Below are 144,179 nucleotides of genomic sequence, written 5' to 3' on the forward strand. Positions count from 1 at the left end.
GCAATATAAAAGTTGATCGTTATACTCAATTACAAACAGCTAAATGTATACAATAAATCAACATAAAAGAGGAGATTGTGTACGATTTCAACCAAACAAAATCTTGCTCGAGTCCATACAATGTTGATGTAAGCGTTTATAAATCATTATACCACATGTTTATACATATACCTTAAACTACATCCATATTTTACACATTATTCATTTTGTTATAACAGTTCTAGAAATAGATAAATATGAAGATCAATAAAAATAATACGAGTCAATGATTACCTCGGCATTTTACATGTTTTTGCACACTAGTAGCATGATTTCAGTCTGAAACGATCATTTTGGTCTGATCATATCTTAATAGACTGGATTTCCCGGTAGATCAAAAAACCGTTAAGACTTTTAAGAACGTTTGGATGCCGTTCCGACCGCTATCATAATCAGGTAAATCAGTCCGTTCAAGTATGTCAAGACTGAATCTTCTGGCGAGCTGTTTATGTCCATTTTATACCAAATCACAAAATTAACGTTAAAAATTGTCAGACCATGTTTAGATCCATTCAGTCTGCCGGTATGATACCACGAGTTACGCCCATTATGCTTGATAATGCCTTTTAGGTTAATATATGTATTTATTTATTAAAATTTAAAGTTTTCTCCCGAATAAATAAAAAAAAAGTAATTAAAGATTAAATAGTCTGTTGATTCTTTATTTCTGTTGTTGTTTTGTTGAGAAACTAATAAATTATTCGTCTACATATGTTGCTTCTTTTTCAATAAATGTGAGTTTATTTATTCAAATTGCAATTACGGACTTATGTTAATCGTATACACGCAAACATTGATGCCATACATTTAACCTTGAAATGTTTTGAACACCATGTAAAAATGTTTTTCGTATTTGAAAATTAGTAACGGAAAATCCTAAACATAACCTAAAAAATAAGAAGTTATGATATAATTGTCAATGAGACAATACAAAGAAATGAAGCAGAGGCAAATTAACATATGCGTATATTTGTTTTTTGTCAGTTGCTTGAATTCGTTTTCTGTTGATATGTCCTTGTTTACTTTTATTGTATTTTTCTTGCAAGTTACTCTATCTAACTTGGAAAAGCTTCTATTACTATATTTTTGTACTGCTCAATATATTATTTTACACAGTGGTGCGTCTAAACACCACCAAGATCGCCATAGTACATGAAGCTGATCATGATACTGCATTCAGTCTGTGTTGAGACAGTGTTCAAACTATAAATAAGGCACCACCGTATAAGGATTTTCATTCAAACAATTTATCCTTATATTTATTATATAACCTATACAATTTCTATATAGTGCTTATGTTTAAAATTTACCGTTTTTACTTAAAATGTTTAAGTTCAAAAGTATGTGTTTGTAATCAATCGGGTCAACAGATAACGAAATCAATGATCCATAAGGTAACTTAGTACATTACTATATTACAACTAAACTCATGATTCTTAATAAAAAGGTGCGGTATGGCTAAAAGTTAATAAAAAATAAATCAGTTTGTGTATACGTACTAGTATTTAAGCTGTTGATATTTGATCGTCAGTTTTAATAAATGCTATGTTTATTCAATAAAATAATGAATCTGCCTTTATTATAGCTTAGTATACATGTGTAGTTTAAGGTTCTTACAACATTATATATTTGTAAACTTTATACCAAAAGATAATGCAAAATATTTAAGCACTGCATCCAAACCATTAACAAACCATGTACGGTTCGGAAGTTTGTTTACTATTCAAAAACAACTTTTCACTTCTCTACTTATAAAGTTTAGAGAGTATTCCTTTAAATTGTGTCAGTTATATAAAGTAGTGTGTATTTGTAGTCTATTTATTTGCCTAATTAGTATCACTATACATACATTTTGTATTTCACAACTAGATACTAGTATACTATAAGTTGTGAATTGTGATTTATTGTTGCTTGTTTAAATTCCAGTGACAAATATTTCATGCATCTTCAGAACGAATTGTGGGTTTATGACATGGAACTCACCAATGTGTTTTATGTGGTGTAATATTTAAAAGTAACTTAAATTTAATAAACATGAACTTTGAAGAAATCGAAACATGGCGCGAGCTTGTTTTTTTTCAAAAAGTAAAATAACAAAAATACCGAACTCAGATAAAAATGAGAAACGGAAAGTCCCTAAGCAAATGGCAAAATCAAAAGCTCATAAATATCAACAGAATGGATAATAGCTGTCATATTCCTGACTCGGAATAAGCCTTTTTTATGTAAGAAATGAAAGATTAAGTCTTGTTTTATTACCAACTCCCCTCACGTGTATGCTTATCTCATACTTTCCATTATATTGACAACAATGTGTTAACAAAAAAATACAGATATAATAAATCAAATGTAAAAGATAGCAGAACATCATTCAAAATTGTGTCATAATCTTTATTATATTAAAAACAAATAAATATGTCAACAACAAAATACCACAACGGCATATTGACAAAGCACATTTCAATTAACGAAAGACAAGAATACATTAAACAAAAACAAATATAAGAATACTAAAACACGCGTTTAAGAAAATAAACAACGTCAGTACCTTCAGTTTATTATTCAGGACCATAGTGTATTTTTTGTGATAAGTAATATTTATATACACGGTTTGGAATCTTTCGATGATCTAAAAAAAAGGGGGGGGGCGAGATGTTTTTTTCATGTACCCCCGGTTGATCTTTAAAAAACAACTTAAAGTGTACAATTGATAAACACATAGCTAATATGCCGAATTCCAACACGTGTGTACAAACTTAACATCCACATAACATAGGCATGGTGAGACAACGCAACTAACGAATAATGTTTAAAACAAATTGGAAAAAAGAATTTGGATAACGCATAAACAACTTAACTTACAAGATTTTCATTAACGCACATTACGATACTGAAATTGAAATAACTGACATTAACTTAGGGTTCGTTCACAAACAATTATTAAATAAATCATTTTCTCAGATATAACTTAAAAGATAGCAGAACATCATTCAAAATTGTGTCATAATCTTTATTATATTAAAAACAAATAAATATGTCAACAACAAAATACCACAACGGCATATTGACAAAGCACATTTCAATTAACGAAAGACAAGAATACATTAAACAAAAACAAATATAAGAATACTAAAACACGCGTTTAAGAAAATAAACAACGTCAGTACCTTCAGTTTATTATTCAGGACCATAGTGTATTTTTTGTGATAAGTAATATTTATATACACGGTTTGGAATCTTTCGATGATCTAAAAAAAAGGGGGGGGCGAGATGTTTTTTTCATGTACCCCCGGTTGATCTTTAAAAAACAACTTAAAGTGTACAATTGATAAACACATAGCTAATATGCCGAATTCCAACACGTGTGTACAAACTTAACATCCACATAACATAGGCATGGTGAGACAACGCAACTAACGAATAATGTTTAAAACAAATTGGAAAAAAGAATTTGGATAACGCATAAACAACTTAACTTACAAGATTTTCATTAACGCACATTACGATACTGAAATTGAAATAACTGACATTAACTTAGGGTTCGTTCACAAACAATTATTAAATAAATCATTTTCTCAGATATAACTTAGTCAGCAAGTGCACATACAAGTATAAAGTGTTAAAACGTGATACACTGTCTGAAAAATAACATTACTTGACAGTATGTAACTCCAAGATATGAGAATACTGTATCGTCATGATGTTCGACGATCCGTTTTAACAAGTTAAAACATATCTCAGTTTATATAAACACTTGCGCATGTTTACGTTATACATAATTAACTGGACTTTATACGATGTCCTGTACAAAAAAAAATATTCCAACAACGATGTGTGAAATGATATTTTAAATGAACGTAACATCAGTGTCATGGTCATAATAACGTATAGGTTGATTGATACCGTGTGTATATCTGTAAATATAAATATCCGTACCAATTTGACTACGCGATCTCAGATGTGAAGATCAAATCTAAAAAAAAAGCTGTACCATCTTTAAAGTTATTCAACGTTTTTAGTTCTTTGCTTTCAAATAATCGGCTTTTGAGCGTTCCTGATTTAAAGGTATATCTAGAAAAGCACGTCGGATACATGATTCTTTAAAACGTGTTTTTTTTAAATTATCAATCAAATTGCACTTAGTTTTAAAGATTATAGAACACATCATAACCCGTGAGGCCAATTTGTCAATCCTATCTTCGAATTTTCCACGGTTGGCAATCCGTTTTCGATATATTTAGATTTACGCTAATTCCCTTCAATATCATTATTATTTGTTTTGTTTACTGGACTGGAATCATACACACACCCCATAATATGATCGCACCTGAAATATGGATACAAATACTGAAATGCTTCTGAGTTAAATGATGCCAACTCAAACATGTTAACAAACATATAGAATGGAAAAGATAAAATCAACAAAATGCTCAGTCGTCTATGAAAAAAAAATGATAATACATTGACTCTTCATTAACGATCTGTTTGAAATATAGTGGGTCATTGTGTGATGGGGTATGTCATAGTCCGGAAAAAGTGTTCATTGGCCATAGATGTGACCTCTTGAGATTGAAGAAAGCATCAACGATGTTAACACTTAGTTCAGAAAATCCTTGTAACATGCTGAATGACAATCTAAAAATATGTTAAAAGCTGTGTAACAAATCATCAAATGTTTTGCATGAGCAGGGACCGATTGCATTAAAAACGAAATATGAACATGTGATGAACGATGTTGCATTTTAACATCTAGCCCTCAAAGTAAAAACACAATTATAAAAGTAAGAGCGAAATGTTGTTGTTGTACATTGTAAACAAAATGCTGCCTCTTGCTTGAAACTAGATAATCTGAGCCATTACTTATCTGATTTTTTGATAGATCAACATAATGGCAAAGTTTAATCTAGTGTATGGGTTGCTTTTAAAGTAATGTTGATTATCATCATGTACATGATATACCTCTCTGCCTCTGTACACGCACATCTTTCTGTACATCTTTTTCCGTACGAATTATCAGAACAAGGCACACACGACTTATTGTTAGATGATGTGTATCCAAGTCGACATTCTAAACAAGACAATTCAAACATAAGAAAGCATGATGATGACATTTAACGACAAATTTAAGACAAATTAAGTGGATTTTTTTTTATTATAAGGTTTTGACATTTCCCTTCTTTTATGAGCTAATTACAGTTATGTGCCCCCTAATATGTAATCTTTTATGATAATTAAAAATCAATGGGAAACACGACAGGGCTTGAAAATAAACACGATATTTACATGTGCTTAAATATTTTCTCTTGAACAGTATGCATTAAATCTGAACATAAACTAGTCAAAGACGATGTCGACTCATAGATGCATTCTTTAAATTTACACTGCCATTTACATAATTTATAAGATGTTTTGTAACCTCTGTGCGTTTAACAATGTGTATCTATTCTGACATTGGAGTCGGATCTATTGCAAATTGAGTTTTACTGTCTGCGTATTGCGATGTATTTCTTTATTCTACAATGAATAGACGTATAAGGATAATTTGAGATCTCAAAAGACATGTTTAACCCCACTGCAAATTTGTCAAACAAAAGACAGAAGAGATTCAGAAACACGTCTTACCTTCAATAAATGTTTCTGTTGTGACAATATCTTCACTTGAATCATTTACACACCCTTTTATATAGTCGCATCTGAAATACAAGCACATATTTACATAATTATTTCATAGAATTAAAACCATTTTTGACCTTTTTGTAACATATTTATCGACAGAAAAATCACACAATCATAATTAACTATTGTATACTTTATTTTGTGTTGTACTCTATGAAAAAAAAGGAAACGTCGAAATACTAGTTATGCATTAATATACATTTTGTAAGAATGGTTAATTTGAAGAAAGACTGATGTGTGTTTTTTCAAAATGTATGACGTCATATGCTGTAATTATATTATGTTTTTAGTTTGGAAATTATGATAATGCTTCCATAAAACATACATATGTAAGTATATGCTTTTTCACGAGAAATATTCTAGAATGTATTATAACAAGAGCCCATAGTTTCTAACATGTATAGTTATCTACTCCAGTTAATAAGAACAAATAGGGTTATATTTTGTATGTTTACTGGAACAACGGCTGGGGAAATCCAAAAAAATATGTTCATGATGATGTTCTTTTTATGTTGTTATAAAAATATTGTTTTACTGGATTATGTCCCTAGGAAAATAGTTCCAGACACATTAGAGCGTCTCCTAACTAAAAGTTAATAGAACTAGATGACATATTGTATACAATGTTTCTCAAGCGTACATTGTTTCTATCAAATATGACGACCAACCTTATGGGTTGTTTTGTATTATGTTATCACCAAACGATGTTAATACTTATGTCCATTAAAGAATTAAAGAATTAATAAAAAAGACATACTGTTTACCAAAACAAGATTAACGGATGCATTGCTAATCTCATTAATGACTATGTAATGTTAAAGTAGAGATGTTATTAGATTTGTGAACTGCTTTAACCTATTATAATTTCTTTTTGTCTTATATCGATTGGTTACATCAACAATCATTTACCTCTCTGTCGCTATGCAAGAACATATCCCCGCACATCGTTTCCCGTATGTCTTGTTACGACATGGCACACATGCTTTTCTGCTGAAAGACGTGTACCCAAGTCGACATTCTAAAAAGAGCAGAACATACATGTTGATAGGATTTAAATTTATTTTTTAAAGCAGTTATCGGTTTTTGTCATAATGCTACCGCTTCCATTATTCTACTACGTCAGTTAAAATATTTAGTTTTTTTGTTGGTTTATCGGTCTTCTCATGTAATTGATTAACCCATAAATCCTCTTAGGGAAAAGAAAACGCTTTTTAGCCACAGAAAATAAATATCTTTATCAAACATGCCCATCCTCCCTTCATTTGATAGAATGCAAATAGCATGAAAGATACTGCTGCTTGGTTTTGTTTGTTTTAATCAAATGTGTATCACTTTAAAGATTAAATCATTACTGAATGTTGAAAAGTATAAAGAAAATTGCTAATATATAGAGACTGTCATTCAAGAAAAACAATACTGGAATCGTAATTGAATTGATAACTTGGAAGCGATTATCTTACAGTACTTGCAACCTTAGGCGTTACTATTTCAGCGATCAGTCAGCGGTCATCGATCAGTCACCGATCAGTCAAGTTCGCGTCAAACTCACGTCAGCAATCCGTCAGACTTATAGTAAAAGTAATTGACTGATCGGACTGATCGGACTGATAGAACCGATCGACCTTGATGACGGATTGACCTGTAATACGTCACATGATAAAATAATGCAAATTACGGAATCTTAGTTTCGTTTAGTTTAATTAAAATGGCGACAAGTGAAAATCGAACGTTCAATAATCATGATGATACATTTTGCTTTAATAATAATAATTTAGCAAAGTTCTATTAAAAAGAAATGTACAGATAAAGCCTAACATAAATATTATTATTAAAGAATGGTATTTTTGTTTTATTTGGGTTATATATTTTCAAACACGGCGGGTTTTAAAACGGTGTCTGCATCGCGATTTTTATTTTTTTATTTTCCAAACATACTCGGGAAAAGCAACGATTTGTATAGTAAGAACAAGGATGTGCTTAGCTATACAAATCCTTGTTATCATCATAAAATTCATTATTATTATTTCTATAAATATTCCTGTCACAATCGAAGCCTATAAAATTTTAATAAAAAGAAGACTAATTTTGGATATTTTAAACAACACGAAATAAAATGTAAGTAAGATTTATCTAACACTCTTAATTTCATAAAAAAAAACCTATTCTAATCTATAAAAGAGTACAAAAATCCAATGGTGGTCAATAATTTTTAGTAAAATGAAGAAATATTTGCATTTAAGGCAACGCGTACAAAAATTAGATATTTTTTTCCTTAACGTAGGCATATTTTATGAAGAACAGCCAATTCTGATGTACAAAAAGTACTCAAATCATATGACGGTTAATAATGTGTATCAAAATAAATCAATAACTGCATTCTTATTCCACAAAAATAAAAGTTTAAGTATTTTAAATTCTCATTATATCTCAATTCTGATTAGATGACTTGTCTCAAGATGGTAAAAATGACTGATTTTAAATAAAATAGCATCATTTTGAATAAAAAGAAGACTAATTTTGGTTATTTTAAAAAATGCGAATAAAATTTTAGTATGATTTCTCTGACACTCTTTTAAATTCATGAAATAAAACCTATTCTAATCTATAAAAAGTACCAAAATCCAATGGCGGTCAATAATTTTTAGTAAAATATTTGCATTTTAGGCAACGCGTACAAAAATTAATTATCTTTTTCCTTAAAGTAAGCATATTTTATGAAGAACAGCCAATCTTGATGTACAAAAAGTACTCAAATCATATGACGGTTAATAATTTGTATCAAAATAAATCAACAACTGCATTCTTATTCAACAAAAATAAAAGTTTAAGTATTTAAATTCTCATTATATCTCAATTCTGATTAGATGACTTGTCTCAAGATGGTAAAAATGACTGATTTTAAATAAAATAGCATCATTTTGAATAAAAAGAAGACTAATTTTGGTTATTTTAAACAATGCGAATAAAATTTTAGTATGATTTCTCTGACACTCTTAAATTCATGAAATAAAACCTATTCTAATCTAAAAAAAAAGTACCAAAATCCAACGGCGGTCAATAATTTTCAGTAAAATGAAGAAATATTTGCATTTTAGGCAACGCATACAAAAATTAAATATTTTTTTCCTTAACGTAGGCATATTTTATGAAAAACAGCCAATTCTGATGTACAAAAAGTACTCAAATCATATGACGGTCAATAATGTGTATCAAAATAAATCAATAACTGCATTCTTATTCCACAAAAAATAAAAGTTTTAGTATTTCAATTCTCATTATATCTCAATTCTGATTAGAAGACTTGTCTCAAGATGGTAAAAATAACTGATTTCAAATAAAATAGCATCATTTCTAATACAAAGAAGACTAATTTTGGTTATTTTTAACAATGCGAATAAAATATTAGTATGATTTCTCTTACACTCTTTTAATTTCATAACAAAAAACTATTCTAATCTATAAAAAGTACAAAAAATCCAATGGCGGTCAATAATTTTTAGTAAAATGAAGAAATATTTGGATTTTAGGCAACGCATACAAAAATTAAATATTTTTTTCCTTACGTAGGCATATTTTATGAAAAAGTACTCAAATCATAAGACGGTTAATAATGTGTATCAAAATAAATCAATAACTGCATTCTTATTCCACAAAAATAAAAGTTTAAGTATTTTAATTCTCATTATATCTCAATTCTGATTAGAAGACTTGTCTCAAGATGGTAAGAATAACTGATTTCAAATAAAATAGCATCATTTTGAATAAAAAGAAGACTAATTTTGGTTATTTTAAACAATGCGAATAAAATTTTAGTATGATTTCTCTGACACTCTTTTAAATTCATGAAATAAAACCTATTCTAATCTATGAAAAGTACCAAAATCCAACGGCGGTCAATAATTTTCAGTAAAATGAAGAAATATTTGCATTTTAGGCAACGCATACAAAAATTAAATATTTTTTTCCTTACGTAGGCATATTTTATGAAAAACAGCCAATTCTGATGTACAAAAAGTACTCAAATCATATGACGGTTAATAATGTGTATCAAAATAAATCAATCACTGCATTCTTATTCCACAAAAATAAAAGTTTAAGTATTTTAATTCTAATTATATCTCAATTCTGATTAGAAGACTTGTCTCAAGATGGTAAGAATAACTGATTTCAAATAAAATAGCATCATTTCTAATAAAAAGAAGACTGATTTTGGTTATTTTAAACAATGCTAATAAAATTTCAGTATGATTTCTCTGACACTCTTTTAATTTAATGAAAAAAACTATTCTAATCTATAAAAAGTACAAAAAATCCAATGGCGGTCAATAATTTTTAGTAAAATGAAGAAATATTTGCATTTTAGGCAACGCATACAAAAATTAAATATTTTTTTCCTTACGTAGGCATATTTTATGAAAAACAGCCAATTCTGATGTACAAAAAGTACTCAAATCATATGACGGTTAATAATGTGTATCAAAATAAATCAATAACTGCATTCTTATTCCACAAAAATAAAAGTTTAAGTATTTTAATTCTCATTATATCTCAATTCTGATTAGAAGACTTGTCTCAAGATGGTAAGAATAACTGATTTCAAATAAAATAGCATCATTTTGAATAAAAAGAAGACTAATTTTGGTTATTTTAAACAATGCGAATAAAATTTTAGTATGATTTCTCTGACACTCTTTTAAATTCATGAAATAAAACCTATTCTAATCTATGAAAAGCACCAAAATCCAACGGCGGTCAATAATTTTCAGTAAAATGAAGAAATATTTGCATTTTAGGCAACGCATACAAAAATTAAATATTTTTTTCCTTACGTAGGCATATTTTATGAAAAACAGCCAATTCTGATGTACAAAAAGTACTCAAATCATATGACGGTTAATAATGTGTATCAAAATAAATCAATCACTGCATTCTTATTCCACAAAAATAAAAGTTTAAGTATTTTAATTCTAATTATATCTCAATTCTGATTAGAAGACTTGTCTGAAGATGGTAAGAATAACTGATTTCAAATAAAATAGCATCATTTCTAATAAAAAGAAGACTGATTTTGGTTATTTTAAACTATGCGAATAACATATTAGTATGATTTCTCTGACACTCTTTTAATTTAATGAAAAAAACTATTCTAATCTATAAAAAGTACAAAAAATCCAATGGCGGTCAATAATTTTTAGTAAAGTATTTGCATTTAAGCCAACATGTACAAAAATTAATCATCTTTTTCCTTAAAGTAATCATATTTTATGAAGAACAGCCAATCTTGATGTACAAAAAGTACTCAAATCATATGACAGTTAATAATTTGTATCAAAATAAATCAACAACTGCATTCTCATTCAACAAAAATAAAAGTTTAAGTATTTAAATTCTCATTATATCTCAATTCTGATTAGATGACTTGTCTCAAGATGGTAGAAATAACTGATTTCAAATATAATAGCATCATTTCTAATAAAAAAGAAGACTAATTTTGGTTATTTTTAACAATGCAAATAAAATTTTAGTATGATTTCTCTGACACGCTTGTAATTTCATGAAAAAAATATTTAATCTATAAAAAGTACAAAAAATCCAATGGCGGTCAATAATTTTCAGTAAAATGAAGAAATATTTGCATTTTAGGCAACGCATACAAAAATTAAATATTTTTTTCCTTACGTAGGCATATTTTATGAAAAACAGCCAATTCTGATGTACAAAAAGTACTCAAATCATATGACGGTTAATAATGTGTATCAAAATAAATCAATCACTGCATTCTTATTCCACAAAAATAAAAGTTTAAGTATTTTAATTCTAATTATATCTCAATTCTGATTAGAAGACTTGTCTCAAGATGGTAAGAATAACTGATTTCAAATAAAATAGCATCATTTCTAATAAAAAGAAGACTGATTTTGGTTATTTTAAACTATGCGAATAACATATTAGTATGATTTCTATGACACTCTTTTAATTTAATGAAAAAAACTATTCTAATCTATAAAAAGTACAAAAAATCCAATGGCGGGCAATAATTTTTAGTAAAATGAAGAAATATTTGCATTTTAGGCAACGCATACAAAAATTAAATATTTTTTTCCTTACGTAGGCATATTTTATGAAAAACAGCCAATTCTGATGTACAAAAAGTACTCAAATCATATGACGGTTAATAATGTGTATCAAAATAAATCAATAACTGCATTCTTATTCCACAAAAATAAAAGTTTAAGTATTTTAATTCTCATTATATCTCAATTCTGATTAGAAGACTTGTCTCAAGATGGTAAGAATAACTGATTTCAAATAAAATAGCATCATTTTGAATAAAAAGAAGACTAATTTTGGTTATTTTAAACAATGCGAATAAAATTTTAGTATGATTTCTCTGACACTCTTTTAAATTCATGAAATAAAACCTATTCTAATCTATGAAAAGTACCAAAATCCAACGGCGGTCAATAGTTTTTAGTAAAATGAAGAAATATTTGCATTTTAGGCAACGCATACAAAAATTAAATATTTTTTTCCTTACGTAGGCATATTTTATGAAAAACAGCCAATTCTGATGTACAAAAAGTACTCAAATCATATGACGGTTAATAATGTGTATCAAAATAAATCAATCACTGCATTCTTATTCCACAAAAATAAAAGTTTAAGTATTTTAATTCTAATTATATCTCAATTCTGATTAGAAGACTTGTCTCAAGATGGTAAGAATAACTGATTTCAAATAAAATAGCATCATTTTGAATAAAAAGAAGACTAATTTTGGTTATTTTAAACAATGCTAATAAAATTTCAGTATGATTTCTCTGACACTCTTTTAAATTCATGAAATAAAACCTATTCTAATCTATAAAAGGACCAAAATCCAACGGCGGTCAATGATTTTTAGTAAAATGAAGAAATATTTGCATTTTAGGCAACGCATACAAAAATTAAATATTTTTTTCCTTAACGTATGCATATTTTATGAAAAACAGCCAACTCAGATGTACAAAATGTACTGAAATGATATGATGGTTAATAATTTGTATCAAAATAAATCAATAACTGCATTCTTATTCCACAAAAATAAAGGTTTAAGTATTTTAATTCTCATTATATATAAATTCTGATTTGAAGACTTGTCTCAAGATGGTAGAAATAACTGATTTCAAATATAATAGCATCATTTCTAATAAAAAGAAGACCAATTTTGGTTATTTTTAACAATGCAAATAAAATTTTAGTATGATTTCTCTGACACTCTTGTAATTTCATGAAAAAAATATTTAATCTATAAAAAGTACAAAAAATCCAATGGCGGTCAATAATTTTTAGTAAAATGAAGAAATATTTGCATTTTAGGCAATGCATTCAAAAATTAAATATCTTTTTCCTGAAAGTAAGCATATTTTATGAAGAACAGCTAATCTTAATGTACCAAAAGAACTGAAATCATATGACGGTTTATAATTTGTATCAAAATAAATTAATAACTGCATTCTCATTCAACAAAAATTAAAAGTTAAAGTATTTAAATTCTCAGTTTATCTCAATTCTGATTAGATGACTTGTCTCAAAATGGTAAAAATGACTGATTTCAATTAAAATAGCATAATTTTCAATAAATAGAAGACTAATTTTGGTTATTTTAAACAATGCGAATAAAATTTTTAGTATAATTTCTCTGACACTCTTTTAGTTTCATGAGAAAAAAACTATTCTTATCTATAAAAAGTACAAAAATCCAATGGCGGTCAATAATTTTTAGTAAAATGAAGAAATACTTGCATTTTAGGCAACGCGTACAAAAATTAAATATTTGTTTCCTTAAATTAGGCATATTCAATAAAAAGAAAACCAATTATTGTTATTCTAAACAATGCGAATACATTTTGTATGATTTCACTGACATTCTTTAAACTTCATAAACAAACCATTAATTTTAAACTATATACAGTGAAAAAATCAAATTGTGGTCAATAATTTCCATTCAAATGAAGAAATGATCGCATTCTGGTTCAACAAAATTAAAAGTAAAAAGATACTACTTCTTCAAATATTCAAATTTTATACAAAATTTGTCAATAAAAGGAATTTATAGCAACAGTTTGAAATTGAAGTTGCAATATTTTCAAATATGAGAAGAAAAATTAGCATTTTACGCAACGTGTATATAAATTTAATATCTTTTTCCCTAAAGTAAACATAATTTATGAAGAACAACCAATCCTGATGAACAAAAAGTACTGAAATCATGTTGCGGTTGATAATTTTTATCAAAATATTGAATAAATCCTTTCTTATTCCCCAAAATAATAGTTTAAGTATTTTAATTCTTTTTATATCTCAATTCTAATGAGAGTATTTATCTCCAGTTGTTTAAAATAACTGATTTCAAATGAAACAGTGCCATTTTTAAATAAATAGTTTTGTTTTGGTAGTTTTAAACAATGCGGATGATATTTAAATATGATTTATCTGACATTCTTTTAATTTTATGAAAAGCGACCTTTTCTAAACTATAAAAAGTTCAAAACTTCAATGGCGGATTATCGGCATTTTCGTAGGTAGAAGTTCATGTTAACTGAGACATATTATGTATTATATATGTTTCTAATGTTTACAATATGTAATACAAAACAATTAATCAACAGAAACAATTTAACGCTTTAATTAAGCATCTAATATAACTGTTATACTATTTTTACTTTTTTATTGCAACCAAATTAACGTGTAAATTATGGTGTCTTCGTCGAGGTCCGCGTTCATGGATCGTAAACACTGTTGAGTTCGGTTTACATTAGAATTTGAAATATATACGTATCCGTCCGATCCGTGCATAAATTTGATTTACTGATCGATCGATGACCGTTGTCACGGTAACTCCCACATAGGTTATTTGACTTATCTGACGGATCCTATGGGTCACCGATCACCGATCAGTCATCGATCAGTCAAACATCCGTCACCGATCATTCACCGATCAGTCAAGTTCACGTCAAACAGTAACGCCTAAGGTTGCAAGTACTGTACATACACACATGTATAATTAAAGTTCAGGTGGACCCTATGGCTAAAATGGCCGTATTTTCACTTCAAAATGTTCTCTGAGTACAGGCAAACCTGTGCATTTGGAAAAGTTTTAAGACATAGCATGCCTTAGATAAATAGAATTCAAATGCATTGTATGATTAAGAAAATTCATAACTTAACTGGATTTGGCGTACACTTTTTTCGTCTCTGCAGAAGATGATAACATTAACAAACAGTTGAGTTTACCTTGAAATGATCCACTCAGGTACACAGTTTAAGTAACCAGGTATCTATTGTCAATCTAATGTCCATGTCAATTAAAAATGCTCACCTTAATTGTTACCTGTAGGGAAGAATCAAACCTGTTTCCCAACTTAGTTTATTTTGGCACCTTCTGGAGGAATGAAAAAAAGTGCACAGAAAATCTCTGGTAAGTTTTAATTTTTCTAAAACATAAAACATACTTAAAATTCATTTATCTAGGTCATGCTATGCCTGAATTTATTTTACATATGCACAGGTTTGTCTGTACTCGGAGAAAATTTTGAGGCGAAAATACGTCCATTTTAGCCATTGTATTGGGTCCACCACGTGAATCCTAATTGTAGTTTTGTTTTTATCGATGTTAGCAGTAACATCTGCTATCTAGCGTTCAGGAGGTTGATTTTGCAGCAAATTTCGCTACGCGTAGATTATATATTTGCAGTTAACAGATCTAATAAAATCGTTTGATAGCAGTAGCCTCTGGTTTCAGGGTTTGAATTTCCTTCAATTGGTTCAGCTCATTATAACTAAATGCATCCCCAATCGCTCTCGTAGACGATAAATGAACATCAATGTAATAAGACTTACCCACGCATATATTTTCTCTCATTTCGAAATTATCACAACAAAACCAGTCTCTGCTGTAAAGTAAAAACATAGTTGTATTTGTATTTATTCATATACATGTATTTTGTTTCTAAAACAATGCATTACAACCAAGTATCGTTAAATGTATTAATAATTGGAACAGTCGAGCCGAAAATGTAGATGTTAAACGGCTGGATGACATTTTTTATGATTTATATTTTTCCAAAAACAAAAATCCTGATTTATTAAGTGAATAACGTTTTATTACTATAAAATCAACAACGCATAACTAATTTCATCGCATTGTGTTCTTTAGAATACTCTTAATCATTCAAATTATTTCAAATATCAAATACGGTAAAGGTCAAATTAAATGCAGTATAGTTTAACTCTAGCAGAGAAAGCACACTGATTCCAACATTTGAATGATTGATTGGTATATTGTTATTTAAGAGAGAGCCTTTCGCTTCTTCGGTTTTTTGTATCTTTCGGGGTATAAATATCAACATTCAAGGGTAGATCCGTTATTTAACCAAAGATTATCTAGTGTTATTCCGGAAAACACGATTTGCATAAAAAATACTTAAAACAGGTCTAAATCAGGATGAGGATAACTTTAAATGGAAGATACAGTGTAAGGTGTGTGTTTTTAAGGTCGAGTATGCAATGTTTCGATTTGGCAAAGGCACTTACTCATATTTGTTAAATAAGTCTATTCGAAGTAATACAAATGTATTTAGCTCGTGCTGAATGTGCCAAATCAATTTATCAAATGCCCCAAAAGAAGCACCAGTTCTTGCTTATCTTCACTATGAAGCATGATTAAAAGTGTTCTTCAAATTTATTATATACATGTAGCACTTACCTGTCGAAGTGGTGACATTCGCCAATTTTGCATAAGGTGTAACAAAATATGTCAATCAATAATAGAATTAACATGTGATTGAAAAACACTATAACTTAGACTTTATCCGTCTTCTTTAATGGATTTTTATCAGATTAGTTTAACATGTTAAACTACAATCGAAATGTTTTCTTCGTTGTTGAAACATGCAATTGAATGAAACAAAAATTATGAATTTCACTATTGACTTTGTCGGAAATCAAACCATTGTCCGCAGTGAAAACATACTTCCGCCTTCTATTACGTTCTTTGAAAAGCCGGAACTATTTTTTTATGTTTCTATTTTTCAAGATAAGTAGTATATATGATTTTATATATGGTACAATATATGATCATCATCATAATATGTTGTTAATTTTATATTACAATATATAAAGCAGTAGATATTTCCCACATGTATGTGGTCCACTTTGCCTTTCACCCAAATATATTGTTTGATATTTGAAATAAAAAATCTACAAGGTTTTTACATTACTGCTCCCCGTACATGAATGGTAGAAGTTAAGTCATTTGATATGTAATAAAATTCAGAATGGAAATGAAAAATCCTAGTATCTCAAAGAGAAAAAAATACGATTAAACAGCAGATAACAGCCGAAGGACAACAATCGCATGAATTGGTACTCGAGAAGACCCCGTACCTGGAGGCAGGCCACAGCTGCTTGCTTAATAAGACTGTGTACGTATGTAGTAACATGGACGTAATACTAAACTCTAAAACATAGACATATGCTTTTACATCATGCACCTGCTGCAAATAGTGGGAAGGAAGAATGCAGCCACATAGTTGGGGAATAGGCAAAACAATTATTTGCCTGTCCTTTACAAATGATACACAGAATGTGATCCCCTTCTATACCAACATCTCGCTTTTTTTGAGTTATCTGTTTGTATAGTAGTGTAAACATCGCATCCGTAAATGACAATTTCAAGATTTGCAAACGTTCTTGCTAAGTAAATCTGACAATCAGGTTGCAGCATAGGTCAAAGTGTTGAAAAATAAAACTACAAACATTTTTTTCATGTTTAAAGAGACCCTGTTCGTTTTCTTTATCAGACAGACATTTTTTTTAAATCCAGAAAACTCCGTCTTTTATAACCTATCCTTGTGAAGTGTTCTCTTGCAGCAGACTGGATATCGTAGCGATCAAACATGTCTGTTGGTGTATGTGCTAGATTAAAGTATTGAAACATATTTAAAAAATATAATCAGATCCAAGGTCAAAGATTGTTCTTATTTTTAAGCACCAACACATTACACAAATAGAAGGTATACAAAGTGGAAAATAGACTTGGGATTTGAATTTTTTCACAAAATCAGACATATCGTGTAAAAGGAGTACCTGGAATGGGACTGAAAGCTAGACACAGCACATGTTATATTTAAGCACCACATGTGCAGTTTGTTAAAACTAACGCACGTCTGACTAAAGGTTCGGGATTTGTGAAATATGTATTTTATTTCGTTTGAAATACGTTTTTTTTCCCCCGTTTGCTATTTGTAGTAATTATTTATAGATGGGAACTAGTATAACTAGTTCGGATAGTGGTTTTGTAACAGTATGTACAATTTATAAATTTGATGTTGAATGCATAAGGTACGAGGAAAGTTTTGGCGGTTTTTATGGTTGGGGTTTAATGGTACTATACATGTATACAGTTTGGCTTTTAAATGTTTAAGTATCGAAAGTTCTCGCAGTTACGTCAATTGAAGTTGGTCACATTGGTATATATGCAGTTGCTTCTATGTTTATTGTACGTACAGGGCGTTGGATGTATTAGCCAAGGAAAAATAAACGATGCGAAAGAGGAACAATGTTATGTGTCATGTATTTACATGTTGTTTCAATCAAAGAAATATGTACAATAAATAAGAATTAAGATTGTATCACAAGAGAAAATAAGATGTTACTGCGAGCAACTAATCCTATATCTGTGTTTGTCTCGTTTATATCCTATTGAATTTAGAGATAAGCTACGGACGAGCAGGACAAGAGAGAATTTAACTAATATTATTTCCTCCGTTTACATGTTAATAACGGTCATATTTACTCCAGAAACAGATGTATGTAGTAAGAATTAAATGCGGTATTTGTTCATATCAGGCAATTTAATATGAGTATTACAGCAAACAAATTTACAGGTGTTGGGTTTACTCCAAAGAGTAACAACCAAGAAGAAAAAAACCTTCTTCACATTATATAATGATTATCAATATTCAACACATATTATTTGATACGGCATCCCATATAGCCATGCGGTTCTAAAGATAATAATAAATTCAAAAGAGAACATCAGAGATCTGTGATCAAGTTAAACGTCAAATTTTCTAAATCACAAAAAAATACTTATCCCCACGATTCTTGGATTTTTCTTCTTCATATAAAAAATAAACCAGGAACAGATTGCGTAGCTCTTCGATAACATTCAGTTAGTATTTTTGTCTTTACGTCGTCCGAAATCCTCTTTATTGTTGTCTGTTTAATTTTTGGTGTAGCTTATAAATTGTCGTTGTCCCGCTATGCATTTTTTATCTTTGTCAATCTTGATTGATTTCATAACTGCTATAATAATTAATGAGACACCTTTAATTATTTATTGGTTCTTTTATTAAAATTTAAAAGATTGAAGAACTGACTTGCCTAACATAATTATTCTTATTTCAGTTTATCGCGTCAACACAAACATCCTAGACAGACATTTATCTAAATAGAAAACTCTCTAAAATCAGTTTTTTCACATATATTAATACTTATTTATCAGAATTATAGTCTTAAAGAAATCACTGTGTATACTCTAATTTTTTCTTAAATATAGACTTTATTCCTCCTCCCCTGTTTTAATTTTTTACAGAATTTGAAAGCAGGACTATTATCATTACTAGCTTAGCCTATTTGCATATTTTCTGATACAAAAATGCCTAGAACCTGTTTAAAATTGTTTTGATAACATATTGAAAGCATATTAGAAAACAATAAACGTAATGTTTGAACAGCGGTATACTACTGTTGCCTTTATTTAGTAGTCAATCATTACAACATTCACAAGTATATAAAGTATCCAATCCAGCCTCTGTCGCCAGTCCACATCTTACTGTATTTGTCAATTAAAGTACCCATTTTCTGCCTCGAATGGTTCATTTAGAATTCTTGTCACAACAGTATCATCTGTAACCATATATCCGACATAATTTAGCTAATATATATACTTGAAGTGTTCAAACAGAGCTATATTTGCAGTAGTTGTATGTTTGCAGATACCTGTCTGAGATCTAAATTCACTTAAAATGTTGTCAAAATGACTGCTAACATCTGATTTTGGCATTACTTTCAAGCATACATATGTAGTTATAGATTTCTATATTAAAAACTTTAAAATCATAAAATCATAGCATTTACAAGTAAAATTATTTGTTTTATGACCCAGAAGGTAGGCAATTTTCCATGTTTTTTGGCCCCTGGGGCCTCAAACTTCCTCTAAATCATTTTGCTGTTTCTAGCAATTTGAAATATTTAGTACATATTCAGGATATAACTTACTATTGTAAGTTTTCTTGAAATATTGTTGTTTTTCCAGCTTGTATTTATCATGCCGTGGTGACAAATAGGCAGATTGAGGTGTTGTGGCTTATTGTTTTGTTATCGAAAGGACACAAATACCCCATACATAATATTAAGGAAGAATCTATGAGTTTCAATGACTGCGAAGAGTAATTATAAGCACTTCTTAACAATTTAATTTACAAATATGCAAATATAATGAATATTTTGGTATCCAGGACTTTAAGTAAACGATGTATACTGTAAACTGTGTCATCATATTTAAGGCCAAGGATTCCACCAATATTCATTAAATATTTACAAGACCTCATATTTGAGTCAATTTCTTCAACATCTGTGAAATAAAGCAAATTTGGTTAAATTCCTAATGTTCCCCCTTTTCACCCTATATAGGTTGCATTTATGTAAATATTGTCAATGCAACTTCCCATAGGAACTCCTTTCTGTACCACTTTAACTCTGAAGTTTTGAAAAAAATCTTATCCTAGAATCGAAAGTTCATATGCAGCACAATGTTTTCCAAAGGTCAAAACATAGGGCTTTGCGGCATATTTTCAACGTGTATATGCCTGAACTTCTCAAAGTTTAAACTAACACTAATTTTCTTAACTACCCCTACCTTGAATGAAAGGTTACCACAGATTTCGATGTAAACAATATGCACATGTTTATTTACTGGTAACATTCTCAAGTTATGTCTCTGTGAGATGGGACACAGAGAGCATAACTGGGAACCAGTATGTAAACAAACTTAATTTTCTATGAATATTCAAGATCTCTCCAAATGAGGCGTGTTTTGAGAAACAGCTGCATTTTCAAAGTGCAACCTAGAAGTTGACAATTTTGTCGACCAATATTTTTTTAAAACATCAACGAACAACGGCAGTATGGATATACATTATTCATGCTATTCAATAAAAACGTATTTTATGTGAATTGAACAAAGACAATTTATTAAGGAATGTTAAAACAAAGATAATTTTAGTATGATTTGCAGTGACCACATAACACATTTAAAACACTGATGGAATGGAAGGTTAACAAAAAAAAAAAAAAAAAACAACAAAAAAAAAAAAAAAAAAAAAAAATAAACAATATTGGATGATTAAAAATCAGTACCATGATCAGCATGTGTGTTTACCTGATTAACAGGTTTAACTAATATGAATAGATAACATTTTTGATGATTTATAGAGTACTACTGGTTATTTATATGACACTTGTATAATGATACATTCGTGTACATTTATGACCATATCTTTATAAAAGATATTCATATATCGTTAAAGTAAGACATTATGGAAGTTTTTAACTTTATAATTGCACAATTATACGAGTATGTCTGTACTTCTTTTAATAGTAATATTCAAAATCTTGTCAATCAAGCCATCAATAGTCTGTAGAAACTCATCAATTTGAGTATCCTGAAAGGAAAACAAATCATATGATTCAGTTTTACATATATAAAGGACTACATATTACCTAGCTACTATCAGTAATACTGTATGTACCACTTTTGTAAGGAATACTTTCTGTTGATTTAATTGCTTTTTTGTTTGATTATCTACTGCTTTTAGTGACCACAGTTACTTGAATCATATGCACTTATATAAAACAATTGATCTTCCTGAGCATTTAAATGTTTGATGATAATTTAGAATGTGTCTTTTCACATTTTGAGTTTTGATTTGACTTTTTACGGTTTTGTTTAATCATTGCAATTTAACATCTTCTGTAATTTAGGAGTACATTTCGAAATTATTCTGTTCGATTATAAATCGACTCAGTTGACGAGTTACTTTTTGCAACAAGTGTTATTTTCAAATTTTGAAAACATCAACCATACTAACCAATTGTTGTTGATATCATACATGTAAAGTTAGATGAACAACGAATGTCAATATTGAACGTAACACACATTACATAGGCTTGTATAAAAATTTAGACAACGAAAATACATAGATCCGCTAAAATGTGTGCCCATGAAAATATAAAGAATCACTGTATTAACACTTGAAACTACAAATAATGTTTCATCAATTGGTATAGTTTAAAAAACTTACAAAATTAGTAATGTGTGTAGTTCTTCACTGCAATACAGTACGCATTGGCTATTGGATATATGATGGTGGCAAGTTATGCGCAGATTGTTGAGCATAAGACAGATTTGTAGAAGCAATAATGACACTCTTCCCCTCCGATCCTACAAACCAAATTATATAGTTTTGTATTGAAATGCAGCTATATGTGGCCTTTAACTGTATTCTGCGACACAGATGTTTTTACTGCGTCCAATACCCATCGCAAGCGTTGTTCTGGTTTCTGCTCTTTGGTCGGGTTGTAATCTCTTTGACAAGTCCACAATGTCCATTCTCAATTTTACAGATATGATCGTCACGGTTAGATTATTATAATTACATTGACCTATGTATTGGTTTTTTTTATTCGAAAGCAGTTTTTGTTGAATGGTTGCCATAGTTTTTTGACAATCTAAGGACACATGGGACTCCTGTTATCAAAAACAAGTGACCATGACTTAAGGAGCTCATGGTTGAAAATTAGATCATGCTCCACTTTAGGTCGGGATCCGTATCATTGGTCATAGAAAGTTATTATATGTTAATGTTTGTTTTTATCATGGACGAAAGGAGGATGCAAGTACGGTGTGAGTTTGTTCAGTCATTCGCACAATGTACATAGTGTATTTTAAAATGCCCTGTACCAAGTAAGGGAAATGGCCATTGTTATATTATAGTTCGTTTCTGTGTTTGTTACATTTTAATGTTGTATTTCTGTTGTGTCGTAGTTGTATTATATTTTATGCTTTTCCCTCAGTTTTAGTTTGTAACCCGGATTTGTTTTTTTCTCTATTGATTAATTAATTTCAAACAGCGGTATACTACTGTTGCCTTTATTCATCTGGTGAACGGATGGTGCATATCCGTCTTTATAAATTTTGTATAATTTCTTAAAACATTAAGTACATGATATCATAACTTTAAAAAATAAATCGAAATCATGACTGAGCAAATCACATTAGTTATTTAAGATTACAAATTGATCGTATAAATTCCTTGATTTAAACAGGTTAATCAAAACAACCATTACTAACAATTTAGCTTACCGCTAATGAACATAATGTGATTTCGAGTCGGTTGTTGTAAATTATGAACAACACCGTTGTTAGTTCCTGGGTTATTGTGTGGCAAACTTAGACGCATACGTCTTTTTAATACATACAGTATTACAAATATAACAATAACAACTAATACTGCCCCGAGTCCAATTCCTGCTCCAGTTGATAATGTTCTAAAATAAATTGAAATATTGGCGTTAGCAACATGAGCAATAGTTCAAATGATAATCATTTATAAAATAATCATCAGACAATTTATGATAACGTTAAAAAAATAATGTTTCTAAAAAATCGGTGTTGAGATAAAGTGGATGCTGTACTTGAAAACATATTTGAAAGATTTCAAAATTCACAGAGTAGATAAACATTTTGATAAAGGTACACATAACAACATTCACGAAAACAGCGTTTGCTTGATATGTCATATTACATTAGTTTTGATATCATTATTTGCAATTTCAACTTTGAAGCGTTAAACACCATCATATGATGAATATGCTCCTCAGTATACAAAACGGATAATGTAGACAGTGTGCTGTTCGGTGTTGATGATCTTTGATCGTTGAACTTGTTTCTTTTTCGCTGTTGGAATTGTCAATTGGACTTGCCAATTTGTTTTGGAATTTTTAAATTGTTGTTTTGCATAATGCTTATTAAGTTTGTATTACAAAAGACAATGAAGTTTTTTTCAGCATATACACGTGCCTGTTGAATAGTTAAATGTACTAGACTAAGTACAAGGCTTATAATATGATACGCCAGACGTACATTTCGTCTACATAAAACTCATCAGTGACGCTCAAATCAAAATAGTAAGACATCTATCATGAATATAGCGCTTTATTATAAGATAATAAGCTAAAACAAAATATAATAAAGTTTTATTTTATTTCATATTCTAAACCAGAAAAACAATCAAATAATTGGAAATTTCTATTTTACAATGCATATATAACTCACCCACTGGTTTTGGTCTTTTCGGAAATCGATGCACGTGTAGTAGTGGTTCTATGATAGAAAAACATGTTATCATTCATCATTTTGCAAGCATGAATACATTTTGTTTAGACAGCAGTACATATATATAAACTCATCATATATACCAGGACAAAATTTGTATGTATTCCTGACGTGCGTATTGTCTACAAAGGATTCATCATCGCTCGAATCTCAAAAAGTTAAAAAGGCCAAGTAAAGAACAAAAATGAAGAGCTCTGAAGATCAAATTGTTTAACGTTTTCCGAGTCTTGTCAACGTTTTTGTTTAGTATATTTCTGCTAAGTACCCATGTAATGTTTATTGTTTGTCATTTTTGTTGTGTTAGTACACCTTTATCCTGGGTTCTGAAAGGGTTGACGCATACAAACAAGTCTCCGTCACATCATACATGTACAAAGTTTAAAAGTTTTCAGTGTACTGTCCGAAAGACTTTTTTCAAGTCAAGAGAAAATATATTTAGAGGTATATCCAAGTACAGTTTGTTTATTTAATTATTTAATTACGTACCTGGGCGAAGTATCGCATTGATGATATCTAGTGCTTACTACACAGCGCCAAGTACCATTTAATTTACAACACTCATCACAGAATAGCGTAAGTGAACCATTGCACAAACCCTCACAGTGATAAGAATAAAGACCATCTCTTTTACAAACTTCACCTACAGAAAAACAAAACACAAATAAAAGGCTGTTTAATTGCCTGTACTCCTGACTTGGTACTGGCATTTTAAAATGTAGAAAATGATTGATTAAACCTGGTTTAATAGCGCTTTACCTCTCACTTTGATGACAGTCTCATCAAATTCCGTTATATTTACAATATCGCGTAAACTAAACAGATATAATAAATAAAATAGTCAAAATATGGGTACAGCAGTCACTATCGTGTAACAATGTCAAAGGCACGTAAGGTTAAAAGAGAGCAATACTAAAATATAAAAAAAATGAATTATTAATTTGTATTCGCTTTACGCCAATTGTCAAGATTCAACTTGAATTTAAACAATGTAAAAGTTAAAATGATGCCTATGGTGTTAAATTTTATTAAACTTCGCTTTGTTTTCTAAATCATGTAGAAAACATTTTTAATATTTTTTAAACCCTGATCATAGACGCAAATTTTGATACCTAAAGTTATTTCAAAATATACCTACATTTCAATCCATAATAAAAGGCACAAATTAAGAAACATCCAAAGATTAATTTGTATTGCTCCATTGTGTAAGTGTTTTATAGTTATGAACTTCGTGTTAATCTACTGTGGTTCGAAACGTGACAACTATTGAAATTGGATATCAATATTGACGTGTGCATTGACTTCTTTTAAAATGTACTCAAGCACTGCGTCAAATAATTTACGTTTACATTTTTTTTTTTAAACAAAATAGCATAATAATATTTGCACGTAATACGGGTACATATGTATTAGGCTTATAGTGGTGTTATTCGTATCTCAACGTTGATGTATAAAATAATCAAAGAACTGTTTAACGTTAATGGAAGTTTGTTTGGTATATAAAAGCAAATAAATGATCCGTATTTCTTTCCTTTTTTTCTTTTTTTGTTGGATGGTTTTTTCCCCATTCTAGCTGTATACTCTTTCATTGTTTTCAAATTATGCAAATAAAACACTTGTGAGGCTCTTTTTAGCTTGCTGTTCGTTCTTTAACATGTTTAACCTATATGATTTACTTTTAAAAATTGTCACTTGATTGAATAGTTGTCTAATTGTCACTCATACCACATCTTTTATATTCACTGATATAAGGATAATCGTGTTTGCTTATTAGTAGTAATTAAACAAGACAACCACTAATCATCTTTTTTAAATTAAAGATAAAAACTTAAACCTCTTGTTTACAAATTCAATATAATACACGTGCATTTAAAAAAAAAGGTGTATTATGTGTCTCTTTTAATTTGTTCTCATCCTTTTGATGGAGATAAATGTCACAAAATCATCTTATGGATAGGTATCGTATTTACATATTCGGTGTGCATTCACCCTTCTAAAATTCAAAGTATTAATAAGGTAGGTATTCCAACAGGTGCTTTCTACTTCCTTATGTAGTCCCTTTGTCACCTCATATACAACTAAGATATGTTTTAACAATCGACCTACCCTTCATACTAATACTAAACGTAAAATCAAAAACTACATCATCATCCGTAATATTGTTTTCATATTACATTACAACAACTTCGCATATTGTATGCAACCAGGAAGTGTGAGGATTGTCAATGTATAATTATTATTTTTTTATTCCGGAAGTGAACTTGGGGTTAATGATGAATGGTCTAGAATAATATCATGAGAACAGGAAGTTTAAATTTGGAATTTTTGTTTGTGATTTAAAAATAATTTCTACCCCAACAACTAGTGTTCTTTAGTGCAATGGTATAACAAGTGCAATCCCAAAAATACTGAACTCCGAGGAAAATTCAAAACGGAAAGTCACTTATCAAATAGTAAAATCAAATGCTTAAACACATCAAACGAATAGACAACAACTGTCATACTCCTGACTTGGAACAGGCATTTCTAAATGTAGAAAATGGTGGATTGAACCTGGTTTTGAATCTTTAAACCTCTCACTCGCATCAAGTTAGCTACCGTCATAAATTACAAATTGATTTTTCCAGAAAGTTCAATCGTAAAGTTTAAAGGTAATGTAAGCATTTAAGTGAATTAAAACGAGAATAACAATGAGTATAATACTGAAACGTTATTTTACATACGCGAACGAGTGTGTTCAGATAAATTGTATCATGGACCTACGTTCCATGATAAAAAATATAAATGCATGCAATAGTGAATAAGAGAAAATAGTCAACTCAGAAAAGTTACAAAATGTGTACGCAATATCGAACAGAATTTGTGCATAACCAATAAACAAAACAAACCGTGCATACACAAACCAATGCAATTGTATCACAGGATATTTAATGTGTCGGAATGAACATATGTATGCACGGTCATTCCTACAATACCATTACCCTGAACAGAGAGAGGTATAGCACCCAACGTAAGTACACGTGCACACTGTGATAATTTTTTATAAAGAATAAGATTGACAAGTTTAGTTTAAAACTACGAAAAAGACAAAAGGCATACGCTGTTTATTTAATAGTAGACGTAGTAGTTAAAAGTGAATTGTAGCAGTTACTACGAACAAATCATATTTCTCTAGATTTAACGACTATTTACCGTATTTGTTATCACATAAGCAACACGACGGGTGCCACATGTGGAGCAGGATCTGCTTACCTGTAATAACCCCTAGTTTTTGTAGGGACTTGTTTTGTTTATTCTTTAGTTTTCTATGTTGTGTCATGTGTACTATTGTTTATCTGCTTGTCTTTTTCATTTTTAGCCATGGCGTTGTCAGTTTATTTTAGATTTATGAGTTTGACTGTCCCTTTGGTATCATTCCTTCCTCTTTTAAATATGTATCAGTTACCGAATTTAGTATAAATGGATTTTCTGTTGCTCAGTCTGTTGTTTTTAATTAAGGGTACACATATCCCGTAAGTATCTTTCGCATCTCTTATTTGACTGGATGAGTGTTGAAACAACACCTTGAATAATAGAAACTGTTTAGTTAATACGTATTTTGCTTATGTATGATAATGTTATTTCAATCAACTTATTTCGAAAAAAAAATCTTTTTTTTACATACTTTTGTGCATCGGTCGCAAGGCCTGGACCTTCTGTTATGTTGTCTTTGTTTTTGTGGTTCATATGTGATTTGTTCACGTTTCTAGCGTTCTGTATATACACGAATCTTGAATGAAGAGTTGTCTTATTTGCTATCATACCACATCTTAATTATGTTATCTTCTTGTTTATTACATTTTGTTATCATCACACAAGAATGTCTTTGTTTGTGAATTTCAGAATAATAGAATGGCATATGACTACTGGTGTAAATCATTGAAGGTCCATAACATGATAATAGTCAATAAACAATTAAATGGCTACACATACTAGTTCCTTCAATCTGCAAACAGATGTGTTGCTCGAAATAACATTTTTCTCTCTTTTATATAAAAGGCCAAAACTAACTTCCACATATATATATGGTATGAGTGTCAAAATGAGACAACTGTCCGCCCAAGTCAAAATTTATAAAAGTGAACCATTATAGGTCAATGTACGATCTTCAACACAGAACCTTAGTTCTCTCAGATCCGCAAGCTATAAAGGGGTCTAAAAATCAATAGTGTAAAACTATTCAAACGGGAAAACCCACAGTCTAACCTATATAAACTAATTGTATTTAGCGGTAGATATTATTCAGGCATAATATTACGGCCGGATGTAAGTTACAACATTTAGAAGATCTGTGAAACGGCTGTTCCATAACGGTCAATCGACTCGTGATGACATCCGTACAATTTACGTAGGGACAATTTCAGCTTCCCAGTTGGAATTATTGGCTTAATAGCTTTCCTGTGAGTATCTAGCTTCTATCAGAAATAAGCATGTGACGGGTAATGCATTCCCATTAACTGGGAGATGTATACTCCGTGTGCAGCTGCTACAAAAACCTTAAAAATGCCATAAAAATTGTAGGAAATTTTATCATTGTATATTTCAACTTTTTACCATTATTTATCATTTAACGGATGATAGATAGTAGCTTAAGTTTTTGATAAAAAAAAATGCTTCTCATTGACTTTCATTCTTAGTTTTTCGGAAATCACTCCGTTCGTTTAATGTATGCATACAAAAGAGGGACGAAAGATACAAGAGGAATAGTCTAACTCATAAATTGAAAATTAACTGACAACGCCATGGCTAAAAATGAAAAAGCAAACAGACACAGTAGTACACTTGACACAACATATGAACTAAAGCATAAGTTCCTTAATGTTTTTTCCTTTGCATAATTTCTATGAAATATCATATTAAGGATAAATCGGATGTAAATAACAAAATACTCAAATAACAGTGTAACAACAACAGCATGATAAACTAAGCCAACGACTGCTAGTTGAACTTTTTCAATTTTATATAAAAATAATGGCCAACAAACACCTTGTTAAACAAACACAATGGCACCAATAATACATTGTAACAGATTCAAACATGTAATTACTTTTTGCCATTTGATTTACGTTTTCATTTTTCCTCTATAGTTGCGTTGTATTTATATATACTAAATATAATATCTTGTGAAACTATTTCTGCCAGTCGGTTTATTCTTAACTTATTTCTTAATAGAGAAAACAATACAAGCAACATAAGTACTACTTGATACGTTAAATGTTACTTAACAATGATATTTGTACGCATGAAGCGTCAACTTCATGTTATGTATACCTTCCAAGCGTCATTTCAACATACATTATACATATGAAAGTGAAAATTATTAATTTGGATTGTCTTTCTTTTCCCAAAATCATGTTTAGACCGTTAAACAGGTGAACAAATATGTATTAATCACTGACTTTGCATACGTAAGATGGTAAGTTGGTGATTGTTTTTACAGATTTATATTTTTTTGACAGTAAGCTAAAACAAATACGATTTTTATAGATAAATTGAAATATATCAGTATCTTTTTATTTAAGTTGACATATTTGATACCTTTTTTCTAAATTGATTTATTTAAGTTTTTGGTGAAGATGACATTTGTATCTTTTGTTATGTTAATGTGCAATGTTATTTATCAACCGATGAACACTTATTTAGATTACTAGAAGATCTTTGTAGAGTTCCCAGTCATCAATTCACTTTTTTTAAATGCTTTGCAGCCAATACTACAGGGAATCGAACAAACTTTGAAGTTTATGCAAGGAAATAAATCAAGATTTTAAAATTATAAGGAGTCAAAACAGATAAATGGTAATTTAGCTGATTGCTGCAAATTTTTTTTATTTCTTATTTGCTTTCTGAAAGTGTATCCTCTTTCATGCAGAGAGAGCAAGAGCCATTACAACATATGAAAAGTAAATTTGAAGAAATTGTAGTCATACACTGGTACACACGATTTCATATTACTTTCATACTTTATAGTCTGAGTAAAGCCGTTTTCAATAAATATTTTATAGTGCGTCTTTTCTGTTTGTTATGTTAATATACTGCTGTATCAGGTTTAGGGTGAAGGTTGGCGCCTGTTAAAACGTTAAAATCTGCTGCATATATTATATGCACCTGTCCTCAGTCAGGAATTTAAGTCAGGAACAGTGCTTGTCGTTTGTTGGTATGTTTGATAAATGTTTCTCGTTTTGTAAAATAGATTAGACCGTTTTTTTTCCTGTTTGAATTGTGATACAATGGTCATTTTAGGGCCCTGTATAGCTTGCTCTTATGCTCATTGTATTCTGTAGTTGCTTATGGATAGTTATGATGTTGCTGTTGCTGCTTTTAAGAACCAAATAAAAGAAAATCACATTCAATCTCATTGCATGATTTTTTTTCTATATTTATATGTTTATGAATTTAAAGAAAAAAAATCCCCTCTGTTCGTTCTTCTCTCAAGCAACAGCAGCAGCAGCATAACTGCTTACGAAGTGGAATGGGAACGACAAAAGCTGCAGGAGCATTGAAAACAATTTATTAAAAAAATCTTAATATGAGTATTTTAAGCAGCAGCAACAACAACAACACTCTATCCTCAAGTAACGGCAGTAGCAGAACACACACAAGAAGGTAGTGAGCACAAGAGATGTAGAGGAAGTAAAAGCATTACATGTAAACACCTTATATATGACTCAACATGAAGCAACAGCAGCAGCGACAATACCTTAAAGTGTGAAATGAGCATTACTACACTAGGCCGATACTTAATAACACAACTTGAAATTTGAGAACGCGGACCTTATAGAAAGCACCCCCAACCCGTAAAGCCCTGTCTCGTAGTTGTACCGTTATAACTAAACTCTCAACATTGATCGATTATGTTCCGGAACAACTTTAATTTACTCCATCTTTTAGTGAAGAGTTGGTCTGAGCTGGAACTGCCAGTGATTTTGCATTGTAACCCAAGATGAAAAAAAATTAACCTCGAACTATTTCTATACAAATCTACCCGATAAAGAAACTAACCTCGGCTGTGTAACGTAATCCAACATTGAAGTTTAAATATATCTTCTCACAGATAAGTTGAAGGTTTTTTTCCTACAGATTCAATTTAGTTTCGCGAAATGTTGCACAATTCTGAAGCGCAAATTCAATGCGTGATTGCTCGACAAACCTTTTGAAATTAAATGATGCGGTTAGTATTCTTATCATGGAAGACCAGTTGCCGCATCACAATGTAAGGGGTATATTTACATCACTTAATGTCATACATTTGATATTTCAGGAAGCTACCATTTGATTTAAGGGAGGGGGTGACTACGATAAAAAAAAAATGTGTCCTGTTGTAATTTCTATTCTGCATTTTTATTTTTCACTATATTTGGTCCATTTATTTTTTTTGCCCAATTGCTCATCCTGCCTTTTTTTCGATCGAAACTCATGTCCTGTATTTTTTAAATAAAAATTTCTGTCCTAGCTGACTTTTTTTTTAAATTTCATCCAACCGGAACTTAAACCACCTTACATAAAAAAAAATGTAATGATGAAACAAATGTTTTAAGCTTTTTGATGAAACAAATGTTTTAAGCTTTTTGATGAAACAAATGTTTTAATCTCGTAGATGAAATTCGTTTACATGGTGTCAACAAGGGGGGAAACATCGATGTCGATGGTATAAAAACGTCAAAATGGGGATATAAATAAAACATATATCACGGAAAACTATTTCTTATAGGAAATGTTGTTTAAAAACAAATTACATTCTTGCTTCTTATCACTAGTTTCCAATTAATTCTTATCTGTCAAGTTCGAAATCCAGTCGTAGCTATATAAGTTAAAGCGACTTTACGACAACAATTACATGAACCGTCAATGAATTGTAGTCTAGGCCTTTTATCTGCAATATAGTATTATGCACTTTCTACACAAAATGTAAAGCTCTGGATCGACTCAAATTTTGAAGAGATCACAAATTTTGATAGACTCATCTTTTAAAGCTTAACAATAAAATATTAACATAATGTACAAAAAAATGAACGAAAAAGAAATATGTAACACGGCACCAAACGCCAACCACTGAATTACAGGCTCTAGACTTGGGGACAGGCACATATGTACGTAAAACGGGGTTAAACATGTCAGCGAAGTCCCAACCCTCCCCCTAACCTGGAACACTGATGTTATAGTACAATATAAGAACGAAATGTCAAAATCATTTGAAAAATGCTTATCTCTAAATATTCGGTCTCCACAGTATTTTATGTACCTTTTGGGACTTCGCAAATAAATTTGCTATTCTCTTTATTTCATAGCAAACCCTATGTTACATATTTATATATGGCGTTTAAAGCCAAGACGCAAATATATGCTGACTAAGTTTAACTTGGGTTAATTAAACTTAATTGATTTGTGTGGGACTTGTGCTTAATTTGTTGATTGATATAGATCGTTATTCATCTAGTGTTAACTGCTTATACAAGTTCCTGACCTGTGAAGTGGAGCTGTAGGAGACTTTATTATATTTGTTTGTCTGTCTGTCGGGTGGTCCTGTATTTCTGTCTGTCTGTCTATCTGTCTGTCTGTCTGTCTGTCTGTCTAACTGTCTGTCTGGTCTTGTATATGTCTGTCTGATGGTCTTGTCTGTCTGTCTGATTGGTGGTCTAGTTTGGTTGTCTTGTCTGTCTGTCTGTCTGTCTGATAATTCAAATACTCGTATCCTAATAACATATATTAAGCAAAAATATGAAGATAAAGGCAAAATTATGGCTGAATGCATTTCGGAAAAAGGGAGACAATTCAATCTCAAATATAGTCTTAATTTTTATTTCTTACGTATACTTTATGTATGACGTTAGTCAAGTCGGATATCGAGAATTCTCTAATAGCTACATTATTGTTTTGGGAACGCTCTATCGTCAAAATTGCTAGAAGTGTTCAATTCTGTACTGCCATCTCATATTATCTTTTAGGTGTTTCTATAAAAGAATGAACTAACGTTAGCTTTTATTATAAATGATGAACCCTTGTTAAATAAGTATTTTACAGACCACACTTTATATAAAATAATGTAATTTTTTTTATATAAAAAGGTATAAAATAAGGTTAATTGTATTACTCAATGAATTTTATAAGATGCTTAAGAACTGTTTTGTGATTACTGATCCCTTTAAAAAAAAAGGTAACAGTAGTAAACCGCTGTTCAAAATTCAGATATCAAAGGAGATAAAAACTAATCCGGGCTACAAATTAAAACTAAGAGAAACACATCAAATATAAGAGGAGAACAACGACACAACAGAAACTCAAAACTAAAATGCGAAACACACAGAAACGAACTGTAATGTAACAATGGTCATTGTCCTGACTTGGTACAGGACATTTTAAGAAAAAAAAAGTGGTTAGTTGAACCTGGTTTCGTGGCTTGACAAACCATCCACTTGTATGGTAATGTTGAATATAACATTACAATGACATCATTAGATGACAGGACTATAATACAAATAAATTGGAGAACAAACAGGTCAGGGAAAAACACAAATAATAGCTATCAAATGTACCAGGCTTATGATTTAACCCGCCAGACGCGCGCCTCGTCCACACAAGAATTATCATTGACCCTCCGATCAAATCAGTTCGAAAGCCTAAACAAGTCCAAAGATGAAGAGCATTGAAGACTCAAAGTTCCAAAAAAATGTGTGCCAATAAAGCTATGGTTATCTGCCTGGGATAAAAAAAAAAATCCTTAGTATTTAGAATAATTCATATATTTGCAAACACTTGATTTCTAAACATGACTATATATATACTAGATATACACGTTTACACCGAAGTGGTGATTAACTACAGAATAAAAACGAAAACGTTAAACAACCTAAATTAACACATTAAAAGGCACAGCCGAACAACGTATTATTTTTTTACCGAAAACATCGACGCTCAAAGTGACGTCACATTTTTTAAAAATACTTAAATCTATCGATTATTGACCACATATTTCCCCTTAAAAAAATGGCGCAATGCAGTTTCACTTCTTTTATTATTTACTTATTTACTCTTGTGGTTCCTGGCAATTGAGATAGGTTTGTCATTTTTTTTTCCTGGTTCCAACATGTCTCAATCATAATTCATATCAAATTGATTAAGGAAATGACTGAGTATTGTTCCTACAAATTCATTGATGTTTACAATAAAGAAATCAAGTACCTAGGCTTACCCCAGGTCATGGTCAAAAATTGATAATGAAGTGGATGTTTTTCCTGTAATCGTCATGTTACAGCTTTGAAAATGAATGTGTCAATTCTTCAACATATACATTTCGTAATTTCATCATTACAGGCACACACACACACACACCACTTGAGGCATGGAGATACGATACAGTCTCTCAAAATTTACTTTATTTTAAGCTTTGAATCAGCCGGAGTTTAGGATGTTCGCACTTAAGTTTGAAAATGTCAATCCATTCTAAAGGTTGTTTGTAACTTATGGTATATCAATAACAATGAATAACGGGAACTAATTAAAACCACATACAAATGACAGGATCGTTTCCTTGTTTATGAGATACATTTGTTTATTCAATTGAACATTTGGCAAGAAATGATTTTCATTTATCATTGTCAACTTTTTTCTTTCAAAAATATAAAAAAGGAGATTTTACAAGATTTTTTAAAATGGCATTTTAAACTTGATGTTATTAGATTATGAAAAGACATGTAGGGCTAGCGGATAAAATCTACATGGGCACTGCAATTTTCAAAACAAAGATTGGCGAACATCTTTAAGTGAACTGTGGACCAAACTCAAATGAACAGTCCAAATTTTATCTTTATATAAAAAACAGCCATACCAGTTTTCTTAATTTACTTTTATGGAATGTTTTGTTATTTGATTTTGCAATGTGAATACGGATTTTCCGAATTGATTTTCCTCTAAGTTCAGTATTTTTGTGATTTTACTTTTGAACTAATATGACAATGATTTATATTATATATTTAAAAAATGCGATAGCATCAAAAGGTTAATTCGTTTAAGCATAATACTTAATGTATGTCGTAATATGCTTAATACCAAAGCACTAAACACTGGCCATTTTGAAACACTTTAATCGATCGAGTATAGACAATAGCTTTGTTTCCAAAAGATGGTACATTGCAGTATCAATTACTGATGTTAAATTTATATGTATTTCCTGGTTACTTTCATAGTTCGTCATTGTTCCACTTGGCTCCGACATGTGCTAATTGTATTGTATTTGACATTCATCTAGGAAGTGAATGAGTATTGTAATAAAAGAAGGTCACCAACAGGTCTTCAATGAAGCGAGAAATTCCCGCACCCGGAGGAGTCCTTCAGCTGACAACACATGTGTTCATGTTAACAATGAATACAAATAAGAACTGTGGCTTACAATCGATTGTTCGTTAAATAAGGATTGTTTCCACCATTTCTAATGCTCTTCATGTTTCTGTTTGTACGATATAAAGTATTTTTCTTTTCTAATATACATATTTTTAATTCAAAGGCTTTGCAGATTTAATCTAAATTTTCGTTACCGGTTAGTTAGTTAACTAGTTCAACTAATGCTAAATTAACTAGGTTTATATTAAATAAAATTTTAAAGGTCAGAAACTTTATTTGATTCGTAAAACTTGCATGCAAATGCCTTATGTTATGAACTTTACATCTGTCATATGTCCATCGTTCGTGATCACAATGTGTAGGTTCATGAAGGGGGTTCGCGGTCTAAATCATTTTTTTTTAACTTAATATAGGATATCGCCTTACCTTTGTATAAATGAACTTTATCTTATATTTAATAGAAAAATGAAATAAAAAAAATTGGGTCACCATTCATTTACGCTCACAATTTCCCTTCGAAAGAAGCATACATTTTTGTTAAAGTTCCTTTTTTTCTGTTGAATTAATAGGAGAAAAATCGGTAATATCGAAATAAAAAAAGAACCTTATTACAGAAATCGCTTCAATTTTACAAGTATTTAGTTTATGTACAGCTTATTCGAAAACAACATTAAAAAATATAGGTCACAGATGAGTTAAAAAAGATATTTCATTTTTAATGCCAAAAAATGGCATTTTTGCACCAAAGGGAGATAATTTGGAGCTTTTCCAATGATATTTACGTTTTAAAAATAATCTGTGGTCAACACGCAAAGATTTTTTTTGGAATGATTTTTGTACCCTAAGATAAAATAACAACTATAAAATGTAATTGATAAAATTTGAAATGAAAAATAAAAGTTAAAGTTTTTTCTGAAAATCTTATACCCGCGAGCCTCCTTAAGTGCTTGAAAATTTTGTTGTGCACTCACCCTTAAACACACATGGGTGGTTTCTCTGAATTATTTTTTTCGTTCCCTATTTGCATTAAGTAATTATTATCTTTACAGCTTTACATGTTGTATAAGAATTAGAATCAGAATTGAAGTCTGTTCTTTGAGCAGTTTAGGAAAACAATAACACCACAAAAGCGTATCCGACAAATAAATTGCATCTTACAAGTGATAATCTGATGTGTGTGTTGAATCAAAATATTGGATTTTATTTCTATCATTAATGTGATCCACATACATTTGTTTGCTTAATATTGATACTTTGAAGTACATTTGAAAATACGAAGTGTTCAATTATGACATCATATGCATTAACACAATTTTCCAAATGTTCATCGTTTTTAAATGTTATACTGATGCCTTTGTCTGTATCGCTTGTTTTCTTTGCATTTCTTGAAAAGATGTTGATCAGTGTGTCCTTCTTCTGCACACCCACAACACACAGGATTAAGATTAAGAAGAATACAACAGCACAGACAATATACACCACAACATGCTGGCTTGACCCTTAAATATAAAGTTTGATCGTACTTTACACTCTATTACTATTTACATGATATGTACAGTACATTGACAACAAAAGGAGTAATAATATAATTGTCAATCGTAAAAATATCGCCAGCGTCGACATTAAGCGGATATGATGAATAGCAGATCATGTACGGTCGTGATTAATCAGGTATGTCTGTACCGTGTACGGTATGTTGTCAACTATAAACGACCCAGACATGTTAAAATGTGCAGCAACCAAAACAACAAAACCAACGGTCTGATTTATGAATGAAACAATATTCGACCAAAATATAAGAGTCACCTTGCAACGCTTATTATTTCATTATATGCGCCTGTCTTTTTTCAGGCGCATAGGAAGTGAGATGATTCAGAAGGGAAGCATATTCTGCTTCTCGTGGGAATGCTTAACACCCGTTATGCTACTATTTGGATGTTTGTTGTTCCCTTAGTTTTGTTTTTGTGGTTATTTGTTCTAATTTAATTGTTATTGGAATTGAATGCTTATGTCAAATAACAATTTTCAATGAAAAGTAAAATCACAAAAATACTGGACGCCGATGGAAATTCTTCAAGGGAAGTCCCTATTCAAATAGCAAAATCAAAAGCGCGAACACATCAAACGATTACAGTCTCTTTTATCATTTCTTCTGACAACATCGCAGATAAATTAATAATTTCACCAAAAATATACATGTAATACTATGTAAACGAACTTTTTTTTATTAGACTTACGCTGCAGACTTATTCAAATATTGAGGTTTTTTTTCGAATTCCCAATACACAACTGTTCATTGAGCCCATTAAATTTTATTTCAACACATGTGTTTAGTTCAGCTTAACAATGAATATCATAATAGATCAACATGTATTAGTTCTAAATCAATCCTAATTCTATTTCATTTTTGAATGATAGTTTTGCATATGTGACGTCATGCTGTTTCTAAATTTCATAAATTCAAATGTGGCATATCGTTTCTGCCTTTTCGCCATCGTATGTGACGTCACATTTTTTAATTACGTTGACGCCTGGACTGATTCGGATGTGTGTCTACTTTGTGATAAACTTGGGTTTAGTTTTCTGTAATTAGTTAATACTTCAGTTTCTTTATGTATATCTCTTTCATATTCATTTGTTAAAATTTACTGTTTGCAATAGCATTAAGTGTTCTATATAATAAGGATGTTCTTATCCCGTGCATAAAAACAATGCCGTATTTGTCAAAACCTTTTCAACTTTTGATCTTCAGTGCTGTACAACTTTGTACCTTTTTCACGTTCGATCTTTTATATCTAGGCGTTATGTATTCAGGTTTAGTTTTCTGTAATTAGTTAATACTTCAGTTTCTTTGTGTATATCTCTTTCATAATCATTTGATAAAATTTACTGTTTACAATAGCATGAATTGTTCTAAATAATAAGAATGTTCTTATCCCGGGCATAAAAACAATGTCGTATTTGGCGAAACCTTTTCAACTTTTGATCTTCAGTGCTGTACAACATTGTACTTTTTTCACTTTCGATCTTTTATATTTGGGCGTCACTGGTGAGTCTTGTGTGGACAAGGCGCGTTTTTGGCGTATTGAATTTTAAACCTGATGCTTTTTGTTATCTATTAATCATGTTTTTCTTTGTCTAATATGTATTGTATTGTAGTCCTGTAATATTATTTTGTCATTTCAATGTTATATTTAACTTTGCCATTAAAGTGCGAGGTTTGGAATGCCATTAAACCAGGTTCAACCCACCACTTTTATTCCCCTTTAAAAGTGTCCTGTACCAAGTCAGGAAGATGGTCATTGTTATAGTATTGTTCGTTTCTCTGTGTGTTGCATTTAACGTTGAGTCGTTTGTTTTCCTCTTATTTTTGAGATATTGAGATAAGACGTGGCACGGTACTTGTCTATCCCAAATTCATGTATTTGGTTTTCATGTTATATTTGTTATTCTCGTGGTGTTTTGTCTGATGCTTGGTCCGTTTCTGTGTGTGTTGCGTTTCGGTGTTGTGTCGTTGTTCTCCTCTTATATTTAATGCGTTTCGCTCGGTTTTGGTTTGTTACCCCGATTTTGTTTTTTGTCCATGGATTTATGAGTTTTGAACAGCGGTATACTACGGTTGCTTTTATTAGACAAATAGAAAAATAAATGTTTTTTGAAAATTCATATTTTTTATGCATAGAGATTAATTTATTCAGCATATGTATATTCAGTCATTTTTCTGTAAATCATTGTAAAATTCAGTCAGTCAGCTGAACTTTCTAAGATGTGTTTACCTGTAATATGTTTTGATCCTGACTAACAAACTATACATGAAAACTTTTTTGTCGGATTTAAATTAGCAAAAAGCTACTTTGAAAAGGTTTTCCAACTGTGGTCATTTGTTGAATGAAATTTTAATTTATTTATGAAATAGTGTTCAGTGTTTCCTTTACAAAAGCTTATCCTACAATAACTGTCATGAAATGCAAAACATGTGCACCTACCATTGTGTTTATAGTTGTATGTGGTCTGACGAGACGGTTCATTGGATGTAACTGCAACTAGTAAGTAAGCTTAAATTGATGATTTATAATGTTATGAATGTTTTGAAAAAAAATCGCATTTCAATTGTTGTAGGTTGTAGAACTGATGCATGTGGCTTGACAATTTGTTATTCTACATCATTTGTGAATCTGTAAAAATACTTAATACATGTATAATAAATGAGTATCAGTTTAAGTGTTCGTAGTTACAATTATTGTAATACATTACAACTGAAGACCGAATATTTCTGCACGTTTCAAAGGATATGATTTGGTTCCTAAATAAAATTTTGATTTGATCTGAAACGATTAGTTTTATCTGAACAGCTCTTAAGAAGTCGGACAATAATTCATTAGGTGAAAAATAACGGCCTTATGTTTTTACAAAATACTGAACAAAAAACAAATATATGAGTCTTCCCTATTTTAGTCAAAGACTTTTCTCTTCATTATTACCGTATTTCCGATTTCCTTCCCATTCTCTATTTCCTTCCTTTTTCTAGGTTTGCATTTTCATTGATTTTGCGTTACATTTTGAAATCAAAATGTGCAAGGGAAATTGAGTAAACCTTTATCACTTTTTGAAAATAAAATTAAAAACAATAAGTTTTTGTCCAAATCAAAAACGTGTACGCTTGCATGACACACGTTCATGTTGCAAATTCGAAGGATCGTAACTGGACTATAGAAAGAAAGTAATAAGTATTGATCGTCAATTTGAATTTAAGGTTGTTGATGTCTATGTTTCGGTACTGGCATGAAAATACGGATTTTTTTGTGTTATTAAAATTTGCTGTTACAAAATGATAGAAATTATTATTAAATTAAGGAATGTATTTCCCTCGTGCAAAGCTCTGATTCCTTTCACGGATTTGGCTATACTTTTTGGACCTTTTGGATTATAGCTCTTCATCTTTTATATAAACTTTGGATTTCAAATATTTTGGCAACGAGCATCACTGAAGAGACATGTATTGTCGAAATGCGCATCTGGTGCAAGAAAATTGGTACCGTTAATCTTATTACTACCACTGGGTCGATGCCTCTGCTGGTGGACTATGAGTCCCCGAGGGTGTCACCAGCCCAGTAGTCAGTACTTCGGTACTGGCATGAAAATACGGATTTTTTTGTGTTATTAAAATTTGCTGTTACAAAATGATAGAAATTATTATTAAATTAAGGAATGTATCTCCCTCGTTCAAAGCTCTGATTCCTTTCACGGATTTGGCTATACTTTTTGGACCTTTTGGATTATAGCTCTTCATCTTTTATATAAACTTTGGATTTCAAATATTTTGGCAACGAGCATCACTGAAGAGACATGTATTGTCGAAATGCGCATCTGGTGCAAGAAAATTGGTACCGTTGATCTTATTCATGTGAAAAGCATTTCCCTATGTTTAAGGTTGAACTTAAAATACCACTTCAATTGATCTAATTGGAGACACTTGCGCCACTTGAAAGGTTATGAATTATTAAAAATAATAATTGTACACATATTTTGATATTGGGACTCATTTTTATTCAATTATAACGGAACTTGAATTTGACGGTCTTATTTAAAAAAAAAATGTATGATATAGTTCATTAGGTGTAATTGATAACATAAGTTAAACTAGACCGCTACTAAAATAACAGATACTTGACACCTCAAAATCGACTTTAAAGAACTTCAGATGTGCTTGTTCCAAGTCAGACTAATGACAGTTATTTTCCATTGTTTGATGTGTTTGATCTTTGATTTTGCCGATTTGAGTTTATTTGAAGGTCGATATTTTTGATATTTTTTTTTTATCTCTGCAAATGTTGTAAAGCACAAAGTTTAAACTTTCAATGTATACTTTATTTTAAAAGAAAATTTGATCACAACTGCCATTTATGTTTTATTAAATCGTAAGATAAAACAATTTTATTTTGTACACACTAGTCCTTTATAATTCTCTAAATACGTTTTGTTCATCTGTTTTCAATTGACGTTAGACACACTTGTAATAGAATATGTATTACATGTATCACGACGGTAAACTGTTTTATGTCTTGATTTCGATCTACCTTAATTGTTTTTTATTTATCAGATCTAAATAAAAATATTTATGACTATTAAAATACTACCTGTATAAGTTATATTGAATTATTCTGAGAAAAACACTCCTCCAGTTACCAATGCTTACGCTGAATTCATCTTCGTTTTTATTTGCACACCGTTGGAGGTTTTTTTTCGTGATAAGGTACATATATTTATGAAATGAACAAACTAATTTATATGTGTAACACTTTTATTTCTTGCAGGCTATTTGAAACCGTGCTTAAGTTTGTATAAATCCTCATTACACGTTACATAAAAGGAATGGTATTATTTTAAGAATTTCAAATTGTGACGACGAAGTTATTCCTTCGAATGCTTATAGCAGACACCATGATTCTATCAACTTTATTTGATTACCTGTCATATGAGATCACGAATAATCATGTTCTCAATCTTGTGTTTTTCTGCGATTATTAAAAAAAGTAAAATTATCACAAAAACCAGGAACCGATTATTCCACAGAAACATTTAAGTTAGATATGAGTAATCGCGGGTTATCTTCACGGCATCTTATGCCATGATCGTTTTTGTATGCGTTTTAACTTGTGATTTTTTATATCTCGCTTGTTTTTCTTCTGAACACTTCATGCACTTAATTCCAAGAAAAATAAATAAAAACATGATAAAAGAAGGATGAAAGATACCAGAGGGACAGTCAAACTCATAAATCAAAAATAAATGTAAACGTATGGCAAAAATAGAAAAATAAAAAAACAGACAAACAAACAAACAAACAAAAGTACACATGACGCCACATATAAAACTAAAGAATAAGCAACACGAACCCCAACAAATTTTTTTGGTGAACTCGGGTGCTCTGGAAGAGTAAGCAAATTCTGCTCGACATGTTGCACCCGTCGTATTGATCATGTGTTAACATATCCGGTAAATAGTATAATTCGGTAGGTCATGATCACATTCATGAAAGGAAAGAAAAAATTTTGTAAGACGCAAGGAATATATTCGATATCATACATGTATGTGAAACAACTGTGGAAAAATATCGTGTATTCAGAAACATTCATTGTTCATAAAAAGGAACAACATCAAGTGTTTTCTATATTGTCAATATAAAATTGGCCCTTAAAAAAAAATTTCCTATAATATTCAGAACTTGAAATTGTCTGCTTAGAAGGCATTTGATCCACATTGTTTGGTTGATTTTGAACAGAACGTGGTCAAGATGGTATAAATAAAACATTTGAAAAAGAATGTGTCCCTAGAACACGGATACTCCATCAGCACTATGATTTTATATGTTGAGTTGACCGTGAAAATAGGGTAAAACTCTTATTTGGCATTCAAATTAGAAATATCATATCATAGGGAACATGCATTATTTTTACTAAGTTTCATGTTGATTGGACTTCAACTTTATCAAAAACTACTAACATTTTTAACTTGAGGCGCGACAGACGGCCGAACAAACGACCGAACGAGCGGACTAACGAACGGACGCAACATCCAGATAACATAATGCCCATAATGGAGGAAACAAATAGTCCCAATCTACATAAACACTGGACATAATCGAATTTCATGTTTTGCTAATAAATTCTCATAGAGCAAGTTAGATATTTATCAGGTTTAAATAATAAACGGATGTTTTTTTTTAATATAAACTTCGGCAAGAAAACAAAAATATCAAAATTTTAAAAACTAAACCTAATGCTATCAGAAACAAATGCCTATCAGACATGATGATATTCGCAAGGTATAGTATTCTATACTAACTGTTATCATATGGTTATAAGCTGGATGATATATTCTTAAACATGATTAATATGTATACATATGAACAATATGAAACAAAATGTTTTTTTTACAACAAAATGTGGTGTGAGTGCCAATTAGACAACTCTCCATCCAAGTAACAATTTAAAAAGTAAACCACAGCTTCATTTTATTTTCACGTAACTATGTAGAATTTTTTTCATATTTCATCAATGACAACATTTGCTTTAAATTGAAATTATAAAGTAATTCTCATTCTTTGATTTTGTTTCTTCTAAATTGAACTTTGACACGCAAAACATTCATTGTCAATTATCCTATACGTTTATTTCTTGGATTTCAATATATTGAACTTCATCCGACACTGTGTGATTCTGATGCTGTCCTGGATTAATAATTCGTCTTTTTTTATTAATATTTTCACATTTTGAACAATTTAGATTGAATTTGACAAATATGTAACAAGCACCGATCAGCATTAATAATCCTCCAGCACACAAACAGTACATAAGAATACCATTTACACCTGAAATGGATATAAATTGCTGTTAGTTTTTTCTGGATGTTTGCCATCAGGCAGCTTATCATTTTTGTCAGATTATAAAATAAATATATGTTTTCGACATCACTCAAATTGTTCCTTTAAATGCTCTTCAACTTCGTACTTTATTTGGCCTTTTTAACTTATTTTGATTCGAGCGTCACTAATGAGTCTTTCGTAGACAAAACGCGCGTCTGGTGTATATACAAAATTTTGTCTTGGTATCATGATGAATTTATTTACAACCGCTAAGTCGATGCCACTGCTGGTGGAGATTTATTTCCCCAAGGGTATCACCAGCCCAGTATTCAGCACTTTTTGTGCTGACATGAAATATCATTGATATGTTTATATTTATAAATTAACTGTTTACAAAATTTATTTTTTTCAAAAAACTAAGGCTTTTCTACCTCAGGCATAGATTACCTTAGCTGGATTTGGCAAAACTTTTAGGAAATTTGGTCCTCAATGCTCTTCAACTTCGTACTTTTTTTTGCCTTTTTAACTTTTTTGGATTCGAGCGTCACTGATGAGTCTTTTGAAGACGAAACGCGCGTCTGGTGTATATACAAAGTTTAGTCCTGGTATCTATGATGAGTTTATTAAGAAAAAAAAAGAAAATGATTCCGATTTTTCACCTCAATTTTTCTCTGGTTGGTGTTACCTTTCAAACATATGTTTATTTTAATGAAATGGTAGAATAACTATAAAATGGTATTACCGAACGCCAACTTTATATTTAATTTGAAAGTGTTTATAGTTTTTTGCCCATTTATGGGATTTATGTTTTTTCTAGTTTGTGCGTCCGTTTGTTTTTTCGTCCGTCCGTTCGTTTGTTTGTTCATCCTTCCGTCCGTTCGTTCAATCGTCAATTTCAAAGGCTTAAAAGGGGCTTTTTAAGCTTTATAAGCATCATGCTTCCTTTATTTACTTGTTCTTTGGTTAAAGTTTTTTGTCAAGGTAGTTTGTGAGGAATTTGGTGTTCAATCACCTTGACACTTAGTACACATGTTCCCTTTGAAATGATCTTTCTAATTGTGATGCCAGATAAGAGTTTTGACCCTAATTTCAAGGTCCACTGAACATAGAACATGATAGTTTAATTAGGGCATCCGTGTACTGCGTGACGGAGGACTTTGAATATGTAAAACATATTCGTTCGGAAATAAACGGTTTTCAAATACATACAAGATAATGCAAATAATTTATTATCAAGTAAACGGGCAATTCCTTTAACACAAATAACTTTTTTCATCAAAATTCTGTGATTTGCTGGTAGACTTTGTATTTGAAATGCTAATATTAGAGTTATCTTTAAATTAAACAAGATATGTCTTGATTGGTTAATGATTTAAATATGTTAAACAATCTAAACACAAGCACAGTCAAATAAAGTGAAGAGTTTTGTATGCATGAATCGCTGATTCTGACTCATCATATGATTTTTATTGGGTTTTACTTTTCGATATACTATTTTGTATTTGGGAGTCAGATATCTCCATCATTATTTAAACACTCCAAACATTCAATGGACGTCATTGACATCGATTAAGGCGTAATTTGAGATCATGCAGTGAATGATAACTGTATCACTGTGTTAAACACATTTAGATGTAAACCTATTTGTTTTGTTATTTTTCTCGTTTTTGTTTGTTTTAGGTTTATTTGATAAATATTTTGCAATTGAAATACATACAAACAAACAATATAGGTAGAACTGTATACTATTTACTTTCAGTTGTTGTTTGAATCCATGTTTCTTTAATATTCGTGTCGATACAACCATGTTTCTTGTCACATCTGAATTGAATGATTTGTGATATAAGTGTAATAATCTGATCATCTAAACAAGATTCGTATTTTATCAGTCAAATTCTGAAGCTACTTATTTGTGTTGAATGCAGGTATTATTTTTTGTTTATTGTTTCCTTTTCTTTTCTCTTATTCATACAATAGAGTGTTTGTTTTCTTTCTTGGCTGGATTCAATTACTCATTGCAAGCCATGTAAAGGTATCGCATGGTCTTGTAATTAAGTGATACTAAATGATGCACCAACCAATCATTGCAAGCCATGTAAAGGTATCGCAGGGTCTTGTAATTAAGTGATACTAAATGATGCACCAACCAATCAATTAATCACCCAAAATCTTCTCTTTCTTATTATCGTTGCATGCATGGTACAACATTAGTTGACAATCCAAATGTCCAATATAAGTGTACGACGTTTGGTTTTTTAAATGTGATATTTGACAACTAAAGGTAGATATCACAATAGTGTATACTTATCTTTGACAATTACATTTGTACATTTACTTCATATACTTTTCAATATTTGAAGATATTGTAACTTTATATAATCTAACAGCAATATATTTCCTCAACATACCTTTCCATCGAAGAACATTTGCAATCAAAAGAACATCTTTCACCATATGTCATATTTGGGCAGAGTGCACACCCATTGCCATCATTGGACGTAGTTCCTATTTCACATTCTAAAACAAATAAATTGGTTGGGTTTAAGTAGCTGATTTGAAAAAAGATGCAAAGTATACCAAAGGAACATTCAAACGTCTATGTCAAATTGAAATAAATTGACAACGCCGGCTTGCCTGAAAAAGAAAAAAAAAAGACGTCAGAAAGAAATTTTCAGATGTGACATGGCAATGTCATAAGAGACAGTTTTTCGCGGACTTAGTAAAATTTCCAATTGTCTACGGATAAGGTACCGGTGGCAAGTATATCAATTCCAAAAACAGACAGGTACCATCATTCAATAAATCAGTAGCCAAATGAAACACTGATTTGAGCAACGTATTTCATAAACGTAAACGTAATTGCAGGTATTTTTTTTAAGTTATAATTGCGGGTATTTTTATCGACAAGACATGTATACCCATAACTATGATATCTTCACCAATTAAGAAAAACATATATTAAAAAAATACTGAACTCAATGTAAAGTTCAATAATCAAATGGCAAAATCAAAAGCACAAAACAAATCAAACAAATGGATAGCAACTGTCATATTCCTGACTTGGTACAGGCATTTTGATATGTAGAAAATGGTGGATTGAACCTGGTTGTCTAGCTAATGAAACCTCTCACTTGTCTGACAATCGCATCAAATTCCATTATATTGACAACGAGTCGTTAACAAAAACAACAGATATTATTTCGATACCAATAATGAATATTTCTTATACTGGGGGCTAAAAAACTCACCATAAATACCATCAAAACTGTGTATACGCCAGACGTGTGTTTCCTCTATAGAAGACCCATTAGAAATGCTCATATCAAAAAGGTTAAACAGGCCGATTAAAGAGCATCGACATACTTTGCCAAAAACAGCTGAGGTAATCTATTGGTGTGGTAGAAAAACATTCGTATTTCGAAAAACAAGACAACTATTTTGAAGTGGTCTCGGTAGTTCATTGCCATTTATCACTAATCTGTCAGCACTGAGATCGGGAGTCTGAAACTGCACTAGGCAGGTACGATTTGCTCCTATGCTAATTGACTAGGATAACTATAATACATTTGAAAGTGGCGTTAATCGTCAACAATCAATCAATCAAGGATTAAGTTAATCATTTTATTGTAATGTTTTAACAAGCATATCATATAAAAGTGACATACTTACTAACACAAACGCCTCGCTTAAGTTCATAATCATCACAGCAATACTTTTTTAACACATTATATGAGTTTCTAAAATAAACGAAAGACATTAAGACACAGACACTCGAAATAAATGTTGTTTTGAGACGGACATTTTGATCGTAGCATGACTTTAAGACTGATCAATATTTTTTTTAATTATTTTAGTGTTTTTTAGTCAATGTTGAATTTAATTAAATGCGGTAAATTCAGTTCTTTTTATAACATTCGATTTCATTAAAGATCTTAATGGCCAATGCTCAGGCTTTTGAGTACTTGTTTGTTAACCTCTACACTTGCACAACATACTTAATTGTTTGAACATTTACAGAACAGTACTGAATTGACTAATTTTGAATTGTCTCAAACGGTTCTGAATCGACTGATTTGCATGACCTTATAATTTGTTGTTCAGACTGATTATGTGTTGTTAATGTACAGATCAATTTACAATGTTTATCTGTCAGGCTTCCTACTTTTCGGATGTATCAATGGTTAAACATAGCTTGCAGTTAAATACAAAAATCTGTTTAACCTAACAAATACAAATCACATGGTTTCAGGGATTATTCTAAGGTTGCAAACCAGTGACACCGCTAAATTACATCTTTCAGATTTGTCTAAATTGTTGTTGACAAAACAGTTCAGAATTACAAAACAAACGATCTTCTTGAGAAAGATGCGGAATAGCCAGGCATTATGCAACAAGTAGAATCACAGAAATACTGAAATCCGAGGAAAATTAAAAACGGAAAGTCCATAATCAAATCATTGCAAATGACAAAATCAAATAAAAAAAAAATCAAACGAATGGACAGCAACTGTCATATTCCTGAATTTGTACAGGCATTTACAAAGGTAGAAATAGTGGATTGAACCTGGTTTTATAGCGCCAACTTCTCATTTGTATGACAGTCGCAACAAATTCCGAATATTTACAACGATGATATTTAAACACATTTATCGAAAGAAATTGAAAACTCCAAAGTCGTAAAACGACGACAATAATGAAAACATCCGCAAAACACTACTGAAAAAAGGAAAGATTGAGCAATATGAATCTCGACCAAAAAACAAAAGACTTTATGCACTTGGATAACTAGCAAATCTTGCCCCACTTCCGGCATTCACTTGGTCTTTGGTTTAAAACATTATCATCAAAATAATGATTTTTAATCCATGATTTGTGTATTATTCTATTAAATGAAATATTACTACTTAAAGCTAGGACGCTCCATATCATTACAAATGACCAAACTGTTTGGATATGACATTTAACCAAATAAAATCGTCCCAAACAATGAGAAAAAAATCAAATTACGACGGATTACGATTGCATATAATATAGCCAGGCTGGTCTAAAGTTATCAATAATTGAGAATACAAATACTATGTAAATGAATTGTTTACAAAAAAACATACTTGCCTATTCGATGTAGTCGTCTATCCATTGTGGAAAGAATGTCCGTATCAATAAAAGCTTGTATCAATAGAAATAGAATTGAATACACAATATGTTTCTACTACTGTACTTCTGCTCCGTTTGTGATTTGTCTGCATTACAAAGGGAGGGAAACGTTAGAATAACAATAGTTTGCATAAGGGCTCTTTGGTTCTTATCATTTTGCTAATTGGAAGTATAACTGAATACCATGACATATTAAGAAATGCATGTTCATGTATCTGTGTATGTGGCGGATTAGAATGTCATACTTCTCATTCACCTTTCTATTTCAAAAATGTATATCTTTTAATTTCGTATAAAAAAATCAAACCATTATCAATTTATATACAATGCAAGCATTAAGCTTTGGTGTACACGTTTTGGTATATCAAGTTTCTGATATGTTTTCATATCAACATAAACCTTCGATGATTTGGTGTTGACAAAATGAACAATATGTGATTGCACAATCAATTATTTTTTTTTTCAAATAATCAACAATGTTACAATATAGATATATTGACTATCAATACCTGTATTCGATTTTATATGAAGTGTTTGGTTTACTTACTTTCTAAAACAAATTGCAGCTTTTGCTGCATTTGTCAAAGTCAAATACAATATCCAAACAAAAAATAAATTTCCATAGTCCATGTTAATGAGGAAACAGTGACAAGGACATTATCATACAGAAAGGAAACTGTTATACAAAAACGCTCAATATGTAGTTATTTTATACATGTGTATATATATATAAAATACAAACCATACAACGATCATGCTTGTATTGCAACTTGTTAATAGTATATAGAATACCGGAATTATAAAATGAATTAATTCGGTATCTTTGTTGCAGATTGTAGTTAATATTTGTCATGTGACGAATATGTTATTGGTTTACTGGTGTGCTTGAATCAATTATGTGTGTGCTGTTAATGTTATTATTTTATAATTTTTCTGCATTCTTGCTTTTTAATATATTAAAATGCAAACTTTCAAACCTAAGAGGATTATTTGCAAGGAAGATATACGCAATTGTGTTGGGCTATGTATACAATTATTTTTTGCATGAATAACAAATACAAAGCAGTGCAATTATTATCAATTATAATATGACGTGCTTCTTTCGCTTTCTAAACAAACCAAAACTCGAAATCCAATAAAAAAATTCAGATGCGTATATTGTCTACTTTGTCAAATTGGCATGCGTTTGATATATTTTATTAACTTAAAACTTTTAAGGTTTTAAAAATGTCCCTTAGAAGTGATTCAAAAGAAATGTGATCAATTTAAGATTAAGGCAAACGATACCAACATTTTGATTACAACTCATACATCAAAAAGAATAATAAAATAATTGATAACCAATATTAGCTGTTTTAAACGTTTTGGATTATTCTTTGAATAACATTGCATATCATGTATTTTTTAATTTGTCACCTCAAAAATCGTTCTAAGTAGCAAAATAAAGTTATGTGATCGCAATGCCTTACCTCATAAACAACGGTTAGATATTTTACTGGAACTAGTACGCAAAACACACAATCAAACGTTGTTGACTATAAAAATTTCAGGCTTCCTCCTTTTGCGATGGATTAATGGTTAAACATTCAGTTAAAATCAAAATTCTTTATAACCTAACAAATACAAATCACATGGTTTCAGGGATTATAATAATGTTGCAAACCAATGACAGCGTTAAATCACAGTTCATCTTTTAGGTGTGTCTAACGTATGTGTTCATGTAAATTGTAAATATAGTTCATAATTACAAAACGAAGGATATATCTTGCGAAAGATGTGGAATAGAGGGGCATTATCACAAAACTGGGAAACGTTAATATACTAAAAAAACAAAAGTCATTTTAGCAGATATCACCCTAAAAGGAGACTAAATAAACACATACTTGCAACGTTTTGATACACACGACAAACAGAGAGTTTAAATGTGGAGAATAATTATCCATAAAAAATGGCTACCAGTTTTAAGTCTATATTTAACTTTATCTGGAAACTACCAGGAAAACTACAGATTTCAAATTTCTAAATGGACAATTAGAGATTAAATACCAGCACATAATGATTTACTTTAAAACAAAATACCAAGTAGTTCGTGTTTTCATTAGAAGCTACACGACTGTTATAAAAATTTCTTTTTATTTCAGTTCATATAACGATTTTTTTTCAGGATCAATAAAATAAAAACAAACGGAGCATGAGCTTTATACTCAAAACATAGGAATACTTCGTATCGTGTTAATGTAATAAAGTGATACTAATCATATACAATGTGAACAAGTACTGCTGAATTTTGCTTGGACTACTGTACATAGGTACTATTAGTTTGGCGTGTATTTAGGATGTAGTCTTCTGACGTTTCGGTCTCGTTGGAATTTCGTTCTGCAATTGTTTCCAAAACATGTGTTAAAAGTGAAAATAGCAGTGAATTTCAAAAATATCAAACTTAACTCTGTGAAAAAAATTGTATGTTTACCATAAGTGGTTTTTTAGTGACTTTTAATTTTTACAACAATCATGTCAGTCTGTAAAGCCAGAATTTTAAGAAAATGGATGAGAAGTACACGTTATGAAGTTATTAGAAACAAGTACGTACATTTACCATACCACTTTTGTTCTATTCAGACTTCTTAGATATCTATTTTTTTAAATAATTTATAATAAAAAGGATGAAATGAAATGCATTTTGTCCTTAATATAAAGAAAAATCACACATTTACAAACCTAAAAGCATGGTGAAGGATTAGGTTCAGTAAGACCCCTTTTTGGCCCCAAAATATAGCAGTTTTACAAAATTGGGAAAATGTTATCTTTTAGCTGTTTATTGGAAAGTGGAATGCTTCTACTACACAAATATGGCCTGTCCTTGTCAACACAATGCACATACATCGAGTACTAACATCATTAAGTCATGCTAAATTACTGAAATCTAAACAATTTTAGCATTTTACTTAAATTTTAGACGGTTTCCGTCGTAAATGAAAGAGGCCGCATTCGTGTTCATTTATAATATTGAAATATAAGTTGTATTTGATAATACATAACATATATATTGGTTAGGGATGAACACGGATTCGGCCACTTTCATTTTTGACAAAAAAAAACATCTGAAAAGTAACGATTTTTTGCATATTTTAAAGAATTTTCATATTTAAGCTTGAATCTGAGCGTTTTTAATGATATAATCAGTTAAAATCTTTTACATTTACTTACTGAATCAACTAAAATAGACACTTAAGTGTTTTAAAAGTGTTTAAAATCTTTCGTCAGCTGAACTTGAAATTTGAGGCCAAAATCGGCCCTTACCATGCTTACCGGACCTACACCTTTGACACGAAAAAGCATCAAATTATGAAAAACCTTTTTTATATTGACCCCTACTTATATTGTTTTAAAGTCATATTAAATCAAATAAAAAAAGGATAAATATGTTTTTCATAACAAATTTTATAGTTTTCATTATTAAAGACAATAACAATCAAAACCAAGGAATAAACAAAGACCCCCAAGACCAAAGGACATTCACATCAACAGTTATAAATAACAATTAAGAAACAACAGGAACTCCACTAAAAACTGGGAGTGAAACTTATGTACATATGCTTTTTTTCTGAAGAAAATTCCTCAATTTGCCCACATTTAGAAGAAGTTTATTTTTTTTAATTGCTTGCTTCAAGGAAGTCTACTTGTTGAACTGTACTGGGTTTTTTTTTCACGATACAAGCACATAAATGGGACAAATCTAAATTTTTTGGCTCCCTAGAGGTGTACATCATGAACTGAAATCCACACGTTTTTCTGGTCTCTTTTACATTTCATCACAATTACACTGAATCAGAATGGTATGAAAAGGTATGAAAAATGCTCGTTTCTGTTCTCTATACACATCACAATATGCAGATTATCAAGTAGAAAACAGACAATGATGTATCGTCATTGCATACATGTTTTGAGGACCACGATACTGTTCAATACAAGATTTTGACATAGAAATAAACAGTTTTAGCAGTTACTAAAATTCTGAATTAGCATACAGAATGTTTGAAAACACAAATATGCATTATTTTATCAATAAGACATTCTTATACACTTTAGTCTTAAAATTAGATGTCGTTAGCGCAATTAACTGATCAAAGGTCATGCCACTAAAAATTCATCTAAATGTGTGGTTCAATGAAGCTGTGACCTATAAATGATATAGCTGAAGAAGCGTACCGTACTCCGGTAAGTATTTGATTGTGTAAAATTGTTCGTATGTATTAATATATATCATTTGACATGGCTCGGTACTTATACATCCCGTCAATGTGTTTGTATTATCTTTCATTTTTGCTGGTGTGTTTTGTATATATGCGACTTTTTTTTGTGTTTCGATGTTTTCTCATAACGTGACTCTGTTCTTTTGACGATCCCGACATTATCATGATTATGTTATTGTTCTATTATATGTCATTATGTTATTGTTCTGTTATAAATTTGATAATAGTTTGAACGAAAAACGACAAAAATATTTCATTCGCGTAGTAATATTAACATAGAAAGATTCTTAAAAAATCTTCAGAACTGGTGGATAATTTTTAATCTCGGTCTGCTTCCGTAATTATTTCTAACATACCTTTTGATATTATAACCCTGCATACTGCTTGCTCCATGTGAAATTATAATTGTTTTGAATAGACATTGAACGACACAATTTATTTTTTGTAACATTTGCATTTTCTGACGCCTAACACGCGAAACAAGAATTTTATTTTTTATTTGATAGATGAATTTTGTGTTTTTTTGTATATGCTTGTTTGTCTTCAGATTGTAGCACAGTGATGACTGCTGAAACTATATTTTGACTGTTTTACCAATTATATCTGTTTTGTTCACGCATCGTTATAAAAATAATGGAATTTGATGCGCCTGTCATAAAACTGAGAAGTTTAGCGCTACAAAATCAGGTGCAATCCACCATATTCTACATTTGAAAATGCCTATATCAAGTTGTTGTTCATTTGATTGAATGTGTTTTATCATTTGCTATTCATATTTGATTTGACTTCCCGTTTTGAATTTTCCTCGGAGTTCAGTCTTTTTGTGATTTTACTTTTTATAGATCAACTGTATTGAATATGTTCTCTGGGCATTCTCTGAGTAATATTATATAGAAATACTTAATTGCTGTAGAATATTTAAATTGTTAACAGTAAATTTGATAAATTTGTGTTGAAAAAAGTAAAACTGAGAAAGCTAATGCAAAAACCAAAGAACACAAAAAACATCAAACAACAGTATACAAAATACAACATAAACAAATAATAATAGTACAACACAAACTCCATACATTGTGGAGTTGTTCTCATGTGCTTCCTAAGAGTATGAAGTTCCTGATCCACATGTGTCACCCGTATTGTTGCTCATATAGAAACAAACCAGTGGTCGATGTAAATTAACAGTTTCTAAAACACTTCCATGCACGCAATACAAATGCTCATGCATAATCGTGTTGTAAAAGTAAAGCATTAATGTTTCACAAAATATAAGCTATATGTTGATTTTGCCTGAACAATTTGAAAAGTAAACATCTTTTTGACAAGCTCTTGCTGATAAAAATTTGGATTCCCTTAATAGTACGGCGTCTTTGTAAAAAAATGTGCATATCCTGCTACAAGCATGAAATTTGGCATAGACCTTCATCAACTATTTCTCTTTGATTACAGATAGGGAGGCATTTGAAAACAAAATTCTCACTTCCGGTAAAATCCCAAACGGCGGACATCATACTTAAATTAGCCAAAACTTGAAGGCTAGTATGTGAATATGTGTTATTAGCATGCTACTATCATACTATTTAGTACTAACCTTTTGTATGTACTACTTTTGGATATATGATATAGATTAGATTTCTTCAAATACCCTACTTCCGGTAAAATCCAACATGGTGTACATTCTACTAAAATAATCTTATTTTTAGGGAGGGTAAATGAAATGTGTTTTAAAGTACTGCTACTATCATTATCTTGTGCAGAAACCTTTCTTTGATGCTTCTTATGGATACAATGTATAAGACATATGTCCTTTAAACCCTTACTTCCGGTGATAAGCAATATGGCGGACATAGAAATATAGATATTTTTTCATTTTTATATTCAACTTTTTTCAAAATGTAAAGATTATGGTTTTTTTTAGATGGTCATTAAACTTTTGGCTTTAAGTCATCCTCAAAACTTCTAATTTTATTCAGCTTTATATGTTCGAATAAAAAAAAACAAATATGGCGTAAATTACAAAGATGAGTCCTTCATCCACATCTTCGATGTAGAGTTTTGGATAGATTGATTAAAACAAAATAAAGTCACTAAATTTTTTAAACATGTTCAGAATAACTAATTTATGGCCGCACATACAAAATGTACATGTTTATTCATTATCGGGGAGTTCATTTTCCTAATTTACAAAGATCGTGGTATTGTTTCTTACATCTATAATGAACAAGCTTCTGATAAGATGAAGAGGCCTCACAAAGAGTTGTCAAAAGAGGTTCCCATGGATATTTTTCTCTTCGCCATTCATAAGCGATGGACAAGTCAGCATAACTTGTTACTCATTTGCATCCGCCATGGTATTATGCACGTTTAACTTGCTGAAAAAGACTATACCGAATCGTCGGAATAGCCCAAATAAGTATTTCCTCTTTCAAAAACACATGTTGTCTTGCTTTGTTAACCCCATCTGATAACTTTATATGATCTTATAACAAAGAAAGGCAAGTGTAGTATACCGCTGTTTAAAATTCATAAATCGATAAAAAAAAAAAAAGATCCGGCGGGGTTAAAAACTAAAACTGAGGGAAACATCAAATATAAGATAATTACATGTAGGACACAGCAGCGAAATGTTACACACACAGAAACGAACTTAAATGTAACAATGGCCAATTATCAAAAACCACGTATCATTCAATGAATGGCATTGTCAAATTTATAGCTTGTGATGTTGGCTGTTCAAACATCATTCTAAATGATCGAGTCACATCTTTAAACACCATCCATAAACAGCGCATTTCCTTTTCCAGCAAACGTGTAACCTCTCAATGCCTATTTTATTTGAAAGATCATTGATAGATATATATCTAAAGTTTTTCCTACTTTTAAACGCAAGCCAAAGTTCGTCTGACCCTATGTCACTGAAAAGCGAAGACAGCAACGTCAGTATGGACTGTTCGAGTCATGACTCAGTTAAATCTGTGTTTTACTGCATCAGACTATTCATGTGAACATGGTGCTAAGCTTGAAACATCATCATGCGGTGGATAACATCGAACATCCTGAGCAATTGTTATAACTGCCTTTTCCTCAAAATTTATTGAGCAAGCTGTCGCGAATGAAAACTTAAAAAGTTTGCCAATTTTAGGATTTTGTTTTGACTCTGGATTCGTCTGTGTATTTCCTTTCCCCTAAATGTAGCACTTGCTTCTTATAACAAATGCTCAGGATATTCTATCTTATCTACCTCGAGATGTCTTTCAAGTGTATCACCATGTTTAAAAGAGGCTGACAATAGAATCATGGTGCATGTGTCTGATGCAATGAAACACGAACTTTGCAAGAGTCATGATTCGAATAGTCGTTCCTGATGATACTGTCATTACTATTCGCTATTCCGTGACAGGGGTAGACGAACTATGGATTGTGTTTGGGAGGGCAAAAAGTTTTAGATAAGTATATATCAACGACCTTTCAAATGTACCTGGCAATGAGGGATTACACACACTTATTGTGAACCATGTCTCTACCGTTTGTGATATGGTTCTCTGATTGCTTGAAAAGGAAAAGACTGCCTGGGAGACATTGATGGCATTTGAAGACGTGACTGTAACATAAAAAATGATGATTGATCAGCCTTAATCACCGAGGTTTAACTGTAAGATCACACACACTTTTCCGGTGGGATTAACATGGTGAACGAATCAAGAAAATACCTTTTTGCGTAAAAGGAAAGACTAATTGAGGGAGTTACTTCACATTGGTCTAGTCTTTTCCAGCATGTAAAACGTGCAATATACTAAGGCATGTGTTTAGGTGGACGAGCTTTGAATTAGCTCTTATGATACCCAGTTCAGGCTCTAATGGATGTCAAAGGGACAAAGATAATCATATTTCAATAACTTACTCTTTCTAAGGCCTCATCATTTTGTCAAAAGCTTGTACCTTGTGGATGTCCTTGGGAATGTGGTTCAATTCAAAAACATGCTACATCATAAGCATCAGAAACAAAAGCCATAAAATCTACAGTTTCAATGGACACATACTACAACAAGTTAAGCATAACCATTAGCTAGGCCTTCACATTTCAGAAGACCTCGAATGGACCAACCACTTATTAAACGTGTCAAAAAAAGAAATTCAACACTAGGCTCTCAATGAACAAAACTTGAAATACTGCCCACAAGATTACAAAAAACAGCTTACATCTCGCTCGTCGATCAACGATGGAATATGGAGCCATAGTATTTGACCCCTAAATTGTAACAAACATAAATAAGCTAGAAAGATCTAGAAATTAAATTGAGAATGGAAATGGGGAATGTGTAAAGGAGACAACAATCCGACCAAATAAAAAAACAACAGCAGAAGGTCACCAACAGGTCTTCAATGTAGCGAGAAATTCCCGCACCCGGATGCGTCCTTCAGCAGGCCCCTAAACAAATATATACTAGTTTAGTGATAATGAACACCATACTAATTTCCAAATTGTACACAAGAAACTAAAATTAAAATAATACAAGACTAACAAAGGCCAGAGGCTCCTGACTTGGGACAGGCGCAAAATTGCGGCGGGGTTAAACATGTTTGTGAGATCTCAACCCTCCCTCTATACCTCTAACCAATGTAGAAAAGTAAACGCATAACAATACGCACATTAAAATTCAGTTCAAGAGAAGTCCGAGTCTGATGTCAGAAGATGTAACTAAAGAAAATAAACAAAATGACAATAATACATAAATAACAACAGACTACTAGCAGTTAAATGACATGCCAGCTCCAGACTTCAATTAAACTGACTGAAAGATAGATAGATCTAGAAAGTATACAACTTCAAGATGCAAAATTTATCAACATAGATTACAAGTCGAGAGAGGACGGGTGTGTCTCAAACATGCTAGCCCAACTTGAACTACAAAACCTCCAGACAATTGCAAGACGAATAAGCTAGAAGTTGATATTGATGTACACAGTGGTTTAGGGGGTGATGCCCGCTATTGAACCAGGCGAATTTCCCCAAAAAGCACATCCCAATTTAGATATAACTAACAAGAAGTCGAAGAATACCAAGCAATACATATTTTAAAAAAGCAAGTAAAGAATCACTCTCCCTTTTTTGAAATTCCACTAAGCAAATCAGCACAAAACTCAAACTCATTCTTTGTAAAGACATTGATCGCGTCGAATCAATTAGACGACTCTTTAGTGCGCGCACCAAGCGTAAGAGAGCGTCAAATCTGTTCTTACTCCTCGTCAATAAATCGGCGGCGCTCTCTAAAACCGTTAAATTTAAGCCAGAATTGGTATCAACTACGTATCCATACAGATACAGAGGATGTCGCGGACGTTGTTAATATGGACAATCGGGTCTCCCGTGCACTGCTTTGTTTGCATGTGGTGGTGACTGTGAATACACATGTATTTTTAGCCATTTAGTAGTAAATTGAAAAAAAAGTTTTAGTACTTCAGTAATTTTGTTTGGTTTTAATCAATCTTTCTAAAACTCTAAATCAATGATATGGATTGAGGACGCATTTTTGAAATTTGTGCCATATTGGATTTTTTTTTTAAAGGAAGTGCTATATAAAAATTTACAACAGAATACAAATAAGTGGTTTTAAGGATAACTAGAAGCCAATAATTTATTGACAAAAAAAAAACAAAAAAAAACACATTTTCTTTACATTTTGAAAAAAGTTGAATATTAAAATAGAAAATTGATATTTCTATGTCCACAAATCTGAATATTACCGGACGTAAGGTTTTTAAAGAGATATGTCTTATACATTGTATTTATGAGTAGCACAAACGAAAGGTTCCTGCACAATGAAATGATAGTAGCGATACATTAAAACACATTTCAATTACCCTCCATGAAAATATGCTTATTCTAGTACTACATGTACGCCATGTTGGATTTTACCGGAAGTAGGTTTTTTGAAGACATCTGGATTATTTCATATATCCAAAAATAAGTACATAACAAAGATTGGTATCAAATATTATATTTCTAGCATGATAATAACACCTTTTCACATACTAGCCTTCGATACAGGGCTGATAGAAGTATGATGTCCGCCATTTTGGATTTTACCGGAAGTGAGACATTTTTTTCGAATGCCTCCCTGTCTAAGATTAAAGGATAATAGTTGAGGAAGGTCTATGCAAAATGTCATGCTTTTAGCAGGATTTGCACAATTCGTCTGACATATGCTTGTGGCCGCCGGACTATACGGATGTCAGCATACACTTATGCATTTGAATTCAATAACAGTACTGTTATCAACTTAAACTTAGATGCCTTTGTATTTAAGTGTGAAAGTTGTTATCGACATTTCGGGAATTATCCATTCAAACAGGGAAAATATCGGTCTGTATAAAAAACTAAATCCAAGAAACACTAATGAACCACACCAACAAGCGACAACCACTAAATAATAGGTTCCTGACAGAACAGATGGAAGCAAATACCGCGGGTTTAAAAGACGGACATAAGATACCAAAGGGACAGTAAAATTCATAAATCTAAAACAAACGCCATGGCTAAAAGTGAAAAAGACAAACAGACAAACAGTAGTACACATGACACAACATAGAAAACTACAGAATAAGCAACACGAACATCAAAAACTAGGGTTGATCTCAGGTGCTCCGGAAGGGTAAGCAGATCCTGCTCCACATGTGGCACCCGTTTTAAACATTTGTGTAGGAGTCAACCTCCCCCTGAAAAAACGTGTTACATCACAACATAGAAACACACTATAAAATATCAATTGAAATGGCTTTGCTCAATCAAAAGATATATTAACAATCTTAAAAAGTCAACATACACTTAACAAATAAATTTGACATATGACACACCGTAAGTACAAAATTAATAAAACAAGGAGGATAGATGTTTAACAATATCAAAAGGCATTTATAACCTTGGAAAAAAATGCCACATTATCAAATAACGTACGTAGTACAGAGAATACGGAAATATTTTTTTACAAAATAAATATTTTTTGTTGTTTCTTGTACGAGAACAAAAGTGAAAAATTATCGTCAAACTGAACACTCATAGTTAGACTATGTACAACACTGAATAAGTAAACATTAAATAACACAATTACTTTGCAAATTGTATAACAGAACAAATTGACACGAACGAACGATTTGAGAGGACTCGCAGTTACTAAAAACTTGTTAAAAGCCAAAAAAACAATTAATAATAAAATAGCGTGCATCAGAGCAAAATATCAACTTTAACACATCCTTGGGATTTAGTGTTTTAACGTTAATGACAGTCACTGAATACATGATGTGTGCCATAACAAAAATGGCCGTGGATGTGAAGTTAATCATCCAAAAACAGTTTGAAAAGACTACAAGTTAAGTTATGTTTACATCTTTCTGGAGACAAAATTGTCTTCATAATTTACCAGTGAAGCATTTATTTTGTACGTTCGTGTAAATCTACGACATCACTACACACAAGGACATAACTAACTAGTTGAAACATTGAAACACCGTATGATAGAGCCTAAGGAATATTGACGCCTAAAAAGGGGGAAATTACAAAAGGGAATGAATATCTCATTTTGTCTTCGCAACAAATAAATATACATATTTTCTTATGATACTTATAAACTTGGTATTCTTGATTGACAATAATTTACATATACAAAGTTTATCCACATGGTAAAGTATCCCAGTAGTGATGTTAAACAGCTAACAAATTTGTCCCAGAAAAAAAACAAATAATTATTCTGATTATGTTTATAAACACTACGTCCTCTTTTCTATTCTGGAATTATTAATTACTTTGACTAATATATATGCATGACCTTTATAATGATTTTATTATTGGGTTTACTGAAAACACAAATGGGAAATTTTAACGGAAATTTAAAACTAAAGTTTGTCCTAATTAGGTATTATTCAATTAATACGTACTGACATCGGGGGACGTGACAGACTTGTTTTTAATTCATAAAAGGACGTATTTATTCAACACTCAAGTATGTTCCTGTTGAAATTTTGATTAGTCGCGAAGTGCGTTTATATTTCATATGATGATACGCATTTTGTATTCTTTAAAGTATCTGCTAATTTGTTTATGACAAAGTTTCTGGAAAAAAACTACATGTATTTATACACACAAATAATTGTTCGTTTAAATCCACAATCTAAAAATCTGAAGGTTTTGAAAAATTACTTTCCCACACTAACTGTTTATATATTTTTCAGACATGTGTATCACATGAGACATTAAAATTACAGAAAATAAAATTAAGGATGAAAATTGGGAACGTGTCAGAGAGACAACAACCGACAAAAGATCAGGAAACAGCCAAAAAGCAACCAAAGGGTCTTCAACACAACGAGAAAATCCCGTTTACAAAGGAGGGCTTCAGTTGGCCCCAAAACAAAATGAATATAATAATTGAAATGGCATGAAATTACATACAATTTTAAATACTTGATTTTTGTTTTTTTTGTTTTCAGAGACGTAGTATTAACATTAAGTTTTAAATTAGCAGTTTGGAATTTAAAACTGACTTTCTAAATTTCTTTAAAGTTGTTTATTGACGGATAATTACACATTTTGTTTTAAACACCATAAAATAAATGTACAATATTCATGATTATTAACCACCTAAGTACATTATTGCCAAAAATTACTATTTATTAAAATTACATATTTTCTATAATGGCCCTGTTTTTTTGTGTAATGGCCCTGTCTTTCAGTAATGGCCCTGTTTTCTGTAATGGCCCTGTTTTTTTCTGTGATGGCCCTGTTTTTCTGTAATGGCCCTGTATTAATGCCCAGTTTGTCTGTATTAAGTCCAATTAGGGTTTTAATTAAGTTAATTTTGGGTAAAGAGTATAATACCTATTTGTATTTTGTTTAATTTAGTAACCAGCAACAAACATTAAGTTATAAAGAACCATATAAAGGGATCACTGTTCATCCTGTTTTTCAACACATAACTTCTTTCAATTTTATTTGGATATTTGGTATATTTAAAGCTTTATCATGGTGAAGTACAAATTATTTTTTTCAAACTAAACTGTCATGAAAAGAGTATAAGAGTACATCAAGTTGGTAGCAACACATATACTTTTGTTCAGTTGGTTAATAAATGTATTAAGAAATTGGTGTTTTTATAATGGCCCTGTTATATGTCCTCGATCAGTAATAATGTCCTCGACCATTATTACAGACCTTGGACATATGACAGGGCCATTATATAAACACCCATTCATTAATACTATAATGTTAATCTTTTACCTGTTTTTAATTGTAATTTAAATTTTCTGTCAGTGCATTTTTTCACTAGAGTCGTTCACTGTTATTATTGCACCAACGCTATTAAAACTCACCTCAAGAGACTCGTTGAATATGCATGTATGTTATTTTTACGATTTATTAATTTCATTTACTTATTCTTATAATTTTTTTATTTGTGTCATACATGTACTCTACGTTAAATTGCAAAAAACTTAAATAAATTCATAGAATGAACAACACAACAAATAACTTACCTATATTTACTTTATTAAAATCCTTGAATAGCACGGAATTAGCACCAACATGGTAAGAAATTTAATTCATTGTCAATTGTAATTAACATAAATACTTCCGGTTTGTCAACAAAAACGAAACGATCACAGAAGTTCCCTTTTCTCGATATTTGAGACACAATTTTTTCACAGAGTTAAATTTGGTATTTTTGAAATTTGAATGTAAAGCTTATGAATAAACAATAAAACATTGTATACTCTAACATTGTCAAAAACTATGTCTTTTCAGAAATCCTTCAATGGCCAATGATTGTTCTTTTAAACTGTTGCATCGTCTTACATCTAACGTATTTTCATTGTACGATATGTCATCAATGACGTCAATATATTGATGACTCTCTGAAAGTGATGCATTTTTTTTAACGATTTCCCTTGTTTGTTTCTGCAGATTTGAATATTTGCTGCCAACTGATGAAATTGGTGCTCTTTGCTTGCATTTTTTCGGTACTAAAGGCTGATATGGTGTTAGATAATCGTCTCTATTTTGATTTTGCTGGTCTAAACACTCGATTAATCTTTTGTTGACGCTTTCGGGGTGTCTTCTAGTATGAAAAGATAAATGATGCATTTGTGATTCGTCAATTTCCTCATATTCAGAATCATTTTCTGAAATGTTTATCTGTATGTTTTGGTCACTTGTGATTGGGGAAGCCAACACCAGTTGTTCGCCTTTTTTAAGATTGGTTTCTAGTTTGATGTTGGTCATATTTCTTTTCATACAAAAAAACAGCAAAAGCCCTATACATACCAGTAGAAACACACCGATACAATTGTATAGAAATACTTCAGTCGTGACATTTGAGGACCCTAAAAAAATATGATGTGCAGAACATTATTGGTTAGTTGCATAGCTACATATACAAAAGAGTGAACGTTAATGTATCAAACTGCTCTGAAGTCGCAAGATAAAACCCTAAAAAAATGGTGTGTTTGATATGTGTATTACAAAATGTTTTTATGAACATACCAAATCGATACAAGTTAACACAGAGTTGATGTAAACTGGAATGTCGTCATCAGTACACCAACACCCGGCTTGTTGTTCAGGATAAACAGGATATACATAATTTATTTGTTAACCCTGTTTAATCAAACAATAAAGTTTCGTAACTATAAAGTCGAATAGCTCTGTAGTTATGAAGAAGATGAGAGAACTAGTTAATGATGCCAATATCATGAATATATCAGCATGATAAGTATTATTTTAACAATCTAAAAGTCGAAACCGCCATTAAAAATGTAGACATCGAATCAGACAACACATATAGCAAACGACAAAAAGATCGAAACATATTAAACAGTGTGTTTGAATCACGTAAACTAGTATCTATTTATAATTTAGAAATGTACCTATTGGTATCATTTATGTTAATTTTGTTATTTAAATCGAACAGATTACTTTTTCTTTGTTGATCAACGTACAGTTTTTTTATCATTCGACAACTGAATTTCGGCTAGTGTTTAAGACTGATTTAAATCCCACCATCCTTCCCGTAACGTTTGACAGCTTTAAAGAGACAAAAAAAAACTTTTTGGGAAAACAAATTAACAGACTGTAAAACATTTAGGAAATGACTTAAATCAGATTAGTAAATGGAATAGTCAAAATAACCAAAAAAGTTACCAATTTTCAGATACCTTGCAATTGAACGCATGTTCACAATCATTTTTCATTACTAAATAAACCATGCTCTCCTGGATAAAAACAAAAGTTACTTATTATACCTCCAATGAATATAGTTTAAGGTCATATGTGTAAAATATTTTACAATCACAAAAACACAAAGTTTTATTAAATTACATAGTCCGAGATACTCTGACGCCCAACGGATGTTTTGCCAGGCAAGCTGGGACCTTGGGACGTCAGAGCTCGTCCAATATAAAAAAAGTTGATATTTGCCCGTCCAAAATAGATGCGCTGTTCGTCGCTTATGGTGCCGAATTATATAAACCGGGTATTAATTTGTTCATTTTTCATTTATCTTTCATTTATGTGAGTTTCACCTACCTTCCACCCTTTATGTTCTTGTCTTTAGACAGTTTTGACAGTGACCAATAGTTTTAGACACTTCTTCTTTTATTTGCAGATGGACGTCAAGTAACGAGAGATTTCGGGACCTCGAGACTCAAATCTTCAAATATTTATACTTTTTTCACCTCCTTTGCAGGAGATCGGTATAAAGCATTTAGTGCCAACCACGATAACATGCGGAAGCTTTCGGAAATTTGCATTGCTAGCATCGTAAATGAACGAGGTGTTCGATTATGGTCATTTGCATAAATCATTATTTTGTTTTCATGGTCACCTGGTAATCATTTAAAATGAAAGCCAAAATGCAGAAATAGATGGGTCACTGTGACAACTGTCTGAATATAAGAAAATTAAGGGTGGCAGGTAGATGAAGCCTACCTGAATCAAGACATGCAATTCCAATGATTTGTATACAAATCCTTGATACTTCTAAGGCTCTCAGTCGGCACAAGAAGCGACGAAGCAGCGCATCTATTTTGGACGGGCAAATATCCACTGTATTATATGGGACGACCTCTAACGTCCCACGGCCCAAGCTTGTCTGGCAAAACAGCCGGACGTCAGAGCTCGTCCCATAAGAGTAATCTCTTAACATTACCGTGTGTTGCATTGCATACAGTTGTTTGCCACACAAACTCATCCAACGTGTCAGTGCTTCCTGAAATTTTATATAGATTAATAAAGTTTAAAATAAACCAATCATTAGCAACATGCATATACATGTATGCTACATGTGATTGTATTAAGTTGAAAGTTTAATGACATTATCAACTATTACAGCAAGTCATCACACAAACATAATGTGACCACTTAGCAGTTGAACACAATACTTCAAATAGAACGAAATCATATGTTAGAAAATGTAAATGTTAAAGGAGTGTGTCAAGTAATACCTGTTTTTGGCCCCAAAATATAGGAGTATTACAAAATTATTAAAAATGTAAACTTTTAGTTATTTATTGGAAAGTAGAAGGCTTCTGCTACATAAATATGGACGGGTTTCAACAATACAATGCACGTATATCAAGTACTAGCTTCATTAATCTTAAATGAAAGTGGCCGCATTTGTGTTCATTCATTATATTGAAATGTAAGTTGATTTTGATGATAATACATAACATATATAAATATTCAGTATGAACACGGATGCGACCACTTTCATTTTTGACAAAAATTATCGGAAAAGTAACATTTATTGGCATATTTGCTAGATTTGTCATATTTAAGCTAGAATCAGAGCGTTGTAAATGAGTAGATCAGTTAAAATCTTTCATATAAACTAATTGAATCAACTTACATAGATACTTAAGTGTTTGAAAAGTGTCCAGAATCTTTCGTCGGATGAACCTGAAATTTTAGGCCAAAATCGGCCTTTACCGGACCTACTCCTTTAAATTCTTTAGATATTTTCTATTAAAATGATATCGGACTACATAAATAAATGCAGTCACTAAAAAGGTTTTCCTTGGTTTTAAGTTAGAACACTATTCAAAATGGATTGTTTCGAGCCTCATGAACAACAATTATCTATGTTATCAAAATCTATAAAGTTTGATTTAAAATTGATCCCCTTAAAATTGTTTTTAGCCTTGAACAGGTGAGTTAGATTCGAATGATTGTTATTATACATATGATACTTGTTTAACATGAAATATATAACACATTTGCTATAATGACTGAATATGCGCAGTGTACACATCTTTGAATTTCAACCATGGGTACTTCTTATAAAGTCTATCTTGTGGAAAAAAGAATGATTTTCAATTTCTGATGTGAATTTATCTTTTTTATATAGTAACCTTCCACTAAACAAAAATAATATGCCTACACTGATATAAAGATTACTTCACTGCATCTAGTGAGATACGATAGTTATTCACTAGAGATATTAACATATTCAAAATTTAATTGTCGAGAGTGAATAATCGTATTAAACGAGATTTGGTGGTGGAATCTGTTTCTCTAATGATTTTTAAACAATATGTAGACAAATTCAATATTTTTTTTTCAAATGATCTGCAAAAAGATGTGTTTTTTCTATGTGACGTCATCAGACATGTTTGCCTTTTATTCGTGCCGTCACAATAGGCAATTTAGAGGAAAGCAAGAAAATTCGACGTCACAATCGAATTTTGACTAATGAAGAACTGAGATCAAACGATAGACACGTTGATTAGGTAAAAATAATCCGCATGTCAGGAAAGGGATAAATCGTGTAAAAATTTAATTATAACAGTTTTACAGTTGTAACATTTAAGATTTGTACTATAAATTGCAACAAGTGAATGTAAACTCGGTGTAAGGGTTTGTATGCTATACTATATATGTATAAATATCAATGAAATCATGTATTCATTACAAATTGATGTCTCATTGGCAATCATACCACATCTTTCTATCTCTATAATAGTATTTCGGACATTACACAAGGAATAATTTATGTTTTGAGAGATGTATAGAAAGAAATACTTACCAAGTTCATGCATGTGTATGGTGTTGGTATCTGATTTCAACGGAGAACAGCCAAGTATATTGTCACACCTTGATTATAAACGTGCATTAAACATACATTTAATTATCATTTATTCATTTTAATTTCAATCCTCACTATATCATCAATTAATGGTGGTTTTTCACAATAGCACTGCTATTGAATAACCAAATCTTTTATTTTGTTAACAGTTAACTAACGGAAATTACCTTTCCAAATGTTTCGTTGTGAGATTTAGCTCTTGTGATACAATAATATGTATTACACGCATTTTTTGTTTCTTGATTGTACACTCCAATTTCATATATGTTTGCCTAATGTTTCGATATAACTACAAAATTGAAAATCAATAGCAAAAAACATTAAGTTCCAATTTGAATGTGATGGATGACATATATGAGCCCACTTAATTAAAAATGAAATTTAGTACCAGATTAAATTGAATAGTATATTGTATAATAATTTAAGTCAAGTTGAACGCGTATAATAGCAAAAACAATTTGTTAACAGTTTTATAATGTATCTAACAATTTTATTTCACTGATAGCTACGTGAATACTAGTAACCATTTCGTTTTCAAAATTTTAAATCTTTTCAATTAAGTGTGGTTTCAATTCGTAAACGTTGGAAAAACAGCACAGTTATGTAAACTAAAATTGCTAACTAACTTAAACATCATTGAGTTAACTGAACATTCTGTATTTCAGATCATTATTATTATGTTATCTAATGCTATTACATTACTGGTGCTTTTAAATGATTTCCACTCTACATTTTAGCAATCTTCTAATCGGGTTAAAAAAACAGTTATTCTAAATGATTGAAACATTTACTTTGATTATTGGTAACAACATAATGGCCATTGTATGTTTGTATATCAAAGTAGTTTGATTAACAAATATTTCTGTTCCGAACACTCGCTATATCATTTGTTGATGTATATATTTTAACTAAATGTACGTCTAGTAGTGAATAATTGACAAATTATGATTATCATCTACTATGTCAATTAAAATGTTTTTTGTTTAGTAGGACTACTATATATGGTAATTATAAATTGATATTTAGAGCAGTCTAACTTAAACAAATTGTTGTATTAACCTTTCGAATGGTCCACAGGTACAAGTTTCAGCACACCTAAATCCATACGAAGGGTTGCTGCAAGGTACACAATGTGATCCTCCGGACGATGTAAAGCCATTTGGGCAAGCTAAAGGAACGAAAATAAAAACTAATCCATTAAAAAATAAATTTGTGCACATACTATTTCAACTGAGTACAATTCACAGTATATACGAAGCTTTTGATAATTGCTCGGAAATAGTTATCAGCGTAGAAGTTAACAATGTATTGTATAAGAAATGTTAACATAATCTCGACATATGGTTTACGCTACGTGAAAAAGACAATACACACAATTAAAAATGAAAGATAAGACTAAAAAATGACAACAGCACAACACCATTTAAGTGATAGGCATGACTACATAGGCACGCCGAAAGAATATATAGAACACTATGGCACGTGATCAAGATCTAGATGAGATACAACGTCATAATCGAGCATCCTCACTTCGAGACCTTCATTTAAAGTGTTGTATTTGTGAATTTGACACGTAATATTTATCAAAAAGGGTTTAGTTGGTTCTTTTTTCGATACATTTTCAAGCAAACATTTGCCTTTTTTTCGGTCGCAGCGTAATTATAGAATTTCGTGCTCCTTCGTCCTGCCAAGCAACGTTGTCAATGTTTTCTTAATAGTTTTATTAATTATCATGTTTCAAGTTTTAGAATTGTATTATCATCCTGAATGTACCATATATCCTTATCAGCACAATTGTTTAAACTGTTGGAAAGGAATTTTTCACGTTGAATTTCAAGTTATTTGTCTAATCATATTATAGTTTTCTTTAAATAAAGATAAAGAATATATTTCGACTTCCGAATGATATTTCAAATTATCAAGTTGTTACACTGAATGACATTTTATTATATTTCAGTTTTCAGACAACATTCAACTTGACCTAAACCTAATTGTATATGCATTATATCAGTTCAACCTGAAAAATAAACTTTTATAAACCAGTTGAAATCATTTGAATGATTTTTTCTGCAAACTGTTGATTTCCAATATTTAATATATGATTCCCTTAAAGTTATTGGGTTCATTATCAAAATAAGGTCAGAAAGACATATGCACTATTATAAATGCAAGCAGTCACAAACACACCGCTAAGGATATGAATATATCACTTTAATATACAAACAAAATGAAATTGAATCGTAGCTATAGATTTGTTTGAAAAACAAGCCTCAGAACATTTTTCGGAATGTGGTAAAATGATGAGCTCGCTCTTAAATAGTATAAATCAATTATTACACAGGTAATACTGTAGAATATAGAATGATAAGGGACTTTAAATCGAAGCCGGCATAGCTGAGTGTGCTTACATGAACTGACGTACAATGATATCTTCGACATGAAAACAGAGAATTATCATTAGATTATGTAAATGATATTTTATAATGTGAACAGTGCATTACTTGTCAATTTTGCCCGATACACCTTACTTATTTATTCAGGCACGCTCCATTTACATAAGAAAATCATTAAGAGCTAGATACAGTGCACGGTACTGGAATTACATTTGTTTGGTTATGATTCCCTTGCAGGGTTTTAGTAGGGGAAATATATAAGACCGTCTGAAGCTATCGAACTTAATCGTTTTTTTCCTACGATTGCTTCTTGTGCCCTATATAGACACACACACAAACATGCCAACAGTCAAAAACAGTGTTGAGAAACACAGAAACAGGAATATGAATATATGGGCAGCAACCCATCAAAAAGTTGCCCCATTGGTTTGAACATTTTAGGACATATAGATCTTGACCTAATGAACATTTTTTTCTACAGCAGATTTGCTCTAAATTATTTGGTTTGAGAGACATGAGCCAAAAACTGCATTTTACCCTATGCACTATTTTCAGCCATGTCCGCCATCTTGGCTCGCGGGCGGGGTCATCGAACAGATTTTTAAAACTAAATACCCGAATGATGAATGTGGACAATTTTGGTAACATTTGCTTAAATTTGACTTGGTAATTTCAGAGGAGAAGATTTTGTAAAAGATTACAACAATTTACAAAAAAATGTTATATTGACTATAAGGACAATTACTCCTTAAGGGTCAACTGACCATTTCGGTTATGTTGACTTATTTGTAGATCTTACTTTGCTGAACATTTTTGCTGTTTACAGTTTATCTTTATCTATAATAAAATTCAAGGCAAAATTTCCTTTAAATTAAGAATTTAGGGACAGCAACCCAACAAAGGATTCTCTGATTCATCTGACAACTTCAGGGCAGATAGATTTTGACCTGATAAACAAATTTTCTCTAAATGCTTTTGTTGCAGAGAGATAAGCCAAAATGCATATTTTACTCCTATGTTCTATATTTAGCCATGGCGGCCATCTTGGTAGTAACATTCGAATATTTACAGCCATATATACAGGATAAACCTTGTCGAATGCATGACCTACTTTTGTTTATAGGATTGTTTACTCCATACCAACACGAATATTTCAACTAGAGCAATTTCTCCAATTACCCTGACACAATTGTGAATATCTAGAAATAATCGTAACGATTTGCTCATTCAAGTACCTGGATTGAAAGACTGCCATGCCATCAAATATCTACATACTTTCCTCGGGAATGGCTTGCATTTGTTCAACAACCTTTTCTAAAAGACAACCCATGGCAGATTTATTTGTCTTTACAGGTTTACCTTCAACGTTTGCAAGAGACCATTGAAGATAATTTAATTCAAACTGTCTTGTATCGGCTTTTACAAGCAGTCGACCAAAAAAAAGATTTCTATCTACTTTCAATGTGTTGTTTTTCATAACAGCCATCAACTGCGTACCTTGTTTTTCCTTTGTTGAAAATGTAAGCAGTGATTTTATTTGATAGGTTTGAAGATATCGGTTGATTTCTGAATAAGCCGTTTAGTAATCAAATAGTCTGATGCCAACTTTCTCTTTTTATACGCGTTTAGAAGGTCGAACATTAATTTCGAAAAAGCAACAGTATCCGAGGACACACATAAGTGCTCAGATGTTTCAAATGGATTTGGTCAGCTTTGCAGTGTCTAGACCAACTTTAAAACGTTAAATTCATCTCGCTGCATGCATTTGAGTTTCCTAAGTTCATTTTGTGTGGATGTTTCAGAATTAACCATTTCTCGAGGTTTGACGATATTTAAGCACTTGCATGTGCATTTAACAAACCAACGTTTAACAGAAACTACTGTATTTAAACTGAAACCAATGCCACCTCTTGTTTTTGGTATCTCTGTTCTGTTTGCTTGATTGTTTGGTCAACTGGAGATCTAGAAAATCCATGAGAGCTTTGAACACAAAAACCACCAGATGAAAGATGTATACATGGGCATCAGGATGGGTATTTGGCAGATTTTGCATCTGACGCAAATGGTCTGACATGTATCAAGAAGAGTTTTAACGATCATATGCAATAACAAAACATGGTCAAATGTTTTCAGGACATGCCAAATGAAGATCCCAATTACCTCCCCTTGTTGCTCTTGTAAACAACAATACAATTTCCGCCATTTCTATGTAAGGATTCAATAGTTTGGCAGATTTTGAATATGGAGCAAATACTCTAACATGTTCACCGTGTCAACTTATGCATAGATATAGACCTGAATGCAAACTAAGCAAAACAATTAGTTGACAGTATGAACAAAATGTATAAAATAAGAGCAAATTCATTGAATAAAGAAGCAAAAAGTAAAAACTCAATAAAACTGAACTTCAAAGAAAATTCAAAAAGGAAAGTCCAAAATCAAAAGGCAAAAATCAAAAGTGAAACACATCAAACGAATGATAACAACTGTCATATTCCTGACTTGGTACAGACATTTTCTAATGTAGAAAATGATGAATTGAACCTGGTTTTATAACTAGCTAAACCTCTCACTTGTATGACAGCTGCATCAAATTCCATCACATTGTCAAAGATGCATGAACAAAACAAACATACTCAAAGAGTAAAAATGTCAAAAATAGGGGTACAGCAGTCAATATTGTGTTATCATCTTAATCACTGTAAAAACAACAAATGTAACGAAGAAGCACAAAAAGGCATATATCAAATTTAACATACTCATTTTATACGACTTTATTTATCTATGTAAAGTCTACCCGTAAAGGATGGAAGTTTTTTAGAACTTGTGTAAAATTACGCGTTTGAAATTCATACAGGTAGACATAAAATAGTTTTGTCGTTCAAAGTATGACGGCACACATTAGTGCAGAGTCACGTAAAGTAGATATAAAAAAAACAGACTTAACAGTTAAAGTAATCATAATAAATATAATAAGTGTGTGGTTCAAAGTAGGACGGGATACATAAGTACAGGTCCACGTCAAATGTATATCATAAAAAACAGACTTAACAAAAAAAGTAGTTTTATTGAATAAAATAGTTGTGTCATTTAAAGTATGTCAAGATCCATAAGTAAAAGTAATATTAAGAAATGAAATAATTTTGTCGTTAAAAGTATGATGTTTTACATAAGCACAGGAAAAGGACGAGACGTTCTTTGACGTACCCTGGTTCATCAACTTTCTGCTCAGACACTGGTGACTGAAAAGGAGCTACAAGCTCTTGAATACCGACTTAGTCGGGAAACGTATATTCCATATGCAGGTGGAGTTGGTATATTACTACTAAGGTGCAGGAAATTGATAATTTCAAAATTAAAATCGTCTCGTTTGTCATAGATTCTGGTTCTGAGATGACTGTGTATGTCAAATTCGAGGTATAAGTCTTAAAATGAGGCGGAGAAAGCCGTGTATGTAGTCTCTTTAATTTCAAGTTCTAATGGGTATATTTATGGAATCAAATCAGAAAAGTTAGGATTGTTAATGGAAAGAACATCATCAATATATCTGAAAGTGAAATTAAATTACCTAGCTTCTTTGATCTTCTTGTTTTGACAAGTGTCTGAAGGATCTCCGATTCATATGAAAATAAGAAGAGGTCGGCAAGGAGAGGCGCACAGTTCGTTCCCATAGAAATGCCGACGATTTGTTGAAAAAGTCTACCTCCAAATTCAACAAATATGTTGTCAATAAGAAACTCCAGCATACTGATCACTTGTTCCTCTGTGTAGTATGTTTTACTCTTTTGTTCTTAATTTACAAAATATGCCTTATGGTATCCCAAAGTGATACATGTATAGCGTATGATACCATTTTTATGATGAAAAGCATTGTGGATTATTTATTTTAGACGGTTTTTTCAACTTCACATGTGGAATGGTTGTAAAATCAAAAGTTTTAATGGAACCCATTTCAGGAAAAAGATCGAGATTTAAAATTATCCAGAAGTTCTTTAGAGTTTTTAAGAATCCACATATGGTTAATACCACTACGCGAGTAAATAGTTTCACAGTATATCTGAAGAACCTCTTTAACTGCTGACATAATTTTGGTCAATCTAATGGACAATTCTTTAGTAGAACATGCAGATGAGTCGGCAATGTACCGTTGTTTGTACGGAATTTTGTGAAGTTTAGGTATCCAATTCACACAAGGTAAGTCCTCCGATTTGTTGTTCAATGCAATGTTCAATGAAGCCATGACGGACTTATGATTCGCCAAAAGCTCATCCTTTTCAAATGATATGTTTTTGTATGTGGGATTACCTGAGTGCTAATTCTTTTACAAGACACTCGTAGATATACGATTTACATTCAAAGACAATATTATTTGAAACTTTGTCCGCAGGAACAACAACATACTTATCTTGAAGAGATGATAGACATTTTACAGCCTATTTGTCACTGAAACTGGACTTAGGCCGATCATTCACACAGTTTTTCAACTTATGAATGCGACGTTTTATCAGAGACCTGATTGTTTTGACCCATTCTGACAAAGTGTCCAGTTGAATTTCTTCTCGCTTAGCCCATGCTCTGGCGTAGTCCTCAATGGAATCAATAATTATTTTGAAATTATGGTCCTAATTGATGTGTTGGGGTTCTCTAAACTTAGGACCACGAGAAATCACCTTACGGAGATTTTCATGTTGAATTATGTTTAGATCCCCAGTAATAACATGGCAAGAGAGGCTGTAATTGTAAGGCGAGTGGGAACAGTCACATGTCAGAGGTTTTTTAAGGTATTGTTTTAAATCAAAGACCTGTAATGCTTGTTTATAGTTAAATATTTTTGGTGCAATGGTTTTGGTGTAACTGTAGGATACAATAGAAACAGACTGATTTTGAAAATAAATAGGAATTTTAGATGTTACCTCCTTGTGATGTAGAACGTTGCTGATGTTGATTGCATCAATTTCCTCTTTTCCTCATGTAAAGGTTCCGATCTTACTGGTTTAAAGAGACGGAAATGAGCTACATCACAAATTATACTGACAAGTCTGTATATTGGAAAAAATGTATTGGTTTGTCAAGTGCATAATCTCTCAAACACTTTAGAAAATTAACCGGCAGTGAAAAAAGAATAGTTCTAATGTAATGTAACCCTTACGGATGATGTAGATGAAAAAAGAAGGTCATCAAAGCTTCCAGCTTCGATGGTAACGTTTTTGTCCATGACTACGGTGGTTTCGTAAGGTGGTATTAAATAAATTCATTACATTAACATCACTGCAGGCTGGACTTGACAAATTTCCTACATCTTTGACATTATCATTGCAACCATATGGCATTGCAGTCCCTAACTCCCTTGCCAAGAAATTTTCTCTATCTTTTCGGAAAGGAGTACTAAGTACAGGACTATTTGTGTGGTGATACATTTTCTCGATGATGCGTACTTTCATAGATAACGAAGGATCATGGTCCAGTTGATTAAAATAGTTATAAAGAACCCTGAATTGCGGAGCTTTGTTATCAGACCGGTGTTGGTTCATCCTTGTACGTAAGGTAGCAATACACAGTTAGAAGTTTAGTTTCGCATTATGTCCCCTGTGATTTTTTTAAATATGAAAGTTTTTGTACAATAACATTGATTTTTAGATAGCTGAAGAATAATATAGCTTTCATAGTGGGTTTATATGAACATTTAGATTGATTTAGATTTAGAAAAAGACAAACAGAAAAACAATAGTACACATGACACAACATAGAAAACTAAAGAATAAACAACACGAACCCCACCAAAAACTAGGGGTGATCTCAGGTGCTCCGGAAGGGTAAGCAGATCCTGCTCCACATGCGGCACCCGTCTAAAGTTTGTCGAGTTTAACCAACATAAAGTAGTCCACACAAAGTACCTTCGATTCCGTACACTGCATTGTCCGTGGAGCAGTCCAGAGGTTCGAAAGATTTAGTATAAAACGTTTTTCTTGTTAAGTTACTGGTGAAATCGGGAGTCGTGATTAACATATTACATGTCTTAAACGTGCTCCTTTTTCTCCTTTTTTTGTGTTTACAAGAAGAAATGATAGGTGTTTATTCACTTGTAGTAGGTGTTTTCAAACAGACAAAAACATTAACGGAACATGGCTTTAATTTATGAAAAGTATCTGAATTTTTAAAGTAATAATTACCTTCTGGCTGAACTTCAAATCAGGGGTATCCCAGAGGATATTCCACGGAACACACAAATCAAATGCTACAGTGTTTCGTGCAGTTAAAGGGGACCTCGGTAACCCGGGTGACGTCCCAGTCGGTTTGTTCTTGGTATTATTATAAAATAAGATATACAAGTAAGAAGGAAATAAAAATAATAAAAAACACTACAATGTGTACATTACAAAAAGCAAATAAATAGTAACCAGATAGTATGTCAAATCGACAAAATGGTGTGCTAAAGCAATTCAAAAGTCTGAACAAATTCCCAAACTGACTATTTGACCTTCGTTCAAAGCGGTGTTGTTCGGTTGATTAACGTAATAATTTCAACTTAATCACCAAATAGCTAAAACACAAAATGTAACTCAGGATTTTTCTTATTTACGCCAGACGCGCGTTTCGTCTACAAAAGACTCATCAGTGACGCTCAAATCCAAAAAGGGTAAAAAAAAAAGTCCATAAAAAGTACGAAGTTACAGAGCACACCTTTATTAATATGAATAGAGTGCAACCTTTTCAGAACGCAAAGAATTAACCTTATTTTGTCATGTTGTCATAAATATGTTGTTACACATTCACTTTTTAATTAATTTGTCTCACAAAAACAACATAAATCGACAATTTAATGTTTGATTTTAGTTGCAAATTGATAAGCTTATAGTGATTGTGTGTGAACTCAGGTATGAATATATTGTAGACTAAACCGAAGATGTGATGATTCCCGGGATTTCAAGAGTATTTGCACGTACAAATGTTTTATTGAATAATTCATATTTAAAACGATATATGAATACTACAAAGAGTTTAAACATTGCATACTGATTAATTCTAAAGTTTAATTCACAAATACGAGTAATGTATAACGAATTTCTTTGTTATGAGAAAATATGCCTTAATTTTAACCAAAAACATTGGATTGTTTGTAATGTTTATTATCATGTTTTTAACAAAAAATCTTCATTGTAACTTAAAATATGATAGTTTAATATCTATGTTGGTTTTTTAAATCTATACATTTTTTTTTCATCGCTTTATATAAAACAAATTAAATATAAAAATTACTTAGTGTTAATTACTAAATGAGGGTACCATTGAAAGGGATGTTTTTAAACCTCTTTTGGACACTTTTTTTAGCATATCACCTTGAATTTTATCATATCCAAACAAAAATGCCGTGCCCTGGGGTGTAACACAAACTCCTTAACTACAGTGTAGAGCTTTTTGAGAACTAGCTGATGGACTACCATGCATGCATGTTTCATGTACATAAATAGTTATCAAAAGTACCAGGATTATAATTTTATACGCCATAAAAAAGGACGGTAAAAAAGGAAACCGCACTAGCTAAACATTGGTTTGATTATGAATCAACGGCCAGGTAGTGATACGGATCACAGACTGTATAATTACATATAATTTAATATCTTATTACATGGTAGGTATCTAGTGTTTTTCAGTAATGAAATACAACATTACAAATGAAGCTGTATTTTATGTTTTAAATTTGTAAGTTAGACATTCGACTACGTTTGTTTAGTAGTTTTTCGTGCTGGAAACTATTACAATTTTAATGCATGCGATTCTTTGTCGTATATCGAATTGTTAATTGTGTAGTCTTATGGGTTTGGCTTTTCCGTTTGTCTCTCTCTCTCCCTTGTCTCAAATTTGCTTAATATCATAATGATTTAAACCACATTACCATGACATAGTGAACTAATTTTGTCATAAATAAATCTTATTTTATTACCTTCATGACAACACATTGTTATATCTAGATTTATCTATAGTAAAAAAAGTAAAATTACAAAAAAAAACGAGCTCCGAGAAAAAATCTAAACGAAAAGTCCCCAATCAAATAGCAAAAGTGGTGATGACGTCTTTCATCATTATAGCATGTCTATGAAAGTCGACAATGGGTAAACGAACCAACTTGTTGTGAAATGAACCCTCTGGCTAATGCGTTGTGCAGTTTTGGAACAAATCCCTCCCATATCCAACCGGTATGCAACGTAGTTAATACGCACACAAGCTACCAGACGGAATAACACTTACACAGAAAGTTATTTTTAGGAAAAAAGGTAGAAATGACTTTTTTAAATTTATGTTCGTAATGCATTCTACAGGTTGGAAACTATCAACCTAATGCATCAGTGTATACGAAAAGTCTTGGAAACGAGCACCCATGCTGAGTATCGCCAGAACCAATTCAAACGGTCCTCAAGCCTCGCTTTCGTAGGATATGTTTCTACTATATTGTATCTTGTTTTTCGATGTAATTCACAAAATATAAAAGTGTTTATACAAATTAATGAACCATATTCTAAATAGCAATGACGTGAATAGTGACAATGGTTAAATCATCTTCTAGATAGGAAATATTTATAACATTATGACTCTGTTCATACGTAAAAGGAGAAATAATTAAAAAAAATCATGAATGTTATACACATTCAACAACAATCGCAAATAACTCTGCATGCTGTATTAAAATAGTTAATCCACAAGATAAATATTTACAAAGATAATTTAGACTCACTGATTTGGGCAGCAAAGTTAACATATACTTCATTTTGTTTTATAGATAAAGTGGCAATTCTACCATATGCTATTTTTTTTAAATGCTTTTAAAAGTCACATACAAGACATATGCATAAAATATTTTATCTGTACAATATATGATGGTTTTGTTTTTGTTTTCTAACCTTTACATCCACTGTCTTTGTGCTCATAGTTGTCACAACAATAATACGTCAAATAGAAAAACTCTTCATCATTTGACTTGATACTGAAAATAATTTTTAAAATATACATTTCAATTTATGTTTGTAATATATAAAGTTCTTTTATTTTTTAGTTCTAATTATAGAAACAAAAATATGCACATTCTATTATGTACTTATTTATACAGGTAGCTATGTTAATTACTGGTTTTCATCATGAACATTTAAAATTTCTGAAACATTGTCAATACATAAGTACGGGACTATTAGAATTTTTCATAGAACATTTGCACCTTTGTAATGGAAAGTTATGTGTATGCTTGTCATAGGCGAACATTTGCGCTTTTTTACATGACATCTGATTTACAAAATGGTGATGCTGTGTTGATAATACTGTTCAAAGTTGTTTTTCAGATAGACAAAGAATGCATAATGTGTTCATTAAAAAAAATCATGATATAGGTTAAAAACATCAGAGACAACACGGTTGTGACCGATGAAAACGAACAATGAATTCATAGTAAATTAATAATAAGAACCAAAAAACAACATACGCAGCCGTTAGTTTCTAAACAAAATTTAGTTATTAACGTTGTTTGCTAATATAATGAGGTTGAGATAAACAATGCGTGTAGATGGAGTTCCTTTATATTTCCAGGCAAAGAAATAGCCATTATAGTCTTATAATGTCTATATAATTTATCCATAATTTTATGTATAAATATCTGTCTTGGAGTATTTACGGGAACATTTGAATGGTCTATACAGAAATTCTAAAATATGTCATAAAGAATTATAAATGGTCCGACGTGAAAAAATGATAATCATAATGATGTTTACGGTAATCTTTTTTAATCTAAAAAATCCAATGTAATTAAGATGTAACAACATGATCAAAGTCCAAAGTTCATATAACAATATGTTTGGAGCACACAACCAATTTGTATTAACAACAAATAATTGCAAAGCGTCATGGTCCATTTAATAAAAACACCAACCTCTTCCATATACACCCGACATTACACATGCACCGTTGGCGGTTCAAATTGTTGGGGCGTTGGTTGTTTATTAATATTTTTGAGCAGGCTAATATTTGTTTTTTTATATCTTTATATAGACCTTTATCTCAAGTTTAAGACACACACACATTATAATCAAATACCTTTTAGTTCGACTGCATATACCAATTCCAACACCTTCTCTTATAGTAAAAGATGAAACAAATACAATCATTAGATAAAAATCCATCTCCGTTTAGAACCTGTATTAACATCATATGGAAAAAAAACAAATGGATTGACAGGAAATATAAACTTATAATGTATTGAAAATGAATCGGAAATATAGTCATAGGTATATGTTATATATAGAGTCTGTGTTTATAGTCGTCATGCTTTAACAGAAGACAGTATTTACACATTTAAAACCCCTTCAGAATACAACAAAATGAATAGTTTTTTTTTTTATCTCAATGTCTCTCAAAGCTTAAAAGACACATATTTTCAAACACTACCCAAACATTCTATTCTATTTCAAATATTTCATTGAAAAAAACTTCTTTTAAAAAACACATCGAACTGCAACATGTACAAGTCAATTTCAAAATTTCAAAAAGGTACATAAAAACTGACGACATCTAAAGCTAGTAATCAACAGACTATTGCTATCAAAGAAAAAAACAAAAAAAATGCCATATTTCTGATAACAATGGTACTGAAAATGCAAGTTTAGACCTAGTGTTATAGTCATTTTAACATCCCAATTGTGTGACATTTGTTTATAGTTCCGTTATTTTGACAAACTACGACTTGCAAATGATTTTTGTCATGCTTTCAAACAGGACCGGTGAAACTATTAGTAAGAATACGCTATAAATTTATAACTTTGGGATATCATAATGCATGTTTTGTTAATAGTGAACAAAAGGGTAAACCATACTACACAGAAGAACAAGTGATCAATATGCTGGATTTTTTTATCGACAACATATTTGTTAAATTTGGAGGTTGACTTTTTTTAACAAAGCGTCGACATTCCTCTTGGAACGACCTGTGCGCCTCTCCTTGTCGACCTCTTCTGATTTTAATCATATGAATCGGACTTCCTTTAAATATTTGTCAAAAACAAAAAGATAAAAAACAAAAAAAATATTTTATTTAACTTTAAGACATATTGATGATGTTCTTTCCATAAACAATCCGAACTTTTCTGATTTGGTTCCATTAATATATCCCCCAGATCAAGAAATTAAAGAAACCACTTAAATCTCGATTTTGATATACACAATCATCGCAGTACCATAATTAATGACAAACAAGACGATATATATTTTGAAAATATCAATTTCCCCCACCTTAGTAGAAACTTACCAATTTCACCTGCATATGAGATATACATTTTACAACTTATTCGATATTAAAGAGCTTGCAGCTCCTACCCAGACTATATAAAACGTCACCAGTGTCTGAGCAGGAAGTTGATGAACCAGGTGTTTGTCAAAGAATGGCTCGTCCTTTTTCTTAAAAAGTTCATCGGAAGGCACCCATACCTTTTTGATAAATAGTCCGTATCAATTTCACAAATAATACATGATGGTCTTGGTGTATAGATTCTGCGTACTGGTGTTGTTTATCATCTTAACATTGTGTTATATTGTTATGTCATTTGTCTTTATTCTATTATTGATATAACATTTACTGTTGGGTTTGCTTTTTGCGGGTTTTTTTGGCGTGGCTCGGTACTTATTATTCCGTTAATTTGTTATATCTCATGTTTGCTGGTGTTTTTTTTGTATATGCGACATTTTGTGTTTCTTTGGTTCTTTTTGCGTGACTCTGCACTTTAAAAGATCCCGTCATTATGTTATTGTTCTATTATATGTCATTATGTTATTGTTGTATTATAAATTTGAAAATACTTTGAACGACCAACGACAACATTATTTACTCGCGTAGTGGTATTAACCATATGTGGATTCTTAACAATTCTGAAGAACTTCTGGACAATTTTAAGTATCGGTATATTTCTAAAATTAATTCAAACATAACTTTTGATTTGTTTAACCCTGTATACCACCATCCTCAATGAGTAATTGCAATTGTTTTGAATAAACATTGAACGACACAATTTCGTCCTATGTCGCATAGCGACGTTAACAATTTTTTAACATCAGACACGCGAAGCAATGAATGTTTTTTTTTACTTTGATAAATGCATTAGTATGGGTTTTTTTTGGTAAATGATTGTTTGTTTTGAGATAGTTACACATTGATGACTGCTGTACCCATATTTTGGCTATTTTATCTAATATGTCTGTTTTTTCACGCATCGTTGTAAATATAACGGAACTTGTTGCGACTGTAAAATACCACTGATAGGTTTAGCGCTATAAAACATTTGAAAATGCCTGTTGTCCATTCGTTTGATGTGTTTTGTCATTACTTTTGCTATTTGATTCGGTACATTCCGATTGAATTTTCCTCGGAGTTTGGTATTTTTGTAATTGAATTTTTCCGACCTAACATATAGCAAACTTCAAAACCAATAAATCTAAATAAGACCATTGTGCAAAAATAAAAATAAAATCAAGTGGTTAATTAAATAACGTCACTTAATTTAGACATTTCTTTGACATAAACATCTGTTGTTTTGTTACCGTCTAAAATAAGATAAAATAATTTTGTTTTAAAACAGTTTTATTTTTATTCAAGTAATCTTTCAAAACAACAGCAATTCAGAGAGCGTAATACCCTGTACAAACTGTTGTATGCACATATTCATACCTCGCGTATTTTTATAGACCACATGGTGACATCGAAGAGAGTATGTGTGTGAGAGTGTTGTTATATAACTCTCTCAATAGACCCAATATATAATTATATCCTAACACACATAAATTAGACCAAAACAAATTACAATTAAAATAAGTAAGCTTGCGAACAAAACATGCAGTATTTCCCAAAAGCGCATAATTTAAACAAAACAGACAAAAATCTTGCCACCAATATAGATCAATATAAATGTTTCGATTTCTAACGTTCTATGGCACACTGCTGTCTTCTTGTAAGGTAAATAATGTTGGTTGATGCTTCAGTTATGCATGCATAATTTTCAGTCAGAAAATATGCATGCGTATTCATGGAGAAACCAAGCATATAATTTTAATACTAGAAAGGTTCGATATGGTATGTCGAACAGTGTGAATGGAGAAATATAAGTACTGTAGGGGCAAAAAACGGGCCGGAAATGAACCACGAGTGGGTGTATGCTTCTGCGCGGTAATGCAATGTTTAAATTAGTATATCATACAGAGAGAGTGACATACACCTTACTACGGGCATCAGATGCATGTAACTGATTCAGGAACCGACCAAAATAGTATTCACTTATCCTGTACAGTACAGTACTTCGGTACTGGCATGAAAATACGGATTTTTTGTGTTATTAAAATTTGCTGTTACAAAATATTAGAAATTATTATAAATTAAGGAATGTATTTTCATCATGCAAAGCTCTGATTCCTTTCACCGATTTGGCTATACTTTTTGGACTTTTTGGATTATAGCTCTTCATCTTTTATATAAGCTTTGGATTTCAAATATCTTGGCCACGAGCATCACTGAAGAGACATGTATTGTCGAAATGCGCATATGGTGCAAGAAAATTGGTACCGTTAATTTTATTACAGCCAAATAGACAATCAAACTTTATTATGTAGAATTTAACATCCTGACTTTTTGTTTTAAGCAGTCCTACACAGAATATGCAGTACATATTTTCACAAATTAAAAGACTGATAAAAAGACCAACAGTGTGTATTTAGTATCAACATTGGAGATCAAAAGAAGTTTTGAATTACCATATTATATTTTGATATATATGTCTATATTAAACAGCAAACATATCTTTCGGTAGTTGAATCCAGCAAGGCGAGAAAGAAATCAGTGAAAAGTTCTGATGCATGAATATATATGCATTCAAATGAATCTTAAACAAATATTAGATTTATAATTCAATGTCTTTAAAATTGTCGTTATATTGAAAGTATCGTATTCTGAAAGTTACTGTACTAGTTTTCAGATATCAATGATAACTTTTTAAATGTGTGTAAGGAAGACGAAACAAAAACCTGAAAAATACCAAAACAAATAATGATAAAATGACAAGATAAACATCAGAAAACAATGAGCATTGTAATATTCAATCTAGAGACTTGTCTTTCTTTTGTCAGCTTGTATACCAATTACGCTACAGCGGTAGCAAACAGTTGAAAAGACATATTAATATTATGCTTGAATTAACTAATCCACATAATTCCTTTGTCACAGTGTTGTATATATTTAAATCAGTTAAATAAGAAATATTCGAAAATAAATTATGTATGAAATAACTTAGTTTTCCATTATACCCCAAATTTTCACAGTTCTTTGGTTTTGTTTTTAATTATTTAATCTAAACTCAAAGCGGACTTTTCAAATCTCACTTTGAATTCATTCAATTATTAATACAGGAATACAGTGTTCTTTTGTTGTCAATGTAAAGTGTAAGTCATAAACAATGATAAAGAAACTATACAATACCATACAAACAAAAAGCTGTCGTCAGTAAATTACAGAAATAATCTCGATCCGAAGTACGTGTGAAGATTTTGGCAATTTAATGAATATAACTACAAATTTCAACTATTAGCGTACCTGCATCCACCAGATATTTTGAAATGCATCAGCATTAATATCGTGTATAAAAGAGGGACGAAAGATACCAGAGAGGCAGTCGAACTCATGAATCGAAAATAAACTGACAACGCCATCACTACAAACTGCTCAGAGTCTGAATTGACCAGTTTTTGTGCTCGACCAGTAAAATCGAGCACACATTTTACTCGACTAGCCTCGACATTGTCTCGACTGGACTCAACTGTACTTAAGTGTACTCGACTAGGTCTTGACTTTACTTAATTAGTCTGAAATGGTCTTGACTAAGGCTCGACCTGTCTCGACTCAGTCTGAACCAATCTCGACCAGTCTGAACCAGTCTCGACCTGTCTCGACTAGTCTTGACCTTCAAATTTAGTTTTGACTGGTATAAAGAAGCCCATCTAATTAACTAAATTAAATATTGATCTTACAAAATTCAAGCTTATTAGGTAGTTTGATTACTGGCTGTGAAATAAAAAAAAAAAATTTACAATAGGTAAAAATAAAAATTATTATACAAATTCAGATAGGCATCTTTAATTTTTTTAATAACTTTTTCAAATTAACTTGGATTGTCATCAAACTATGCAGCTAACTTGGATATATATCAAGCTTACTGAATCCCATTTCATTTACTTTTTTGTTGTATTGCTGTAAAATTTAAGAATTAAAGTCATCTCAGTAAAAAAAAAGTTTGGATTTGCAATCTGGACAAAAATAGAGATAGTACACTTTAATTTTTTTAATAACTTTTTTAAATCAACTTGGATTGTCATCAAACTATGCAGCTATCTTAGATATATATCAAGCTTACTGAATCCCATTTCATTTACTTTTTTGTTGTATTGCTGTAAAATTTAAGAATTAAAGTCATCTCGGTAAACAAAGCTAGGATTTGCAATTCGGACAAAATAGAGCTAGTACACTTTAATTTTTTTAATAACTTTTTCAAATTAACTTGGATTGTCATCAAACTTTTTCAAATTAACTTGGATTGTCATCAAACTATGCAGCTAACTAGTTCATGTGTATCCATAACAAAATCAATCATATATTTCTAATACTTATTTTCTTTATTAACAGCTATATCGTATAGACACACGATAAAGATTTTTTTAAAGAAAAAACAAGTGTTGAAGCAGGTCATTACTCAATACAAGACTCTGTTGATAAGGGACTAAGTTTACAGATACCGATTAGAACATTCTTTTTTTTCGGGACAGTGCAGTAGCTGGTAGTTTTCATTGTCCTTATCCTTGTTTCTCGGGTGGGTGCCATCCTCATTTGAACTTCTTTTCTTTTTTTGATTTCTTTTCAACTGTTTTTTTCATTTAAAAAGGGTAATCGAGTGTCACTGTTGTCCATGGTGAATTCAATAGACGAATGTAGATGATTAGATCTTGAAATTGATATAAATCCTCCCCTGATCTCTTTAAAAATACTATTGAATCATCTAAATATCTTTTCCATAACCGAATGCCATAATCACTAACATTTTGGTCGTATTGAACAGACATTTGTCGATACATCCGTTACTCTAACTATCTCAAGCCTATTTTTTAATATAGACGGGGTGAACCTATCGAAAGGTATTGAACGCCACAGCTGCCTGATGATAACAATAACCATATCATTACGGGTAAAGATATATGAATCAAATGTTCTATAATATGACGACATTTGACTATAATACTCTGTCAATTTGCTATATCACTTAGAGAAATTAGTATACTTAGTACTATAAAGACACTTTGATACAACATGGAGCTACCTTTTCATACTATTCTGTCATTTTTCTTTGTTATGAAGATAATACTTTATAGTATGAAAATATTTTGATATAACATGGAGCTTCATTTTCATGCTGATTTGTCATTTAACTATACTATTTTGGATTTTGTTATGTCATAAAGATACATTTTATACTATAAAGATATCTTAATATAACATGAACCAACTTGTTCATACTATTTTGTCACCAACAATTATTATAACGATACATTTGTATACTATACATGCAATCATCTCGATACAACATGGAACAATTTTGTCATACTATTATGGCATACGACTATCTTATAAAGACATATTTTAATATCAAGCTAACATTTCTTATATCACGAGGTGTCATCTATATACCAGTATACCATTTCGTCATACCATGATACCATTTCACCATATCATAAAACTATTTCACAATATCCCATATCATTTCATCATACCATAACACCATTTCACCATGCATATCATAAGGCCATTTTATCATATCATAATACCATTTCATCATATCATAAGACCATTTCATTATACAATAAGAAAAATCTAAAAATAACGATGAAATTTCCTGCAAAATTCATCAGCAACTTGTAATGGGAAAAAATCAAATGAAGGAAATCTTTTTTTGCGGGCCTTATAAAATCGCTTTCAAGATGAATGAAATACTGACAAAAGGGGGTGCCGCTGATATTCTTGTGTAATATCCTTTTCGTATATGAATGAATGAATATTTTAATATTAAACTGTTAAAGTGCAACCTTAATTATAACAAACAACGACGTTCATATATATATAAATAATTTTCAGCCAGCCGAATAGTTTATGATGCACTGCATTGTGTATCTTGTCGACACCATGTCTTTTCAAGTCTGCATCGCTGAGGGTAAATGCAACATTAGAGTCAATAAATTCACTCATCTTGAAAGCGATTCCATATGGCCGCAACAAAATTTTCTTCACGGCCTTTTTTTCTCATTACAATCGATGTTGCGGATGAATTTCGCGGGGAATTTTCGCTACTACTTATAGATTGTTCTAATGGTATGATGAAATGGTCTTGTGATGTGGTGAAATGGTATTATGATATGATAAAATGGCCTTATGATATGCATGGTGAAATGGTATTATGGTATGATGAAATGGGATTATGATATGGTGAAATAGTCTTTTGAAATGGTGAAATGGTATTATGTTATGACGAAATGGTTTTATAGTGTAATAAAATACTGTAAACCAACTTATTTTCGCGAGCGATTTATTTTCGCGACTTTCGCGAGTAGAAAAATAACGCGAATATAAATTGTCGCGAATATGTAAAACTTGGATCTTTCCTTATCAAACTTCATAAAGTAAATCAGAAAATCGCGAAATTAAATAGCCGCGAAGTGGTCAAGAAAGGGTAAAACGCGAAATAAAGTATCCGCGAAAATAAGTTGGTTTACAGTAGTCTACCGGTATATAGATGACACCTCGTGATATAAGAACTGTACGCTTGATATGAACATTTATCTTGATACGATAGTTATATGACATAATAGTATGACAAAATTGTTCCACATGTTGTATCGGGATGATTGTATAGTATACAAATATATCGTTATAATATACTAGTTGCTTCATGTTATATTTATGTTATATTTTTATAGTGTAAAATGTATCTTTATGACATAGCAATATCACATAATAGTTTAGTTAAATTAAAGAATTGTATAAAAAGGTAGCTCTATGTTGTCTTTATAGTATATAAATTTATCTTAGTGATATAGCAAATTGACAGAGTATAAAAGTCAAATGTCGTTATAGTTTAGAACATTTCCTTCATGCTATATCTTTACCCGTAATTATATGATTATTGTTATCATACGGCAGCGGTTCCATAGAAAGGATATGGAATGGTATTTCAAAACAACGTTCCAATCAAGATTAAATCCCAAGAAATTTTAATTACGAACAATGTGAGAACGTCACAAGCCAACTTAAAGGCGTCACCCAACAACGTTCCGATTAAGATTAAATCCCAAGAACTTTTAATTCAGTTATATTGAAGAGTTCCAATGGTAGGAAAACTTGAACTATTAACTTGTTTACCTATTATACTATTTATTGTATGAAAACATATGTATATGCATTCTTGATAAAATATTGAGATAATTCGTTGTTGTCAAACGTGTTCGAAAATATTAAACATGTTAAACACTAGACGTACATTCGTGAAATTCAAAAAAAAAATCATTGCAGTTACTTTTTTGGATGATACCTCGGCCAATATAAATTAATTTACCCCAGAAAGTTTTGGTTTTAATAGAAGTTCATCTAGCTTAATCATTCGGCTGACATTTGTTTTTTACTTTGCGTACTTTTTGCGTTTCTCGAAAGCAAAACTTTTACAATGTCATCATGTCCATTTGCATAGGCAATATCTAGAGCGGTTTTCTGGTCTTTTTGATTTGATTTGTTGATTTTAACACCATTCTCGATTAAGATATTGACAATTTGAAAAAATCCTTCCTCACACGCTTTGTGTAACGGCATAAAATTTGAATTACATTTATTGATTTCAAAATTTCGCTTGAGTAAAAGGTCAACCACATCCTCATTACCTTCTCGACATGCAACATATAAAACGGATGCCCCCCATTTGTTTTTAATATTGATATCTGCCTTGTTATCAAGTAATATTTTGGCAATGTCTGCATGACCTAATTTGCAAGCAGTATATAATGAGGTTCGATTAGATTTGTCTACTTTGTTTATATTTGATCTGGGTAACAATAGATTAATTATATCTATGTGCCCTTTGCTGCAAGCAATATGGAGAGGCGATAAACCAAGTCGATCGCAAAAGTTGACATCGGGTTTGTGCTCAAGGATAGTTTGAACAACATTTGTATGTCCAATATCGCAAGCGACAAATAAAGGCGTCCAACCGTTATCATCGGTACAGTTTATCATCTCGCTATTTTTTGAAAGTAATAATTCCACTACTTTTTGATTACCAGTTTTTGAAGCCATGTACAGGGGTGATCTATCATGTAAATCACAAGATGATGGATCAGCTTGGTAGTCAAGGAGAATTTCTACCAGGTCTATATATCCTTCTTCACATGCAATAAACAATGGTGATCGTCCGTCGTGATCACAATGATTTACTTTCGCATCTGAATTTATCAAATATTCAACAACTTCTTTTTTACAACGTTGTGTGGCAACATAAAGAGGAGACGCGCCTGTATGATCGGAATTCGAAAATGTTGCATTTGCCCTAACTAATAATTCAACGACTTGTTTATGACCTGCTTCACAAGCTACGTACAACGGAGAACGTCCGTTGTTGTCACATTTATCTATGTCTGATTTGTTAATCAGAAGTTCAATTATCTTGGCATGCCCTTCTCTAGAAGCAGCATAAAGTGGAGATTTTCCGTAATCATCACATAAAGTAATATCGGCTTTGTTCTCTAACAAAACTTCAACAACTTCTTGCCGCCCACATGAAGCGGCCATATATAATGGTGACCGTTTTTTAATGTCTGTATCATTTATCTCACATCCCATTTGTAATAGCATACTAACAATGTCTTTATAACCTTTACGGGCAGATTGCATAAGAGGACTGAGATTGTCAACACAGCCGGATTTATTTTGGAATGTACTCGAATCTCTCATTTCATTTCTAGTTTGCGTTGATGCATTGATTTTCGGGAGAATCTCTTTCATCTTTAACTCCCATTCTTTAAAGTATTTGATCATTTTTTCCCTGTAATCAGGATTATCTAGCTGTTTATTCTGAAATGTACTGCATGTATTTCCATTTTGTAGGTCTTTTATCAATCTGTTAAAATATTTTTTTTCCTTCTCGATAGGAATAAGATCTACATCCCAAGTAACTGACTTTAATTTATATCTTTGAGCAATGAATTCGCATGATCCATACGAAATAAAGAAATCAAAGTATCTAGATCCGCATACTTTAGCGGCCATGGCATAGATTGTATTATGGATTAAGCTGTATCGGTCATTCTCGTAAAGTATATATGTTTGTCTTAGCACATTGAGTTTTTCAATTATACGAGAACATGCTTTCACTTTGTTAGAATCAAAATTGAATTCTTTACGCAAATCGTTAATTTTTTCTTCTGCATTTCCTTCAATAATTTGACGTAATTGGTCTTCTGTGAATCCATTTTTGAAAACTACACACAACGTAATCAGAAAAAGTTTCTGTTTATCAGTTTGTTGCATAATTTCAAATTCATTTCTAATGTGTTCAAGCGGGTTTTTGAAAAACAACTTGAATTGTGATTTTGACATGCCAACAGTTAGACGACTTAATAAAGGAAATTGTAAATCTGCACAATTTTTGCATGTAGACATATCTCCTATTCCAGAATATTTTCGTATAATATTCATTCTTTCTTCATTAGTAAATTCCCAATTTGATAGGAAAATAATGTTTTCTTTGAGAACTTTATTGTCCTTAAATTTAGTGTTATAAAATATTTCTTTTTCGCATGATATCAAAACTTTCAACATACTTTTAATTTGCTGACCTGAATCATTGCCAGGACAATTTGACCCTTCATCGACCAACCTTTTTATAGTCTGCAAGTTTTTAACCCATGCTTCAACAGATTCCAAGTTAATATGATCCCTCCCTCCGATATTGTCCACTACAAAAATTTGTCTCCATCCTGGCTGATAAAATTTTGTTATGATATTCGGATTTCCTACATCTGGTATGATATCATATCCATAACTGCTTGACAGTGTCAGTGCAACATGTCTTATTATAGATGTTTTGCCATGCCCTGTGCTACCAACGACACAGATAATGTTTGAGTTACTTAATTCTTTTGCTATATTAGTTGACATTGCTGTTTCGACGAATTTTTTGTCATCCTTAACCCATTCATCAATATGCTTTTTGTGTGTATCTAAAAGAAAAGAAAGACATGTTATTTTATAAAATATAAAAAATAAAAATAAACCAATCAAACTAAATGTCAAGAATTCATTGACCATCACTGCGATAGAAACACTTTGCGAAAGGATTGTCTCCGGATTTTGTTGTCATTATTGTTTTGTGTGAAACATTGTGAAGTAAAATCACAAAAAACTCCGAAAAAAGATCCCTAGTCAAATGGCAAAATAAAATGATAAAAAAACATTGAAAGAATAGACAACAACTGTCATCCTTGAATGCATAATTATATATATAATTTGCTAGAGAAAACGGTCTTTCTTCGGGCACCAGGATTGAACATACTTGAAATAAAAAATGGACAGTTGTGACAATAAATATTATTGAATTTGAAACATGTACTGTCTGCATACCCTAATAACGAAACATAATGCACATTGAGGTGTTGGCTATTGTTTCGTTCTTAAAGATTTACATATATTTTTTTGGAGAAAAATAAACAATTTTACAGCCAATACGCATATCAACGCGCAAAACTTATTTTATTTCAACAAAGAAGTTTCAATCTGGTTTTTTTTTACTACGACAGTCCATCTTTCTGCACAAGTTTATCTGACTTTTAACATGTAAACGGAATGAATGAGTCGAGGTTTTTTCTTTTTACAGAACATTCCGTTAACATCGATCTAGTCATAATAAAATAAAAAACGAAAAATGATCATCTTAAAAGTTTCACATGTGTTTACTACTTTACTTCTTTAAATATGTAAAACACATAAATGACACGTTCACATATATTATGTATAAAATAAAATTTTATGCTAGGGTCATATCAAATTTATCACACAGACAATACATACATATCATTTGTAAATGTTCGTGTATGAATTATTTTCAAAATTGTGATAACCAGGTGGCAGATATTCGACATGTTCATTTCTGATTGGTTTCACTTTGCAGATGGTCTATTGAATTTGAATGTTTTCCTGATGTGAGGCTATTGCATACTCATGTTTAGTATAGCAAAAAGTACTTATTTATGTACAGTAAAACTACTTTCAAGTTGTGGAAGACATCCAAAATACAGATCTGTTGAAGATAAAATACACACGGCAACGCAATGCGAATAGTAGCTGCCTGGTCATTACTGAATGGGAACTGTTATTTGAAAAAAAATGAGTTGTGTTGTATCATTCCATTGACCCCACGTAATTTTATCGTTAACGATGTACAGAAAAATAATATACAACCTCAACAAGATATATCAGTTTTAGCTTCTGTGGGACATATATTGTCATCGTTGTAAGGTACTGTTACAACTTAACATAGAAAAAAAATCATGCTATGATTTCATTAATAAATGTGTATGAAAACTGAATTGCAGTTATGCAGTGTCGAAACGAAGTTATATTTGAAAAACAAATAATCAAAGGATTTACGACTGTACACGAAATAAAACGTGTACATAAGAATTGTAACTTTTTAATATTTACCTGTTGTAAGCATACTTTCGACACATAAAGAGTAAAAATCAAAACATTTTTTTAGTTTCTTGTGCGTGTTTCTGGTCCCATTTCACATTTACTTAAAATATGTGTTTGTGTAAATTTAATTCGACATTGTATAAGTATTTTAGTAAAAAAAAATGATACTCATTACGTTTACAGATGCATACCTTTAAGATATTGCGGAATTTTATCGTTCTCTTTTTCTTCCAGATCATCAATATCATCCACTTCTGTATTGGCGATACATCCTAATGTATGATTAAAAAATGTATTTTAAAAAATAGACAAAACACATAAGTTAAGTTGAAAAAAAGATGACAAAGGTGACTGTAAATGAACTTAAAACCAAATATGTGCATAACATATCTGAATCTTGTTTCATGCAATGAGTGATTATGTTTAATTTACAATATCAGATAAAGAAAAATGACATGCGTACAAAAATTCCCTTGTGTTTTGTTTTTGGTTGGCTTAAAACACTGTGACCACTGGTGTGCATGCACATTGTATGGACTTTTCGGCATTCAGCACGACCTCCGTGAATATTTAGATACAGCTTTTTTTGTCCAGTGTGATATTGATCAAAATAAGACGTACCAGATTAGTATCTAATAAGAAAATATTCCAATGGACTACAACAGTTTGAAGAAATCAGATAAATTAGACACTGTGGTGTATTTAATTTAACAACGCCAACAGTTATCTCTATATATCAGGTTTGATCATGTAAACGTTTATAAATTTACAGCTCTGAAGTGATAGTTAACTTGTTTCCTTTGAAATAATGCAAAACCTCCTTATATTGACATCATTAAAATGCGAGAACTCCGATTTGTCAACTGGTTAATTTTTCAAGAGGCACGTAATAAATTATCCACTTTTTTTTAATTTAAAGGTAACACGACGTCAATAACGTGGGTCTCCTTCGAAGAAAGAGATGAATATTCTTGAGATTTAAAAAAAACAACAAAAAAAACGATAACTGATGTTAAAAACCAACCATATGTATTTCTAAACGTTTTTTAACCATACTCACATACCTAGGGATTCCATCTGTTTTGCTAAGTCGGTCATTGACGAAACATTTCCCAAAGCTAGTGTGAATTCGTGATATATCTGTTCATTACCATTCCAGATTTTCGTTAGGAGAATGTGATTTCGTTTTGTTCTTTTCACAGCCTTTGTAATTACTTCCATATCCACAGAAGTAATTAACTTTTTCGTTTCTAGAATTTGAGCAATTGGTAAAGGATCAATTCGATTAATGAGTTGTGTATAATGTGTCTTCAGACACCGTCTTATCTGTATACTAGCGGGAAGTTCTGAAAAAAAAACATATTTCGATTAGGCTTTACATTAAACATTATTCTTAAAATAGTTGATTAGTTGAAAAAAATACTGACTGATTTCCTCATTTTGTATACATCACACAAGAGCATTATCAAGAAATCTTCAAGTTGCTAATTTGTAGTGAAAACTAGGCAATATCTCTCGTATTAACTCTTAAGTTTGTGACTTGTGTTCAATATTTGTGTTTGTTAATTTTTAATTTTGATTTGTCTTAAGAATATTTTATAGAGAGCTAAATTTTAAAAGCTATTTTATCAATATGTCACTGAGAAAACCCTAGTTCAGAATAGTTTTCACTCTTTCTAGTGTTTTTATTTTATGGAATGATGAAATGTACATAATTGATGTAATTCCATTTGAAATTCACGCCACCGGAAACACTTTTTTTGGTGAAATATGAATATCAATTATACGAATTTGGTAATTGTTTATAAATTTCCTGTTAAAAAAAAATCATTTTTGTCGAAAACTAAGGATTTTCTTATCCCAAGAATAGATCCGTATTTGGCACAACCTTTTGAAATTTTGGGTCCTCAATGCTCTATAAATGTGTTATTGTCTGGCTTTGAAACTATTTTGATCTGAGCGTCACTGATAAGTCTAAGGAAGACGAAACGCGCGTCCAGCGTATAAAATTATTATCCTGGTAACTTTGATAACTATTTACAATACTGGGTCGATGTCACTGCTGGCCGACGTTTGGTCCCCGAGGGTATCACCAGCCCAGTTGTCAGCACTTTGCTGTTGATATGAATATCAACTATATGGTCATTTTTATAAATTTCCTGTTCAAAAACTTAGATATTTTTCGAAAAACTAAGGATTAATAGATTATCTTAGCCTATTTGTCGCAACTTTTTAGAATGATGGATCATTAGTGCTCCTTAAATTTTTTCTTGTTTGGCATGCAAACTATTTTGAACTGAGCAACACTGATGAGTCTTATGTAGACAAAACGCACGTCTGGCGTATCAAATTATAATTCTGGTACCTTTGATAACTATGTACTGAACCAGCGTTGCACTACGATAACATGGATAGTTAATCTTTATTATGTGTGTTTTATAAGAACACGCATGTTTTCCTTACCACTGAAGGATTAAACGACGTAGTTCAGTGAAGATAAACAAATACACATCTTGAACTATGTATTGATACCATAAGTCAGGAGAGCGTTAGAAACAGAATTCAATAAGATAAACATTTTGATAAGTTACGGAACTCTTTTAAGTGATACTTGATATTTTTAAAAGACGACAAACAGATGACTTGGACTTTAACTGAATACTCTTTAGCATTTGTATTATTTGGGTTTAATATCGTAAAAAAACAAAGCAACATTTACATAAGCCATTGAAGTCTTCTTTGAAAAGTAAACTGGTTGATATTGGGTAGTTACATTTTTTACCCCGTTGTGTAGAAGAATAAAAATCAAAAAGTCCGAACATCTGAAAAACCTTCAATATAAAATAAATTTATAATGAAAATTGGGAATATTTAATAGATCTCACAACCCGATCAAAAAGCAGAAAACAGCCGAAACCTTTCTCATGTTTCTTTTTGCATCCTTTTGAAATGCCTAAAAAAAATTAACATAAATCACTGACATAACTGACATTAGAAAATTTAGTTTGACTGTTGTATATTTCTACATCATGTGTATTACATTGCAGAAAAAAGAAATAAAAGTCATTAACAAAAATATCCGGTAGTTCAAAACACTACTCATTATAAGTTGGTGTTTCCATTTCTTATTTGAGAAACTTAAGATCGCATATTGACTGCGGCTTATAAACAGGAAAAAAGGGGTAAACATTTGATTGTTTGAAATCCAGTGATTGTTATTATCTTATATGCAATTAAATGATATGTAAAATATGTATGTGTCAATTACAACAAAGACTTATAGGGGGAAACAAAGGTGACAATATTCCTATCAAGAGAGATGAACATTCACCTTTTACTTTTAAAATGTATGCGATATGATTTCTTAAAATGTCATTTCAAATGAAATATCCTGAGTAGATTGAATCTTAAACAAACCTATTGTCTTAAAAAATGCTTGGAAAGTGCTCAAACAAATAAACTAGTAGGCACATAACGCATTACGTAGTGTATTAATGAGCGTTTTCTTACTTTGGCTCCCTATTTATTTTTTTTCTATAAAAGAACACTTTTTCGTAACCTACTTTAAGAATAATTTCATTTTAATTGTATTTCAGAAATATACAATAGCGGTTTTAAGTAAATTAAAAAATAGAATTTGCAACAAAGCACTAACTAAAATGAAAGCAAATTAGGAAATTTACTGGATCGCACTGTAATATTTAGTTTTATTCACTTATTGAATTAGTTTTGGAGTCAGCAAACCGTTACACATATAGTTCATTCAACTTTAGTAGTACGTCAGTTACTCAATTATAATCACATTGCTTGTATAAATTTGTGAAATTGCCCCAATATTATCATTTATTTATCTGAAAGGTCGAATTTTTATGAAATGAGAGATATGAACTGACCAAAAATGGACTTACTCTTCTGCGCAAGGTTAAGCATGAAGAGAATTGTGGCGATTCAAACATTAAGTTTTATAATTTTCTACTCAACTCCTATTAGAAAGAAATCTTTCCAACATAAATGAATCCGATTTTTGTTTTTCGCTACAATAATTCTAATCGTTGATTCTTAAATACGAAATGTATAACAATTGATTTAATATAACCATTAAGTATTGTAAACATATATACCGTGCATTTGCCTCTCTAACTCCACCAGTTTTTCTTGAAGTTTCACAATTTTTTTTTCTTCTGCATGCTTCCTTATATCTGTGAATAATTTCGTTTATATTATAATTTTTATTGGATATATATTTATAACGTTAATTTTGATTTTTGTTTTGTCAGCAACACATAAAATATATCAATATGTTCACAAGCTCAATCAAAATTATATAAATATGAGAAAATTTGAGTCTATGAAGTCAATGTCCTTGGATACGTGAATGTGGTGCGGATAAAGCTATATAAGTCAATCAACTACTAGTATTCAACAGAAGAAACTGGAAATATTGAACACCACAGAAAGATGCCACAGATGTTACCATCAAAACCTAGACACTTTTTAAAAAACTCCGAGTTATCTGAAGCGCTAACTGGTTTCTTCCATCACCGTGTAGTGTTAATGTCAGACGCGCGGCGTGTTAGCTTTGACTCTAACACATGCATACACATAATCTTTCCCCTTTATTCGTTCACGTTTAAGCCAAAAATTTTTGACTCCGGTCTAACCTTTTATGTCTGCGTGCATTCATGAAACTTAAATGTGTAAATTTTACAAGACTATACATGAGTTGTGCGATTATAAGGGTTATATTAGATATATGTCGATATAATAATTTTATGTATACTGATCATGCTGATTGAAATAAAACAAATAGTGTATCTTATTGTGCATACATGTATCACTTCCCTAATCGTTTTCATGAAGGAAGGACTAGTCGCATCATGTCGCCATATCTTTGAATACGAGATCCATATCTAAAGAGCATACTTACAAGTTGCTATTTTACTTTTTAACATTCCTTTATTATAATCGCATCAGAAGAACAAAGACTTAAAAGATCCACATTGTAACAAAAGAGGTACACATGCTCCAGTATGTATATCATACTTTGGATTGACAAAACATATTATTCTAAAGTAACAAAGGAGTATTTCCCTTTACAGTGCTCTGAACACAAACATGACACATGTCACTTACTGATACACTACAGATATTACATGTATGACATCAGCGAATGAACAACAAATTATTTTTGCATGTTTTACTTTTATCATGTTTAATATGCAGATGTTGTGAATTCTTGATCATCTATCGGTTGACATCGTGATGCATCCTAAAAACCCACGAACATGTTAATATTGCTCAAACCACGAAAATTGATACCCACGAATTAAAGTACTTTCACAGTATTTCATTCATAATGTTATCGGCTGATAATCCTTATAAGGTTTTAGGATGAACTTGATTCTTCTGATACTGAATACAGTAGGTTTCGAGGATCTTTACATCCTGGGTCAACATTTGGAACTGGAACAATGAGTCTGTTGTCAATTTTTACCAGCCTCATAATTCGAGAATACATTTTTCACTTGCCTAGTTCTCACCAATTTAATGACTATGCCTTCATACATTATCGACACGTCTGCATATATCATGTACATTAAAAGACAGCATATAAATGGAATGTTGTTCTACATTTGGTACTAAGTTAGGCTAAAGTTATAACTCTTAAATTAAAAAAAAGATTCTTTATCAAGGTCTTCTGTCTCCTCTGATATTATACTTGCTTTAATAATCGAACTATCCGATTTTTCACGCAAATCATTTATGACAGATGCAATTGTGATGTGATCAATCAAATGAACATGCTATGTTCAAACAATCAGTTGTTTGCACATACACCAAGTACTAGCTGTAGAAGAAGATAAACATGACGTCTTCCTCCTTAGAGGAATTTCATTTGGCTGATATGAAAGTTCATCTTTTGGAGGACATCCAAACACGGGTTTACATGGATACCGTTTTATACCTTCGTGCTGTCTACAATTTGCTCTTCTTGAATGAAGACCCTTTATGTCAAATAATCATTCTTAAGCATCGTGTAACATAACAAACTAACACGCATATCATTTACATATATCAACATGTGACCTTACACTGCTTACACGGAATGAATGACGTCTTTGTCTGCCATTACCAATGATTTTTTTGATTTTTTATCAGATAGCAGGAGTTAATTCTAAGATCATGTTAAATATTTTATCCAGTTTCATTGCAAGACATCACACCAGAATGATAATTGTCCATGTTAAATGACAAATGAAGTGTACACTATTACAATATAGAACACTAAGAACTAGGTTCATAATGTTTTATCACGCATACAAATAGACAGGGATTTACATTTGACCTCGATAGTTTAATTTATTAAAACTGTAGTTAATGACGTCAAATATATATATTACATTTGCTTACTAAAAGGAAAAATGTTTATTTGTGTTCAAATAGAAGTGAGTAACTTAAAGCAGAAACGTTTCTGTACAAAATACGTCAAACTACGTAAACATTGTAAAATCTGGGATTTTACTATGGTTCGAATTATTAAATATTTGAAGTGACCGACGTTTGATTTTTATTATTTTGAAGTGTTCATGTAGGTGAGCATAATTATGCTTTTGTGTTATTGGACGACAATTAGACAATGAAAATATATATATTGGCGCATCAAAGCCGCAATAACTACATTCAATCCCCTATTTTGTATGGAAAATTGGGTTAAAAAATGAATATAAAACGCGCCAAATGATTAACAATTGTTTTATGTTTAGATTAGCCAGACCAGAACCCAATCCCCTACAGAACAAAACATGATAAACCCAAGAAGTACTATATTTTCATTTAAAACAAACATTGGGGAACATTCATTTTTGGGTATCGAAAATGACTGAAACATTTGCCACTAGTTGTTGAATGTTTTAACCCGCAAAAAAATGTGTTTTTGTTTTTTTTCGCTATTGAAAAATGTTAATGTACTCAAAGTTTTAAAGAGTTCAATTTAGTTTCATCAGATTTTTTTTAGATGACTCGAAAAGATATGATAGGTTAAACTGCGAATTTCAGTTTTGTATATCTTCATTAAATATAATTATTTTTTTAAAGTTTGAATGTGATCGTAAACTTAACGAAAACCTGGTATTTGAAATATGAAAATACTGGTGTCTAACATGTAACCTTTCGATTTTAAAATGCACCTGTTCCGGCGTTATTGTTGCTTGAATAGTTTGAGCTTTTTGCTCCTATTTTATCTTCATTCCCTCTTATGTTACGCAATTTAGAAATACATTTATGTGTTACCTATATTTTGGAAGGTGTGCAGGTAAATGCCGTATGGCATTACACATGATATACATCAAGATGAGTGGAGATGAAATATAGAACATGTAGAAATAATTCACAATTCTTAAAATGAAATAGAGCCTAACACCTACGATGTAGATTACGTGTGTATTTTTAGATTTGAAAACTACAAATTCGCGTTAATTATGTTATTTTTCAAAGACTATTACCGGAAGCGTAAATTAAAACATTGTGAGTCACGTTAATAATGATTAGTAAGACAATAACAATCAAAACCAAGGAGTAAACAAAGACTCACAAAACCAAAGATCATTTACATCAACAGTTATAAAAAATAATTAAGAAAAAACACGAACTCCACTAAAAACCGGGAGTGAAATCAGGTGCTCCGGAAGGGTAAGCATTTCCTGCACCGTATGCGGCACCCGTCGTTTTATTTCTTTGTTCAGTTCGGTAATGATGGAAGTAATTGATTTAGATCAAGGATTATTTGTGTAATTAAACTCCATTGTAATTTCTAGTTACTATGTCATCATGGAAATATTAAATTGAACGTCACACACGTATTACACGACTCTACTGTAGACAAACGTATTTTCAAATTGCAGAATGTTCGTTAGAATGAGAGTATCACTTCATGTAGGTTAAAACGATTCATAATTAACATTTCGAAATATCTATCTAAAATGCAGATATGGGTTGTGAAGATAAATTGTCTTTGTTGGTTTACGCCAAATAACTTTGATAACACCAAGTAACTGCATTTGGGTTCATTCCTTCTTCATATTTAATTCATCAATGATAATACATACCGTATATAAAGGTTGACACTGAACAAAGATGCGACCACTTTCATTATTATGGCATATTTGATGGATTTTCCATACATACTCTTGAATTTGAGCGTCATTTATGGCTACATTAGTTAAAATCTTTCACTTAAACTAATTGAATCGACTGAAGTAGACATTTAAGTATTCAAAAAGTGGTCACAAAATGTTTTTCATCAGACGGACCTTAATTGAGAGGCTAAAATCAGCCCTTACCGGACCTTCTCATATGTTTTAACGAACGAAAGTATTTGTATATATACTCAAATATCTGAAAACAATTTGTTGCAAATAAGTATAGGCAGAAACATACTCACTGACACATTTAAAGCATTCCCGAAATTTCAACCATCCATCGTAAACAAATTTCCAATTCCAAATAAGTCCGCTTGCTAAAATAGATTCAATTATTTGCATGTTTGAAGCAATCGAGCTCCAGGAAACGTTATAGCTTCATAAACACACAGACTATTGTCTCATTGGCACTCATACTAAATCTTCTTATTTCTATAACTTTCCAATATGTAGATAAAATGACCAACAGTTTTTTTTTGTTTACACATTCTTGTTGAAAAAAAAAATGATTTTTTTCGACTACCATATAAAGAAGAGGTTTGTCATGCTGTTTAATCCACCATTTATCTATATAAGGAAATGCCTTACCAAGTCAGGAATATTACAGTTGATTTTCATTTTTTTTTTATAGGATTGGACTTTTGATTTTGCCTGGATTTTCAGTTTTGAATGTTCTTTTGTGTTCGGTAGTTTTGTAACTTTACATTGTATAAGGTTGATGTCCATAACACACTGCATTACTGAGTTATCATGACATTCATGAAAACAATGGTGTATAAATGATGCAATCTCATATATCCATTGAAAGTGTAAAAGTTGAATTTCATAGTGCACATGATTTCGTTTATTAGATTGTCTAGGGACAACTTATTTATTAAAACCATATATAAACCACCACGTATTAAACTTAAGACTTGGCGAGACACAAACACTACCTAAACCAAAGTCATCAACTAATGTTATTCAAATTGATAGACAACATTGTACACCACAGGAACCTACATGTACATGTAGCAAGTTTTTTTGACAAATTAAAACGCGGTTTTAAATGTACAAAAAGGAAACATCGATCAAGACATATGTATAGAGCATACTGTGTTTCGGGTGGGTTTTTGTTGTTGTAAAATCACATATTTGAGATTAATTTCAAAATTGGATCTTTTGTAATATTCATGTTACTTTTGTTCTCTTAAGTATACTTTACCTAGCAAAACTACTACACCAATAACACCACAAACAATTTGTGCATGCGTTTTTATGTCGTAACGATTTTTATCTAAAACAAAATAAAACAAAATATGATATAAAGAATAGACAAATTATTTAAGTTAAATCAAATAAAATTATTGACTAAACTGCTATTCAACTATACATCGTTTTTTTCTACAAAGTGTCTAATACTTCTTTCTTCAAATCCATCATTTATAATTGTCACCAGTATTATACTAAACATAATATTTAGCATGTAAATGGTGTACATATCAACACCTTTTACTTTACAAATGGTATATTAGTTATTTCAATAGGTATGAATTTAAAATGAAACACATAATCATTATTGCGTTTATATTAGTTGGTTTTACCAACTTGTAAGACTCTGCTTCAAATTCCAATGTATGATAATCTTTTACGTATTCAAAAATTATGATGGAATTGAATTGAGCTGTAACGTTGATTTCAAAATGATTTAGGTCATTCTATTCTTTTAAAAAAATGTGGTATTTAATATCGAGTAGGAATTCATAAAAATAGTATTAAAGCTTCATAATGAGTTCTATATGTATTGTATACAATATTTAAAAAAATGAATTACACATTTCAGGCAAATACGCCTTTATAAAAGAGGGGCGAAAGAATGACTTGATACTTGTGAATTTATGTGTCACATATTTTTTTGCGTTCATTTTCTTATATAAATAAGGTCGACAGTTTTCGCGATTAAATTGTTTTACTTTGTCATATTGAGGCCTTTTATAGCTGACTATGCGGTGTGGAAATTGCTCATTGTTGAAGGCCATACGGTGACCTTTAGCTGTTAATGTATGTGTTATCTTTGTCTCTTGTGGACAGTTGTCTCATTGGCAATCATACCACATCTTCTTTTTTAAATTATATTAATGCCAAATTAATAACTTCATTAAATATTGCCCTAAAACGCCTCGTTTTACTCAAGTGGACAAAACAATTACACTGATATTAGTTACTATTGCTGTCAAGGGCTTGTGATTAAACCAAACAATACATTTTAACCAAACAATACATTTTCTCCTATAAAACATGTATTGGTGTTTCGACAGTGCAACTTATAGGCATATTGCAGGTATTTTGAATTATCTAACAGCCCAGCCGTTTGACTAAAGCTTTTATCAGTTAATATCCGACATCTTATGAAAACAAGAATGTAGCTATAAACATGTAACTTTAAGAGGATGTAAGAGCACATGTTTTCATTCAAATTTAGCAATACATATTTGAGTTATATTTCACTTTAACAAAACTAATCAAAAAGACATACAAGTGAAGTAGAAACATCTTACTACGGTATTTGCTTTATATCATTTAGGAACCAATTTATCAAACGGATATCAAAACCAAAAAACAACAACACTGTCAATGCATTGTCAGAGCGTAAATCAAGAGAAGTTTGTTGTATGTTGTTAAAAAAAAAATAGGCCATCGTATAACCTTTAATGATGAACATCACCCATTCTGTATCCACAGCTTTAAAAGGTCCCGCAATGATTAATTTATAACAACTTTAAGCGTGCAGAATAACTGATTGAATAACAAAAACAGGAACGAGTCACAAAAATGATCTTGCGCAACAAACGACAGCTTCCCAGCTAGAGGCTGCTGACTTTGGCAGACGCAGACCTGACGTGACACCGAACATATACATTATCTTTGCACGTTGGTTTTTTCCCCGAATTTGTTAAAAATCAAACCGTTTATCAACAACTATATATAAATTGCTCAAATAATTTCGAGTTTGTTGCAGATATTTACCAAATTGTGAAACAAGGAACTATGGAGCACGTTGGAAAAAAATCATGAAAGAGGAACCAACACCCGTAGTTTTATTAATCATTTTGTGATATTATATAGAACAAGCGTAATTATAATATTAAATTAAAGAGAGATGACAGTTAAAAGCCTTCTACAAGTAACAATTGTTGTACTTACAATTCCGTCCATTTGTCATCAAATGTGACTGACCGATTTAAACTTAACAACTGGGTCGTACTAACATGAGCAGCACAACTGGTGTTTGATTACTCTTCCGGAGCACCGGAGATATCTCTCAGTTTGTGTTAGGATAAGCGTTGCACCTCTTTGTTCATATGAAACAGTATTAATTTTAGACATTTAATTAAATTTACGTGTGTTTCAGATATTATCCTTTTTAAACAAACTTTTATTTTGTTATGCCAGATAATTCGCCACTCTTTATTTTGATTTTAGTAAAACATACCATCTATTGTAATTGCTGTCGGTTGGTTTTCATCTTGGTTATTTTCGCTGTAAAATTATTGAATATGTACATTAAACTATAATTTTCATTTACAATAACAAAACTTTACACACACGTTCATGTTGTATATCACTGCATCCATAATATAAAGGTACATAATGTATCGTTTGTTTCAGTTATGCGTTTTTAGAATTAAAAAAATAAGCTATAGTTTACTTTACTTTAAAGGGATATTGGCAGAAAATTTATGTCCACAATATTGACCTAAATTCTCATACAGGATTGATAACTACCAAATTATAAAAGTCTAAAATAAGCAATTTACAAGGTATTGGATCGATAATATGTATCATTGTTTTTTGTGTATTTCAATCTAGATGTCATCTATCGATATGTCTTTGAAAGTCGACTGCTGGTCATACAAACGATATAAACATCAATATAGATATCCATCTCTAGAAAAGTTGTTGAATTGAAGGTCACATGTAAATGGTGAATTAAGACTGGTTTTAAAGCGAGCTACACTTCCCACTATTACGGTCGCGTAAAACTCCATTATACATTGTCTACTACAACAAAGAGCGAAATAAACAAAAGACAAAATAAAGTACAAAATGTAAAAAAATAGTAGAACAGCTATCAACATTGATTTATAATCTGAATAACTCTAAATACAAACAAATACGTCATCAAAGAAAATCAAAATCTCATATAGACATAGAACATTAGCAAACATGAAAAACAGGAAATGACCACAGCACTACAAAACATACGCGGATTGCATGAATACCAATCCAGGCAAAAAAGGATATTACCAAAATACACTTAACAGTAAAGGTTTATAATTTAGAGACGCAAACAACGAATACTACAACACATGATTAAGAATGTCAACAACTTCATTACATACAATCTATTCTTCAAGACCATCATGTATTATAGGTGAAGTTGATACGGAATATTTATCAACAATGTGTTGGTATCTCTCCGAAACGATTTAGAAAAAGCATAAGACGTTCATTGACAGATCCCGGCTACGTCTGTGTTGGTATCTCTCCGAAACGATTTAGAAAAAGCACGAGACGTTCATTGACAGATCCCGGCTACGTCTTTTTGTAAGTTTTAGTAGCAGCTGCAAGACGAATACCAAATGAGTTGGGAAATGTATATCTCATATGCAGATGACGTTGGTATATTGCTACTAAGCTGACAAAAATAAATAATTTCTAAATTAAAATCATCTCGATTTTCATAAATTCTGGTACTAAGCCAAATGGTTGCTGTTGAAAAACGTAAAGACTGTTCCATCACATAGTTGTCCATTTTTCATCTGTTGATTTTATCTTCTTATTTCTTTGTTGAGAGATACACATGTAGTGTATTCATGTTTTTGTCCCCTTTTTTCTATTCGCTGCCTTCAGTTATTTTGCTAATAGCTTTTTTAAATTGTTTGAGGAAAAAAGGAGATCGGCAGGGAAGTTTTTCTCAAAGATGATGACTGAAAGATATGATGACATACACTTTTCATTTAATCATTTATAAAATCGTGTTCATATGGTTTTGCAACCATGCCTTCAACTCTTGGAGGACGATCATCCTTGATAAAAGAACATGAAATAAAGCGTTGTAATATTTAGTTCATTTTTGGTTCTTCAATGCTCTTCAACTTTGTATTTGTTTGGCTTTATAACTATTTTGATATGAGCGTCACTGATGAGTCTTATTTAGACGAAACGCGCGTCTGGCGTATAAATTATAATCCTGGTACCTTTGATAACTATTATCTTTCATAATGGTCTCTAATAAATAAAGAACTGACCTGATGACTTCATGTGATTTGCATTCATAATTATCATTTAAGTTTTTAATATGGACGCATTTGTAGTCTGAAATTATAGAAATAATAAAGACTAAACAAAATTTGCATAATTTTGCAATACTGTGGAATCGCTTATTTTCATGGGTACCAATTGTCTGCATACAAGCCCATATGACATTTGTCATTCGATCAACATTAAATTTCGTGGTTTACCTGTACTAATTTAAATCCACGAAAACTGGTATCTGACGAATACTAATGAATCAACAGTATGTCTATTCCGATAATAATTAGTGATTAGATAAAATCAAAATGAAAGTGATCATAAAATGAACAATTTCAAAAATCAAACAAAAGACAAACAAATCAACAACATAACCACAAGATTGACTGCATTGTGTTTTCTATTCTGTAACATTGAAATAACACATATTTGTGCTTTATAATATTTTTTTCAAATAACGCTTTTTGTACTAAATTTATACTGGACATTTAGGGAAATGTTTATGTTCTACGTATAGCAAGAACGCAAGTAAGGTGACACCATCTTTTCTTTTTATTTTTACTTTAGATATATTAAAAAACCTATCTCATAATGTATTCAAAATTATATCGTAAGATTTCCTTTTTATGCACAACAATGTGTGTTTTTCATGAACAATCCAAACAAATGTTGGCAATTTGAACGACACGTGCATTGAAAAATAGCTCTGTGACCCATATTTTTCATCATTTGTTTGTAAAAAGCGTAGTAAAATCTTCATTTTGGCAAAGTATAAGAAAGTCTCTCCTTTTCTATGTCCCTGAACGACCTTAATGCTTAGATATGCTCAGCTCATAATGTAGTATTTTTTTCTTAGTGTATAATAAAATAGTATCACGATTCAATAGTATCTAACATGTCTAAGGAACAAGCATTAAATAGATAATATGTATCAATGAAATTACCTGGAGTAAGTATAGAAAGTGTTGGACAATTTTTTATGTAACATGAGCAATCTTCAGTACTTGGTTCACAAAAACATTTATGATAAGGTATTTTTACAAATGCATATCCTTTAGTATAGTCACATCGACATGACCTATCACTTTTGGGGTTTCCATTTTCAAAGACCACCTGACCATCCTCTTTGCACAATGTTTTCTCGAATATACAATCGCTACTGCCATTAGTCCAAAATTTGACTGGTTGGAACAGATTTCCAGAGCATTGGCTTCCATCAATAGATCCTCGAATAACAAATTTGTAACCTATAGAAAGAAAGATTAGAAAAAGTCAACCATGGGCACAACTCTAATCAACTTGTATTTTTGATACAATATAAATAATAACATATACTAGTATAAATATAAGAAGATGAGTATGAATGCCAATGAGACAAATATTCATGCAAGTAACAATTAATTTTTTTTTTAAAGTAAATCTTATAGGTCACGATACGGCCTTCAACACTGAGCCTTGGCTCACATCGACAAGCAAGCTATAAAGGAATCCAAAAATTACAAGTGTAAATATATTCAAACGGGAAAGCCGAATGGTCTAATCTATAAAAAAAAAAAGAAGAGAACTGCATATTTCCTCCAAACTAAAACAATCAATGTGTACAGATACAAGAAACTTATTCTATAGACGTCATGCATATGTTTAATTTTCTACTAAAAGTATAAATCATCTACGTCAAAACTTTACTACAGTCCGGAAGAAAACAAGCTAAAAAATTGTTCTGCATGACTCTGACATTCAGCTTTTGATAAACCTTATTAAACAGTTAAATAGAAGAGGGAGAGAAACAAAATCGATAACGTAAACAAATGACGGACGACAACGACCAACGTTAGGCACTGCTAGATCCTGTGACTCGAAAATGATGAACCTACATAACATAAATGATTTTACCTGGTCTTTGAAATTCCGGTGTCTTTCTACAAAATTCTGTATATTTTAGATTGTTCTCATCAAACAAACAAAAATATGAATAGTTATTCTGGCAAGATCCTATTCTTTTATACTTCCATTGAGAGTGATCTGGGCACAGGAAATCATATTCCGTATATACATTGTTCGATAACATCAAAAGTACAAACTGAAAAAGATAAAAACTATTACATACAATAGATAGTGATGAGACAAGTTTGATGGAGCTGATATACTGGTTACATATGAACGTATCGCCCTAAATGAAAAATATGTAAGCTGTAATATAGGTGATATGTGGTGTGTGGTTAAATGTAAGGCATGTGCAAATGTATACAGCAGCATCCTTGTGAACATGGTGAAGTTGAGATGAAATTAAATTTGTTAATCGATTGGCCTTTTTGTGTTCACTATTTCTACTAATATTTTTCCATTGAATTATGTCGGAACTTCTTAGTTGATTAGATATACCATAAACCGTATCTTAGCCCCGAATATCCATTAATTGAATCCGTGTTTAAATATCTTTTTAGAATCTAACTATCAAAATTATTCATTCAAGGTTCACTTGATCACAAAATTAGGGAATTGAAATGCACACTACTCAATGAACATTTGTTGTTATTTACATAAACAATATGATAAATCAAACTACTATATACTAATATGTAAGCATACCATGGAGATTATTATGATCAATATAGATTGTGTGAACATTTGTTATTCTAATGCAATTTGTATGTCACATTGTTTTGCATTGGCTGAAAGTTGCTGTCAAATTCACAGTTGACCAGGCGTAACTAAGGAGGAACAACCATTTTGAAATAATCGAATCAATAAATGTTCGATTACTACTATATAATTGAAAATAAAACAACACCTACCTCCAATTCGCCGTTTTAATGTTATTTTATATGAATTTGAAGCGTACATGTAACGTAATAACCTCCAGTTTGTAAGTTTTCATTCGTATGACGTCACGTTTATCCAAGACACTTTTGTGCCAAAATCATTTATGAAGTTACGCGGATTTTTTTTTATTTGTCAAATTAAGACATTTTTCCAAGTTTTATCGTATTAAATCTTTTTGAAATGCATTAGAATCGGAATAACAGTACTGTAGTAACGGTCGCAAATCTCTGTTTTACTGTCTCCGCTACGTGTCGCCAGTAAAACTGCATTTGCGACCGTCAAATCTACAATTGAGGGTGGCAACTCTTCAACTACAGTACTGTTATTCCTTAAATGTACGAGAGACTTGCGGGATACAGTTTTTGTTAATAAAACGATATTATTCATATAAGAGAATTGTCTTCTTGCGGTCTATTGTGTCTTCCAATACGTATTACTTTGCTCTCTCAAACTTTAACAAAATTATCAGATTTTTTTCAATCAGTGAGTATCATGTTATGAGTACATCTGATTTTAATACCACTATTGTTATTCTTAAACACGCAGGAGTATGTAAACAAAACGACTCATGTGTATTTCAACAGAAAGTAAAAATGCTTAAACAACAAAACTATGTATAACCAAATTAACAAATAATCCAGTAACAAATCTGCTTCTAGTACTACCAATATTGTTAAAATCAAACCAAAATTGTCCCCCACACATTTAAAAAACATACCTTTGAATGATCACAGTGTATCGTAAAATATTGCATGTGAATGTACGCGTTGAACTAGAAAGGACGTAGAATATCCCGTTATTTATGTAATAGTAATTTTAGGATAAATTATATTTATTGGAAAAGTGTATAAGGTACTATAGAATAATCAACTACTACATGTACATGTACTACATGTACTACTCGACACTAGTGCAACATTTATAAACTGATTAAGTCCAGGAACAGCACCAGATTCTGCACACAGAAAGGATGATGTATTTTTACCAAAAGAATCCAATGTAAAGAATTTAAAATTCATGTGAAGTAGTTAATAACATTAACTTTGCCATAAGATATATTTAATGGAAGAACGAATAGTAACACCTTGAAACATGAATTGTAGTAGTTAAATACGTAAATTGTGTCTTCACCTATTGGAAACACGAACAGATCCAATTTGAAACATGAATTTCGGTAAAAATTTACCAAATAAAACCAGTAACGTCAACTTTTTGTTATCCAATACACTGATACTAAATATTGCAGTTATATGGTTTGGCCTCACTGAATTAGTTTACTTACCTTGGTCAGGCTACACACGTTTATATTTGCATGGTTGTATATTATCAATGACATGTTTTAACAAAAATAGAAAGAAAAAAGTACAAATCACTTTTTATTATACAAATAAGTGTGTTTTCTAAACCGAAATTAATCCGGAGGTGTTTTTTTTTTAAATGTTGATATATTTACATGATAAAACGCAAATTGTAACTTAACACTAATTGTTAAGTATTGTTCTGGTGTAAAGCTGAATGTTTAATAATTATAAAAGCAATATTTATCTACACTGATACCAATTTAATTACCTCAGTCTTAGTCAAACGTGAAGGTAAATTTTCAAAAGGAAATGAAATATTTAAAAAGTTCTTGAAAAGACTCGTATGTAAGTAAGATAAGGAGAGACGCGCACACGATGGTGTACACATACATGTCAGTTGACTACTGAACATTGATACCCCTAATTGAAACATGTACAGATATTATCGACTATTTATACTCATCGCTTAATCTTGTTCTACCGAGTATCAGTTGTATTTTCTGGTTCATTTAAAACAAATATTCAGAATTGTATCCCTATTTAAGAGAACACCACTTGTATTGCTTCTTTTGGTCGGGTTTACAAATCATGTGATACGGTTTTAGAAGGGACATCTTTAATGAACTGGAATTCTATATGTTTAATATTCCAAATTTTGGGTTTTACGTATCTACATATGACTATTGCACACTGTATCTTTTCAGTATCCAAGTCGTGTCGTAATCCCTCTTCCATTGCGGGCAAAACATACCTTGGTGACACATATACACATGGAAAAAAGTACTGAAACACCTTGATTTTTTAAAACTTGAAAAATCAGCCTTTTTTTAGATGAAATATGATAAAATATTTGTAAAAGAATATTGAAACATATTTTATGATAACATTGGCATTTAAACGAAAAAAAATGGCTGAAAACAAATGAATTATCTAACCACAGTTTTAAAAACAAAATGCAGTGTTTTTTTGTACTAAAAAAATGCATTTTAAAACTTTTACTGTAGTAGTAGAACTAACCAATGTCAGCCATTTCAAAATTAATCTTAAGATGATTGTTCACATAATGGTTGATCGTTATACGCCAGAAAATTAGTATTTTGAGCGCAGCCTTCAATCAAACGGTTAACGCCTCTTTTCTACATTTGAAAATGCCTGTACCAAGTCAGGAATATGACAGTTCTTGTCCATTCGTTTTTGATGCGTTTTGTTTTTTGATTTTGCCATGTGATTATGGACTTTCCAAATTGATTTTCCTCTGAGTTCAGTATTTTTGTGATTTTACTTTTTTTTTTAACGTCTTCTGATTCCTGCCATCGACTACTGTTTTGCTAAAGTAGCAGCAACCATTTCTGATGTAAGGCATTGTTTATTTCATGACGTATTTGAACTAGGGTGTCCTTTCGCGCACTTTACTTCGAATAGTGTTCCATATATGCTCGAAATGGTTCCAATCCGGGCTACGATCGGGTCAAGGAAGATAAACCGGATTCCATTGGAACAATGGATCTTCCTTGACGATGCTAATTTCCATCTTTGGCGAGCTCTGCACTACCTTGAATACGGACAACTATGTGTCTGTTCTTCAGCAAAGGTCCCCGAAATGGTCTTATCGCACGATAACCAGTAGCGCTGAGTCGATCTCGAACAGTTCTGGTTAAAAGGCTCTCTTTTGAGGATTGTATTGTATGCAATAGGTTTCCTTCTGACCAACATTCATTATGCTTGATTTTCCCTAGCAGATGGTATAGGGGGTTTTCTTGATCTCGGAAGGTCTTTAACATTGCTTATTTCCTTATTTTTTTTTCTAAAAACGACTTATAGTGGAATATTGATGACAAATAATACATGCGGTTGTCACAGCGACATTCCTGCTTTTCTGATGCTGATAATCTGCCATCTTGCTGCAGTTAACAGTTGAGGAGGACCCATTACAAGGTGTTTATCACATAACTTTATAAACTTTGTTATTAAAAGTGTTGAAAACAATGAGGATAAAAACATCTGTTTTGCTGTTTACGGGTACAGTAGCTGAATGCGCAGATAAGAAGTTATCGAGTCGATATTTATTGATTAAACTCAGGAAATATTTAAATAATGTTTAACTTTTTCTATTTTGACAAATTATATCTAACAAAAAATAAAGAATTTGTTTCAAATTTTAATTTCAATTTGGTGTTTCTTTTACCCATGTGTATATATCCAGGTAACGTTTGGTATGTTGGTTTATATTAACGATTATGTATTTCTAATTTATTCATATGACGAAGTAATTTGATTTTCAGATTTAACAATATTGCTCAAATATTCGTCTCAATTAGTATAAGACGTAATTCACGAAAGATATGAAAGCATGCAGTGAGGAAGACTTTCAGCGGAGTTGTTTGTTGAGTACATCAACGCATATTTTTTTAATAAAACAATTCAGGAACATGATAGTTGTTGTGCATTCGTTTAAAATGTTTGAGCTTATGAATTTGCGATTTATTTAAACTTTTTGATTTGGATTTTCCTTGGCGTTCGGTACTTTTGCAAATGTTTTGTGATTTAACTGTTAATATTCGAATAATAGATATTCTTACAAATTACTTAGCATATGACTGCAACTTTTGAATACAGTATTTGTATCGTATATGTAATAACTAACCTGCCGGAGTAAAGTTGTAATCAGCATCCTGTCGGTATCAATAATGTGTTATCAAATCTGAAACAAAACAAGACATGTATCGTTTTCAGTATAATAGAATTTGATGCAACTGTTGTACAAGTGATTGGTTTAGCTATTTATACTCCCAGGTTCAGTACAGCATTTTCTACATACGAAAATACCTGTACCGAATCAGGAATTATTTCAGACTTAAGTTTGGTATTTTTTTCTACATGCATCTATTTTATCTCAAATATAAACTGTAATTGAAAAAAAACCGGACTTAATTAATGAACCACCCCATACGCCAATTCATCCGAGACAAAAACCAATGCAACTGTACAGGGTAAGCAGATTTTGTAAATGCATTTTTTAAATGAATTATATTCATAATGAACGATTTCTTGTGGCTATATAAGTTATCATTATTTCTTAGTATACAAGTACTTTATTTAAAGTTAATTGTGTTATCATTGTATTCATGTTCGTTGTGTAATATATCTAATAAGTATGTTTTTAAACCATTTTAGATATATGAAGATGTGGTATGAGTTCCAATTAAACAACTCTCTCATTTGATAATTCGTACCAAGAATCAACATACCTTTTAAAGTTTATGTTATCGTGAAGATGTTAACAATTGTCTTACAAACTGAACCAATATTTTGTTTTAACCTGAGCCTACTTGAGCATTGTCCATATAACAATGCATCTTATCTTACCATATTTATTTCACATGTGTGGTTTAAATGATTATACTAACGCTCGATATTTATGTGTGATTTTAAGACACTAACAACAAACATGCAAATACAAAAACCTGACAAATCTTCGATATTTTGATTCTTGAAATAAAAAAAAATATACTTGTTGTGTTGTTTTAATTATTCATTTAAACAGGTAGACACCACGGTCAAAATAATGAAATTGTATTCGACTGTCATACAGGTAAAAGGTTAAGCTAGCTATAAAATCAGGTTTTGTTTAACATTTTCTTTAAAATAACTGTAACAAGTCACAAATACGACAGTTGATATCAATTGCTTTAATGTGTTTGAGATTTTGTCATTTGATAAGCGACTGTCAATTTTGAATTTTCTTTGGAGTTTTATGTTAATATCATATACAATATACACTTTTACTATATTTGAAAAAAAATCCCTGACTAAAACAATCGGGGAAATATCTTTCTCTGACAAAAATGGTTTTTACCAGAGTTAATTTGAAGATTAAAATACAGTCTTATAATGAGTTTATTGATATAAATCTCAATATCTCGATTGTAAATAAAATCCTAGCAAAGAAATTATTTATTAATATGGACATATAAATGTATAAATATAAGTGACTACTGTGTGTTAATTCAAAACAGAATAAAGAGGTTCCTCAACTCCACCGTCCCCAGGTGTGTACCCAAGGGGTATTTACGTATATTGACATCTGCAATCTTAGAACATAAGCACTTACATCTGCGATCACTTAGTACTTGAATTGAAAAAAAGCATATACATGGTGTACGTAGTATTTGTACTACTACAGTGCATTTTATAATTTTGTGACGTTATTCGTAAACAAATATTTCTGTCCCCCACTTCCCTTCATATCTACAAATCTTTAGTTTTCCTGCTCGTTTATTTCAACATTTAAAATTCAAATTCAATACTCACATTTGTAAAGATATAAAACTTTACATAATGTCTTCCTAACATATGCTTGATATAAGACTTTCTAAATAAGACTAAAGTACGTGATAATAATGTATTATATTTAATCTTCAAAGTGATCAATACATACACTTTAGTATTGATTGTATTTAACATTTGGTTATTGCTAAGGTAAACATACATAACTAAACGTTCTTCATTACCCCCTTTAATTATAACTATTTTCATATTTTTGGGTAATTGCAAATTGAAATTCTATTAGCCTCTATTCATTTTTTTTCTATTCGTTATACGATAATAATATCCTTGTTTTGGCTCATAATTTTTTTTTCATTCTTGCTTTTGTGTTGAATAGATAAGTTTTGCATAATTTAAAAAAAAATGTCAATTTTACAACGACTTATACTGTTATAATGGATTATAAAATGGTGAAAATGTCCTTATCAATGAGAGTTGCATATTCACCATGGCGCTTTGTAGTTCTCTTCTTGTTTTAAAGTTTTAGGTTGCCCTCTGAAATATCGAGAAATGAAGCTGATTATATTGTTTGACTTAAGATTATTGTTCAAGGTCATACGGACATGCATATATTACAACCGCTTTAAATTAATTGCGTTTGATAGCGTTATTATTCGCAATCATACTTCATCGACTCGTTTTAAACTGTTAATGTATTTTATTAACAATTGCTGTCATTTAGATTTAAGATGTTCTGTTAAATGACAAATAAGCACTTTTGTAAAAAAGGAGGGGCCTAAATGTCTAGAGCCTTGAAACAGACACATATGAATATTTAAAACTACATTGTTGGTATATTTTACAGATATATTATAATTCAAAAGAAACAAAAAATAAATAATTCAATAGAAAAGTCAAAAGTTTTTAACACTTGAAATTATTTGTTTACGATAATTAAGCAAATGGCATAGTACGAATACTGATATTAATCTATATACAAGAAGGTAATGCTAAACCCTGTACATTGTTTTATGTTTTTATCATGCACCATAGATTTTAACACGATGAGACAACATGCTAATATAATGTTACAATACTTTCATAAAACATTATATCTATAATACGCCTTGATATTTAATTTTTTTCAAAACCTTATATACCTATAATTGGTTTTTAAATGATTGTCAAAAACAATACATATATATATAGAGGCTAAAGGGTTGAAAATATAACGATAAGCAAAGTCGATTCGACTTGTTGATATTTTCTGTTTAGCATTTATACACGGTACGCTTTTTTAAATAGTTTGGCAAAGAGATTAATTTTCATGTGGGAAAAATGTATACGTATCAATTCCCTTAATATAACAATTTGTTAAAACTATATATATTTTTTTTTTTAGTTCTTTAGTTTGTCCCACAAAAACAAATCGACAGTACATACAAAATACTTTAGTATGTCATCTTCGGAGAAACCACCTACAAAATATGATATTAATTGTCTGAACAATCCCAAGGTGTATCGATTTAAAAGTGATTGAGAATATGACTGATTATTGTTATAACCTGATTATAGATGTGAACAATAAAAGGCATCAAATACATTGTTGTAAACCGTGGTCATGGTCTCGTATAGATTGCAATTTGGTTTTTCCTGTAGTGTTTAAAAAGTCGTCAAAATTCTGTTCCTACGATGTACCGTTTTACAAAATGTAACTCAAAATTATATCACGTATATACAAGACTTTAGTTAAAGTTGTGCATCAGCTGGAATTAAGCATGTTCTATCCTTTGTTTCAAATTAGCAAGACTTTTAAAAACGTATGGTATATAATCAAGGTAGCTTCAAAACCCAAAACAAACGACAAAATAATAGGTCCGTGTCCTCGTTATTGATATATCTTTATTTGAAAGTTTGGCAGGAAATGATTTTTGATTAACCATGTTAACATTGTCACCCTTTTCTTTAAAAAAAAATATGAAAAAATAACAAGGATTTATTAGATTTTCAAAAATTACTTTTTAATGTGCATGTTATAAGATAATGAAAAGACAAGCGTATGAAAAAATGTGTGCACTGCATGAATATAACTAGGGAACAACGTTTATCTGACCAAAAATACAAAACAAGAGTAGCGAAAAAGTAGTGAAACAAGTACAAATTTATTGTCCAAAATAAAACACATTTTCTCAGAAGAGTATCATTAATTCTGAATAATTGTAGGATATCAGAGAAGAACGGTTCATTTAATCCTAGCATCGCAAAATCGTGCATAACATATTCTACCCGAACATGTACAGTCCTATCATTTGTTTTATATAATTATCCGGGGTTTGACTTGGACTTATTTTAAACTATTCACGTATGGCTATGTGTTTCCTTTTCTACATTGGCTAGAGGTATAAGAGGATGGAGATCTCATAAAAATGTTTAAATCCTCCGCATTTTTGCGACTGTCACTATAGTCAGGAGCCGTTCACCTTTGTTAGTCTTACATGTTTACTAGAAGTAAATATTTATGTTTTGAAGTTTAGGGTAGCGTCCATTTTCACTGAACTAGTACATGGTTTTTTTAGCGACCGCTGATGATCACCTCCAGATTCGGGATTTTCTCCCTGAGTTGGAGAATCATTGGTGGTCTTTGGCTGTTGTCTGCTCATTGCTCGGGTTGTTGATATATTCTCCATTTCAAATTTATTTTGTTGTTTTATTTTAAAATGGAATTGGCGTCATTCGGGATTCCAAAATAACATCAAATGAGCTGACGCTACTTCATAATTATAGAGGGGAGTACTCCTCTTTTTGAAGGGATAAGTGGTGAAATTTGAGAGATAAATGGTCGATTACTGGCGGCGCTTCAATGTGTGTTGTTACTATATATATATAAAAAGCTATAAAATGTGAAAAATAACCAAAGTTATTTAGTAATTTCCTTGTTAAATATAGTTTTGGTAAACATGAATAGAAATACCAAAAAAAACCACAAATGTCACATTACAAACAAGTTTACGAACCTTTCTCACAGTGCAGTTTATTCAATTCGTCTTTAGATCTAATGTATATTCTCCTCAGAATTAGAATTGACGCATAATTAATAGTCATCGAACTAAGTACAGACAAATATATTATTACGTATTATCTAGTGTGATTGAGTTACAAATGCATTCAAATCATATGAATTTAATTTTGTATGTAGTGATACATGTAGGGTTAAGTATCATACTATCATAAAACATATGATAAGACTATCACCTGTATGAAGCCAACAACTGGTGTTTGAATACATGTGTTTATTTCCGATGCAAAGCCGCAATGATTGAATCATCTTTAATGGCAGTATCGTAACTGCATTCTTTCATAAACAGTTTGCGTTAGTTTTTGAGGTTATATAATTCATTTAATTTTAATTTTTCGTAATAAACGTGAGTCTTACATTTCATCATCGTCAAAAATATTTAGTGTACTGCGTTTCCCGAAAAACTCGTCCAACATTTTGTTGGCAATGTACGAATAATTATTGGAATCATTTTTAAAAGCATGTTACACAGGTAAATGCTATTAACTGTATGGTGTTTAACGTTTCGATCATGCACATAACGCGATTAGACAAAGTGATAATAAAATGTTACAATACCTGCAATACCTGCATACATTTTTTTTACAGTAGGTCTACAATACGGCTTATTATTCAAATTACGCATATTCTTTTGAAATTTTAAATGTTTTTGAAAGACAGATCTTTAAACTTTAGTGTTAAAATGTGCCAAGGTTGATAAAGATTGTTAATATATATTGTTAAACATTTATTTAAGTTTCGCTTATCTGTTATTTAATATGTTTTTCAAAATAGAACATACATCAGGTGGAAAGAATATTCATGCATATCAATTCATTAATCAAATAATTTGTTTACAGAATATCATATGTCAGATTGTTACATTTTCTTAAATTAAAATTATACATAAATGTGTGAATTTGTCAACTTAATAGATAAACTAAACAGTATCATGCTAGTTATTGTCACAATACAAATCACTAGTACACACATTATCTGTTACTTCATTGTTGGACATAAAAAAAATCAATAGTCTTGACAAGTTCAAGGTGGATCGATTAGTATTAGATCTATTTAACAGAATTTTCTGCTCTTTAATATATGAAGGTTTAAATTACTCACCTAACACTAATTGTTGAATTATCAAGTTGTTGGATTTTTAAGGACGCTGACGCGATGAAAGGGGTATAACAATGATACATCAAAAGCAACTTCTGTTGAGGGAAGAACGCAGTTGAGATAGGTTCCAGACACAAAATAAAATAACAAACGTATAGTGTAAGCTTTATAAAACAAGAGGTGTTCCGATAGGTCATATATGTCTTTAAGTCACGTGTTCACAAGTATGTATATGTACATTTGTAGGTTGTCTCTAGCTTCAAAGATATGGTCGTTTGTTTTTCAGATGTTAGGGATTGCTTATGTTATTCAATCTTGCGTTTGCAATTTTTAATAACTATTTTTTTTGTTACAACGGTTACTCATGTTACTATTGTCATAGTTAAAGTAACAGTAACTTGTCTGTGTCAATTTTATTAGACACAATACTGTTTTTGCATGATTGTGATATCACAGGATGTGCTTTGGCACTGAAATTAATCTGTCAAGGATAGCAATCGGACAGTTGCCAATTATCTGGACATGATATATGAGCCATAATCTTTAAACACTCTCTTACTTCAACTGAAGCACACATACATTTCCAAAATTTTGACAGTGGTTCAGGAATTGTTATGCTGACTTTCGTTTTTATTTATTTTTCGGATTTCTTTTTAGACATTGTGAGGATTTTTTTTCTTTATTAAATAATTTTTCAGTAACTATTAGCTATATATTTCCGTTTATATACGTGTATTGGGGGATACTAAAGTAATAAAAAGCAATATCCCGTATCAAATAAAATGATAAAAAAAAAACGAATGGACAGCAACTATCATATTCCTGACTTGGTAAAGGCATTGTCAAATGTAGAAAACGGTGGATTGGACCTAGTTTTATAGCGCTTAACCTCTCATTCGTACGACAGTCGCATCAAATTCTATTATATTGACAAAGATGCAAGAAAAAAGTGTCACAAATAGGGGATCAAAAACAAAACGAACACCACATATTTATTTTATTTGGGGTTTATTTCTTGTTCTCCGGAAGGATAAGCAGATCCTGCTCCACTTGTGGCACACGTCGTGTTGTTCATGTTATCACAACAAAGCCAGTAAATAGTCTACTTCGATAAGTCACATTCGTGAAAAGGGAACGGGTTTGTGGTAACGACATGAGGAACATATCCAATTTCATCTGTATAACGTATATTCCTTAACGGTCAACCAACTAGTGATGGCGTCCGTAAAATATATGAAGTGATGATTTCAACTTCTTCATTTGAGACTCGTGGTTAAAAATGAAAAGGTCAAAATTGGGAAGCTGAAATCATCTCTTCTGTCTTAAAGTGTTGTTTTCAACTGACCCTCATAGTCAATTTCTAGATAAAAGTCATAGTTATATGGAAAAAAGCAAAAGCTCACACATCAAACGAATGGATAACAACTGTCAAAAGTCCTCACTTGGTACAGGCATTTTCTTAGATAGAAAATGGTGGATTGAACCTGGTTTTATAGCGGTAAACCTCTCATTTGTCTGAGAGTCGCTTCAAATTCCATTATATTTTCAACGATGCTTGAACAAAAAAGACATAATTGGTAAAACTCCAAAAAAGAGATACAGCAGTCATAAAAACTTTTTTCAAATGACATAACTATGAATATGTTCTTTTATAATCAAAGGACTTGATATAAGCTCAAGTTTGAAAGCACTGTATCTTTTTTTTTGCGTAAGGAACATCTTGCACTATAAATATGTTATCAAATAACATGGGAGTGATATATTTCATAAATCCTTGAGTTCAAAAAGAATTAAGGTCAACCCACTGTCAAGCAAAACAATTACATACCGTTTTGTATTACATGTACTTATTGTTCTCTACATGTAAAAAAAATGTATCTATGTCATTTTTTTCAATTTTTTTAGGGATGTGTCTTGTAATTCTTAGTTTGTACATTAAGATCATTGTTACCCGTGCATTGCTACTTAATATTTTTTCCGTTTCTAAATGGTGTCTATATTCATGACTATATGTTAACTTCAGTATTGTTTTAAATGTCGTCATATTTTGTTATAGTAGATATAGGCATGCCACTTTATTCTTCAAGCCGAAGTGTACGTAAATAGTATCAATTGTCTGTAGCTATCAATCTAAGTTAACACGGTTGCTCACCAATTTTGGTAAAATTTTCAGACAGCAAACATCGTGGATATTATGGCAACAAAGACATGATAGACTGAATTGTTAAGAAAGGATTTTTGGTTTCTCTACTAGTCTCTTTTATTCTATATAAGATGTTTGCTAGACTTCAAATCCTTTCTTTTTATTTTATTTTCAAAATGTTAAGGCCATGGTGAAGATGTAGAATGGGTACATTATGAATAAATTTTTCATACGTCTACCTTATGATTTATCAGTGAATTAATCAACCCCAATTCCGTGACCACATTGGCATGATACGTTTATTGAAAATCTATGCATTTATTTCAAGCAGTAAAAGGCAATAATGACGGAACATTCATTATTCTTAAATAGATGATCCAGAGAGAGTAATAGCGCAGATTGGTATCCCTCGAAAGAATATTGTCAACGGCCTCAGTTGACAATGTTTTCTTCTGGTAACAATAAAATTCATCACCCTCTCAGCTATGTGATACTTATATAATATTCCCTTCTTAAAAAGTATCTAAAATATAACTATTTATATAAAATAGTGTTTAAATGTTTGAGAACTTAGAAGGCATCAGATTAGATTGAATACAATTCAAATAAAGAATTGTAATATATGATAACAAAAGTTTTGTGAATACTTATCTTATAATTATTTTAATCGATCTACTATTGACGTTTTTTTTTCTGCACATTGCATTATTGTTTACTGTACTGTTTAATTAATACTATTTTCAGTTTTAGATATGGTCATCATTTTTTCTCCCAGGTTCCAACATGTCTCAATTATATTTCATTTGAAAGTGATTTAGGATATGAATGATAAGTGTTATAACACGATTGTTGATGTGCACAATAAAGGAATCAAGTACCTTGGTGAAATCCATAGTCAAGGTCAAGTGTTGATTGTCATTTCGTTTTTCCTGTACTGTTTAATAGTCGTCATGTTTCTGTTCCTACAATGTACCGTTTTGGAAAATGAAATGTGGAAATTCGTCAAAATATAACTCAATCCTATTATGTAGAAACACCACTGAAGTCATGAAGATACATTACATCTCGTCGTTTACAATACTTCATTTGAAGATATGCATCAGCCGAGATTAAGGATGTTCGCACCTTTGTTTCAAAATGGCAAACCTTTTTTTTTAAAGTACCTCATCATCCCAAATATGCCGATATGTCTGGTAACTGTCTGATCTACGTCGGATTACATTCAGTATAGTCGAGTTACTGTCGGGACAGATTCAGTCGTTTTTTACCATGGAAAAGATACAAGATTATCGGGACTAATTCGCTTGGACAGGGTTGAATATCGACGCTTCCTGAACAATATATGATTGTTGTCATGATAAAAAAAAATAATAATTAAAGTTTGAATTTACATCTAAGATTGACAGTATCTTGATCAGACTTTTAATAAATTTTAATCGGGAATGGTCCTGTGGAGGTCGGCAGTAAAAGTCGTGAATGTGTGACCCTAGCTTAACAAGGAATGTCCAACAGTGATCAGTTTTCTGTATGTGCACAGCTATTTCACAATGTCAGTATTTAACTGCCTTGTTGCATTTGGTTATAATGTGAACAATACATAAAGTTGTATAAAATATATTACTTATCTAACGAACACCAAATTATATTTTAAAAGTGTTTGAAATGTTGAGTTTGCATCTTAGCAATATCTGTACAAGTTACAATCCAACCATTGCAAAAGCTATCACAACATATTCTACCTAAACATGTAAAGTCCTATCATTTGGTTTATACAATTATCCGGGGTTTGACTCGGACTTCTTTTAAACTGAGTTTTACTGTGCGTATTGCTATGTGTTTCTTTTTATACTTTGACTAGAGGTATAGGTGTAGGATTGAAATCTTACAAAACATGTTTCACCCCCTTTTTTGCACCTGTCCCAAGTGAGGAATCTCTGGAGTTTGTTAGTTTTTTTTTTTTAATTTTAGTTGTTTTGTTTTGGAGATACGTGTGACGTCCATTTTCACTAAACAAGTACATCATTTTGTTAAGGGACCAGCTGAGGACAAACTTCGAGTGCGAAATTTTCTCGCTGCGTTGAAGACCCATTGGCGGCATTCGTCTGTTGTGTGGTCTTTGGTCGGGTTGTTGTCCCTTGACAGTTTCTCTATTCTCAATGTTATCTATGTTGCTTAGTCTATAGTTTTCTGTATATGTGAAGCTTGTTGTTGGTCTTTTTTGTAATTTTGTCCATGTTGTTGTCAGTCCATTTCCATATAAGATTGAATATCAATTTGGTCGTTTTGTCTTTTTTAATGCAAAATGGACTAGGCTTCATTCTAGATTCCGAAATAATATCATTTTTTACAAATGAGGTCACACTTCTTCGTGATTTCTTTTTTTTTTAAAACTGATAGGGAGAAGTGGTGAGATTTGAGAGAGAAATGTTCGTTTGCTCGCGGTGCTAAACATGAGGTTTTTACTATATTATAAAGGGCCGAATGTATCTCATTACTCAAGTAGCCAAAAGTCTTCTTATGCGTGAGGAATGCTAAAACTTTCCTTTCTGGAGCAATGTTCTTCTGTCAGCTGTGCCATTCATGTTTGTAGTAATACTCGTAAAGAAACGAACTTAGGTGGCAGACCACTAATTAAATATCCATATCTGTTCAACCAAACTTTGCAATTTTCATAGCTTTCTGAATAGTTTACCTTACGTATAACTTTATAGAAACCAGACATATCCTGAATTGAACATTTACCAGCTTGCTGCATGCCAATTTTCAAAATACCTTTGAAGCTTTCTAAAAACAAAACTGACCTTCCAAAAGAGGTACTCCAAAAATAAGCCCTTATTTTCTGGTAAACTTAAATTAGTATAATGTGGAGCGCATTAATCCTCAATCTTCAATGAAAATTAATAGACAAATAAATGTTGTCTCAAAATGGTCTAAATATATTTTCCTTTCACCAAAAGTTTCATTTCTGCAAATTTAGTGGTTATGTTAAGTAAACATGGACAAGGAAAGCACTAATTTTTTTTAGAGTAGGGATACTTTAACATACGTTCTAAAAAGGAGGGAGTAATTGGTGGTCTGACACCTTTAGGTCATACCTGGTCCGTGTCCGATGAATCCTGCTCCGGTCCGTAGTTCGTAAAATATTTCAATGGTGAAGGAAGTAAAATAAACGATTTTTTTAAAAGATTACGAAGTTTTTAATGCAATAAATGGATAACAAATTTACTTAAAGTAACTTTCATCACGTTCTAATGAATTTACATGTTCATTTTGTTTTAATTTAAAATAATCTGATGTAAGCTATCGAGTAACAAGTAACGTAGGTAATAAAACTAGAGGCTTTAAAGATCCTGTGTCGTGAAAAAAAACCACTTAAGATGATCTTGTATTGCTTATCATTTTGCGTGTTTAGTTTCTCTCTAATTTCTTTAGTTTTTGCTAAAAACGCAAAAGAGGATAAATTAAAGGCCTTTAATATATCATGTTTAAATAAAAGAAAAAAATGAAAATATGAAAATATTTTATACATTAAATTTATTCTATTTTTCAAGATTTTTAATCACTAAAGTCAATACCCACTATACGTATATGCTATTAATTCCATTTCACCTAATAGATTAAGAATATATTGTTTTGGTAGATCAAAAAGATTATTTAAAAAATGTAAAAAAAAAATGACATTAAAGGGTAATAACTCCTGACGAGTTCAATTGACCAGTTTGGTTACGTGACTTGTTAGTAGATTTCACTTTACCGAACATTTGCTGTTACCAGTTATCTGTATCTATAATGCATTTCTTCCAGCAGTTTCAGAGGGGACGATTTTTATGAAAGATTACGAAAATTTACGAAAAGTTGTAAACAAATTACTTTAAAGGGCAATAACACCTGAAGGGGTAAATTAACAATTTTGATCATTTGACTTATTTGTAGAGCTTATTTTGCTGAACATTTTTTATGTTAACAGTTTATACTGCAAAATTTCCTTAAAAGTTACCAATTAAAGGGCAGCAACCCAACAACGAGAGGTCTGATGCGTCTGAAAATGTTAGCACAGATAGATCTTCACCTGATGAACGATTTGCTATAAATGCTTTTGTTTTAGAGATATAATTCAAACATTGCATTTTACCCCCTGCTAGCGTGATGTTTAACCAAATGCACCAGATTCACTATATTCGCTGCATGGGATAAACAGGATAAAAATCCACCTTTTTGCAAGTCACGGTTCACATGTGTGCATGCATAAGATTTTACCTCTATTTTCAAACCGGTACAATATTTCCCGACATTTGTTAGCAGATATATAGATTTGTATTTGCATAATATCTAATTCTTTGCGACGCAGCACAAATTATGATAAATGACAGCAAGAGTCATTGTATAAATAAAAAAAAATTAAGATATGGAATGATATCCAATGAGACAATTATCCGTAAACAGCAAATGATTCAGAAATAAACAACTTAAGTTCAACACACGGCCTTTAACAATAGGCAAAATACATTCCACATAGTTAGCTTAAAAGGGCCCCGATATTTCAAATGTAAAATAATTCAAACGAGAAAACACACGGCTTTATTTATGTACAAAATAATGTAAGGAAAACAGATATGATACACAGCACCAATCATTCACCACTGAATAATAGGCTACTGACATAGGACCGACAGATCCAGATTCTGGTTGAGGCTAAACTAGTGTGAACGCCAAAATTAATTCCGGATGAATACTCAATTTCCGTAATAAAATATTGTGTAAATAGTGTTTAAATATTTTTCATAAATTATATATCCGAAAATATCTTTTGTGAAGTAGCAAAGACTATTTGTAACAACTATTATAATAGTTTAATGTATTCGGATAGCCAAACAAATCTATTTTTAAATTAGTTAATTTTACTGAATACTCTCCCTGGGTATTCAGTGGTAATTTAACAGGGAAACTTGTTGAAATGCTGCACACCAAGTTTAATTGTTAAACAACAATACATGTATGTGCGATAATGAATACTTATAGTGTTAAAAAAATAGTTTGAACATGTGAATGCTAAAAAAAAATCAGTTTTACAAAAATCCACAAATGGATACAAATAAGATACATCCCGAAGCAAAAGAATCAGGACAGATCTTAGAATATTTGAAGTTACTGACAAAGGCTTAAAAAACCATGTATTTAGAACTACAATAGCAATGAGTACACATTCAATATGCAATGGATTTAGTGCAAACACGTCATTAGCACTCACAGAAAACTTAACCGTGTGGTATTAACAGATTATGTAGCCATATATGTGCACATGTAGAGCACAACAAATACTAGTATCTAGTTTTATTTACAAATACAAAGAACATTAGTAACTGATGTGTTAACAATTTTATTATATACACATTTTAATTTTATAATACTACTATTTAAGGCGAAGTGTACGTAATTGCACGCCCCTAGCGGAATACGGGATTAATAACGTTCGACGTTAGTTACGCAAGTTATCTCCCTTACTCCAATAAAGGACACACGAAAAAGAAACTACTTCGTGCGGTCTTTCGTGGATCCAACAAGCACGCCTGTGCTGTCCTAAAACCTAATCATGAGAAATTATCTGAATTACTCCAGTTAGAAATCAAAGCATTTTATTGTTTCGTGCAGCCTGACTTTAATACCCGTTGACTGTTTTTGTTTTAGACGCGTGGGACATGCATGACATGGAAGGTATGTCGTGTATTAAATTGATATCAACAGATTGTAAAATTAAAACGCCTCACAACAGAATTATAAACAAATAAACATGTGACAATTCTACTTCTATTGATATCAAATTAATATTAAAACGAAACCTGAATTGACCCAATAGTATCGTGGACTATCGTTTTAAAAGTCGTAGTTTTGAAGAAAAAAAAACACACAGTTCTCAACGTAAAGTTTTAGGTTACAAACAATTAATGAATGACATGTGAAATTAATTATTAGATTAAAAAAACGTTGACATGTCCGTATTTTGTGCAAATGAAAATTTTAGGACATGATTTATATCCCTTTTAAAGAATAAGACGATACCAAGAGAATATAATTTGACCACTCAGTAGTGCAACACTTACAAGTCGGAAGAACAAAGACGGAAAATAAACAAATTAGGCCCCAACAAAATACTCAGTAAACTAAAAAGTGATCCCTCTAATCATTTATCTTAGAATAAGTAAAAACTATATGTCATTCAACTAACAATTTTCAACTTTTTCTACATGTGCAGAAAATAAACAGGTGTCTTCTATTCCGTGTGCAATTGATGGGAAAACTAGATATAAATTTAGAACCAAATTGAATTTGAAAGTACACATACATGTAAGATAAAAATATAACACGTAATTTCTTCTTTATCAAATTCCAATTTTGAAGAGACAGCAAAATTTGTTTTCTTTTATTGTGCCTGTGTGCATCATTTCATATTAGAGAATGTAATTTTGAAGTAACATTTTATTCTCATGTCTCAATTCAAGATAATGAGTAGAATATATTATTACGGTTAAAGAAAAGAGGCCAGGAAAGTTTTGTGACACTTGTAACTGCAATTTTATGTATAGTGGAATGAGAGGTGAAATGAGTTCAAACTTTTACATTTCGATAGCATTTTAAAGATTTTTTTTTTAATTTAACCGAAGTCTACTGCAAGGGATGCTTAAACGATTTTAACATGCTCAATGATTATCCAGGTAGATCTCGCACTCGGTCAGCTCTATGCTTTCACCTAGTTCATGATAATACAAGAATTGAGAAGCCTGTGGTGTACTAGTCCAATAATATAAGAATTTGGAGTTTCATATCAATTACATTCAACGTTTTTTTATCGGATATTTCTGTTTTTAATTATCTACGTTGACCCCCCCCCCCCACCCCTAAAAAAAAAAGAAAATCTCCGATAAAAATCGTTGAAAGTAAATTATTTTAAACTCCAAAGTTTTGCTATATTGGACTAATGGTTTACTGGTTGTTATTAATTTTGGTTCAAGTCTGTCACTTCACTATCTTTTTATGAATAAGGCCGTTGATTTTCTCGCTTGAAATTTTTCGCATTTTTCATGTCGGAGTATTTTGTGGCCTACACATTATGCTTTTGTCCCTTTAATTATTGGAAACAGTATGGTTGTTTATAGTTATTGCTGACATCGACTAAATCTAACCAATATGGCAGGTAGTTGTCTCATTGGATGTCATATCACATCTCCTTATTGTTTTATATAATATAAATAGGAAAGCTATAGCAAATTATGCAGAGGCTATATTCGTACGGCACTACGCTAGGTAAACCCGTGTAGCAATACAATATGAATAATATCCCTGCATTACACTGAGTACATTCTTATAACATTTTATTAGGTAAATTTTTAAAGCATCGAACATGATACATTCTCATAAGGTCGCATTTTTATATCATTAACTATTTTACACCAGTTAATTTAAGGCATTGCACTATATACATTGCCCTTAAAGCATTTCCCCATACAATATTGCATAACACTGGGTATGTTCCGGTCGTTATTGCACTAGGTACGTCGACCTCAAAAGGATCATATAAGGTGAAGGTTTTCATTTTGAATGAACATGTATGAAATATCTGCGACGGAAAATTATACCAAATACTCTGATCTTTTCTATTTTAGGACGTTAAATCCGATGCCTCGTGTTAAGAGAGTGCCACGCTCTATGCCCGTTAAGAACCATTGCAACAACTATAATTTGAGGGTTGCGTAGGTGAACTGTTGCACGGCAAAATTTCTGTCCAAATCCAATATACCCTCATTTTCCAGTAGCACTCCAAATTTCCCAGACCATCATCCCGGATGGCCTCTGTTATGAACAAAACTTCCTATTGTATTTATTTTTAACTTGTTCTCGTCCTGAACATGCATGAAATATTTGCCACTGGACGTTGAGCAACCAAAAATCAATCAATCAATTTAAATCCTTGTATGTGGATTTTTAACAAATAATGCATGAAACAAACAAATATTTTATTATTTTACTGAAACTTCATTCAGCAAAAATTACATCATTCTTTGTCATTTAATTAAAGAAAAGGGAAAGTGATCGAGACGGGAAATTTTGTGAAATAAAATATGTTTTGGCAGAGATGCGTCATGAGCATGTGTGTTAACAAGACTACTGAAATAAGTTTATAATGTAGACTACGTATATTGTGTGCAAATCCTTGGATTAACAACATGCAGACATAACGAACATGAAAATATGCAGAAAATAGGTCTACTTTATTAAATACAAACATGTAGAAGAAAGATTGAAAACGAGATGTATACCCGATCCTAATATTAAAACCGATCAATTCATTCTGACAACACTGTGTTAACCGGGACAAATTCAAACTCGATATTTGATTCATAAAAGAATTAAACAATCTATGCAATCATTAAAAAAGGTTCAGAAATCACTCTAATATCGAAAAGATGAAATTAAAGTCTACGTTTAATTTCTTTCATTTGCAGTAAATTTATTTACAAACTTGCATTTTCTTTTGCAACAGAAATATTTTTTTAAACTAGCGTATTTCCTTATCAATTTATAACGCTAGATCATTTGTAATACATAGGAGGACGGGTAATACACACACACGACATTGCTACGGAATTGTAGGGTATAATAGAGTTACGACGTAGAAGTTGTGGCAACGTTTCTCTAGACAATGACGTCGCCGTATAATTTTAATGTTCCGGCCAAAAACACAAACTTCAACAAGGAGTAGCGTAAAAACTATGACTTTCTTTGCACCGATGGATTCTTCTTTCATTTTTGAATCGTATATCAATTTTTTTTAAATCTGTTGTCCAACAAAATAGAAAATCTTGATAATGTAAAAATATCTGCTAGTTTTTATGATTTTCCCTATATCCTTTGTATTTTTGGAGTGTCATGCTGATAATTTCAACTGCTCGTATCTCAAAAACGAAAACGGTTACCCCTTTTTTTATTTTATTTTCTGGTGTAATTTTACAAGCAGAATTCATATGTGAAATTTAAAAAAAAATCCATTGTGTAGTTTAATTACGTACACTTCGCCTTAATTAAACATGTTGCTAAAAATAGTTAAGGAAAATACTGCAATTGCATAAGATAAAACATAAAGTCGCATATGTATTAACACCATCTGTCTTACTGCTAGTTAGTTTAAGGGCTTTAAGTATCTGATACTGTTTGCGAAGTCGCTGATTTAGGTAGTGACACCGTGTTATACCTATAAATATCAATTCTTTTTGGTGATTTTATTATTCACCAAGTTGTTGGTTTGGATGAACCACCTGTTGTTATTTTTATTTCTGTCAATCCTCGTTGCGAATTTTGACAACAGCTTCTTTGGTTACCACTTGAATCTCCATGTCATGATCTAGACACATATTTTGCTGTTTTATTGTGTCACATGGTCCAGGGGCGTTTTTAGACCGATTAACAACGGCTGCTACTGTTCCTTTTGCTTGTGCACTTTTGATATTTGCGGAATGTTTCAGAAGTAGGTTTGTATTTAAATTATAGCATACACTACTGCTTACGACTATTACAATTATAAATAGAATACACCCAGTCCAGATGACGTAGTTTATATAATGACTGTCATTTGCATGTTCGCCTACAACAAAGAACATTTACACGGAGTGTTTCAAAAGTAAGAAAAATGAAATCACGATTTCATATTAGAAAATATTATAGACCTTAATGATACTAACCACATACTTTCAAAATAGTTATATATTAAAATATAATCATTGCATACAACCAAAGAGAACTAAATTAAATGTTAAACCATATTTTTGGATAGGATGTGTATTGAACAATTTTGTTCCAATATCGTTAACTGTGTTGAAGACCCATTGTTGGCCTTGTCCAGCTATTTTGTCAGGTTGAAGTCTCTTTGTCACTTTCTCAATTTTCATTTTCAACTTTAATGTTCGTCTTCTTTTTTTGTTTTTGTCATAGTGATGCAGATTTTCCTTTTATATCTTCAACCTCTTCTTTGAAAAGTATACACCGAGTTGGGACTACTACATTATAACAGTTTTTATTCGTGTAGACATATCACCACGAAATATAATATCTTTATAGATTATTGAGTAATAATTCCTCTTATACATGTTATTTAGACAAAACAGAAAGGTAAAGTTGGTAGCTGACTAATCGATATGGACTTTGCTCATTGTTGAAGCCGTACGGTGATCTATAGTAGTTAATTTCTGTATCATTTGGTCTCTTGTGGAGAGTTGGCAATCACACCTGTTTTTAAACTTAATATCACCTTAACGATATTCATCTTACCATCTCCATCTGTACTATACGTTTGATTTTCATAGTCATAAGTTTGTGTACGAGAGCTTCCATCTAAACAATATAGTGATAACAATCAGTGTGGCATATGGAGCTATACGATATAGAAACACTACAGTTTATAATTTTAACATCTAATTTTGTTTTATATATCGTTTATTTGTCAAATTATATCATTTTTTTAAGTAAATGCAATTTCCCAGATTATGTATATATATAGGGAACACGGTACTATTTATACTGCCATAGGTGACAATACTTACATTTATTTTATTGTAACAGACAAGTATATGCTATCAACGACTTAACAAACATTTGACTACGAATATACTTTACAACTGATTTAACTAGTACTATTCATATTTAGCCATTCAAATGAGAAGAGTAAGTGAGGAATAATACAAATATAGTTAATAAGAAAACAGAATTAAGGACAAAACAATTGCAAAACTGTTAAAACACAACAATCTGAAGGTTAACAACCAACAACACACATCGTTTAAATGCATTTGACATACAATATACAAATGAATGACAGGACACATAGAGCTTTACACATAAATGGTATATTCCCAGTCAACGAAAAAAACGCTTGGTCAAATTAAGATATTTTGAATTGAATTTGAAAAGTTTGATTTATTTTTTTATTGTTTTATAATGACCAGTGGCAAATAGTTCAAATTCCAGGAAAATACTGCACAAAAATATGCATGCAGGTTCGCTATAAAAACGTGCTGATAATTATAGACTTCACTTTATGTCTTGTAGAGTGGACATTTTGCCTAATCAAAATAATATCATACGATTTTTGTCTTGTCTAATATATCTTAACGTGCAGAGATTGTGGCACGATCCCGGCACGAGGCATGCAATGTAGTTTATGTATTAGAGAATTGATAAGAAGTAGTGGATTCGTAAACGATAATCAACGAGCGACTTTAGTCGCGAGTTGATTATCGTTTTCGAATCCACTACTTCTTATCAATTCTCTAGCTTAACCCATTCCTAGTTAAACGACTATATGTTTCATGATCTGACAATGAATCAACTGAATTTCATGAAAATAATTCCGTATTTTGTCTTTTTTAGTGTCTAATAGCTGGAACTGACTAGATCCACACGGTTCACATTTATATTTAACTTAATATAAGTTCAATTTAACTTAAATGTGTGGTTATCTTCCCTTTTTGTTACCAGATTTTGTATTTGTAAATGATTAATTCATTCAATGTTGTATTTTTACAAATAATTTATATTGATTACATTTTAGTATTTATAATTCATTCAAAAAGACATATAACTAATATATGGATTTTTTAAAATCTTTTTTGGAAAGTTAAAACTTTTTAATTACCAACATTTAGAAACCTTCAATATCTATATATATATAGTATTTAGCAACTTAATGATAAAACCAATGGCCCGTTTGATTGAATTTAGAACTAAATAGACAAAAATCAGAAATATTGCCAATTGGCACAGGAAGAATAGCTGATAATGAAAAAAACAAATATAATTTACAAGTTTGTGAAAACTATATTTTATTGTTAGGAGTGTATGTTGGCAAAGACAAAACTGTTTGTGATCATTTAAATTGGAGTGGCAAAGTTAGTAAAATTAAGTCCTTATTGAATATGTGGATGCAGAGGCAATTGACAATACAGGGTAGAGTGAATGTTATTTCCTCATTATTTATGTCAAGATTATGGTATTCTTTGTTTGTAACATCGATGCCAGATCATGTTTTACGAGATATTAAAACTGCATGTGTTAGTTTTGTGTGGAATAATGGTGCACACTTAGTAAAATATAACACCATCATTGATCAAAAGTGTAATGGAGGTTTACAGTTACCTGATATTGAATCAAAGATGTATGCATTTAGATTAAAAATTTTAGCCAGGTTTTTAGACAAGAATTATAAAGTGCTATGGAAGTCTACATTTAAATATTTTATTTCAAAAATTTTAAATATGAACTTATCAGAAGAAATATTATTCATGTCTTTACCAGAAAACTTGAAGTGTATTCCTAATGTTTACAAAGAAATGTTTAAAGGTTTTGATCTCTTAAGAGATGATATTGAATTTGATCTTAGCACTGAAAATGTATATGATCAACCCTTATTTTGTAATCCAAATGTGTTGTTCGATGGAAAAACTGTTATATGGTATGATTTTATAAATGCTGGAATTGTTCAAGTAAAAGATATATGTTATGAAGTTATAGAGGGTTTTTTACCAGAAATGGCTATAGTTGAGATGATACAAAATGTAACTAATCATTGTGATATTAACAGTATTGTAAAAAGATATAATACTTTAAAAGTTGTATTGCCTAAAGAATGGACAGAAATTATTCATAAAAATATTCATAGGAGAAATGTTTCTCGCTCTATAAATATTAATGTCATTTTCAAAGATAAATTGTCAGAGTTTTCTATGTGTTCGACAAAAGAACTGTATTTGTTACTTACTAGTAAACTATGTCAGCATCCTATTTGCTATAAAAAGTGGACGGAAGTTTTTGAGATTGAAGAGAATGATCTTTGTAAAGTATGGAAAAACGTTAATTTCTATTGGAAACCATCTATATTAATGGATCTAGATTTCAAAATAGCTCATTATTGTATTTTCACAAATTCTAAACTTATGACTATGAAACTTATAAATTACAATGTATGTGATGTTTGTGAAAAGGAAGTAGAAAATATCACTCATTTATTTCTATTATGTTCTGAATTAGTAGAATTTCATCTGTTTATGCAACAAAAGTTGTTAGTTTTATTTGATAATGTTGATTCTGACAAAATTGATAATTTAGTGTATGAAGAGGTATTTATGTTTGGTTTATTTGGACCTATCAAAGGCGTAAATGTAAGTTTTGTCAATTTCATGTTATCTGTAGCGAGATATTGTATCTTCAGAAGAAGGAATTTACTTAAAAATTTAAACAGTAATGTTGATCTTATTAGACTATTTAAATACACTGTAAAACATTATATAACTTACCTGTATGAATATTTGTGTGATGCAAGATGTATGAGAAATATTTTTGAGAAACACTTTTTAAAGAATAATATTCTGGTACAAGAAACCGAAGGTGTAATAACATTTAATTTCTAAATATTGTGCTGATTATATATGATTATACTTAAAAACATTGCCTTGTGATATTTTGTGTAATATGTAATATATCTGTTGTATATATATGTTGAAGAATTGAATAAAGATAAAAAAAAAAAAATTTAGAACACACATTCAATAATGAAGATAAAATAAAAACCAACACACATTCTATAAACGTTTTAAAACTAAATGAAGTGTAAAATACACATTAACACCACTTCACCAGTTGTTGATACAATAGATACTATGTTTGGTCATAATTGAAATATTATATATACGTTTTGTTTAAACTGGTTCCCTTTCTTTTTGTTTTGATTTTTTTTTATCGTTAATGCATTTGTCATCCATCGTCAATCAGTTAATGAACTAGTATTATTTGTGTACGCACCCAAGCAAAATTGCTTTTGCTTCAAAAGTACAATATATAATTATGTCAATTTTGCATTTTGTCATGTAAGTTGTTCATAGCCGTGATCGTCTAGTCGTTGGCATCGAAAGAAAAACTTGTGATATTAACAGCGCCTAGTTCAAGCCCAGTACCCGGAATGATTTTTTTGTAATGTTTTTCTCTACCAAAATATTGTTTTTAATCTTAGAGGTATCTATATTTCATTTTTACTCTAAAGTTGACGATTTTGTTTCTGGTTTCACAGTCAAAAAAATATTTTAACAGTCGTATTTAATCACACTTTATTCACATAAGAGTCAGTTAAATGTTGATGTTTATTTGGACCATTTATAATCCCACAAATATAAAGTGTACATAGTATGATATCATTGTCATCATAAAACCAAAAGATGATGAAAAGGGAAAGGCCTTGTACCTTAAAAGGGATAAGTGTAATGTGTACATGGATGTTTATTTTATCAAGGAATTGTAGTAGTAAGTAATATCTACAATTCCTTGGTTTTATAATGTTTATATATTTCATTAGATTACAAAATAAAATACAGTTTATTGACATGCATTAACAGATATACGCTATAAGAGTGATATTCAAATAGAAATTTATATCAGTACTCGTGGTCTAGTGGTATCATGCATAGACTACAGACTTAACTGTCGAAAATACGCGCGAGTTCGAACCTATAAGAGTCACTCGTTTTTGAGAGGACAAAATATCGTAAGTTAAAAGTTATGATATAAGTTATCTTAAGTTAACATGGTGGACAGTGGATTCTTGAAAAATAATCCACCGTTAGAACAATAGACTGACGTCAGAGAAATGGGTTAATTCTTCGTATTATGACGAGACACGACTGTCTATTAATATATCGCGGGGAATATATAACACTCTCACATATTTCAATTCGAATAGTTAACATATACAGTATAATACAGTTCTTTGAACAAGTCGTTTGTTGTAATAAAAAAAAGGTTAAACACAAGAATGTATATACCGAACTTTCATATACTTGAGCAATACAATATTGCAAATAAACAATGTAACTGTGTGACTGTGTTTGTGTGTGTTGCGCTGCAACAGAAATAATAACCTCTAGAAATTTGCAAAGCATTGAATCGTAAACCTGATATTCAAAATTGCATAAACAAAATAGTATATTAATGAACAATTTAACTTACTGTAAACAGTATTCATAGTGTGTTCCGAAAGATTCATGGGGAATATTGTTTGGAGGCTGCCATACATCAATGTAGAAACTTTAAAAAAAATAAAAAAAAATAAAAAAAATAAAACAGTTCCGAACGATTTTTGTGTATCTTTTAATGCATAAGCTGTGGTCACACCTCATCGAATAGCACGAATGGACGCCGAACGGATGAATAAAAGGTTTCCGATGACAAAAATATTTATCCGTTGGGAATCCGTTGACGTACTGACAAATGAAACGGATGCGTAACAAATGCATAACGAATACACACAGGATATATTAGGTACGAGAAACGGAAACATACCGGAAAAAACGGCTGTACAACGTACATCCAACGGACAAGTTCCGCATAAAACGGACATCTAACGTACGAGTACCGGATAAAATGGACGAACAAAATAAGCTGAAATGTAAAGGCGTCAATAATATACATTTAAATCACACACATGTTCACGTTACCTTAAGATAATTAAAAATTGACCATGTAACTGGTTTAAGTATATTCTTCTGTCTGATCTGGAAAAGACCTGCTTGATAGTTGAGACATGCTCTTACTCAAAGATCAATCACGAATAGTAAACATGCATGACACTCAAGAAATCTGACTTACAAATACTTTCATTCGTGACACAAAATTTTAAATTCACATTTATCTTTTTTACCTTCTGTATGTATCTGTTATCCTTTCATTTATATGCGTTTATAAGTCCGCTTGAAGCCCGTTGGCGGATTGGTCTACCGGACCTCAAGTGGATGTATAACGGACATAAACGCAAACTGAACGGACAATATCGTTAAAACAGACGCCTACCGTACATTTAACGGACACTTCACCCTTTGGACGTTAGTTAAAAGATTCGAACATGCTCATATTTCCACTGGACACTGGACATAACGGGAATCGTTGGATAAAACGGACGATGAACGGACATCGATGTATAAGGACGGACGTGAACTGCTTAAATAAAAAGTTATTCGTTCGGCGTCCGTTCGTGTTATCTGGTGAAGTGTGACCGGGCTTAAAGAATTAACAATCAGAGTTACAAGTTTTAAGGATTTTCTTATCCCGGGAATACCTTAGCCGTATTTGGTATAACTTTTTTGAATTTTAGATCCTCAATGCTCTTCAACTTCGTATTTGTTTAGATCCGAGTGTCACTGATAAGTCTTATGTACACGAAACGCGCTTCTGGCATAATTCTGGTACCTTCATAACTGTTCCTACAATTTACGGTATTTTGTTATGATAAATCTAAACCCATGCAACTGTCATGTCATTAGATGCAAGTTTCAATGCATGTGTTATAACTATCTCCATGTTGTTTTACTTAACGTCCAGTGGCTAATATCACATGCATGATAAGGCTCATGCGACATGCATGTAAACAAACAATTCCACAAATCAAATCACCAAGTACTTCTACCAGGATGACATAGGGACTTTCTGTAGTTTCTCTGCTAAATAGCATGAATATTATTAGAAGATTTTCCTTTTGAAATGATTCCCTAATCAATTGTATTAATCTTTCGTTTTTGTAACGGGATATTGTCATTCTCCATTTAATTGATTTTAATTAACTCTTTTAGAGTGGTCGACAGTCAAATGGTTAACATTTTTTTCAATCCTGTTGCCTTCTTTAAACTCAATACTGATTTCACACATTCATCATTGAGTAAATAGTTATCATCAACAGTACCAGAATTATAATTAAGTACGCCAGACGCCCGTTTCGTCGACACAAGACTCATCAGTGACGCTCATATCAAAATAGTTATAAAGCAAAACAAGTACAAAGTTAAAGACCAGTGAGGATCCAAAATTCCAAACTGTTTTGCCAAACACGTCTAAGGTAATCTATTCCTGGGACAAGAAAATCATTAGTTAGTTTGCGTACATGACTACTTTCGACCTCACCCTGGAATCGATATTGTTCAGTTTATAAGTGATCAATAACATGTATATTGTTTTATACTTTTAGATTTCTTGAATATATACATTGTACATGTATGTGGTATTGCTTTAAACCCACTGTGAATGTATTATAATAATGAGATTACACATAAAACTATACCTACGTTTTTCAGTCGAAATTCCAGAATGCAGTGGTACGCATCCATGCCTACTATTACACCTAAAACATACGAAACAAATTACATAGAAGTTCATACATAGTACGTCCACATTTAACCAAACTTGTTTTCAACTCCTGTCTTTGGTCTTTTCGACATCTTTATTATTAATATCCTTTTAGCCTTTCTGGATTCCGAACTAAGCAAAAAAGAATCAACTATTACTGCAAATTGTTTTGTTTTCTATGACAAGGAATATAAGGTATATAAACGTGATATATTTTGTACAAGTATAGTTCGAAATATTTTAGTCTTGTGCTAACACATTGTACACATTTATAATAACTGTCAATCCATGACTTTGAACTATTTCAAACAATTTCATTTGACATTAATATCAAAATAATGTGTTTTGTTTTCTCTGAAAAAAAGACATTTGAAAAAAACAATATGTAATATTTGAGTGTATTATACACCTTTCATCTTCTATACAACGACATGTATGCGCACATTTGTTCCCAAATTTATTTTCCTCGCATGGTGTACAAGGTTCTCCATTCTTAGTTGTAAACCCGTCTTGACATTCTACAAAGATACAATAATATAAACTAGAAATGCTCTTTTATTTGTTTTATTATAAAATAATAACTGTATTTGTATATTTTGTATGAATCCGTAAAGCCTCGGTCACACCTTACAGGACAGCTCGAACGGACGCCTAACGGATAACTTTTTGTCAATCCCTTCATGTCAGTTAGACGTCCGGTCTTATCCGTTAGACGTCCGTCCATACCCGTTGAATGTCCGTTAAGCGAACGTTTTATCCGTCGACGTCCGTTCTGTCCGGTGAAAAATTTTGAGCATGTTCAAAACTTTGAACGGACGTCCAACGGATAAAATGTCCGTTGAACGTCCGTTAGGCGTCCGTTTTGTACGGTACTCATCCGTTTCGTTTCCGGTTTGTTTTCGTTACGTGTCCGTTATACATTCGTTGGAGGTCTGGAAAATAAATTCACCAACGGACTTCTACCGGACATTTAACGGATAAAACTGATGTTGAACGGATGAGAAACGGACTTCTACTGGACGTATATCAGATAAAACGGATGATGAACGGATCTGAAACGGATAAATGCCAATTGAAAATTTCGCGTCAATAATGCCAATTATTGGTATGTCAGATTTCTAAATGTTCATGAATTCTTATTATTCATAATCGATCTTAGAGTATAGGCACATCCTCACAATCAAGCAGTTCCTTTTCAGGCCAGACACTGCCCTTTGGCGGAATTTTGAAGAACAAACCAAAACAAGTTACACAAAAACATTTTGAATATTTATGCGATTGACCTGTATTATTATTGTTGCCTTTGATTTTTTCGTATATTTTGTTCATCCGTTTTATCCGGTACGCTTCCATTATGTGTCCGTTTTATGCGGTACTCGTCCGTTGGGTGTACTTTCGACATCCGTTCTGTCTGGTACGTGTCCGTTTCTCTTACGTTGCATATCAGGTGTGTGTCCTTAATGCATCCGATACACGTCCGTTTTATTCGCTGAGTACATCAACGGACTCCAAACGGATAACATTTTTGTCAACGGACAACTTTTATTTTCATCCGTTAGGCGTCCGTTCGGGCTATCCGTTAAGGTGTGATCGAGGCTTTATTTTGATTGTTACATGTAGATAGCAATTGCTTTCCAAGATATAATTTTTTCCATTTCCAATAAAATGCAATATTGGTAGGTACACGTAGTTTCCGTGAAATTGTCACAACAATGTGTAGGAACGTTTGATATAATTCTCTATTTCTCAAGTTAGACATTTACAATGTATATGTTACATGTATTATAACAAAGATACGGACCCGGAGAATGATATTATTGCCAATGAGACAACGATCCACGAAAATTCTAAATTTTAATGTAGTAGACGTAAGCAATTATGAACACGATTGCATAAGCTCATTTAAATTATGAAAATAATTCATTCAATTCCCGGCATTTCCTTGTAAAGCAGCATTACAAATACACTTTTGTTTTTGTTATCGTCAGATATATTCATATGATCACTTTAACTAGTTTTTATTTATTATCATTGTAGCTTTGCTTAAACGAGAGCCTGCAGTTTATGTTGGTGTCTTTTCTGTAACACCTACGCATAATTCAACGATAGTCTGAAACTTTAATCGAGTTTTAATCATTTTCAAACATAAACATGTTAGTCTCGTTTAATTTTCAATTTTAGTTCATCTTTATGTTTTGGTGTTAAGAATGACATCTATTTTTACTGAACTAGTACACACTTTTGTTAAGAGGCTACAATGTAGCTGAAGCACGACTCCAGCCGATGCATTAATTTATTGCTGTGTTAAAGACCTGCTACCATTTTTTTGTGTTTAGTTAATTTATTTACTTTTAAATTATTCAAATGTATCTTATTCTCGTAGTGTACATACATGTATTCGACTAGCAAAATAAACAAGACAACATTTATTTCTTGGCAAGTATACTATATCTTCACATCTCAATATATACCATTTAGCAATTGTAAATAATTATTTCATCGGCAATCATACCATATAAATATACATGAATAGTTATGTATTATTGATATGACTCCGGATATATATACAGTGGAGATCACTTCTAACCTCTCATTAGAACTGTCAGAATATTCTGTCATAGAACTGTTCTAACCTGTCCTAGAATAGTTCTAGCTAGAACAGTTCTAGCCTAGAACTGTTCTAGGTAGAACTGTCAGGATCAGTTCTAGGTAGAACTGACTAAATCAGTTCTAGGTAGAACTGTCAGGATTAGTTCTAGGGTAGAACTGTCTAAAACTGTTCTAGGTAGAACTGACCAAATCAGTTCTAACCGTAGAACTGTCAGCAGAACTGACTAAATCAGTCAGGACTGTAGAACAGTTCTAAATGACGTCACTGCAGAAAGGGCAATTTAGAATTTAGAACAAAAAATCAGTTCCAATTACTTTACTATATATAATAGCAGATGTTTCTATATTTTTTACTGATCAAAAGTTACATGTACAAATATCGAAGCGGATAGGAGGTTATCCAACTCATCGGAGAAATATTTTTATGAGATTGCAAATGAAACATCATTGTTTACGTTTCTTCGTTCCCCGTTTTTAACAGTCTCTTCGTAAATATAACTCTGCATTTTATTCAAGTAAATTTAATCTTAATTTACCTTGTTTGCCTTGGATTTACATTCATGATTTAAGATTCTGTTTTGACAAATGTTCAAACGAAAATTGTACAGTGGATGAATTATGGGATATCATAGTATAAATGAACACAGTGTTGTTAAACGCAAGAAAACTATGTACATTTGCACTGAGGTGTCAGATTTGCATTATCTCGTTGCCAAACTTATCCATAACGATAATGAATAATATCTGGGAGTCTGGAACGTCAGAAAAATATACTCGATCTGAACATGAATGAAATATTTGCCACTGGACGTAAGGCTATAAACAAAACCAATAATTTTCCTTCTTCAAATTATATTAACAGTATAGTCAGTATACCTTTCCAAGAACAAATGAAGAAGAGAACTTCTCATACATGTACTTTTCATTTTAAAAATAAAGTATATGAATCAGTGATGTGAGTGTTGGATGATGCTGTTAACATGGTTAAATAGTTTTGTTTAAAAAAAAACCCATCATGAACTACTGACTTAAAAAGTCCCTTTTTGTGACGGTTCATTATTTAATAATTTAAGTTTGGATGTAACGGGTCTTCTGTCGTTATTGTGTTATCAGCGCCCATAGACATAAGTTAGTCATATGACCGTAATGTCATCAACGTTTTTTCATGGTTTGGCAAGGTTTAAAATGGAATTTAGAATTAAATTATAAGAAATGACTTATCATTTTTTTCTGTCTATTCGAAATAACATAAAAAATGTGGTGCACACTATTAAAAAACCCGCTTCGCGCATTTTACATTAAAAAAAGTAAAATGATCTGTTTTGGCTGATGCAGTCATATATGGTCAGATTTGGTTATGCTGTCAAATATGGTCAGTTTTGATTGATGCAGACACATATTTTTGTTACATGAGTCAGTCTGAGGTATGAAAACTACTGATGTTTGTTCAATTTCCAATATTGCAGTTATTTATATATACTACAGTAAAAAAAAAATATAACTTAAGTACTGTGCAACTATATAGACTCACATAAAAAAAAGCAAATATGGTCAGTTTTGGTTGATGCGGTCAAAAGATTTTATTATACAACTCAGTCTGAAGTATGAAAACTACTGATATTTGTTTACGATTCAATACTTTGAATAAAAAGAGGATATACTGGCACTATAAATTCATGCGAACAAAATTTTGAGGTCATTGTATTCCAATATTGCTGTAACTTGTATATTACAGTCCCTCTTGACCTAAAACTATAACTGAATTACTGTGCAGCTTTATAGATTTGCAGAAAGAAAGAGCAAATAAGGTCAGTTTAGATAGATGATGTCAAAAGATTTTATTACATGACTCAGTCTGAAGTATGCAAACTACTGATATTTGTTTATGATTCAATACTTTGAATAAAAAGAGGACATGCTGGCACTATAAATTCATGCGAACAAAATTTTTAGGTCATTGTTTTCCAATGTTGCTGTAACTTGTATATTACAGTCCCTCTTGACCTAAAATTATAACTGAATTACTGTACAGCTATATAGATTTGCAGAAAGAAAGAGCAAATAAGGTTAGTTTAGATTGATGCAGTCAAAAGATTTTATTACACGACTCAGTCTGAAGTATGAAAACTACTGATATTTGTTTACGATTCAATACTTTGAATAAAAAGAGGACATGCTGGCACTTTAAATTCATGCGAACAAAATTTTGAGGTCATTGTTATCCAATATTGCTATAACTTGTATATATTGCAGTCCCTCTTGACCTAAAATTATAACTGAATTACTGTACAGCTATATAGATTTGCAGAAAGAAAGAGCAAATAAGGTCAGTTTAGATTGATGCGGTCAAAAGATTTTATTACACGACTCAGTCTGAAGTATGAAAACTACTGATATTTGTTTACGATTCAAAACTTTGAATAAAAAGAGGACATGCTGGCACTATAAATTCATGCGAACAAAATTTTTAGGTCATTGTTTTCCAATATTGCTGTAACTTGTATATTAAAGTCCCTCTTGACCTAAAATTATAACTGAATTGCTGTACAGCTATATAGATTTGCAGAAAGAAAGAGCAATAACGGTCAGTTAAGATTGATGCGGTCAAAAGATTTTATTACACGACTCAGTCTGAAGTATGAAAACTACTGATATTTGTTTACGATTCAATACTTTGAATAAAAAGAGGTCATGCTGGAACTATAAATTCATGCGCACAAAATTTTGAGGTCATTGTTTTCCAATATTGCTATAACTTGTATTTATTACAGTCCCTCTTGACCTAAAATTATAACTAAATTACTGTACAGCACCCTTTTTATGGACGATCAATGCATTTGAATGAGGACAATAAATTTTAGTTAGACCCCCCCCCCCCTTTTTTTAAACTGCTGGATCCGTCCCTATTGGTTTGGGCCGGAATCACGTATTACATTAAGGTCAGATAATTTTGTTATGAAAAAAATGAGTCATCTTGACTCCCCGAATGACAAATATAAAATAAATGAAATAATAATGCCCCCCTCCTAATATTAACGGCTTAATTTATGTTCAAAAAATGAAAAAAAAAAAATAATTTATGTAACACATCAACAAAAGAAAATCACTGAATAACAGGCTCCTGACTTGGAACAGTCACATACATGCAGAATATGGCGGGGTTAAAACCGGCAAAATAGCAAAACTCTTTATAATATTAATCGCTATTTTGCCGAAGCCTTTATATTTAGACAAAGAGTTCTTAAATTTTAACCAAATCAATTCTAGCCGTAGAATTTATAAATCAATTCTGGCCGTAGAATTTATAAATCAATTCTAGCCGTAGAATTTATAAATCAATTCTAGCAGTAGAATTTGAAATCAATTCTAACCGTAGAACTGTTCTAGAAGTAGAACTGACCAAAGATTTGGTCAGTTCTAGCTAGAACTGTCTAAAACTGTTCTAGGATAGAACTGTCAGGATCAGTTCTAGCTAGAACTGTCTAAATCAGTTC

General features: G+C 31.2%; 2 protein-coding genes across 2 annotated transcripts; both read right to left on the reverse strand.

Annotated features, from left to right (window-relative positions):
• Positions 1 to 21,174: 21,174 nt before the first annotated feature.
• LOC134696760 (uncharacterized) lies at positions 21,175 to 25,462 on the reverse strand. The gene is made up of 6 exons (XM_063558695.1): positions 25,353 to 25,462; positions 24,704 to 24,857; positions 24,158 to 24,205; positions 23,186 to 23,370; positions 22,125 to 22,264; positions 21,175 to 21,485 (listed from the first exon to the last, which is right to left on the reverse strand). Exons 1-5 carry the CDS (start codon positions 25,414 to 25,416, stop codon positions 22,173 to 22,175), a joined length of 543 nt encoding a protein of 180 aa, XP_063414765.1. The 5' UTR covers positions 25,417 to 25,462; the 3' UTR covers positions 21,175 to 21,485; positions 22,125 to 22,172.
• A 7,213-nt stretch (positions 25,463 to 32,675) lies between these two features.
• Positions 32,676 to 117,240, reverse strand: LOC134697930 (uncharacterized). The gene is made up of 5 exons (XM_063560215.1): positions 117,147 to 117,240; positions 93,735 to 94,016; positions 92,862 to 92,942; positions 89,282 to 91,199; positions 32,676 to 32,943 (listed from the first exon to the last, which is right to left on the reverse strand). Exons 1-5 carry the CDS (start codon positions 117,238 to 117,240, stop codon positions 32,676 to 32,678), a joined length of 2,643 nt encoding a protein of 880 aa, XP_063416285.1.
• Between the last annotated feature and the right edge of the window lie 26,939 nt (positions 117,241 to 144,179).

This window comes from Mytilus trossulus, chromosome 14 (genome assembly GCF_036588685.1).
Source record: "Mytilus trossulus isolate FHL-02 chromosome 14, PNRI_Mtr1.1.1.hap1, whole genome shotgun sequence".
NCBI lineage: Eukaryota > Metazoa > Mollusca > Bivalvia > Mytilida > Mytilidae > Mytilus > Mytilus trossulus.

What these genes read in the sequence shown, in the direction of transcription:
- LOC134696760 (XM_063558695.1), bottom strand. Translation starts at nt 25,416, where the DNA reads ATGGAGCAATACAAATTAATCTTTGGATGTTTCTTAATTTGTGCCTTT. An exon ending in CAATGCGATACTTCGCCCAG is followed by an intron (nt 24,206 to 24,703) that starts GTACGTAATTAA and finishes TTTCTATCATAG; the next exon opens with AACCACTACTACACGTGCAT. An exon ending in GAAAAGACCAAAACCAGTGG is followed by an intron (nt 23,371 to 24,157) that starts GTGAGTTATATA and finishes AATTTATTTTAG; the next exon opens with AACATTATCAACTGGAGCAG.
- LOC134697930 (XM_063560215.1), bottom strand. Translation starts at nt 117,240, where the DNA reads ATGGAGAATATATCAACAACCCGAGCAATGAGCAGACAACAGCCAAAG. An exon ending in AGAAAATCCCGAATCTGGAG is followed by an intron (nt 94,017 to 117,146) that starts GTGATCATCAGC and finishes TTTTTTTTTCAG; the next exon opens with AACTTCCCGCTAGTATACAG. An exon ending in TTACATGATAGATCACCCCT is followed by an intron (nt 32,944 to 89,281) that starts GTACATGGCTTC and finishes ATATGTTATTAG; the next exon opens with GATACGAGTATTTGAATTAT.